Source organism: Xenopus tropicalis, chromosome 3 (genome assembly GCF_000004195.4).
Source record: "Xenopus tropicalis strain Nigerian chromosome 3, UCB_Xtro_10.0, whole genome shotgun sequence".
NCBI lineage: Eukaryota > Metazoa > Chordata > Amphibia > Anura > Pipidae > Xenopus > Xenopus tropicalis.
Window position 1 is genome coordinate 109296468 of NC_030679.2, and position 144179 is coordinate 109440646.

General features: G+C 38.6%; 1 long non-coding RNA gene across 2 annotated transcripts; it reads left to right on the plus strand.

Moving 5' to 3' along the window:
• The first annotated feature begins 811 nt into the window (after positions 1–811).
• Positions 812–60929, plus strand: LOC116409778. 2 transcript variants are annotated; one of them, XR_004222055.1, is made up of 4 exons: positions 812–1193; positions 50780–50860; positions 55805–55884; positions 58123–60929. It is a non-coding gene; the product is annotated as an uncharacterized LOC116409778 (long non-coding RNA). The 2 variants fall into 2 exon arrangements; XR_004222054.1 differs by having other exon boundaries at positions 813–1193; positions 55805–60929.
• The last annotated feature ends 83250 nt before the right edge of the window (positions 60930–144179 follow it).

Genomic DNA, 144179 nt, shown 5'->3' on the forward strand with positions numbered 1-144179 from the left:
CCTTTGCAGAAAACGAGCCCGCCTGTGTTGGGAAATAGCTGAATTGAAATGTTTCAGGATTAGCCAATATTTTCCTCCCTTTGGGGGAAGAGGTTGGGTTGTAACAATCAAGGGCCGTTCTGTGGTTGCAAACTAAAGTTTTTAGTCTGTTGAAAAAGGAATAATGGCCTTGGGAAAACACAAGACAGTCCATACAGTGGAAACACAAAGGGCGTTTTATTCAAATTTGTTTTGAGTTTAGCAGATTTGCATGAAAAATGTGTGAGAAAGGCTGTCTCGGGTGACCTCATCCCCAGCTGCCATTAGCGTTTAATTAAGTGCTGAATAGCAGCAGCATTTGCTGAGCAGACTGGGGGACGTGAAGAGAATCCTGTCTGGCCTCCAGACTGTGGGAAATCTCAGCAGCCTGCCACTGAACTACAGAAGGGGAACCCCTAAACCCAGACAGCCCCTGCCTTCCAAACCAAAACATTAGTCATGACAACAGCCCCCAGGAGACTGACCTTCTGCAAGTCCCAGGATTTGCAGGGGCCATCAAAGTGTTAACACTGTCCTACCGTGAACTGCATGAAAGCAACTCCTATAAACGCTCCTTTGTCACATTAGTACGTATAATGGTTATTTTTTTTCTGTTTGACTCTTTGTCTGTTTGATGCTGCAGTTACAATGTTTACTAGCATAATGAGCTGTCTCCGAGTTTCTATGCCCATTTATAATTCCTTGCCAGTCCCTTCCTCTCTATAGCAACCCTGACCGTGATCTGACATGATTTAATGGGCAGACGTCTATTCTGCAGTGTCACAGGCACACAACTCAAGTTCAAGTCCAAGTTTGGAGTCTTTGCCCAGGAATCCTTTGCAGCCATCCCTTTTGTTTGCCTTTAACAATTGTTTTTTATTCTTCCTTCTGTACATGGTACTGTCTAGCTGTCTGGACACAAACCTAACAACCTACTTGCTTAGCATACCCACTCCAGCCACCCAAGCCTACATACATAATCACTGTAGTAAACGTAGTAAACCTGTAGCCAAATTCGGTGGTGTCAGGATGGCATCTCATCATTAGTTGCTTCTTTTTGCCTCCATTTATACATTACCAAGTTAGCCATAATCCTTAGCAACGGGTCTGGCACCTGTGACTACTCTGCTTGGGTCCCCTGCTGAATTGCTGATGGGCTATGGAACTGATCTCAGGTAAGAAAATAAATATACTGCATTATTCATATTATCATGGTGTGTTAGAGCACAAATAACTGGCTTTCGATGGTTGCTTTTCTCTGATGACCCCTGGTTGTGAGATGGGACCAAACTTTATTTGTTATGTTTTATTATATAAAAGTCATTTAGGAACACTAAGCAAGGTTGCACTACTGCAGTAAACCATAGCAGCCACTCGGACATATGCTTCTCATTTTTTTAATTTGCAGTAGATTGTTCAAAGCTATTTGTCTCTTGGCTTCAGGCGGGAGTGTAGAGGGCCCAGATGTGCCATAATTAATTAGCAATTTTAATATATTTGGTGGAATAGTTTGAGGTCAACTAACTGACATTTGGAGGGGGGGGCTAAAATTGGGCCCAGTAGCATCTACTTAGCTTGGCTTGAATGGCAAAACTAAGGGCAGGCTGAGAGTTCATGTGCATTCCATAGAATTTCACATGCCCATAATCTTGTGTTTGCCTTTATCAAGCACTCTCTGGGATCACATGACAATAAGGAGAGCCACACAATTCATATTCAAACAGCTGTCCCAGAGCACTGGTATACGGAAAACTTTCAACCAAAATGAATTGGTTAATGGGAAAGCATTTACTTAGGTGCAGATTTCTAGCAGTGTTGATTGCTTAAAATGGGTAACAGCATTGGAGCTAAACCCAGCCCCAGAGTGGAAGGGGTGCCTGATACATATAAAATAAAATTTGTAATGATGTTATATAGTTCTTCTGTAGTGAACCCTGCATGACACTGAACCACATATATGTTGAATTACCAAAATGATTGTTTTATACACAGTTTATCATTTATTTGTAATGAACTTGTTTCACTTTGAAATGCATAAAAAGGCACTTGTTTATTGGTGCTACTTTTTAAATGGCAAAATTAAAGTAGTGTATGCCTCCATTAAATTGAATTGACTTTAGCAATAATATGATTGTATCTAGAGGATTCCAGCATAGAGCTAGAGTATATAGGGTCCCCTTAACCCTTTTAGTGTGATGAGGTGTGACAACATTCCCTATGGCACTGACTAGGTCTCATAGATTAAGGTGTGCTTTGCCTTTGATCAGTATGAGATCAGGGGTGCAGCATACACACCCAGTCCTATTTAAATACACTTTTGCCAAGAGTGAGTAAAGTGCTGTTATTGTCATATATTGCCTAGTGTGCATGGAACTGGAGTATTAACTTTCTCTAACAGGAGGCAGCAAGTGCCCTGGCGCTGAGGAGCAGTTTGTGCATATGAATATGCAGATTATTGCCTGGTGATGCCGGCTCAGAAAGTGCAGCCCCCCTCACTCTAGTTTTGCATAGCGTGTTGCCTAGCAACGTCTCACATTCCTCATGGTCCTGCTACAAAAGCAGTTTGCCATGTTGTGCAATGACAGAAACACTTTGTGGCAATATGACTGCGTATTTGTGGGCAGGAAGTCTTAGCTAAATGAGGGAGCCCCCCCCTCCATCAGATGAATTTAGCAAGCCCTGCTCCCTAGTATATACTAGTATTCAGTTGCCCTTACTTATTTGGTCTATAGGATGGTAATTGGTGCTGTGCAATTAAGGCCACTGCTGAATAGCAGATGGTCAATGTCACAGGATCATTCATGGGGCACACCAATTCATAGAGCACCTCTGGTTACCCAGTAACAAGGTGTGGGTACCACCTACTTGCTCATTTTAACAGAAATCTACTCACTAATGGGATGGGGGGTTGCCAACTGCATCACAATAATTATACCCTTCAACTCTCCCACTTGGTGTGGATGCCAGCTGCACCCCAATGTGCCCTTTGCTCTGCATACTAAGCAAGAATTTCTTACATGGATAATCCTCCATAGGTAAAACTTATTGCATGGGGCACCCAATTTCTACTGTGAGAATTAGGTAATTGGAGTAAAAATAAAAGCCCAATTTGTGATGGACTAAGGTGAACCTGACAAGTTCAGAAAACTGCAATGTTCTCTGTACTGGTGATGCAGCCCCCCTCCAATTATATCAAGTTAATTGCGGAGAGATTAGTTGGGGTGGCATTGCTGCAGATTTCTCAACAGGGCACCCTTAAAATCATTGTGCATTGTTGACTGGAATCCACCTGTGAGCAAGCAAACAGAGTGGATCTTGGCCAGGAATGCATATTTTGGATGAAATTTGCTCTGGGTGTTAGGGCCGGAACTAGGGGTAGGCAGAAGAGGCATGTGCCTAGGGTGCAACGGTGAGGGGGCACATATCTCTGCTTTCAACTTCTTTTTTTGGGTGGCTCGGCCCGGCACTGCCAGAGGTGCACTGACTGCCTGATTCCAATCAGATACAAAGCGAATTGGGCCTCAAAGTGAAATGAAAGATATGAGGTTACACGTCTGCTGCATATTGGTGCCTCCATGACACCAGGAGGTAGGGCTCTAGGGCCTGGCAGGCTATAGGAGCCAGAGCCGACATATGCAAACAACTTTAAAACCATTTAAATGTTGTAACTACGGTATAACATAACGTGCTTGGAATTATATTCTCTCTGTACCCTGCTCTGTCAAATACCTTAAAACTATGCCTTTAATACCTAAGGCTCGTCTAGCCCTCATTTTCTCTCTCTCTCTGGCAACAAACTATGCTACTAAAGTGTAATACCCTGTACAGTGCCAAAATATTGTAGCGTTAGAAAAAGAAGTCACAGTATTAAGGAACATTTTGTTATTTATTACTGGTTTCATGAAACTGCAGATTAATTAACACATTATCGACCATAGATATTTATTGCAATCTTTCTATTGCGCAAACGGAAGGAACCACAAGCCTCTGAGAAGGTATCGCCCTTTTCTGCTCCCCCCACCCCTCGGAGCTCTTTGCTGTCACCACTGGGCCGACAGGTGAACTGCACCTATCCCTGTCTTTGCCAAACAGCAATTAATTAAGTGTAAGTCGCAGTCGCTTAGTGAGGCGGGAGAGATGTTACGAGTCGGTAGTTGGGTTCCGTGTGCCGGGGGAAGGTCCCCAGTTCTCCTGCGCCTCATAACGGTCACGTGTCACGTAATAATAGGAAAAAAGGCCAATTAGCGTGTATTATTGGTTTTCAATCAGACAGAGCAAGGTATCGATCTATCCAGCCATGAAATGTATCAGAGAGAGCGAAGGGTCTGGGTTCTCTCACACATGGATATTCACTCGCTCCTTTACCATTTTGCAGACAGCAGCCATTTTGTAGCAGCTGATGGGTACTGTCGCACAGGCATGATGTGCAAGCTCAAAGACAGGCAGAAGCACCGCAGTGACCTAGGATTACTCAGTGCCAGGTGTTATATGGCAGCGGGCACTCACCGAGGGAGGAGCTGCTATTATACAGCATTTGGTTGGAGACGCAGAACAACACAGGCACATGTAACTGTATATATGTAGGTATTTCTGTACAGATAGGAGCCTGCCGTGCCCCAGTGTGCCCGCTGATGACATGGTTAGAATAGGAGGCAATGGGACATGTGAATGTCAATATTACTTTACCAGACCTGATGCACAGCTGTAATGCCAAGCCCACAGTAAGGTGTGTTTGCTCGGTGCTGCTTGCTGCCAGTCACTGGCACAGCTGGCATTTAGGTATAGAATGGCGTTAAACTGCTTGGGGAAGGCACAATGCATGGCTGCTACTACATGCAGGGGAGGGGTGCATGGAAGCCTTCTAGCGCTGGCAGTGAGGTGGCATTATTGTTCCTCTGTAGGCATGGGTGCCTCGGACTAGCACCCACATAATGCACACAGCTCCTTCATGGCTCAGAGCCTGATACTGATTTTATACCCTCCGCCTCCCCCCCCCCTCCCACACACACACTCACTCTCATACATACATGCACATACTCACACACACACTCACTGTCATACATACACACTCACTCTCATACATACATACACATACTCACACACACACTCACTGTCATACATACACACTCTCATACATACATAAATACATACACATACTCACACACACACTCACTGACATACATACACACTCACTCTCATACATACATACACATACTCACACACACACTCACTGTCATACATACACACTCACTCTCATACATACATACACATACTCACACACACACTCACTGCCATACATACATACACATACTCACACACACACACTGCCATACATACACACACTCACTCTCATACATACATACATACACATACTCACACACACACACTGTCGTACATACACACACACACACACACTCACTCTCATACATACATACACATACTCACACACACACACTCACTGTCATACTTACACACACACACTCACTGCCATACATACACACTCATACACACGCACACACTCACTCTCATACATACATACATACACACTCACATACATACATACACACACACACACACTCTCATATATACATACATACACACTCACATACATACACACACACTCTCATACATACATACATACACACTCACTCACATACATACACACTCACTCTCATACATACACACACACACTCACTCACATACATACACACTCACTCACATACATACACACACACTCTCATACATACATACATACACACTCACATACATACACACACACACACACACTCTCATACATACATACATACACACTCACATACATACACACTCACTCTCATACATACACACACACTCACTCTCATACACACACACTCACTCTCGTACGTACACACACACTCACTCATACTTACACACACACATACAGAAACAAATACAAACAAACACACACACTACATGGCAGCTCCTACACTACATTCGGGCTACTCTTCCCAATGTGAATGTAGATAATGTAAATAAACCGTACGCCGTGCATTCCCCAGTAGTTAAATAGCTAAATAAAGCTAATGTAACTAGAGAACTGAACGTTAGTTAGAGAACTTAACTCTGTGCGAGGGTACTTTGAGACATACCTTACTTATCGGAAATATATATATATATTTGTTACAAAATATGAAACTTCCCGAACCCACACACCTCTACTTTTTGCAATGGACAATTCCCCCTGCCCCATCCCCACACACATTTAGCAAAGGCTCCAAGGACCCTTTCCCATGTGGCATTAAAGGAGAATGCAAGTCAAAATGTAAAAAGCATACTGCCCAATAGTCCTCCTATTGTTTAGTAAAAACGCCACACTTTTGGCTCACCTAATCAAATATTTACTCAGTCACACTTACTTCACATTTTCTAGAACAGGCAGCCATCTCTAAAAAGGTATTCTCCCTTCCTTTCCCTCTTTGCTTCATACTGCACATGTGTTTCATTCCCTCCCCCCCTCCCCTCTGCCAGATCCGCTTCTGATTGGCTGGTGGGCATGTGTAGCTCAGAACAGCAGACAGGATCAAGTTACACATATGCTCAGAGAATAGGAAGGCTGCCGCTGGCACCTTCTGGAAGGGGAGAGAGATTTCAGTGATGTCACTGTAGGCTTCACACTGCTGTAGGCTGCCAGCACCATATCTCAGAGAAGCAAGCAGGGATCTGGGAATTTAGATATGCAGTAAGTACTTAAAAAGAATGCCTTTAGACTTACTTTTAATTTATATTAACCTTTCATTGTCCTTTAAAAGACAGTTTTGCTTTTATAGGATCACTGGTTACACTCAGTTTAAGGGATTTAGTTTACCGTTGTTTCTTATGGACTGCCAAGAGTTGTAGTTAACCAACAACCATGTAAATGGGGTGAAGTAATGTACAGAACGCATGACCTTGAAGATGTTCTGACTAAAGGATTCCATAATTGTCACCAAGATGCAGCATCACCCATGAAAATTCATTGCTACTTATTTGAAAACAAGGTATTTTGGTTATGGAAATAAAGATGGTGATTTACATTTTTTTTGCAAGATCGAGATCAAGACTTAAATACCATAGTTTATATCCCAAATCTCTCGTTTTATATTTTTAACAAATGTCAATAATAACAGCAATAATAATTATAATAATATCCATAATAATAATAATAACGACTTATTATATTAAATTCCACACAAATTTTCTTTGAGGTTGTTTCTTTTGCCTTCCATTTACTAATGGATCAAACTAATTATGAGCTCGGAATCCTGCAGACTGTTGTTATGTGGACGCTCCGTTTCGGAGATAGGTATAATCCTAGCTATAAAGCATGGCAGAAATACTGATTAGGGAGAGAAAGGTGACATTAACCATTTAATTGCACTTCCCCATGCAAAAAAATGTTTCCCAAACTACATTTTACCAAACGATATACATTATTTTCATACACAAATACAAGCTTAGATATATTAATCCTAGTGTGTCGCTTACATAACAGCTTCCTTCAGGAGATTTGAAATCTCTTTATAAAACATATGTCCTTTTAAAGAGGTTATGCCACAAAGTTTTATTTCACAGCATTTCATTAGATATGCCAGGACAGAATGCATGGGATGTTGCACCCATATTTGTCCTATATGCCCAGGATTAGTGCACCCCATACAAACTATGCAGCCATCACGACCTGACAAATAGGAAAGAGGCACAATCCTTGTGGGACGCATATTCTTTGAATATCCCAGTGAATGGGAGAAGAAGGGGTTTGTGTAAATTCCTTCGCAATTAACAAGAATTCTTTAAAGCTAGAAGACCCTTGGCTGAGTGAGTGGGTCTGGCCTGTAAGAAGGAACAAAGAGATGTGAGTCCCTCGGCCGAGCCTCCCATTAACACATTGTTTTTGCCCAGCGCACCTGCCGGCTGGTTCCTCTCTGCTTGGAGTACACTGCCCTTCCCAGCAGCTCAAGGTGAATAAACACTCCATGCATTTATATAAAGTACTTGGCACTTATTATGTGAGCAGAATGCCCTGTCCCTTAACATTCTCTGCCAGCCAAATGTAAAATACCATTTTAATCGATTGTTAAACAAACCGGCTTTTAAATACAAGAGGGTTATTTAGCGGTGCAATCAATGCCCTATTCTAGAGCAAAAACAACACATTTATGCTGCAGTCGCAGTCAACAAGGATTGTTGCCTTGGAATTGTCGCCTTGCCTTTTATATTTCTTGTCGCCCACAGTCTGTCGCACTTGTAGTTTTTTAATTAAAATCTATTCGTTCATTTCCGTATAGCCCACAACAAATTCACCCCAGTGGCAAAAGTTCGTAGTTTTTGTTCGAACATCGGCTCTGGGAAGATGCAGTAAAAGTGCCCGGTACCTCTCACATATCTATCTGGCACTTTGGTGACTTCCCTATTACCATGACTTCACACACTATTATTCTGTGTACTCTGTACTGGTCTTACACATGTCAGTCGATTATTTACTGCATTGTTTCTAATAAATGATCACACAACAGTATTTATTGGTGTGTTCTTATACAGAAATGCGTACCGCACAACAAGTACAAGTACCGCACAAACAACTTATTCCAAGTGTACCAATTCCTGCGGGAAATTATTTTCATACATGTCTGTTTCCTGTGTTATGTCTTGCTAAATTGACTGGAAGACTCTTAGAATGTTTGCATTGGGTCCCTCACACTCACTCGCTCCTCTTACTAATCCACAGGCAATAGAAATCCTGGGAACAGTTAAAAGTTGTTCACTAGAATAAGAGAGGTGTTTGCAGGACACTGTGAAGGCGAAACCCTTACTGTGGCACTAATCCCAGCCTGAGACATGTTGCTACACTCCCCAGTGGGTGGATTCATTGGGTATAAGGGTGCTTTCAGGGGGTCAGGAGAACAAAAACAGGGAGTCTGCTTTGTACACTGAATGCTGTAGTAAGCCCTTGGTACTGGCAGTTCTGCTGGGTTGGGCGGAAATCTTACTGCACTTGGGCTGGCAGCTTGTTCATCGTACATAATGGTATATTTTGCTTAGAGGTAGAAGAGACAATTTTGGCCAGAAGTCTCCACATATTGACAAACGGATACAAAAGAATTGCGTTTTTTAAATCGTGGCTCATAAGATATTTCATTTAAATATTTTCATTTCAATGCCAATATCGCTATTAATAAAACAGAGGAACAGAATGCATGGGGGGAGGGACATCCTTGTATTGCTAGTTTGTATCACAAGCAGAGTAAATGCCCTGTCCCAGGTACTTAAATGAATCACTTTGCAACCTCAAAGCCAATGGGTGTATAAAATCGCACTGCCTAGGTGCATCACCAGAGTGCAGATACTCAAATAGGGATTAACTCAGCAATATCCGAAGGGTCAGTTGTACCACCTGGATCGCCGATACCTGTGCACAGTACCTTGGGGCAGGGAAACGTAGTGTTAAAATAGTACAAGGGGAGCTGGAATGCAAAAAATGAACAAAAAACAAAATAATATAAACACGTTTATTTAACGGGAACAAAGCAAATTAATAAGCGGCATATGTTATATATATCTCTGTTTATAAAGTACCAAGTGCGTTGTATATTAGGGGGTATGAAAATAATAGTTATATCAATGAACTAGAGGACTCTGGTTCTGTGATATATCAATGAAGCTTGCAGCCCAGACAATATCTTACTCACTAATTTATACTCAATTTATATTATATATCGTATAACTATGGGACACCCAAGTAATGTCACGTTTTTCGGCCCTGGCACAAATGGCACAAGTCTTTCAAAAACCTGTACTGGTTATTAATGTACCTGCCCTTTTTAGTGCCCCCACTAATACAAATCCGTTAAAAGGGAGTAATGCTGGAAGTCATTTTCTTTTTAGTGCAAGACCAGCTCTGTTTGACCTGCTAACCCCTAAGCTATATTTAAATATTGCTGTATTACATGATACAACCTGCCCTTTCCCTATTGGAGGCGAATGTTCCAGTGCAACTCATTGTTCTTTCAAATGTATGTTTGAACTGATGAAAAGCGTCTTCCTCATGCTTTATTTTTCTTACACACGATGTCTTTTGCTATTGTCCAGAATAGTTCACTGTGCCATTATTTTATTTAAATATTACTATGCTTTTAAGCTTTAACCTTTTGCTCTCAAGATATTATAATTGTGCATAATTAGCCCATAATGTACAACTGTGATCGCAGATCAATGACTATACTGACACTGTAACTGTGCTGTAATACAGAGAATCATGCAGGGTATGGACTGCAACATGGCAAGACCTGGCTTAAATATGGGTAGAAGGTTCTAATCATGAGCTGCCCTGTTGTAGCCATACAGACATTGGAATCCTTGGAACCAGGAGCTAATCACATGGTTGTAGCATACTATTAATTATATGTACAAAGATAAATGGTATGATGAACATATGCTGCTTTTTAACCAGTGCACTTCCCCATTGGCATTTTTGGTATACTCCCACTGAAAAGTGGCCAAATGTAGAGACCCTGAAATGGTACTGTCAGTGTAATCAGACATAGACAAGTAGCCAATGCAGCATATGAACAAGATTATATATTAAACAATCATAACCCCGGACTATTTTGTTTTAAAACCATCCAACAAGGGGCACTAGGACTGATATACTAACACTGGTGGTAAGTGGCACCATTGCCACTCCCCATAACAACCAAATTGATTCTTTGCTAATGGAAGACTGATCAAAATTAATCAACTGGTATGACTGATATGGGAAACTGCACTGTTACTGCTCAGCCCCTATGGTATGAGCCCTAGTGTTATTTTTTTCTAAGGCATCATGCTCACTAGAGGCACTTTTACATTGGTCACTTTAATTATTTGGATTACATTTTCACTTCTACATGTAGTGTATCTACAAAGGCTGCAAGAGTTGCAATTGCCACCAGGCCCTGGCTCTTAATAGAGGTAGCTTTGCCACCCTTGGTAAGCTGCCACACACTGCCACTTGACTCCTTCCTTGCCTTTTAGCAGGAACAGCATTGCCATTAGTCCTTTTTTATTTCCATCATAAGTCCATATGACACCTATTATATTTAGCACTGTCTACATTTAATTGTTATAAGAGTGGGCACTTGATGTTATTTTCCTTGGCAGGCATTAGGAGACACAGTCCAGCATTCTTCATGATGCAGGCTTCTATAAGATTACAGGTGTTCTAATTGGGTACATTCTGTTGTTGGATCCTGCTAGTTTCCATTATCCAGGAACCCCTTATCCAGAACGTCCTGAATTACAGAAAAACCATCTCCCATAGACTCCATATAAATCAAATAATTTCCCTTTTCTCTGTAATATAAAAATAAAACTGTACCACTAAGATATAATTAATCTTTATCGAAGGCAAAACAATTCTATTGGGTTTATTTTAATTTGTACTTAAAGGAGTGGTTCACCTTTAATTTAACTCTTGGCATGTTATAGAAAGTAATATACAATTGGTCTTCATTTTTTATTTATTTGTACTTTTTTAATTATTTCAATAATTGTTAAGCAACTATCCAGTTTGGAGTTCTATCTGGTTTCTGGGGTCCAAATTACCTTAGCAACTAGGGAGTGGCTTGAACGAGAGACTGATTTATAAATAGGAGAGGGACTGAATAAAAAAAAAGTTATAAAAAGTAACAATAACAATACAATTGTAGCCACACTGAGCAATCGTTTTTGGCTGTCAGGGTCAGTGTCTATATTTAAAAACTGGAAATAGTTTGAAGAAGAAGGCAAAGATCATACTAAATGTTAACTCAAAGGTGAACATCCCCTTTAAGGCATGGAGATCCAAAGTACAGAAAGATAGATAAGTACAGAATTCTGGATAATAGGTTCTACACCTGTATCATATTCTCACAAAGTACAATTAATAAAAAAAAAAACCTTTTTCTACTCAGGTATATAACAGAAAAATAGTTGCATAAATAGGATACTTCAGGGTCGGACTGGGGGGTAAAGGGCCCCCCCAGGGGCCCTGCAGGTGCCCCCACTGGCCACGTCCCCTAAGTCCCTCCCCCCCACAGGGGCCCCTCTAACCCCCCTCGCAGCGCTCCCCACCCAACGTCCTCCCCTGAGTGCGCTTAATTTAATGCATCAGGAGGAGTGGTCGGGCAGAGGGAGGGCAGCAAGGGTCGGGTCTGGCGGCCCAGTCCGACCCTGGGATACTTTAAATGGCTCACAATATAGAAATATTAGATAGCAAATTTTCTGGACTCTATGGTCCCTTCTTCAGGCTACCATTTCACTCCCAAAAAAATCCTTGCTTTGGAACACAGGAACCAATTAATCCTTTTCCTTATCACGGAGAATGTTAAGCTGGTGATATACATATAGATGTTGTTAGATATTAATTTTTTTAGACAAGTGTTGATCACAGCAGACAAACTTGTACCACAGATATCGGTATTTCATTTCAGGCAGACAATATGGGACAGTAATATCTGTTCATGTATAAGGCAGCCTGACAGCAATGAGAAATAATAGTGGCAATAGATAATGTTCTGTACTGGCATGTTTAATGTGGGTGGGCCATCTGCCGATCACTTTTTCCAGGATTTTGCATATTTAATTAATCATTTAAGATACTGGATAAGTAGTCTTAATACTGTTTGTTGGTTATAAAATATTTCTATGTGTATTCCATAGGTTACTTTTTGGAGATGTTGTTGATCTGCTGCTCCTAGAAAAGATATATGCTGGGAACTGGAAGCCAGAGAAACTGACTGGTTATTACATCTTATATATGACATTTCATATATATATATTTTCATTTATCCAGTGTTGGACTGACCCACCAGGAACACTCCTAGTGGGCCCTCATGCTCTCCCAATCATTTGCCTATACCATGGCCATTCCCCATTTCTATATGATAACAAAGATAAGAAATGGAGGAAAGAATAGATGACAGTAGAAGTCATTGAAAGGAAAAAGTGAATAGAGGAGAAAGTAGTTTGGAGAGTAGGCCTCTGATCCAAGGATTTCTGGTGGGCCACTGGAATCCTAGTCCAACACTCTTTTTATCTAATTTTTGTATTTATATCATATGTAATTCCATTAAAGTGTTGTAAACCTAAACTTGACCCTAACCCGACTTAAGTCTGGCCTGACCTGACTGATTTATACCAACCTGCAACCTTCCCATCTCTGACATCAGAAAATAAAAAATGTGAATTAAAATAGAATTTTTGGAAATGAGACACTTTTGTTGAAATTGTAATTAGTAAAAGATGAAAAATGATGATGAACATTTTTCCATTTTACTGTGAATCTTCCCTTTAAAGGAAGATAACGGAAGGAAGATGAATTTTATAAGAATAGACATGTAGTGACATGCCCAGACACTGTATAATCCAGAAACAAATAGAAAAAAAACTATACACCATACTGTCTGGATTATTTTTTAGATGGTAACACGAAAAGGAAAAATTGTATCTCCAAATGCCATGTCAGAACTCACTGGAATTTCCCTTTTCCCAGGGTCAGACTGAGCTGGCTTGCTCAGGGGGAGGGGTGGTTTGGCAACCTTAGTCCTGTGGCGTGGTCAGGGCCAGGTGAGAAGGGACTGATCACACCGGGCCTTCTCAAAAGATTTTTCTGTAGGGGGCCCCGGCGTGACCAAGTTACGCCGCTTGGTATGGGGGCTGTGGTGGGGGGCACTGGGACAGCAGCCCTGGTGGGTCTTGCACACCCCATTGTGACCTTGCCCCTTCCCTATGGTTGCATAAGGAGGATGTGCTTCAAAACTTTACAAAGCTGCACCACACCCTTTCCAGCATCTTGGTGAAAAGCTTTTAGAAAAATATTGGAGAAGAGATGGAAAGAAAACTCATAAAGGTACAATTTTCCCTTTTGCTTAGACAGCTACATAGGGCTCATTTTTAGAAACTGGGGATGATGTAACATTTGCCCAATGCAATTTGTGTATTGCACCCTCTTTTGGCCCCCAGAATAGAGCAAAAAGTTTTGCACTCACTCTGTATGCAGTACCGCATGTTTGCATACAGGAGGGATGGAGGTGGAAAGCACAAGAGTATCTCCGTGAACAGTCCTTAGCTTGCAGGCCATGCAGAACACACAAGTTAGGAAGTATCAGGGGACAGAGACACAATATACAAGAAAAGAAAACTATACCTTCAGAATGAATATCTAACCAACAGATAGATTATATCATATTACATGGCCTATTAAAAATGCAGCCCCCCTCAGCCCTACTGGGGGGGGTAGCACTAGGTGCTGGAATGCCTCTGGTCTGCAGTGCACCATTTGCATCTTCTACATTTGCAAGTGTGTGCTGCCCTTCTGCCATTTGTAAATGTGACCACATGTTTGCACTTACTTAGACAGAGAATTGGGAGGATAAAAAGGATATAAAAAGGATACAATAATGTTGCATAAAACCCAACAAAAACAACATCTCTGCAGGTTAATTCAACAAATAATCCTAGTAAAAAATAGCAAATTTACAGACAAGCAAGATCTAAAACAAGAGAAGAACAGAAGGATTTGAACAGAGTGACACACACAAAATTTCCCACACTGAGTGTGTACCAGCCTAACACTGTTGGCCAATTCTGAGGAAAAATCTGTATTTGTATAGGTTATAAATACTCTGTTTTGGGGGAATGGGAAGCTAAAGATTTGTAGGCAGAAAGAAATCTGGGATACCTGCGAGTGACAAGTCTCTGGAAATTACCAGGTGTCCTGGACACTTGTTGCATGTTGGTAGTGTACATTTCTCCTGGGTTACAAAACTACCATTCTGCCATTAACCTTATGCTTTCCCTTGCTTCTAGAAAGAGGATTACCCCATAATGCAGGGATTATTGTTTGTTTATCTCAAGGACAATTTGACCTTTCTAAATGCATTTTCCATTTAATGGAAATCTCACATGGTATAGATTTGTACACCTGTTCCTCTCATACAAACGGTGAAACAGGGCCAAGACAAAGTTATTGTGATTACTCCAAGTTGCCCATTATTTCCACAACTGGAAACAGCTTATTTATTCTTATAATACAGACGTGATCACTTAGGGAAAGATATTTTTCAGACCAAGCCAGGCTAAACCTGACAGCTTTAAATGCTCTTTTTCTGCCGTTATATGTTGACTGCTGTTTACTAGGACAGTGTTGGTAGATACAAAATATATTTTACATGTTGTGTTGATAGAACCTATTTCCTCAAATGTGTAAACTACAGCACATTCTTGGTGCTGTTTTGATGAAGGACATGGCTGTATTTAAGTACTTAGCACCCTCCGCCTGCGCTCACCCTCTGCAGCCTCACCCCTCAGCTCTGCATTTCCCTGGCATTTCAAGTACACAGAGGTCCAAAGCCCCCCATCAGCTCAATATGTCTATGGCATCTTACAGCAGCCCATCTGACATTTGCCAGAATCCACAGATTGCCAGTCTGGGCTCCACTCCTTTTGAACATGTATCCAAAATTATTCAAGGAAGGGGGGTCCAATATGGGGAATTTTCTCCTTTTCTATGTGTATGTGGCGCTGCTACAGAAAGTTCCTTGGGACAGTGAATTTTTCTCTGAAAAAGTAGCACCTGCCTGGGGAAGACATTTAACAATGGTATGTTGCCTAACATATTATGGCAAGCTCTTAGTGTTTGTTAAAGTCAATTTCACTAAAGGAGTGGTGACTAATATGAGGCAGAAGAGCTATCTTCAGAATTGCCATAGGCAGATTTTCAATAAGGCTAGGGGAGGCTAAGCCCCCAAACCTGCCTGGCACCTTAAAAAAACACAAATAAAAAAAAAACCTCACTCCCTTTCTGCACTGTCCTGGAAATCTTCTCCTGTTCCTGCAAGCTCTGGTTCTTCCAGACTACCAAAAGGCGGAACCAGAGAGGTTAGGGTGTGGTATGCTAAAGTAGAAGAAAGAGCCCTAAAGTGTATGTCTTAACGCCTTCTAAAAACAGTGTTCTACGTGCTTTCAAAAATTTTTTTTTTAACAATTGAATGGAACTGCCCTATTAAGGGAATGGAACTGGTATGGGTAAAAAGAAGAGAGGCAAGTTTACTTTTACTCGAATTTAAAAAAGAGCTGATTTATTGCCGTTGCCAGTATCTTTTAATGGATCAGCAAAGGGACTCTCCAAAGATGTCCTTATAATTGAGCATTTGAGGGCTCATGGATTTTATCAGATTTCTAAGCCCAAAATCTCCAGTATAATAAGATATATGAGCTGGTCTAATCATTAAACAGCATCGGAGTCTGTGAGAAAGAAATAGATACTGCATATTGTTGTCATAATCAAGTCTCACTCATTACGTATTCATATTGAGGCCTCAGACACTCTATATAATCAGACAGTGAACACTTTGATTACTAGTGTGAGCCGTTAACCCAAGATGTAGCAGAGCTTTTGGTGGAATGTTTATAAGAAACTAATGCTGGCCATTTGCAAAGGCTGCTAATATTTACAATAGAAGCTCTATTTAATATTGATATAGGCCAGGGGTGTGTTAATGTTAAAAAATTAGAGCTGTAGGTATAGCTTGTTGCCATGTAAAAAAATTTGATCCGTTAGATCTCTCTATTCCAGTCCTACCCTGAATTATGTAAGAAATAAATGAACATAAAAAAGCTCTTTAGGTGCTTTTGTGCTAGGCCTCAGACTCTTATAAATATTCTATTCATATAGTTAAATGTGTATTTAACATTTCTTCACTTTTATAACTATTTTCCTGTTCCATTCTGACAATAATTAGCACTTTGTTACTGTGTATATAATGAAGTGGGATGATCAGACCAGAAGCCAATAATACATGTCGCACGCCGTGTGGTCAGTCAAGTCAAAACACATCAATAGCCGTTCCTGTAGAAATAAGAGGTTATCACTTTCTTTTATATTCCTCATTGAAAAACCAAGAGGTTAGGGAGGCTATAGAACAGGGATCCCCAACCTTTTTTACCCGTGAGCCACATTCTAATGTAAAATTAGTTGGGGAGCAACACAAGCGTGAAAAATGTTCATGAGGGTGCCAAATAAGGGCTGTGATTGGCTATTTGGTAGCTCCTATGTAGACTGGCAGCCTACATGAGGCTCTGTTTGGCAGTACAACTGGTTTTTATACAACAAAAACTTGCCTCCAAGCCAGGAATTCAAAAATAATCACCTGCTCTGAGGCCTCTGGAAGGAACATCCAAGGGGCTGGAGAGCAACATGTTTCTGAAGAACCACTGGTTGGGGATCACTGCTATAGAAACTCAACAATTTTAGGTACAATAGATGCAATTAAAGGCTTCTTAAAATAAAAAACATGCACATGCCTCATGTTATAACATAGCATTATTTTAAAGAGACAGTATACACCTATTTTCAACATGAGCTGCATGAACAGGGCTTGTGCTGAGCATACTGTTTGCCTATTGTTTTAATTAAGAAATATTCATGGTTTCTGTTATTTCTGACACCAAACAAGAATAAGAACCACTTAAGTACTTTGTACTTCCTGCCCCACAGAACCTCCAAGGAGCCAATAAAACCAGCCCCACAAGAAATCCCTGATTATGAGCTGCTCAAAGGCTGCTGCTTCTAGAAAGTAGGTGTTTGTTTAAATATAGTTAGGAAGATCTGAACAAACTGCCCTACTTATAAAGGAAGGGGTGGGTAAAATGGGTGAAAATAGCCCAGCTTTCAAATTAGTACTTTATAATGGCTAAAAATAGCAATATTAAAACTACAGGCAGAGTGTCATTTCAACATAAGTCCCATTTATAGTGTTTAATTTTAGCAAAGGTGTACACTGGCCCTTTAAAACCCAAAATAAAAAGTTTAAAGAATCATGGGTAGAGACACATACATTCATTTCCTGAAAGATCAATGCAAAATGCTTTGAACAGCTTTCCCCCTAGCCCTGTCTGATCTCTTTTGTAGCTCTGTATAAAAGATACAGGGGGCTTACAGCAGGGGTTTGTATATACCCCTTTGTTATGCCACCATCTACAATATTTATATGGGAAATGAACAAAATGTGTATGTCAGTGTAAATATCATCAATGCTTTTCATTCTAAGTCTCATGTTTTTAAAACTATATCCATCTATTATTGTTACATCTCATTATGTAGGCTATAATCAATGTACGCAGATACCATCAAAACCTTCAAAGGACGGTAACAAAATTCAGTCTGAAATATAGTAAGGGGCCATTATAACTTGATCTTTAATGTTCCCTTTATATTTGTCTAATGGAATAATTCTGTTAATATTTAACTAGGTTTTTGGTTATTTGTTTTCCCTAGATTCTATGCAGTTACTATCTCAGCTTCTAGTTTTATATTTGCTTAAATTCTCATTGTCCCAGGTTGACTATCTTGTTAAATCACATTGGGCCCCTGTTGTGTGTGCGATTTGTAGGGTTTTAAGCATAGTTTAGGTGTCTCTAAAGCAGCCTTGGCAGTATGCATTTAGAATGTAGAAATGAGGATATCAAGTTCAGTGGACATACATCTGAATCGAAGGGAATAAATTAGGAGAAGGCACTTTTTATTTAAGAAATTAAAATGAACATACTGGACCAAAGAGAAAAAGGAGAAATCCTAAACAGGTCCAATCCACTTAAAAGCTGCAGTGATTAAGGGATTACTGCATTTCCTCCTACCCCTTCTAGCGACACAGTCCTGCTGGTCTGTCCGCTGCTTTATGATTGTGGGTGTAAGGCCACGTGATCCTTGTTGATGACTCCTTTTAATTCATATATTCTTGGCTGATTTTCTGCTTGTCAGTGAGATGAATAGGTCCCATTACACACAGCACCAGACAGAATCTCCTTGGTCCATGCAAGCATCTAGAAATTACTGTGTATATGCAAGTATGCATAATAAACTCCTTTCTGTGAAAAAGGTGTAAGTTAATTTGTAAGAGTGAATGCCGCAGACAAAAAAGCTGGTGACTGTTTTGTACAGTGATGAGTGGAAGGGCTTAGTATTCCCAGAATAGAATCTATTATTGCATATGTTCTGTGATGGAGCTCTGTAAAGAGAGCAGATTTTCATATAAAATATTTTCTGCCACTTGTGTGTATTTTTAAACAATATTGAATTCATGCAGTGTAGTGCGCTGGAAGAGTGTGTAAGTGTGCTTATCTATAGCTGTGTGCTTGTGAACACTATTCCCACGTGTATGTATGTCACATATGCATATTAAGAATCCCAATCCCACTCTTATTACCAGAAAACACACAGAAAATAAAAATATAACAGCATAGAACAGCCATCTATACATTTTATGATTACTACAAAGTGAATTATTCTAAGAAGATACAAAGGAATGAATTTGGGTACAAAATAAGTTCATTGATGTTGGCTTTGATTCCTGGGATTACTTCCTATATGCTTAAAGGAATATATACCCAAATGATAGGTATGTATTTTCTACATTTACAATTTAACATTAACACACAGCAGCACCCTCTCAGTGTTCGCTTAATAAGCATTTGCCCTGGTAATGTTGCCCTATGAACCAATCAAAAACCGGGTGCTCATAGCTGTATCAGGGTCATAGCAGGCCAGCCCTGTCCTTTCCATGTGCCCTCTGCCACTCCTTAACTTGGTTTTCTGAATGATGCCTACTTCCCTCCCTCCTGCCCTTCACCTTTAAAGTTTCTCTATAAAACATTCTCTGTAACAATAACAGTACATTTATGACCACTAGGTATTTTGTCCCAAACATAACAAGCTGGGTTTACACAGGTTGTACAATGTGGTCCATTTTAATCAAAATGGCCAACATCATAGGGCTCATGTACAATGCCCCACACAGTGGGCAAAGTGCAAAAAATGCTTGCAAGTGACCATTTTTTTTTAGCAGTTTGCCAACTACACAGGGCTTTGTGCAAATAGCCTCTGCGTTCCATTTCAGAACACAAAATCCTACAGACTGAGATGTGAATGGAACGCTGCCTGCATTAGGCAGTGCTTCATTCAAGAGGAGTGAGCAGGAGAAGGCACGTATGCATCCACCCCTCCCACTGCCTACCTGCCCCTATCTTGAACGTCACCCTGACAATTTGTTCTTCACTGATTTTTCAAAGCACAGCATTATGACCCATGTTGTGTTTTGGCCCAAACAACCCTGATTCTGAATTTCTTTAAAATTGATATCCTGCTGATAAATGTACATACTTTTTAATACAATCAGCGGCTGCATGGATTTACCAAAATATTTAAATATGAGAATCTGTGTCAGAATTCAACTGGATTGGATTAATACATCTTTATATTAATGGGCCAATTACCTAATAATGATCAGTTGGGTGAGTGCTTTAAAATCAGATCAGTGTCTGCAATAGCCAATGTGGTATACGTGGCCAGTATGTGTAGCCTAACTGGCCAAGAACCAGTTTAGGGCTTAGTATTGTAGGTATGTCAGTGGCAGGTCTATACCTTTACTAAAAAGTTGTCTGGGTGTTCTAGGGCACAAAAAGCACAATGATTAAGGTTTGGTAGTTATTTATACATTTGCCTGTTGTTGCTAACATTTTTTTCACAGAATATATTGTTATATAAATATGGGCACAACTACTAGGCACATATATACAAAGTAGTACGTTTCCATGGGCGTACCTGATATGTGGAACATGAGCTGCACTTGAGGTTCTCATATTCTTGTCATTATTGCTGCAAAACTATGGCACTGGCAATGCTTTTTTCTTACCTAAAAATCCCTCTTCTCCCATAAAGGACAGTAGCTAAAGGGTCACAGATTTTCACTCCTTAAGAAAGAAAGGAGAAAGGGCATCTGCCAAATGCTGTGGCACAAGATGGGCAAACTGCTCTGGCCTCCACTAACGTCTCTCTTCACTGATGGACAGCAGTCAGTGCGCCATACAAATATTTGAGTGTATGATATTTAATAATCAGAGCTAGACAAATAACTTGAGTGCAGACAATAACATTCTTAGCTAATTTAGTAGGTGATCAAGGCTTCAGTAATAATTTAGAAGTCATTGGACCTAGTTTTCCATTTTACAAACATTCCCACACCCAAACACCACAACCTGACTCGCATAATTTTATCCAAAGCTAAAATACATAGTCAGTCCAGGACCATAATGGCTGTAGTTGTAATATAGGCAGGCAGTGCTGCAATTAGCTACCGAGCGGCTCTCTTGCCAACAAGGGAGTAGGATTATTGCAAAATCATTTATATCTTCCAGGCCAGTAAGCCTCAGTGTCTGCTTTATGTGTTAGCATAAGAAAGGGAGTAGGTCCTGTGAACCTCTATGACCTTCCGACCTTCTCCCCAGAAATGAATAGCAGCACTTCCCCAGCTCCCCAGCCTCTCCAACAGGCTTGGGCTTTGCCTAAATTCCTAATCATGGTAATTTAATATATCTTAAGCCCCTGGCTGCTTTATTTTAGCTGTTCTATAGTTTGTTTTAGGCATTCACTGGCTCTCACCCCATCATTAGGACTCCTTATTTGATGAATGTAAGGGTTTGCTATGAGACTACAAGCCTCTTTTCATCTTTTAAGTAAGCTGTGCTTCCATGTAATTAGAATGGTATTCTCAGCTACTGAGTCTTTTCATAGGAGCTTAACAAAAACTTGCAGGAGTTGAATATTCCCAAACTATGAACCTAGTGTCTTAAGCAAATATGTTCAGTACAAAAAGCCTTTGCAAGTTTTTCCTTTCTGTTTTTTTTTCAGCAGAGGTAAGCGACAGAAAGAGAAATAGTTATAACGATACACCTACATTACCTACAACTTGCTCCGTTTAGATGGGTCAGTCTTTCCTTATACCTTAATTTCAAGTAACAGATATAATTGTTTGGATTCTCTTTCAAATACAAAAATGTTTTTCTGTGGTGGGTGAGACAATGTAATGAATGTATTAAAAAATTTAGATACGGTCATACAAAAAAGATGTTTGACTGGCAGCATGTAGGAGTAAGTCAAGCTAAGCATCTGTTGTCTTCTAATTTTTTAATTGTGTCGTTATAGTGACAAAGGGGGTGGACTGTATCTGTGCAGCTTGACAAAGAGGCATAACTCACTCTCAGATTCTGTCCTCCATTTTTAACAGCACGCAAGCTCTGTGGGATTCTCACGTCTAATTAATGTTAACCTGGCCCATACGACAATTATTTGCATCTTTATGACAAAAGAACAAAAAAAATAAAACAGAAAATCTGACCTGATAAAAGCTCAGCTTGCATAGCTGACAGGAAAGAGTCCTGTATTAGAACGAATGTATTATATATATATATATATATATATATATATATATATATATATATATATATATATACCTGACTGGGATGCAGGATGTATCAGTACAATAAACCAAAGCAACCAATTAGCAGTCATCTTGGATACATTAAGGTGTCCTTAGAATAATGTCTGCAGTTCTGCAGTTGTGGAAAAAGTTTACATGGTAATGTTTAATTTTGCTTGTATTTAAATAAGGCAAGTAGCAGTGATAGAGTTACAGAACTGATTATCGGGATTTAACAATTTTTCAATTTTTTTTTTACATCAGACCTGAGGAAAAAGCAAATGCCAGAAACAGATACATAGCACACATTTATATTTTATTTAAATGTTGTAACTGACATACAGTTTATAGCTGCAATGATTTGATTGATTTTATTTCTCATACAGGTAAGGGATCTGGAAACCCATTATCCAGAATGATCTGAATTACAGAAAGGCTATCTCCCATAGACTCCATTATAAAAATGATTTCCTTTTTCCTCTGTAATAATAAAACAGTACCTTGTACTTGATCCCAACTAAGATATAATAAATCCTTATTGGAGGCTAAATTATCCTATTGGGTTTAAATGATGTTTAAATGATTTTTTAGTAGACTTAAGGTATGGAGATCCAAATTACCAAAAGATCCCTTATCCGGAAAGCCCTGGGTCCCGAGCATTTTGGATAACAGGTCTGATACCTGTATTTTCTTTTGTAACTTATCAATTTTTTTTAAAATTGTTTTTACATCGCAATTGTTACATTGTACTTTTCTTTTTAAATATCACGTTATCAAAAGGATTCAACAGTACAAAATGTAAATATGTAGACATTAAGTGTCCATTCAGTGTTAAAGAAAGAAACAACAATATAAAAAAGAACCATATAAACCTGAGGATAATCAAATGGATGTGAAATAAGAGTGGGAAGTAGGATGGAGGAATGCGGGGTCAGCTCAGTAGGAAAGTTTTCAGAGCGTTTCAAAAGATCATGATGGTCTGGGTGTAGAAAATATTGGTATGATCAAGAGGCCAGGTCTTGTAGCTCCATTATTTCACATATTTTTTCAAGAAACAGTAGGCTGTAAAACATTAAACTGAAAAACCAGAGGGAAACCACTGAAAAATAAAAACTTTTTAGAATAGATTAAAAATTGATAAGCGGAAACTTTTGGTCAGCTTTTAAGAAGTCTACCCAGTTGTAATGTTGTTAAAGAAAAACTATACCCCCAAACAATGTAGGTCTCTACAAAGATGTATCACATGAAACAGTCCATATGTAAAGCCCTGCTTCATCTAAATAAAACAACTTCATAAAAATATACTTTTTTAGTAGTATGTGAAATTGGGTAATCCTTAATAGAAAATTGCCATTTTAAGTCCCAAGGGCCACCCCCTGGGATCACACGGCTCACAGTACACACAAACAAGCAAAAGTCACACATACATTAAGTCACATCAGCCAATTAAAGGACAAAATTCTTTCTTTTACTTAAAATAAAGAAAATAATGGTGACTATATCTATCTATCTCTGATCCTTCATTCGGGCTAACACCCTAAAGATATGAGGGGAAGTGAGGAGAAGCTGTTGCATATGCCAGTGTCCTATCTATCCACCAAGAAAAGACTTTGGCAAATTAAATGTTATTAAAGATTAATTCACTAGGACTGCAGGATTATTTCATCATAAACCTCCCTTCCTATAGGTTGCCATACATGCTTAAGATGTCCAGGCAGTGTGGATGAAATAGGCCATGTAGGTGCCATAGATGCTAAATATGAAATTGTCCACCTTAAATTTGAAAGTGAAGGAAGAGGCAGATGCTACAGTGAAATAGAAATTAGAATCCTTGCCTTATGAGAAGAGCTCTTTCATCAACAGGATGTTACACCAAACACATGTTTGGTGGCCCTGATGGCAAAAGAAAGAAGAAATGAAGGAGGAATTGTAAAAATTCACAACTAGGAAACAATATAATAATTTGTAAAAGAAGCTTGGGGATGGCAAATATAGATAAAAAGATAAAGAAAAAATGAAGGACAAAGTCACTCACAGAGGTAAGACAAGTGGATTAATTGCTTGGGGTCTTTGACAAGGTCTATGCACCTAAGACACCAATTAGACAGTAAAGTTCCAGGAAAAGGGATTTGCATCAGCTAGGCACAGTACAAATATTTAACAGTAACATTTGATTTATAATAATATGACAGCATCAAAAATATGCAGGCAAAAAATAAACAGAATTAATTAATTATAAATAATAAACCTTAGCAGCAGATAGGTGATTGCAAACCTTTGAGCAGTGATTTTATTCATAGTAGACAGTGCCACATGTAGTACAGCAGAACGCAGGTTTAAACCTTATATGTATATTAACTTTATCCAGGATTAGATTTAAGGCAAAAATGAATAAAATGGAGGACTTGTAAGGCTTTGCTTAGTAGTGTTGGCTGTGTATCTTGGGGCATGTTCTCCTGCTCAGTCATTCAGAAGGACTGCCAACAATATGCATGCTTTCATTGGCTTGATTGAATGGACTTCATTAAAACTGTGGGCCTCAACTTTTTCTTTCAAATAATCAAAAGGACCTTTATAAGACGGAAAATGCTGAGGATAAATACAGAAATAAGATCCTGAAAAGGCGGCGAGAGAGTGCAAACAACAGGCAGGCAGAGCAGCAATTTAGTCATGAGAACTCAAGGTTCATTTCAATGGCTGCCTCATTCTGTTGGGTGAGGACTGTTTCAAACATTGTACGCTTCATAAAAAACATTGCTTAGCTAAACAAATATATGTTTTGAAATTTACGCTTCAACAATTATTCTTTTAAATGTTAATCCTCTAAGAGAATTGTTTACAAAGATTCATTTATGGAGGGCGCTCAGTTCGATAGGGAGATGAAGGATGCCTGGAGAATGCATGTATTGTTGGTTTTGTTACTTCTTGCAAAACTATCTTTGCTTAAAGAATTTATTGTTGGGATTGTAGACAGTTAAGAAACAGTCCTTTTGAAGTACAGCTTGAATCAGTTTCTTAACTGTTACAATTTCCCTATTCACAAGCTTTTAGAAACCTGCCGGATTAAAGCATTGCTAATTTACTTAGTCCCATGTTCCATGCCAAGGAGACAAAAATCCTATTACACAAATTGAGCTGAACTTTGCAACAGTTTTTGAAATATATTAAAAAGAGGAAAGAATAAACGAGCTGTAACTAAAGAATCAGAATCAGTGTGTTGCACGTTGACTGTTTATTAGAAAAAATCATTATTTCTGATTATACAAAAAGAAAAAAGACAGAGAATTGAAAATTCTTATTGCATGTTTGAGATGTGATTAAGGACTCTTGAGCAGATTATCCATGTGAAAAGACAGGACAAAGGGCAATGTAGATTATACTGGTCAGGTGAGAACCTCTAGCCTTCTCATGCAGAGAGAGGGGATCTATTTATCTTGGGATCTCAGAGTGCCAGAGAAATATGCATGCGAAAGGGTTAACCACTCCCAAATGAAGCATTTTAAACAGGCTAATTGTGCATCAAACGGAAATTGTCGTGAAAGTGGTGTGATTCTAGACCAAGACCTTCACCATTCATTCCCAATTAAAAAAAAACATCCTTAGAATAATCGTTTAACATGAGGTTTTGTCACTTATTGTGGTAACTTGCAATTCCATATACAGGTATAGGACCCATTATCCAGAATGCTCGGGACCAAGGGTATTGATAAGGGGTCTTTCCGTAATTTGGATCTCAATACCTTAAGTCTACTAAAATATCAATAAAACATTAATTAAACCCAATAGGATTGTTTTGCATCCAATAAGGATTAATTATATCTTAGTCGGAATCAATTACAAGGTTCTGTTTTATTTCTACATAGAAAAAGGAAATCAGTTTTAAAATTCTGAATTTTTTAATTAAAATGGAGTCTATGGGAGAAAGGCATTCTGTAATTCGGAGCTTTCTGGATAACGGGTTTCCGGATAAGGGGTTCGATACCTGTACTGCAAAATCTAGTGTACTTTAGTCAACTGAAGGCTATGTGATTAAATGCAAGAAAAGTTGGTCTTTCTAAGGGTTATTATCATCATGATTAGTGATCTACATTATTAAAACTAGGCATACCATTTCAAATACCTATGTCTTATCTGCAAAAAAAAAAACCTTATAATAAACTAGTAGTACGCTAATACACATCTATCCAGAGGTCAATGTTTCAGAACAACTTGTGGTTAGAGGTGGCTTATACAGATGCAACTTTGCAAACCAATGTCATACTGACACTGGTGGGGCAGAGGGGGAATTTTCCTACTTACCCTAATCCTTATGCAAAAGCCATAATTGTTCAGAAATTTGCTTATAGTATAGCCAAGAAGCATAACATTTACCCCTTGGATTCCCTAACATTTCTTGGAGCATTTGTTGGTATCCACCCGTCACAATATATATGACTAGGGATGTAGCTAACCTCAAAAAAAAAGTTCACGAACGCGTTCGCGAACTTACGCCAAAAAGCGCAAATATTCGCGAACTTTGCGAACCCCATAGACTTCAATGGGAAGGCGAACGTTAAAACCTAGAAAAGCCATTTCTGGCCAGAAAACTGATTTTAAAGTTGTTTAAAGGGTACCACGACCTGGACAGTAGCATGCAGGAGGGGGATCAAGGGCAAAAATTTATCTGAAAAATACTTTGTTGACACAGCGTTGCGTAAAACCGCAAAGGCAGCTGGCAGACCTAGCGGAAATACGCAGCGTTTTTTGCTATTTCGCACTATTAGCACCATGGAAACGGGATTTGCTTACACCAGTACTAGGCTGAAAAACACCATGTGTGGCTTGTGCGGCGTTTTTAGGCCGAGAAAAAACGCAGAGAAAAAACGCAGCGGAAAAAAACGCAGCGGAAAAAAACGCGGCGAACCCAAATTGCGAACATACGCGGAAAGTTTGCGAACACCCGATGTTCGCGCGAATTAGTTCACCGGCGAACAGTTCGCTACATCTCTATATATGACAACATAATAACTAGCTGATTATTTCTTTTATAGAGTCTCTATTTAACCTCATATAAATACTCCTTTATAGGATATGGCTTTTTATTACTATATAAAATGGTAGGAAACAGGCACTCACATATAAAGCAGAAAAAGTTATGCCTGGGTGCAGTATTAAGGCATGGTACACTGTAGAAAGAAAGGTACCACACTCACAGGACTTAGTACAAAAAAATAAAAATGTATTTTAATGTGCAACTAACATTTTCAAAGTAAAAATGAAACCCACAAACCCACAGATAAACCCAAACTGAAAACCCCCAAAAAACTTAATGATGTCACAGTGAGTGTGGCCAGTTACAAACGTGTTAGTATTTACAAATTTGAAGGTGGTAATTGCCCACACTCACTGTGACGTCATCAAGTTTTTTTGGGGTTTTCAGTTTGGGTTTATCAGTGGGTTTGTGTGTTTCATTGTCACTTTGAAAAAGGCTGTGGAGACAGCCAAAACGTTAGTTGTACATTAAAATACATTTTTATTTGTTTTCAAGTGTGGTACCTTTCTTTCTACAGTATATATATATATATTTAAGTAGAATGTATGAAGCCGGCACTCACGTATACAGTAGTCACTGGATGCCTGGGTGCAGTGTTGAAAAACTGAAAATTTACAGCAACATAAATACCGCACTCACAGGACTTATGGTGAAGAAAAAAGTTCATTTATTGTTCAAACATCAAACTGACGTTTCGGCTGTGTCCACAGCCTTTTTCAAAGTGTGTATGCAGTCAAACCCACCCTACATTTTAACCTCAATCTGGCGCCAAACAGAACTGATGACGTCATGCATTCCAAGGATGATGCTCCCCCCACTCGTGTACCCTATCAAAACTAAACATAAGAAAACCAAAAAGCAAAAAACAAAAATGAAAAGTGCAAGAAATAAGTGAACCAACACTTATGTAGTAATAAAAGCAGATAACATAGGTAAGAGTAGGTACTGTCCAGGTCGTGGTACCCTTTAAAAAAGGTTTCCTTTCATTTTTTTCTACCTCTTACTTATGTTATCTGCTTTTATGTTGTTATCTTTCTTTTTCTCCATACTTTTAAGTCCTGTAAGTGCCCTGCTTTAGACATTTTCTCTAATAATAATAATATAATAATAATATTATAAATATAACAATATAATAATAATTCAGCAACTGGGTAGGTAATAAACTACTTGCTTTTTATAATATACTGGGGGAATAATCAAGGGTCTTGCATTAACTATGTTGCATCCTATAGCATGGATTTAGGTCCATAACCCACTGATCCATTGCACCCCCCTCCCCACCAAAGACCCAACTGAGATTCAAAATAGTCCCTGTACACAAAGGCCTAAACAGCCCTCACCAGCCCAATAGTCACTGTCTGTGGCATCTTATAGCAGCCCCTCTGGTATTTGCCAGTCCAAAGATGCTAGTCCAGGCCTGTCCTTCCATCCACACAATATCGCTGTGTGCTGTTTATTTATCCTAGCTGAATAAAGCAGAAAGTTCACCAAGAATCACCGGCAAGGTGCAGGTAACTTTTAAACAGATTGATTTCCATCCTTAGCTTTCTACAGTACCCCTCCAGACTCCACACATCCCTTCCTGTCAGAGTTACCTCTCTCCTATGGCTGTACCTCCCATTACACAGGTGTGTACCTACTAACCCCAGCCCTATAGTGCAACATCCTTGGCACCGCCCTCTGCCCTCACACTGTAGTCAGTACGACGCGTTTGACAGGAAGGCGGGGCATACACTCTGAGTGATAGGAGAACAATCCAGCCCAGTGTGATGTCGCCTTCTCGTCTGCACAGTAAGGAAAGTAAAAGCTCTCTAGAATTCCCCACAATCTCTTATCTCCCATGGGATAATGGACTGCCACATATTTGGAAAGCTACTCTAGTTAACTAGAAAATGCATTTTCCATTTATCGGGATACCCAGGTGTAAAAAGATCAAACATGGAAAAGCACATAGGAGGAATCACCTGCACATGCCAACATGTATCTTACGCTGCTGTTGTTTTCACCTCACTCCCCACACTGGGAGCACACCCAACACCCAGGGAACAGTGCCCATTATCCAGCTACCAGACTGTGTTACCTAGTGATATTATAGCTGCCAGGGAACAAGAGTGTCACTGAAATGTCATTAAGGACTGTGCCTCACTAGGTTCCCTGAGTATGAGATTAAAAGGACTAGGCAACTGAAGCTCACCTTACACAGGGTCTCTTTAATGGTGAGGGTCCTAAAGAACATAACCAAGTCTAAACTGGTGCTCAAAAATCTGAAGCCCATTTTTTAATTTCTGCCTTGGAGGCAATTTTTGGAAGCACAGAGACACAATTCTACTCCAAGCAGAGCCTCCTGCAGGCTAGCAGTCCACATGGAGCCACCAAATTGCCGATCACAATCCTTATTTGGCATCTCCAAAAAACTATTTTTATGCTTGTGTGGCTCTCCAACACTAGTTATGTCTGAGTGTGGCTCATCAGTGAAAAAGGTTGGGGATCCCTGTTCTAAGAAGTCCAAACACAAAAGGAAGCATAAAGATAACCCAAAGTATCTTCTGCCATTAAAATGTCATGACAGCCTGGCTAGGCCTTTAATTCTTTCACAAGTCTCATGCTGCCAAGTCCCACCCTAAAAGGGTTATCCTGGCATTCTGCCTTGAACTGACCTACCTGCATTTTAACACTGTGGACACAACATACATTTATATATAGAATTTTCATGACTTAGGTTTCATGACGTAGGTTTTACTATTCTAAGTACAGTACATTTGTAAAAGGCAAAATCTCACGGGACAATATAGCAGAAAAGATTTGGGCATTTTGGTCCCACTGCATGTACAGTGCCAGGGCCCCCAGATCTACTTATGTAATATGATTTTCATTACCATTTTACATTTTGAGTGGCTGCACATATAATGACCCATTCCTTACATGAATCAATACAGGCTCATTCTTATTTCATTGTGGTTTTATCATAAGGAGGTACCTTAGTACTATTGTTAAAAATCAGGCAAGAAGACTTTTATAGACTTATATTGACTTTCCAATCTTATAGGCCTTCAACTGCTGTTGGTCATAATTGGCCATACTGACTGAAAATGTTGCTGTAACCATATCACCTGTTAAATACATCACAGCCAAGTAGTGGTGAGGTCAGAAATCGTTCAACCTGAACTGCACCTGACACAACTCCCTTCTAATCACTTATTATATGGGTGGGATCAGCCACCATAGGTTAGGGGGGGCCGTATTACATAACCAATAGTTTTACCCACCACCTGCCTGAACCCACAGCTGGAGCTCACCTTGTTGGCCCAAACCATCCCAACTCACAAGTTAACCTGCAGTCCTATACGTTTTGGGTTGGGTAAACCTGCTCATCACTGCATTCCAGAGCTTTGTCTTTCTCATTCTACATTCTCATGCTTTGTCTTTAGTCCACAGGTAAATGTGGCTATTGGGGTACTCCTGTGGGTGAAGATTCACAGAGCTACTTAGTAGCAGCTACTTGTCACGGCTACCAAACGCCAAAAAATACCCTGCCATAGACAATACTGAGAATTGCCTATGGTAAAACCCCCCTAGAGACAGAATTAAGTAAATGATCAGTAAATGATCAGCTACTAGTAGCTCCGTGTGTCTTCACCATAAAACTGCAACATGGCTACTGCATTCAGGATTGGGCCTGTGCAGCTATGAAACATCATGTATGTTTCATATATGTTTGTCAGACTTATTATGTATTATTCTCATCAAGCTCAAATACAGAAATGTTATTCTTACTGATGCACAATTAATGCTGATATTGAAAGGCTGCATTGTACACAAATAACCTGTACTTATCAGTTGTGGGACACACAGAAGGCTCCTTCATCCCATTACATATCTGCTGCCTCTAGTGCAAAGCTGCACGTCCCTCAGTCAACACTCCCTCCCCTCACACAGTAGCAGGTACAAGGTATTTGACAGGAAGGTGGAGCCTGTGCTCTGAGTGACAGGAAAACATTACTGCCAACAAACAAGTGATGTCACCTTCCCAACTGCACAGTAAGGAAAGTGAAAGCTCTCTAGAATTCCCCACCTCCCCCGGGATAACAGACTGCCACATGTTTGAAAGCTACTTCAGGTAACTGGAAAATGCACTTTCCGTTCAGCTGGAGACCCAGGTATAAGAGATCAAACATGGAGAAGCACATAGGAGGAATCACCTGCACATGCCAACATGTATCTTACTGCTGCTGTGGTTTTCACCTTACTCCCCACACTGGGAGGACACCCAACACACAGAGAACGGTGCCCACTATCTGGCTACGAGACTGTGTTACCTAGTGATATTATAGCTGCCAAGGAACTGCAGAACCAGACCAGAATGTCACTGAAATGCCATCAAGGACTGCGCCTGACCAGTTCCCCTGAGTGTGACATTAAAGGGAATGGGCGACTGATGCTTACATTGCACAGGATCTCCTTAACGGTGAGGGTCCTGAAGAACATGACCAAGTCTAAGCTGGTGCTCCGAAATCTGGAGCTGTTCGGTGCTCTCCAGGAGACCCTGCTCTGCAACACATCTCATTCTTATAAAGTGCCAAACCACCCGGTGCTGGAGTCCTGTGCTGGCCTCCTGGCCACCTATACTAAAGAGACCCCTGCAGAATGCATTGAGCAGGATGTCTTGTTGAGCCTTGTGTGGCTATTGATTGAGGACGTGAGATTCCTGTTTGATGGAGACCAAATTGAGAGAGGAAGTAAGAAAAAAGATGCTCCTCAGCTTCTCCCTACTGTTTCTTCTTCTAAAAAGTCCAAACAGAGACGGAAGCATAAAGGCAAGAACAGAAAATCCAAGAACTTCTAATGTCCTGTCCAAAGGGATGAAGCGCCTGACTCCCCTGTCTATATCGGAGTGAAATATGTGATTTTGCCTGGCCACAGAGCCCTGAAAAATATTTCACAATGCTGAACTGCTAATTCCTAAGCAATTCTTAGTGGCCACATGATCAGGTGCAGATGCTTATGAAAATAAGTTATTTATTGTAATTAAATTATGGATTCTTGATAAAAGATGCAACTTAGAACAATATTTTATTTATAATTTATATATGTGTAGGTGACTGGTACATTTTTCCCCTTTCTCACTGGCAGTCCCCTAGTTATTAGACGCTTAGGGGCTGATTTACTAACCCACGAATCCGACCCGAATTGGAAAAGTTCCGACTTGAAAACGAACATTTTGCGACTTTTTCGTATGTTTTGCGATTTTTTCGGCGTCTTTACGAATTTTTCGTTACCAATACGATTTTTGCGTAAAAACGCGAGTTTTTCGTAGTCATTACGAAAGTTGCGTAAAATCTTGCGATTTTTCTGTAGCGTTAAAACTTGCGCAAAACTTCGCACCTTTTAAGTTTTAACGCTACGAAAAAGGCGCAACTTTTCACGTAAGTTTTAACGCTACGAAAAATCGCAAGATTTTACGCAACTTTCGTAATGACTACGAAAAACTCGCGTTTTTACGCAAAAATCGTATTGGTAACGAAAAATTCGTAAAGACGCCGAAAAAATCGCAAAAAATACGAAAAAATCGCAAAATACCGATCTTTACGAAAAAAACGCAATCGGACTCATTTCGACCCGTTCGTGGGTTAGTAAATCAGCCCCTTAGAGTGGGTCCTTAATATATGTGAGAAGTTCCTTTTTTCTGGGCCATGACCCTTGCATTTCTACAGTTTGGCTGCAAGGTGGCAGTGTGTCAAAATTTCAAAGGCTTAGCAGCATGTTAAGGGTTCATTCTCTTAGATCTCCACCTGGTGCAGGAGGTGGATAGAAGTGAAACCTGGGTTTAGGTCAAGTCACAAAAAGGTCAGGTATAGTCAGGCCCTAATTTGTGGCAAGGCTACAAAAGCCCCGGCCTAGGGCGGCACAAATTTGAGGTTAGTGTGCCGCCCAGCCGCACCTAAACTTTGCTCACATACGGAACACTTGGGTCTAGGCAGGCTGGAGATTTCTTCACATCCGTGTGCGAGATAAAGAGATGCGTTTGCACACAATCCAGGGGAGGGGGTGGCCTCTGGGGATCCAGTGTACAAATCCAGTGCTGGGTATAGTTCTGTTATAGGTCACACTAGGTGTGACAGATAGTTAGAGGGATTGTTATCCCTGGTGTATGGTGCCCAGAAGTAGGGTCCCATTGTACAGACTCAGGGCTAGATTGAAAATTGCCTAGGAGAGAATTGCCCAGGAGAGAGAGAACACAAAAACTGGTAGTAACCCATTGTTGGTCTGTGGGGATAGAGTCAATGTGACCAAGTACTGTGAGTATATACTGTGATATGCAAGAAACCTGCATTGTTGTCTGTAAATGCTCCTATGTGGATCAGTTCAATAAATATGTTTCTGTTTAAATTCAAGAGCCACTGGCACCCATCATTACAGTTGCACAACACCTTGGACTCCGAAACACGCGAGGGCTCATGCTTGAAAGAAATCTCATACTATATGTTATCGCATATCTTATTGCATATCTTATAGTCTGCAATAGTGATGTGCGGGCCATCACTCGCGGTAGCCGTGGGTTAACCTGTGCGTCGGGCAGTTTTGTGCCAACTGGCACATAAGTTCCTCAGGTCAGGGGCAAGTTTGGCCCGAGCTTTTCTTGTCGCCCTTCCCACCCGCAACCTAACTGCGCCCCACTTCTTCCTACAGCAGTGACTATTTATATACGCATGTCTGCATTGCCCCGTCCCCTCTGTGATGTTAGAGATGGGCGTGTCAGGTGCAGGTATATAAATAGCCACAGTGGGCACGGGTTGGAAGAGGGCGGTGTTGGGTGTGGGTCAAATTTTTGTCGATTCACACATTACTAGTTTGCAAGTACCTAATTTACCATAAGCTTATGTATGCATTTTCTATATTCAATTATATTTATATATCAAACAATAATGTATTTGAAAAATCAGTTTGTTCCTAGAGGGGGAGATGAAAGACTGGGGAAAGTACCAGTGATGCCCAGGACATTCAGACAGTCTGGCTCATTTGGTTAGTAAACTACCTAAACAATATGAACTAATAAGAAGCTGGCCATGTGCAGCTAAATTTCATCTCTTGGTCAGTTAGGTTTTTGGTTCTGACAGTTAATCAGCTGCTACATTGTTTCAGAAGCTACAACTAGCCCTGGAGAGAATAGTAAGAGCTCTTACTCGCAAGTGTTTCAATATGCATTTAGAAACATAAGGGTTAATTCACTAAAGTGCAATAAAACGAGCGCTATTTATAGCATGCGTTAAATTTTTTATCGCGCCTTAACGCACGATTCACTAAAAGGATATTTGCGTTAATTTAGATGCAATGCTGTTTGCGTTATTTAAGTCGCGAAGACTATTTTCGAGCGGTATTTGACGCAACGCACGCTAATTAACGCAGCGCGCTACTTGTCGCGCGCTAATTAACGCACGTGCGCTACTTATCGCGCGCACGCCATATTAGCCATAAACACCATTACATTCGTACAACTTCTTTTTTTGAAAATTATCATTTCCCTGCAAACTGGAGGCTGCATCACTCTAGGGCCAACACAGACTTGAATAAATCACACTGCAAAGTCCATATTGTGTTGCCAAAAGCTCATGAACTGTACTTTTCTATAATTACCGCCTGCCCCAAGTAGGTGTTAATTTTCGCATAGACTAATGGGATATTTAGCGCGTCTAAGTATTTGTGAATCATGCGTTAGTATTATTTCTGCGTGAGAATTTACGCAACGCGGTAAAATTAACGCATACGGTTGCGCGCTATTTATGCATGCAATACGCGACTTAACGCATGTGATAATACTTTAGTGAATCGCGCGTTTTTTCCGCGTCAATTTTAACACAAAAAAGCATGCGATAAGCGTTATCGCACCTTAGTGAATCAACCCTATAGTCTCAGCACATAAAAAGTCATATATTGCATTTACATACGTTTTTTTAAAATGCAGTTTTGTCAGTTACAAAAGCAACCCTCAATTCTATTTTATTCTGTAAGGGTGTCAAACGCAGGAAAATGCAGCATGTGGCATAAAAAACAAGCGATATAACCTGAATGCTATAAATTGCAATTCTGAATGCTCCCTAGTACAACCAGGCAGAATATAATTGAATTAATTAACTGATGCATGTAGGTGTGTTCAAACCTCAAATGCAAGACCCCTGGGCAGGAATGGTGAGAATGAAGGCCAGATTCAATTGAAATTATGATAGTAAATGAGTCCTTGGCACCAAATTGCTTACTAGTCTTTAGCAGGAAATGGCTTTTGTTCAAAATGTCTGTAAAAACATGGGAGAAACTTTCTTTTATTCAGAAGGAAAGGACACAGAATATACAGTACTTATCCATAATTGGTTGGGTTAATGACCCTTTTAATGTACTGTACCTAGAAGGCACCTTTTATTTTACTACATACTATTATTGGCTGCCAGGTGTCATATTGCAAAGCAGTCACCTATTCTACTGCAAGCTTTTCATTAATGTTGGAACAAAATGCATGCAACTTTCAATAAAGTTGGAAAGTGTTTAAGGCCATTCATCTTTTCTTTTCCAAGATGACAATAAACAATATGATCTGTACACGCATATTTTAGAAATATGCGTGTCTATGTTATTATGACTTACTTGCTATCTGTTATATAAGAGGCATCTGTATAAAGGGCCATACAAATGTTTTGTTGTTAATTCTTATTTGAATCAGGATCACATTTTCTAAAGCTCCAGTAGGACTACAGGTTGGTATTGTTATATCAACATTCTAGTATTCTAATCGGCAATAGGCTGTTTATAACCCTGCCCACTTTAAAGCTGAACATCGAGATGCCAGAGCTAAAACAGTAAAACATTAAAGGGGATGTAAATGCAAAAAATAAAACCCCTTTTCTGGTTCTCTACTTATAAAGAAAGTTATTTTTAATATGCTTCCATTAAAAAATCTGTACTATTATTATAAAAAACCTGAATGTATGCAGTTCATAAAATATTCAACCCACACCCAACCCTTGCCCACTCTCTGGCTACTTGTACCTGACTTGGCCCGCTGAGTTGCGTCCATTTATATACCCATGCCTGCCCCTCCCTGCCTCTAACGTCGCATAGGGGCAGGTGCATGTCTATAAATAGATGTTGCTGGAGGTGGAAGCCCGCACGGTAAGGTTGCGGGTGAGGAGGGCAGCAGGAAGAGCTCAGTCCCCACGCGCCCACGACCCCATATTTGTTGTTTCAGGCTGGCCCACACATCACTACTCTAGACGCTACTGGCTGCTCTGCAGGGAAACAATCAGCAAAGCATACTGCAGGGTTGTTTTATGTTTTATTTGTCTCAAATGGCTAATCTTTGCTAACCTCAGTGCAAACAACCCCCGCACTCTCCTTCCCAGCCGTACAAATCTTTTTTTTAAATTAAAACCTGTACAGATTTTTTTAATGGAAGTATACTAGAGACAGGTTTCTTTATAAATAGGGAACCAGAAAAAGACATTTTATTTTTTGCCTTTATATCCCCTTTAAAGCTGAGGGCATACAGAGCATTGGCTTTGCTGATCTCAGCTTGCCTTTTTATTTTCAGGCTTAGAGAAACAGATCCGCTCCCATCGCCAGTTTAGTTGATCTGCACTTAAAGTACAGGTTCCACTTGCATGTAGGCACACACAGCAGAGGTTGTCCTGAAAACGTGAAAGCAGGCATTTTTGGGCCAAACTATGCTCCACTGCATGTGCCCTCACGCAAGCAACTCTGTACTTTTAGGTTGAGTTCCCACTGAGAGATTTAGTCGTCTGTAATAGATCTCTGCTGCCGTGGGTGACTATTCTCTCCAGAATGCCTTTCCCCACTGGCAACAATACGAATTGCTGGTGGAAAAGCCTACAAATCGCTTCAGTTTTTTTCAAAATCATGCGAAGTTGCCCGCAGGAAAACCGAAGTGATGCGCAAGCCGAAGTGATGCTGCCTGTAACAGTATGGGTTGTGCTGAGGCCCAGCCTGCATATGCTGCTTAAGTACTCCATTTATATTAGTACTGCTCATTAGGTCAGTGGTAGTGATGAGCGAATCTGTTCCGTTTCGCTTTGCCGAAAAATTCGCGAATCTTTAAAAAGATCCGCGAAACGGCGAAAATGTTGTGCGACAAAAAAAAATTGTCTATTATTTTGTCGCACGGCTATTGTTTCGTCTCCCGCAGCTATTATTTTGTTGCGCGGCTATTGTTTCGTCGCCAGTGGCTATTATTTTGTCGCGTGGCTATTGTTTCGTCGCCCGCGGCTATTATTTTGTCGCGCGGCTATTGTTTCGTCGCACGCGGCTATTATTTAGTCGCACGGCTATTGTTTCGTCGCCCGCGGCTATTATTTTGACGCGCGGCTATTGTTTCGTCGCCCGCGGCTATTATTTCGTCGCACGGCTATTGTTTCGTTGCACGCAGCTATTATTTCGTCGCCCGCGGCTATTATTTTTTCGCGCGGCTATTCTTTTGACGCCCGCGACAATTCTTTTTTGCCGCCGGCGACAATTTTTGGACGTGCGGCAAATTTTTCCGCAGCGAATTTTTTCATCCGTTTTGCGAAACAATCCGCCAATGGCGAAATGTGGAAATTCGCCGCGAATCCATGCCTGCCAAAACATTTCGCCCATCACTAGTCAGTGGCACATAGGGCATTTTGTTTGGCTTCTCAGGTAAACGCGAGACAGTCAAGATGTCCTTCCACACCAGCAGTGGCTTCATATTCAGTAGAATTTGAAATGCTCTTCTTATAACACCTCATTGATCCACTAAAAAGAGCAGCGGAAGAGAAATCCCAATGCTGCTGGTGGTGGCACTATTGATGACAGGCTTGACAGCAGCATTTAGAATGCCCCACATGGGACTGCCAAAGGGACAAGGAGTAGCTGCTAATTTTGGAGAAGCTTTTGATAAAACTCCACTTCTTGGTATTACAGAATGTAGGGAGTTGTACTTCATAAACAGCTGCAGAGCCACAGGTTGGACATCTGTACAAAGAAAGCCTATGGCAAATGAAAGAAACACTAAGGATGATCAAGCTCTATGAAAAAGGTACTATTAAATAAATTCATACAAAATGTCCATTCTGCTCAGTACTGGGTGTGCAATTAGCCATATTGTGAAAATAAATACACATGTCGCTATGGCTCTCAGACATTCAGTATGGCCGCAAACGCTGATGTATTTCCTGCCCTGCGGTGCACAGGCAATAAGTACGGTAACGCGCATTGTGTATATTCAGTGGCACAAAGGGAACACGGCTCCTGGCTTTCCCCCTCCCTACACAATTAACTCTCAATCAACTTCAGCGCTCCATAATAACTCAAATATGCAGCCAAGGAAAGCAGGGGCGGGCAGCAGAGGTGTCTGAGGGCTGGAGACTCACACACACTGAGGAAACAGATTGGTTTGTGGCAGCTCGGGCGGATCCACATTCCGGGAGAGGGGGGTTTAGCAATTGTGTGCAGACTTTCTGTACTGACTGCAGGCAGCACCCACATGTAACGTCTGTAAATATTAATCTCTTTGCCCATAAACAGCCTCCCTGCCTGGACTGCTGCTGGTGAATGGCTGAATAGAAGCTAAAGCAGGAGAGGTTAGCTTCTTCTCTAATACAATGAGGGAAAGGCACAGCGAGTGAGGCCAACGGGACGTGTGACGTATCCACTGTGGCAGAATAGACAAGCAGCGTGTCACTGCGAAATGATGGCAGCCTCTTATTCCCTTGCAAATACGTCTCTGGGGCTCCCCCTAGAGGGCAATACTACTAGAATATACCCAAACCCGCGGCAGGTGTATTGGTGCTTATAACATATTTACAAGCCACCTCGTTTGCGTGAACTATATAGATATATTTATATCTCTCTCTCTCTCTCTCTATATATATATTTGTATATCTGCAGATATAAATGAGGCACTGGCCTGTTAGGTTTTTTTTTTATATATAAATTGTAACATCTATGACTCTTAACTTGATGTAGCATTAGGGCCATTGGTCACATGATTTACATTTGCATTCGTGTGTCTAAAGTTTAATTGATACTTTACTGTTACATTGGATACGATTATGTAGCCCAGTTGAGAAAGCAAAGATACACTGAGAAAGGTTTGCTGAGAACTGAAAGGGGCAGACAATCTAGCGCAGGGGTGGGCAAAATTGACTTACAATGTTGGCCACGTTGACTTACAGATGGGCTGGGCCAGCATTACGCTGTCCCCAGACGCCAAGTCTCACGTGATGAGACTAGCGGAGTCAGCGGGACGGATTAAAAAGACCAAGGGGCCAGACGTGGCCCACGGGCCGTAGTTTGCCCACCCCTAATCTAGTGGCTTTAGTATTATTAGGCATTCTCTTGCCAGAGATCTTGTCTTAAATGCAGACAGGATTAATAAACCAAAATGTCTGGGGCAGAAAGGTTGGCAGTTGGCACAAACTGTACCTGTAGTTTATCTGAATACCTAGAAGATGTGGAAACACCCAGCATTTTTTGATCTGTACATTTAAAGCTGTAACATATACATTTTACGTTTATTATTGTATATTTGATTCAAGCAAAAATTGAGTGAACCATTATTTTAATGGGCTGTTTATATCAGCTGAAGTAGATTGTTGTGCTGGGCCTACAGGGAAGCCTTAGATTTCAGTGCAGTAGGTTGTAGGCAAAATTTGTGTGTTCACATATAGTGTAAAGTTTCTATTTATCCGGTAGATAAATTTGACAAATATCTCTACCAGCGCATCTATAAGGAGATTATTTAAGAAATCTGGTGCAATCACGCTACACACTAATGTTCCCTGATAATTTCCTGCTGACGACTGAAGAAGATGATCTGAATTTACATGGTCCTGTAACCAAAATCAGCATCAATCTGCAACCCGGATTCTTGTTCTTCCCACTAAAAGTTGTGACTAGTAGAAGAATGTTACATTTGGTTCCAGGACAAAGAGATTCACCACTGTGCAGAGACTATTTTTCTTTTCTGACTTATCTGTGTTAGTTTCTTCCTCACTTATCTGCCATTTATCTGTTGTAGCTATTTGTCTGCTAATCACTCTGCCATCTCTATACCCACAGTCTTTATCTATCTATCTATCTATCTATCTATCTATCTATCTATCTATCTATCTATCATCTATCTATCTATCATCTATCTATCTATCTATCTATCTATCTATCTATCTATCTATCATCTATCTATCTATCTATCTATCTATCATCTATCTATCTATCTATCTATCTATCTATCATCTATCTATCTATCTATCGATCTATCTATCTATCATCTATCTATCTATCGATCTATCTATCTATCATCTATCTATCTATCTATCTATCTATCTATCTATCATCTATCTATCTATCTATCTATCTATCATCTATCTATCTATCTATCTATCTATCTATCTATCTATCTATCATCTACCTATCATCTATCTATCTATCTATCTATCTATCTATCTATCTATCTATCTATCTATCTATCTATCTATCTATCGTGTCTCAGTAAGTACATACCATGACCTATTAACTGCATAATATTATTGTACACACATAAAAGCAGGCAGTCAATTTATGCTTGTTATGGTGTTACAGATAAAGGATGATTAATTCTATTGTCCCTTTGGTCACATGATAAAAATAAATATGCATGTTAGATGTCACCAGGTATATACTCGCATACTGTTTTTCTAGGTGGCAGGGAGGGTTGATTTAATCTTTGTCTCACCTCTTTAAGAGCAAGAGCACATGACATTACATAATTGAGAATACTATTGCTTGGTACATGGAAGCAAGCATTCTACCATTTTATTATAATTTGACTGTTGCAAGGCCATAAGTCCAAGTCTAAGGGGCACATTTACTAATGCACGAACTGGCCGAATGCGTCCGAATGCGTTTTTTTCGTAATGATCGGTATTTTGCGATTTTTCGGAAAATTGTCGCGACTTTTTTCGTAGCCGTTATGACTGTTTCGCAAAATGTCGTGACTTTTTTGGAGCGTTACGACTTGCGTGAAAAGTCGCGACTTTTTCGCAGCTTTCGCGCCGAGTATGAAAGATTCTGATTCATTCAAGCTTCAGTATGGTGACTTTTCTTGGGCCAGGTTGGAGCTGCAGAGTGCCATTGAGTCCTATGGGAGGTTTCCAAAATCATGCTAAGTCTGAAAGTTTTGCCCGCAGTTTACGAGCGCTCAATACGAAAAAGTTGCGACAAGATACGAGCATATCGTAACGGCTACGAAAAAGTTGCGACTTTTCGTGCAAGTCGTAATGGTTACGAAAAAGTCGCGACAATTTACGAAAAGTCGTAATGGCGACGAAAAAAATCGCAAAAAATATGAAAAAGTCGCAAAATGTTCGTTTTCCAATTGGAATTTTTCCAATTCGGATTCGAATTCGTGTCTTAGTAAATCAGCCCCTAAGTATAACGTTTTAATTTCCAGTAGTATATATGTACAGGTCTCAGAGCAGTAATAAGTGGCAATGTAATTTACCAAGCATGTACAGAAAAATAAACTCAGAATCAAAACAGCAAAGGACCCTGTTTCTTTTAAACCCCAAATCAGGTGGCAAAATACCCATTTCTACGCACTGAAACTCAAGTGTTTTGCTTGATCTCTTTCAGTATGCAGGAACATGCTGGTTACTAAACCCCTAGTGCAGCCATGTCAAGCTCAAATGTCATGTAGGGCAGAACAGAGCGGTCTTAATGTGTGAGGACCACAGCTATGCAGTGGGGGGTCGCATACACAACGATTTTGAAATATGTTGGTATTGGATGTAAGAAAACCCTTTCTTTTACTAAATATATATAGGTATCATTTAATATCTTGCTTCATATTTTAGGTTTCTTTGTTTTGTAATTATTTGTATAGAACCTCCCAAATACATTGGCAGAACTAATAACAATTGCTATAACAAATAAGAAATCAGGTGATGCAAAACAGTGCTTGACTGAAAGTATGACAAATGTTTGGGGGAAAATGTCAAAGCAAGAGTATGAGGGTGCCCCCCCAAAACACCAGACTGACATGCTGGCTCTAGTGAAGGCTGTATGAGAATTTAAACATGGCATACCTCACCAACAGAAATGTATACATGTATGAGAATTACATGTAACACCAACAAGTAAAATACAAGAGCTAATTGGTCTGCATATATTGAAATTGCATTTATATGATGAACAGTATATAACAGGCTTTAACTAAAGGTTTTACTGCATAAAATAAATGATTTAAAATTCAATTTTTCATTGGTATGATAGCATTGCAAAGCAATATACTTATAGGATAATAAATCGTGCCACTTGCAAGGTTCCCTTTTATTCCCTTACATTGTGCGTCCTTGTGTTTGATAGATGAAGACTGATCGTCTCAGATTGTACATTGCAAAATGAAGGAAAAAGTGGTCTATGTATATATATAGGTATAATTGGGCCCAGCATCTGCCTCTTATCAGGAGGAGGTGTGATATCAGCTCCTGTTACTTCCAGTGCAGGACACGATGCTGAACACATGTACTGCAGCCCCTGCTCACCAACTGCTCCCATTCCTCTCACTGGCTCTGCTGGGCTTGTTTTGTTTAATTAAACTCAATGTCACATCTCATTTTCTGCATGAATGGGTTTCCCTTTCTTTATCTGAATTAACAATTTATGTAAGCTTTTTTACTCGGTATCATAAGTAATAGAGGTAAGCACTCACTAGATGGATAGATATACTATATAACAAAGAAATGACTTAGCTAAATAAGGTGTGGAATATTACTGGCTTCTCAATGCTTTAGTAGATTCCTACAATACACTTAATAGCTTAAAAGCTCTGACAGAACATTAAGGGGAGACTATGGAATATCACAGAGGTAGCAGTGATTCCAACATGGAATTGCACAGGAAAGGGAGAGACTCTTACTTAGAATTACCCAGGCATAGGAGAGTGCCCAGGCATAGGAGAGGTTGAATGGTGTGATTTGAGAAAGACTTCAACATGAAACTGCACTGGAGAGAAAGAGAAACCTACAAAAGGACAGGGAGAGACTCCTACATGGAACTCAATTGTGATGGAGGGTGGTGAGACTCCAGCTTGAAAAAGGAGAGTAGTTTTAACATGGAACTTTATGAGAGGGTCCTAGTGAGTGTCATATAAAATTTAAAAGATACTTTATTAGTGGACTGGATAAGGTAGAACAAGGGAACCTAACCCATTGATTGTTGTCTACCAACATACAATCTGTGCCTATTATTCAAATTTAATATGATACTTGTCTCTTTCTTAGAAAATAAAGAGCCACATTGTCATTGGATATATATATACTGTATATATATATATATTTTTTTTTTTTTTATATTAGTAGACTTCAGGTATGGAGATCCATTACAGAAAGACCTCTTATCTGGAAAAACCCAGGTCCTGAGTATTTATTTTGGATAACAGTTCCCATACCTCTATATATTTAGAGATTTTTTTCCATTTAAAATAGTTTTGAACATGTATGGGTGACTACAATAAAAACATTGCTAGAAAAATAAGGTAATGCGAACATATTTTGTTAACCCATAAAAGTACTTAGACACTTATCTGCCAGCGCAAAACAAAATAGCACGTTTTATAGTTTGTGCCAGTGTGCAATGTATGTAGTAAACCTTCTTAATGAGAAAGATTTTATTTGGCATAATAAAATACACCACCTTAAAGCAGGACTCAAAAATGTGCTATGCCGCTTAGATGTCATATTTTAATACATGTCCAATCCATATTACATTGTGAAATGCAAATTTTTGTTCTTAAATGTATATTCCGGTTATGACTTTTATTGCTTTCCCCCATTAGTAAGTGGGCTCAAAATTCTTGCTACAACCTCCCTTATTTTAAGGGTGTTAGAATGTAGTTGGTGTTGGGCTTTATTCTGGTAGCATATAAAATTTGCGAAAGTCATTACTTGTTTTTTTAGGATGGTAAAACACAAGAGTGGACTTCAGCAGTTAGGGGGAAGAAGGAAATTATTTTATAGAACAGATATTAAAATCCACAACAGAATAAAAGAGAAATATTTTGATTGAACCATAAAGGAGCTGTGTATGGCACACCAAAATAAACCTTATAAGTGAGACACTTCTGTAAAGAATCATACAAAGAACCATATAGAAGAAGATCTCTTGATAAAAATCCTATGAAATTATAATACAACAAATACACACATGAAAGAACTGTATATTATAGAAATAAGAGAAATGCCAAGACAAAACTAGAGGAAATGGCATAATGCAAAGAGTAGTGGAAAATAACCTTGATTACACTATTTCAAGTTAGAACTTCTAAAATGGTCCTCATAGAGAAAAGACACCTGGATACAGTCATACAGGGTACGGACTTTTAGAATGCACTATATAAGGAGAGACTTCATAAATAAGTCATGCAGGGTCTTTTAGAAAGAACAAGGTATCTAAGGCTTTTAGAAATAACTGTATAAATGTGAAACTTCTGTAAAAGACCATATGGGTTTGGGTTGAAATCAAAAACTATAAATCACTGTATCATATAGTAAGATCAATATAATAACATGTTTAGAATGGACAATACAGATGTAGAAAAGATGAAATGGAGAAACACAGTAGTAGTATCAGAATAATCCGTACAAAATACCAGTTTACATAAATAATCGAATATAATACTTTTGGAAACTCCCCTAAGGGGAGTGATTTTCACAGTACTGTACATATGGGTGCAAGAAACAAACTGATACATTAGGTAATAAGGGACTTACAATCTATAGGGGTGGGGATAGTTGATACACATGCTATAAAATGATGTGGTTGTGGGGGAAGTATATGTTAGCAAAATACTGACAGTGTTATGACAGTGTTTGTGAAGAGACAATGAGTCAACAGAATGTTATGTGCAGACATTGATGTGCCATGGGATATATTAGTAGGTTAGTGTGTATGCTTCATGGAAGAGGGGTTTTAAGTGAATATTTAAAACTCTCAGGGTATGGGAGTGTTTGATTCTGTTTGTATGATTTCCACATCTAGGGAGCTGCACTGGTAAAGTCCTGGAGTAAAGTAAACTGGTTGAGGGCCGATTGTACCCTGATCCTACAAGTCTAATTCTGGAATTGATAGCTTCCATAAATTTGGTCACTTATTTTTGTAGATTGTTATCCAACAGCATCATCTCAACTTGGTATACATACAAAAATATCTTTCAAATGTTTTGAAATGGCTGCTCCTGGAAGAGATTATAATATAAAAAAAAGAGAAGAAGGTGTCTCTGTGCTTCATGGCCCCATAGCTCAATTCTTCTAACATTTTTAGCCATTGGGTGCTTTATCAAAGAGGTGTGGCACACTAATGGGACATCCTGGATAAGACAACCCAATGTTTTAGGGGGAGATTTACTAATCCACGAAAATCGGATTGGTTTTTCCGCAGTTTACTATCGATCAATACGAAAAAATCGTGACGGCGACGAAATAGTTGCGTAAAATACGATAAAGTCGTGACAGCAACGAAAAAGTTGCAAAATTTTCGTTTCCAATACGATTTTTTCCCTTTCGGGATTCAGATTCGTGGATTAGTAAATCTGCCCCTTAATGTTGTTTGCTGGCAAATTGGCATACTCTGTTTCCCAAAATACCATTGGTGTGAGTTACCCTACAGTGGCAGATGGGGTGACAAAATAATGTTCTAGTTTACAGAAGTGTAAAGTAGCTAATCAAGTTGTAGATGTGGTGGCTAGGACATTTGATCCATGCTTTTGCTATGCAAGTGTGTATTTAATTTTCTTCACTGAACCCATTATTCTGGTCTGAACGACAATGTTGGGGTTGGTAGATCCTGGTTGGAAATATTAGGACCAGCAAGAATACTTTTAAACTAATTCTGGATTTACAGTAGTAAGAGGTACGGATACTGTTTCAATAGTATTTACTAACAGAATAACAGTAGAGAAAGGATAAGATAAATAATACTCCTTTTGCAGAATACCTATGCCAGTATGTTTTACTGAATGTAGAGACTAGTTATACCCTGGTTATATTTCCCCTCTCTCCTGGGTACAGTAAATTAGTGTGCGTTTCGCCATTTGCTTGACTCTTTTGATTTTATAAAAGTGCACATATTTTTCAACCATAAAAGTCACTGACTCATTCCATAAAACAAAGTCACATACAATAATAGTCTTCTATTACTGTTCTGCCTCCATGTATATTTAATAAGTGTTTGGGATCAAAGGCTGGTAAGGTCTTTGCTCTTTATGCAAATATATATTATTTATGCGCTTTGAGAACAAGTGACACTGGGCAATTTACAATGTTGCTAGATCCTCTGGAACAGGTTTTTAACTTGTATTCTAAAAGACAGAGAAATAAAGGAGGTTATGTAATAAATTGAAACTTTTGCCCAGGAGCAGTAACCCATAGCTGCCAATCAGTAGGTAGAATTTACTGGTCAACTGTATAAAAGCAAATATTTTGTTGGTTGCTATGGGTTACTGCTACTGTGCAAACTCAGTGCCTTTTATTACATATGGGTGAAAGAGATACTCACCTATCACATTATATACATTGCAGGTAGTAGGGACACAAGGCCCAAATAAATGTAGCAGTTTACAGTAATTATGCCTTTAAGACTTTGCTGAAAAACTTTTATCCTCCTGTTTCATCCAAGTGTCCAACATCATCACCGCCCCCAGCCAGCAGGAACATTTCAAGCTCTTTGGCACACAAGAAACTGGAAAGGATGATCATCATGAGTTTATATTATTGTTATTTGTGTGTCATGCCTTCTCAGCGATTACTGTTGTTCATTTAATTGCAGCTTCTATCCATGATATATTAGGCAGGAGTACAGAATTTATTTTTAGATTATATTATTATGAAAGTTAAAATCTATTCCTGCATTTCATTAAGCCAAGCAGAGGGTTTCACATTCGGGCTTTAAATGTCAGGTAAACTAGAAGCAGATGTATTTTTGAAAATTAATTCAACAAAAATGTACGTGTCTATGTAATTTCCCTAAAAAAAAAAATGAAACCCACTTAGATCTTGTTCTGCGAGACAATATTAGTTATCCTAAAGGGATGATCATTGGACAATTCAAAATTAGTCGTATGCCAACACAAATTTCACAGGAAATTGCAGGAATCTTAAGAGATACTTCTCTAATTTCTTAAGGGAGTCATAGTCAAAATCTAAAAGGGGTTTAGCATTTACAATTAGCATTTTTATAATAAGACAGTGAACCATATACCCACTGGGAATTGGCTATTAAACATGAGCCATTCTCCCTGTGCATTTCCAGTGTGCATTTCTGTATTCGTTTGTACATGAAAAAGCATGAAATTTTGATTCATCACAAAAATTAACAGCATTGCCCATCAGTAGGAAACCGTGTCTCCAAATAAACTGTCTTTGGAATTTCTTTGTTGTTAGTCTGACTCCAAGGAGGCCTAGAGAAACAAAGATAATTAGGGGAATATGCAGGTATGTCCATTAAGGAAAAGTAATAGTATACTTATATCAGTTAAATCTGTGGTATATTACAATGTAACCCTGTACTTTCTGTTGGTGCCATGCCATGCTGTGTACGTAAATCACGACCAATACAATAAAAAAATGCCTGCTTTTGTTGTGTAGTGAGTGCTGGTATATCCAGGTAAAAAGAGATGGTCATGTTAGCTTCCATATCATATACACACTAATACATACAGGGTACAGTCTGATATGATGAAAATATGCAACATCCAGCATGCAAAGAGGGTAGAAGGAGCTTATAATCTCATATAATTATGAACATGGCTAAGATATTTTACAATTATCTGTTGCCTTTACAGACTGAAACACTGGCCTTCCATTTGCCTGTAATTCAAATCAAGGATTTGGGCATGCTGAAGATATTTTTGCATTGTGTTACCTTGTTAATGTGTTTTTGGTGTATTTGTGTTTTATACATGACATCAGGTCTGAACTGGGAATCAAAATAGGCATTCTAACTACAAACAGCCCAAACAGCCCCCCACAGGCCCAATAAAAAAATGACTGTCTATGACATCTTACAGCAGCCCTTCTGGCATTTGCCAGAATACACAGATTGCCAGTCCAGGCCTGGATGAAGTCTTTTTTTCTGCATTTTTCACATTGTGTTCTATACACTGGTCTGCATTCAGCCAAAACCCCTCATTAGTGGAAGCATGTGGAACTTGAACAGCTGTGCAAAAATTGCCTATAGTGTATTATCATATGCTACAGTAGGAAATGGTTTTGCTCCTTAATAGCAGTAATGGGAATATATATACAGTATATACATGTATAGCTATACACATTAAACTAATCAAGAGTAATTTATGAAATATTTTAATAATCATTATTTTATCGCTGAATTACTATGATAGAAGCTAAATCGCACCAGTGGAGTTGCCCATGTTTTGATCAGTGTACTACAGTTTTCCAAATGTTAGTATACTGATCAAAACTAATTTCTGATTGATTGCTATAGGCAACTGCAGGGTCGGACTGGGCCGCCGGGACACCGGGAAAAATCCTGGTGGGCCCCAGCCCTAGTGGGTCCCGGCGGCCCAGTCCGACCTTTGCCGGGGCTCCTCCTACTGACTGTTCCTCCCCTGATGCGTTCAATTTATACACGCTCGGGGAGGACGTTGGGTGGGGGCCCTGCGGGGGAGGTTAGGGGAGCCCCTGGGGGGGTAGGGGACATGGCTGGCTGGGGGACCTGCAGGGCCCCTGGGGCGGGCCCTGCAGCTGTTTCTGTCTGCTTATCCTCTCCAGAGACATATGAACAGACAGGGTGACGTGCAGATAAGGAGGAAGGCAGGGTCATCATGGTTATCATGATCTGGTGAAGACCCCACAAATTTTTGGGGAAAAAGGGCATCTTTGTGACCTTAAACCACTGACTTGTGCAATATACCACCTATGTTTGTAAATGAGCCCTTTTGCATACCGAATGTTGACAAGGCCCAATATGGGCGAAATATGTGTCAGGCGCTAGCGCTAAAAAAGAAATTGATTTGGAGATAGGTGGACAAGCGAAGCTTTGGGATTGAATGAGCAGGTGGTGTGGGCAGTGTGGGAGAGACGCCGGTAGACAGGGAGAACTTGGAACGAATTACATAAATCACCCACTATCCACGCCAATGTAATTATCATACCAGCATTAGCCCACTTATATGCAATAACATCATAGGGCAATGTCGTAGAGCTGTTGATCTTAATGGTGAAAAGGTGGGAATGTGATATCCCCAGTACTGCATACACTCCATACAGCGGTGTTTTAACTACTTTTAATTATCAATGGAAGTCATTTTCTTTTAGTGATTTATACTAATAAAAGTTACATTTTAATACAACTTCCCAGCCAGTCACTTAACATAATCCGACATAAAGGATATATCCCCACAACTATATTGCCATAGTAACCACAAATGAGCATATCCCTTCACTCTATATGCACCCATTTAAGGTAATTAGTTTTTACTAGACATTTACTTTGGGCTACATTCATCAAATCACGAGTTCGAATCCCGAAATGGGATTCGGAGTGGATACGATAATTTCTGATGATCGCAAATATCACGAAAATGCTTATGAAAAAATCGGAATAGTCATGATAATATCATATTGACGCTCCGAAAGTCACAAAATTTTCATACCAAGTGATTGTAAACAGCGGGAAAACCTTTCCGACTTTGATCTTTCTGTGCATGATTTTGGAAGCCTCCCATAGGACTCAATGGCACTCTGCAGCTCCAACCCGGCCCAAGGAAAGCCTCCCATAGGGCTCAATGGCACTCTGCAGCTCCAACCTGGCCCAAGGAAAGTCTCCCATAGGGCTCAATGGCACTCTGCAGTTCCAACCTGGCCCAAGGAAAGTCTCCCATAGGGCTCAATGGCACTCTGCAGCTCCAACCTGGCCCAAGGAAAGTCACGATAACGAAGCTTGAATGAATCCGAAACTTTCGTACTCGGGGCGACAATACGTTTTTGTTGCACAAATTTTGTTGCAAGGTACCAAATTGTCGCAGAAAATACGCTCAGAGCGTCGTACATTAATAAATGTCCCCCTTTGGTTGGGTCTGCACACTACGTGGTTTTCTTGGGGGACTTTGGAATGATTATATGTGAGGTGAGAAGTGCAGGGTATACTCTCTTTTTTCTATTTAGTACTGAATGATGAGAAGATATTAGTGCTGCAACAAGCCGTCTTTCTGCAAACATGTAAATTGCTGTGGAGCCTCAGGAAAACCTAAAACGTAAATAAGCTATAGACTAAATGTATGTGAATTACAGGATAAAGCACCTAGTTTCAGCCAAATATCTCCATACAGTGCATAGGAGGATTTGCATTAAAAATGTGTTGCTTGCATTCTGGTACCTAATTATGGCCAGTTTAGGTATTAGCATAAAAATCTACATTTTTACAGGAACATGATATGGAGGCTCGAGAGCTTACGGAATCTTCAAAAGACCCCAGAGGATTAGACCAGGGAACAATCACCAGCTTGGTAAGAGGCCTACATGATTACTGGTCATTAATGGAAATATACAACATATAATAACTTTATAGCATGGTATTTGTATGAGTTCCAACACCATAGAGCTTATAATCTACAGTTTGGCAGGGCATGAGATCACATAAAGATTGGGCCCAGTCAGAGCCAAACAGCTCTTGCATGGGAATTACTTGCTCCTTTGGAACTGGCGTTATATGTCTCCACATACAAAATCCTGTGGTTTCTTACAAAAATGGCAATTTTCCTTTCAGGATTATTTAAAAACTCATGGTGTAAAGGATTTTCCTGACTTCTAAAGGAAAGAGGAGGCATTACTCATGCTGACAAGGGAAGTAAATTCATGGCTCCTAAATGGAATTGAAAAAAGTATCAGATATTAAGTAGATCACCTGCAGACAAAAATGCAGCATTTAGTATATCAGTGAATACAACATATTAAATGTACCCCTTTTTAAAAATATATTTTACATATCATTAGGAGTTTGGGGCAAATGGCAAAAACTGTCCCTAATATTTACAAAAGGTATATCGTTTTCAAAGTGCTACATGGTGATCAAATAACTCAATGTAACACCACTACTGTATACAACATAGATCAGCAACTCATCAACTCATCTTCATTATAACATTGTGTCATCCTATTCACCACATGGCTAATGTACCTAAGAGGCTCATCATGGGTAATGTGGATGTTTAAATACCAAAGGCTTTTAAAGAACAAACAGCACTGAGTTTCAATTACTTATATTGTTCATTATTTGCAACTGATTTCTGGGTAAGAATAATCATATCATTTAGAAATTCAATGAAACTTTCCTGTGTATCAAATAGTAATAGCAAGAGCATATTGTCTATTTTACAGGAATGGGTCTATATTTAAAGGTAGAATGGTGGAGTTGGCTTACATCTGTGACAGTCTTTGTAGCCACCTTCTAATAGTGAGCTTTTATCAGAGGTGACAAGTGCTAATTAAGAGTCACAGTAATATGGAGGGGGAAGGAGGGAGGTGTTGTGAAGATTCGGGGGGGGGGGGGGTGAGTTAAAGAAAGATGTACATAAATACAAAGAAAAGACCGAACAATATCACACTGAGAGAGAAATAACAGACAAAGCAAGCCTCCACTCCCCCAAAAAACAACAACTGAGTTCAGTATTAAAAGGACTAGTTTACTCTTTGGGAGAAAAACACACTCAATAGAAGGCAATTCCTGCTCAAGACCATATCAAATTTTGGAAACACCATGGGAATTATGTGCATTAAAATAGCACAAAGATGTATTAGAAATATATATTAGCATGCAAATCTTACTAAATGACTGGTGCCCTTGTCATTCCGACTGGGATCAAAGCATTGTTTAGCGAATGGAATTGTGGATAATACAAACTCAGCCAGGGATTCATTTATTTAATATTTTATTCGACGCATTTTATTCTTTTCTCATAATTGCTGGCTTACCAGATAGTGAATATTTTTAACCAGTTGCCTGGAAGATACAGTATTAAATTACTTTTAGTTAATGGTAGTTGGACTAATCCTTAATTTACTTTAAATATAATAAGATACGTTCTCCTGCACTATTTTAAGGTGTTACAGCTGTGAGGCTGTTCATCTCCTTATGAACCTGTGAAAAATGGCACACATACACATATCACAGGACATACAAATGTGTTATATATAGGTATACAGGTTATATATTAGGTTTTAATACAGGAAAATATAATGCAAAAATAATAGCAGTGTGTGTCCCAGATTACTGGCAGTTTATTATAAAGTGGTACAAATCTTTCATCTTAGAAGTTGTGAACATATATATATATATATATATATATATATAATATGATAAAATAAGTTTCATTTTATAAAGATATATGAGAAAATTAAAAGTAATGTAAAAGGCTTATTAAACTGTTAAAAATTGTGTAAAGTTATTGTCTGGGTACTGATTTTTGTTGTGTTATGGGTTAATTTTTAAACATTAATATGTGACTCATTAAATTCAGTATGTTGGTTTAATGTGTAGCCCTACCTAAAATAACTGACCGTGGCAACATGACAAAATCTATTGCACGGGAATGGACTCTAGCTGCTGTCCAACTGTTGGTGCTGAAACTGTGTCTGCCTGCCCTTACCTTTTATTCTTTATAATCCTATCCTTGTAGTCTGTATTTATACAGGTTATGTAATAGAAAAACAGACATGCATTCATAGTACAGATGCTATTAATTATGTTACAGTGTATCAAAGCAAGAGGCAACCATGATTCTGTAACTGGGTGCAAAAAGCAAAGGGGCAGATTAAATTTTGAATATGCCATATAAATTCTGTTTGAAAATCAAGGATTGAGTGTAAAATAATAGTATAAATATATATGAATATATATAATAATTCTTCAAAATAACAAAATAAACTCTGCTACTTAATAACATATCTATAGTTTTACTGCTTACATAATAATTAATAATATACATTGTTCAATTTTGGCTGCTCTGTATTTCTAAAATGGGTTCTAATTCTATGAGTTTCAAAAGTACATTATCTATACTGGCTGTCTGTAGAACTTGCTAAACCATTAAGGTGTAAATCTAACGTTAATAAGCACAGCTAGATTTGGGATTTTTGACCTTGTTTATATATTTTATTAATGGACTCAGGCCCCACATTACTTCTCATTATAAAACTAAAACCAGGGAGCCGATTTATCAAATATCAAACTGGGGAGTCCTGCAGGATTCCCATCAGTTCAATATTCTCACCATTGATCAACACTTTCCTGACTGTCAGAAACATTTTTTCTTAAAGTCAGAAAAGGTTTTAATGAATAATCACATTTATCAAATGGGACAGGCAGCAGATATATAGTTCTAGTGTTTCCGCATTAACCAGCTATAATGCTAAAATGTGTTCAGGTATGGGACCTGTTATCCAGACTGCTCGGGACCTGGGGTTTTCTGAATAAGGGGTCTTTCTGTAATTTTGGATCTCCATAACATAAATCTGCTAAAATCATTTAACTATTGAATAAACCCAATAGAATTGTTTTACCTCCAATAAGGATTAATTATACCTTAGCTGGGATCAAGTACAAGTTATTGTTTTATTATTACAGAGAAAAAGGAAATCATTTTAAAAAATTAGCCTTCCGTAATTCAGAACTTCCTGGATAATGGGTTTCCGGATAACAGATCCCATACATGTACAAATACCTTGAGGTACGAATACTTTGAATTTGTATTATTCTCATCATTTTTAATGTGTCCACAAGCTCAAAAAAAATCACTCCCATTTACTTAAGGTTTTAGATGACAAAGTTTTACATTCAAGTTCTTGGTGGTTTTTTTTCACATAATAAATCGAAAACAATTATTTAAATTCATGATTTTTTTTAAAAAAATGTGAAATGTGGAAAAAAATATGAACGTTCATAAATAACCCCCATAGTGTTGTGGAAAATGTTGTTAGACTCTAAGATCGCAGCATGCAATTTGCAGTGAAGACTAAGGGGCTGATTTACTAAGACACGATTTCGAATCCGAATTGGAAAAATTCCGATTGGAAACGAACATTTTGCGACTTTTTCGTATTTTTTGAGATTTTTTCGGCGTCTTTACGATTTTTGCGTAAAAACGCGAGTTTTTCGTAGCCATTACGAAAGTTGCGCAAAGTCGCGATTTTTTCGTAGTGTTAACACTTGCGCGCAAAGTCGCGCCTTTTTCGTAGCGTTAAAACTTAGAAGGCGCGACGTTTCGCAAGTTTTAACGCTACGAAAAAATCGCGACTTTGCGCAACTTTCGTAATGGCTACGAAAAACTCGCGTTTTTACGCAAAAATCATAAAGACGCCGAAAAAATCGCAAAAAATACGAAAAAATCGCAAAATTACCGAAAAAACCGCATTCGGCCCGTTCGTGGGTTAGTAAATGTGCCCCTTACAGTTCGAAAGAGTTGAGTGCAGTTAATATTTATTTCCCCATAAAAGAAGAAGCAGAATGCTTGATGCACAAAGCAGGTAAACACATTCTCAGGAAGTGACCCTGCATTGATATTTTAATTCATTGTCAGGAAAGTGTAGATAAATTGAGAAACTGGTGGGAATGCTGATAAATCTGCCCTGCATGTGTCAAATTATCAGAATCTGCTGCTTTGAGTAACAAAACACTTTTCTTCTGTATGGGGTGTTAGAGCTCAGACACAGGACTCTAACATTGAATTTTTAATCCTTGTTGCAAATGGCAAGCGGGGATTAAGAATTCTAATAATTTTTTCTAGAATTAATCATTTTAATGCAGAAAGAAAATTGTTAACTTTAAAATGCCATTATTTTTAACCAAGCTGTGACAACGGGGAATAATAAATCTGCCCCCAGGTATTTCTGTATACATTATAGCTAAGCAGAAATGAGTAAAAATACAAATACCCATCCTATAAAGTGTAACTTCAATGTAAGCTTTTATATACCCAGAAACACATGAATAAATGCAGGCCCTATGTGGAAATGCAATAGTGCAGTTTGGTACATCAGCCAATCTTATGCTGGGCCATACTTATACCAAAGCTCATTCTATAAGCCAGAAACCAGACAATCTGCCAGACCATTTTGCATGTATGATCATTTTTAGGGCTCATTTAATTTTCTTTATTGTTCTTTTAAGAACTACTTGTCTTTAAGGGTAATACTTTCATTATTTTATACAATGCTGCCAAATTTGAGATCTGCAGGTAGAAATATTATGATTTCTCTTCTCCCAAATCTTCATTTTTCTCTGCTGTCCTGTATGCAACTGTAAGGTACCTTAACCTCCTCTTATCTTGGTATGTGCTTTAAAACAGCTCAGTCCTTGATGGAAAAGTATTTGTCTCTAAATAATGACAATTGCATAGATAATGTACAATAACTCCGAACAAAATAACACCGAACAAATTTGCACTGTTTTATAGATTCTGTCCTTTCCTGTGGCAAATCGGCACGGAACATGCACTTCTTACAACCATTCTTTTCTTACCCCATTCTAATTCAAGTGAGTATAAAACATTTACAGTGCTGGATGCATCAAGAGGTGATGGAGGAGCATTTTTCTGACATCAGCATACAAGAATAGTTCAAAGAAAATGATAAAAGAGAAAGTATGTTATGTAGTAAAGCACAGACAATGAAACTTTAGGGGAGTGTAAAGAGAACTCTTTTGAATAAACCCCACACTGAAGCTATGTGACCCCCAAAATACATGTTTACTACCAAGCCCAAAACTTTTAATTTGTTATAAATTCTTCTAGGTTTCCAATCAGCCTTTGGTGCCCTTGCTGCCCTTGCTTATTCTTTGCTATTTTACATTTTCTATCCATTCTCTTGCCATCTAAGGCAATGTCCTCTCCTGATTTTGTTTTCACCTGACTTCAGAGGAGCAGATTTGTTCTTGACTATTGTTAATAACTATGATGAAACTCAACTGCTGGGTAAACTTCAGAACTAAAGGCCTGGAACTAATGGTAGGGAGAAGAGACATGGTCTTTGGTAATAAATGAGGGAGAGCAAAATAGAAGGAATAGTGATCAAAGGGTGAGGAAGAGACTGGAGAGTTGCAGGGGGGAGCCAGCTGACTGGTGGGGTGATGGTAAGGTGCAGACCAAGAACTCAGTTGGACCAAGTGGAGAGGAGCATGGTGTAAGCAAGTAGCAGGACTGACGTGAAGATCGAGGGGGAAGGTGAGCTAGCACTAAGCCATGTTTATTGCCTTGGGTGCCAATACTACTAGGCCTTGTTCTGCAGGACTCCATAGTTTGAATTTTAGTAAATTTGCCATCTAGTATTTATTATAATGGGGCAACTTTATCTTGCTACTTACTCAAGTGAAAGCATAAAGTGTCCATTAAATAATTGCTTTTAGGAGTTTTCAAGCAAATTAAATCAAGTCACTCAACCCTCTTAAGGGCTTTTAGAGACAATTCAAAGGATCAGTTGCCTTTTAAATCTCTATATATAGTTATATACTGTATATACAATTGCATATTAATTTTAATGGATACTTTTTACAGAAGTTGCACCAGTGACATGTTTTTATTTCTATGAGCTGCTTCATTTCTCTGTCAGATTATTTTCTGTTTGCCAGATATTCCGCTCCAGCAGCTGAGTCCTTTTGTTGTCTATATAATCAGAATTAACTGAAAAGGTTTGTTTGTCCATGAACTCAAGATGGTTCCTCTCATTTGTTCATTGCACACTTACATTTTCAAATACTCTAAATGTGGCATAATCAGCTGCCTATTTGCTTTTGTTTCAGGTTGGATAGGCAGAGAGATAGCAGGTTGTAAGTTGTTTTGCATTGTACTTTATATCACATCATTGAATAGACTTCATAAACAAAGCCTACACAAAGGGTTTTAGAAATGTGCTGAGATAAACTGCAACATGTTATAATGCTCTTTCTGGGACTATATGAAATATATGGATTGCATTGTGTTTTATGATAGGATACAGCACATGTGTAACCTATGGGACCTGTAATATACCCCTGCCTCCTGAATTGCATGTCTGCATTATACAGCCCCAGAATATTCTACAAGCAGCTCACTATTAGCAAAATATGTCAGAGATGCCAGTCTGTTTTCTTTCACAATAAAGTTTGCTGGGACCAGTTTTAAAGGGGGGCAGACAGGGATTTTGCCCTCATCCACCTGCACCAGGGAATCTTCTCCTATGAAGAAAAGTTATGAAAAGTTCAAACAAACCTACAGTGTATTGTACATCAAAATGTTTTCATGAATCGGGAATGTCCAACTCCGGCCATACAGCACACAAATAACTGCATATTGAACACACTTGAAATACAATCTTTACCACTGAAATTGCACACTGTGGAGTTACTTATTGTCCTACCCCTGACTTACCGGTTGATATCTTAGAGAAGAAATTGAGTTTGTCTGGCTGCAGTAATACTGCCTGTGTAATCCAATCCTACCATGCCAGGTGTGTATCTCATGGAACCAGTGAGGATCGCTGAACATAAGTGAGAAAATAGGGGCCTTTGTAATCTGAACTGGGTTTCACTTCTGGGCATGTAGATATGAAAGTAACAATGGGTTGAAAGGGTTACAGATGGAGCATTCTGCATGGGGAATGTGTCTGCTCAGCATTCTATTTGTCCCTCTCCCTTAGTAAACCTATCTCCATCTTTTCTTCTTTCTCCTCCTCCATGTTATCACTTCATATTACATTGTTTCTGCTGGCCTTGTTTTATTTTTACTATTTCTTTTTACAGTTTATACAGCTTCAGCATTTTAAAGTGTGCTCTGCTACCATCACCCACAATTATACTTGGAACAGCAAGCAAAGAAAATCTAAGACTGAATGGAACAGCAGTGTCAATCATTCTTTTATATTTTTATCCAGTGGAATTATTAATGCGCCTTTCCGACAGCACCAGTTGTGACGATACAGATTCTGGCCATATAAATCAGATGCCCTTTTCAAGAAATATGTCATTGAATTAAAGCCATTTCAATGCTCCAACCATTTTCAGCCCAATGTAATGTTAACAATACCTGCTGAGATACATTACACATCACTGACATAAAAACATGGTTTGGCTATGCATTTTAGCTTCAGTGATTCTGCAGGAAGACTTATTTTCTGCTGGGTTTCATCCCTAGGTGATGGCTTGGCAACCACCCTACAAAATCAGGTCAATTGGATTTAATGTTTCATATTCATGAGCAATGGAGCAACAAAACAAATGAAAATGGGGCAAAAGGAAAAGCAGTGCTAAATCCTACAATATACTTCACTTGTAAAGGTGCTGGTCATTACCCCCTGGCTATCCAGCTTCAATTCAGAGTGCTCAGTCTTGAGCACTACTTCCAAAGGCAAAGGTTAGTTCTCACTGAAATAAGGGTGCCATAGGTCAGTAGATTGGCTTTGAATTCTATATTTATAAAATGTGGCTCAATCCCTACTATTTATAATGTATACAAGTGCCATTAACAAATATGCCTTTAAGTTAAATGGCCTTTAAAAGGTTATGTAAGAAATAGCACTGGGTATCATAGTTGCCAGCTGTTGGCCTTGAGTTAAGATCTGTCAAGGTCAACAAGGACACTGGTACTTTGAAACAAAATATTGAAAATAAAAAGCTTGTACATCTTTAGAGGACGGCAATCCATCACAAAAGTAGCCAGAGGCTAATATTCTTGGAATGCATGCAGATATTTTATTGTTAGATGTTTGCTGCTCTGTGCAATTATTATGGGAATATGTGCTGATACATTGCCTTTCTTATACATGCAACTGGACTAAAGCCTCTACTTCACTGTTCCCTGTGGCCATCAGGGCTGTGTCTTGAATTTACTACATTATAATCAAGATATGCTAATTCAAAGGTTTCATACGTTCATACGTTGCCCCAGAGCATGTTTGTTAAATCCCCTCTTGTCGTGCTGGTCTGACGCCAATGAATGAGAATTAAACAGAGATGCGCCATGCATGGTTTGCTGTCAGTATTGCAGTCAGTAGACGGAAAGAAAAATGAGCACTATTGAAACGGAATGCATGTATGAACCACCCAATTTACTGTTGAACAGAGAGCTCCAGTATGGTAATCATGGCAAGAGAATCGTGACTGATGTGCTTGCTCTACAATTTTCCCCCAGAACCATTTTTCAGGGCACTGTCTGAGGGTTATTTAAACATGGCTTTTCTGCTGAGGTCATTGCCTTGACAACAATTAAGCAGGGAGAGGAAAAACTTCCTGGACACATGAAGAGATGAATCTGTTTTTCTCTTCCTAATAAATGGTACAGACCTTCTGAGAAACAATATGCAAATCTGTGGAAATGCTCTGTGAATAGTGAAGAGTTACATTCTAGAAAACGCCACCAGATCACTAATTATAATTTTAGTGGAGGCTGCTTCTTTTGCATATCTTCCATTGTAACAAGCAGATACGTTGGGCAGGTGTGGTCTCCCACATAATAACGTCTCTCTCTACAGCAAATTTGTTTCACATACTGCTTATTTTAAAAGGGTTTTGGTTTTAGTAAGAAATAATATATCTGGGAACAGTTCTTCATATAAACTGCAGTATCACACCAGCATATAACAGTATAAAACAGACTGGTTTACAGTTGTAATGGTTGGGCTTGTGCTGTGTCCTTACTAACTGTTGTCCCAGATGTATTCCTTAGTGGCAGTGTGGACAGGTTTATGCTATTAGTTTTCTTTTCCAAATACTTATGCTTAAAATAACTTCCTACAGCTTTCATGAATTAAAATTAATCTATCACACAGGAACTGGGTTTGAATGTTGTTTGATACCTTTCGAAAAAGTGCAGCACTCCCCTGAGGACAGATAGGCAGGAATCTCACTTTCCCTTTGTGACACCCTGTAGTGGGCTGGATCTCCTCAGGAAATTCCTTTATCCTGGTTTCCTATCAAATGGGAACCCTACACTACAGGCAATATGGCATGGAGCTCAGAACTGCTCTTTCTAGCTCAACTATAACTGCCTTACACTCCTAAATGTACTGATATGGAAACTACACCTGGCCCATGCCCAGGCTCACAACAACATCCACCCTGTTCCTCAGGTGGGAACCAAAGGGAAAGTGCCAATTCTTTCCCAGCATTATATCAATGTGATGCAGGAATGGTCACCCTACCTGCTAGCCAGTAGCATCTAAATGTAAATTAACTTACTTAGATAAATTCCCTTGCTCGCAGAAACTAAGGGACATGATCCTGTAGGGGCTTAAAGCCATAGGGGCCATTTAACCATATAGGTCCCTACAATTCTCTTTTTATTGGAACATAACTATTTTGTTTTTAATTTCTGTCTCTATGTGCAGAGATGGGGGATGGAAATTTAAGGGAAGAATTTGAGCATTTTGCAACACAATGAATTGTAACAAGTTAAATCTTAAGTTTACTAGTCAGTTCTGTATAGAAAACATTTAATAAATATGCCCCTTTATGTACATGTGACACTTTTAGCCAATAGAATTAAATACTAAATACACAGAAAGAGGTTGTGGGAGCACTCCAAGGCTAAATAAAGTATACAAATACAATGGAAGTGCGACTGATCTGGCCAAATTAACTACAAACATACAAAAAGAAAAAGGGATTGATCAATGCACATTGCCTGGTCCCCTGTTTCATAAGTAAATTGTCTGTTAGTTTTATGCTAGTGCGTATATTGACAAAAAACAGGGGTTTTTAGTTACAAAATTATGATCATAAGATTGATAAGTCACCATACCACGTCAAGGTAAACCCCGTATGGTGGTCCTAATTAAATACTATCCTTTGGTAAATTATATATATAATAAATATATATTAAGTTGTGCATTTATACTTTCAGCCCCATGAAATGTATTTTCCATATATTATGTTTTTTTCTGATTAGTTATATTTTGATTAGTTTTAATTAATTGAATGGAGGGGTTTATAGCATTTTTAACCACTGGAATCAGTGGGGTCTCTTACTGCTTGTGAATAACTACTGTGAGGGTCTGTATGTATTTTTAATACTATGGTATAAATAAATCCAGTACTATTACAGTATTATTTATTTTTATTTTTGCAAGTGCCTACACTTATCCTACACTTATAGTATTTTTACGAGACAATGATTATTCCCTTTTTAGAGACTTTAATTATATGACTGCATATCTGCCATCATTCAGAACTGTGGTCACTAGGGATGAGTGAAATTTTTACATAATATGGATTTGTGGCAAAATTCCTCTCTCAAATCAGCAGTAGATTTTTACCATGAGTTTTGATTTGCTGTGAATAAAATCCCAGCAATTATTTAAAAAAAGGTTTGATAAAAAAGGCCCACTTAGGAAGGGAAGAAAATGCAGTTTTGCTCATCACTTTTGTTCACTTCTTTCCACACGCTGATTTCTTATCTCCAATTTACCAACATTAATAACTGTGGTCACTTCCCTAAACATTGTAAGCAGGTAATACTGGACCACCTCCAAATATGGCATACCTGCAAAAAAATAGAACTGCAGTCACTATCCTGATCCTTGTCCACCACAATTGGTAGCAGGGCTGTTTTAATAAATGGGCTAAAGGGTCATTAGCCCAGGGCCCACCAGGATGGTGTCCCACTAGCACACCTTTCATATGGAATAACTTTTGGCAGAAGCATGCTGCAGAGATGGCAGACCTCTTTGTTATCATCTAGAAGAGAGTATTTTTATTTATTTGCCTTTTTTGTTTGTGGCATCACCATTTGGTAATTTTTCTGTTCCCATGACTGTTGGTCTAGGGTGGCACATCTGGGGATCATTTACTACTTTACCAAGCACAATTTATTTCTTCACTGCCTGCCTTACTATATTGAACTTCATGGGCTTGAGGTTTATTCTATCACCAATGAACTTTTGCCCATGGCCCACTGGTACACTGAAGCGGCCTTGATTGGTAAGCTATAAATCAGGCTTCTGCTCTAATTGTTGTACCAGATGTATTCCCTAGTGGCAGTATGGACTCATTTATGCTTATGATTTTACTATTCCAATTATTTATGTAAAAAATAACTTACAAAAGTTTCCATGATGCATCACTGCATACCTTTTATCATTCAGAACTTCATTAATCCTTACAGGCAACACTGGAAAACATGAATCCTATGGCATGCCTTCTAACAATCAGAACTTTGGTCACTTCCCACAGACAGTGGGCGGCATGCCGCTCCCAGATCTTTGCTGCCCTAGGCCTGGGCCTTTGTGGCCTGCCTGCACATCCAGGCCTGCGAGTAGGGATAAATTGTTCCCTGTCTTTCCCCAGTAGATGATACATGGAACAATGATGAGGTGTAAGTGCAGTTCTATAGCTTACTTATATATATTAAACATATTTTCTCATTTATATTATAGACTGGTAATAGCTTACTGCTGATTAGTTGCTATGGGTTACTAGATTGGAGGAAACCTTGATTCTGTAACAGTAACATCTCTTATTCCTGCCTCTGCACTGAATAAAAAACATTTCTGTTCACTTTTTTCACATTCACATTTTTGTAAACACTGTTTTCTGTTGTTTTATTATTGTTACCTGATCATTGACAAAATAATGCAGGAAATAGGATGTGCATTTGCTATAGGTTTAGAAGTAACCTTATAGTCTGAGATTTTACATACATTGCAGCCTTTCATTTCCTCTACACAGACTTGAAATTGCACCAGCCTGCCTTTAGACACTCCTGTGACTGTCTGACCTACTTATATTGGCTGATTATAAATTAGGACTTTATTTTTTTTTTTAAACATAAAATGCGCAAATTTGAAATTCAAATGCAAGTTAAATTCCCCTGAATTCTGAGTGAATTGAACATTTTGACAGCTGATAGGAATGGCAGGCTCAGTGTATCTCTGACAGCTGTCTGAATGCCTCTTGTATGAAAAATGTGCATCAAGCTCTGGTGAAAGCTAAGTGGGTACAAGCACGGCAGATTGGAACATGATCTACTGATACACCAAGCTGTATAGCGCATCTCTCCTAATCACATCACAGATGGTTTCTAATGCTTAACAATGTCTTCAAGTATAAATAATTTCCAACTTTGCTGCATCCAACTAATAGGGTCATTTGACAACAGGATGCAGCCCTTTTCCTTGATGCCAAAGAGAGTGGAAAAAGCCTGCAAGAGAAGACAAGGACGGCTGAGGACATTCTTTGGGTGAAGGTTGATTGATAACAAAAGAATCAAGAAAAGATTCATTTGGTTTGGCTCCTGTGGCTCAATGCCATCTCAAGGCCTTGTTACAAATGTGCTGCCAGCAGTTATGAAAATGCTTGATTAGTAAAGAGCTGCATGCATGTTGAAAGAGATCAGAGTAGTCCCTAAATCCTTACTGCTTGCCTGCAATGTGGCAAAGAAGACTCATTTACTTGGGTTAATCTGTAGCAGCGACTTGTAAGCAGTGCGCATCAGCAAGATTTGTACATCATTATTTCCTGTGAAATTGCTTGTCATTAGCCATCTGTAACTTTGTGTTCAGGGCCAGCACACGTAGAGAATATGTACGATGGAACAAAGAGATTATTCTGTGAGTGCATGAAGCATTAAAGTCACTTTTGGAAAAAAAGAAGCCACAAATTAGTGTGACTTCTGTGAGATGCTTATAAATGGCTCCTAATAAGAAACATAAAAATGTATTTCCCACTTCCCAGTAGCATTTTTATGTTTAGGCCTTCAACATCAAAAGGTCTGACATCAAAAGGTCTGATTGGGGGAAATCCCAGTGGGTGACTGCTACATGGGGCCTTGGATACACCCATGTGATCTGATCATTGGCCACACAAACAAGGACCATAACAGATATAGGGAGCTCCAATAAAGGGGTAATTTTTACAGATAGTTTTGATTTTTAGCACAGAGTTAAACCATCACCGTATTACTCACAATTGCCTAAAATTTCATTTATCCTATATGTCTCCTTCAAATGAAAAACATTTACCTGGAATGGTGATTTAATCCAACTCCTTTTTGGCAATGTTTTGCTGCTACAATCTGGTCACTATCTTGACATTTTGCTCGCAGATCAGAACTACGTTTGGGACAAGAAGAACATATTTAGCATTATAGCCAGAATGACAGGGAGAAGAACAATTTCAGTTGAATGAGCAGAGTAGAGGTAACAGTCTAATCTGAGGACTGTGAGTGAGGTGAAAATGGTGAATCTTATATAGCCTTTAGCATTATACAAGGGATGAAACACAATGGGATCATCTGGTTGGAAATGCAGAATCTCAGCAGTATGATTAGTGGCAAAGAATAGCACCAATAGACAAATCTTAGCCACTGGAACATCTACAGTCACGTAGTTATTTGCATATTACAGAGATTGCAAAATCTTATTGGCAGAAACATTGCTGAGAATGGATATCTAATTCCTCCAGTATTTTCCTTCAAAATATATATGTGACATTAGGAGGTTAGTTATTGTAGTTCATGATTGTGGTAGTATGTAGTGTCTTGTAAAACATAGAATTAGCGTGTAAATTGAGTGTTTTATATTTTACTTTAGGTATTCTATTAATGAACTTATTGATTTTCTGCTTCATAAATCTATGTGTATCCAGTTACAGTCAAACACCGGTATTGTTAGGCCTCCTTACTAGAAAGATGAATAAAGAGAAAGACAAACATTTATGAATGTAGTATGTACCTTAATAAAAAAAAGCCCTTCTCGCTCAGCACAGACTATTTTGTGTATTTATATTGAACACAACTAATAAACAGACTAAGGTAACAACAGATCTCTGTTAAAGTGCTAGTGAATGTAAGTACCTCCTCTTGCAGAAAGAAATAGCTCCCCCTAAAACAAACTTTATCAATTACACAAAATAATTTAAAAGCACATAAAATGCAGTGCCTAAATGCCACAAATTGCACACTTGCAGCTTTCATTGTGTTCAGTGGGAATCACCTGAAAATACCTGCACCGGCCCAGGTCTGGACTGGCATTCAAAATAGGCCCTGGCATTTCAAGTACACAGAGGCTCAAACAGCCCCCCTGCCAGCCCTCTAAATATTGACTGTCTGTGGTTTCTTACAACAGCCCTTTGGCATTTGCCAGAATCCACAGATTGCCAGTCCAGGCCTGCACCAGCCCTTGTCAGGCAATTGAAGAGCATCAGGGCTGGGCCTGGGAAATACACATTGAATACAGGATTTTTCACTATTGACACTGCATTTTTATGCAATATTTATTGGTTTATCTGTAATGACAGGTAAAACACCCCATGTGCCATAGGCCTAATGCAATGTTCTTCCCTCTGGAGCCAGTTTGGATCTAGAACAGGAAGAGAGCATTTTCTATGAGACTAATAGAACCTAGTTGGAAGTTGTAGCCACTGGCACACTGCATCTGAGATTCATCTTATTCCTGCTAAGAATATATGTAGCCAGCAGCTAAAGCACTGACAGCTGGGAGGAGACCAGTACAACACCAGATATTTCTGTGGCCCAGCTTTATTTAAATCAAAAAGGCACCAATGTAATATTTATAATGAGGAGAGAAAGTACTGAGCGTGTAATATAAGATCCGTTCTTCTAGTACAGTGAATAGGAATCTGGAGTTGAGGGCAAATCACCTGCATGTGCTGATAATGACTTCTGAATTCTAAACAGCCCCCCTTTGCTATGAAATGAGCTAGAGGTGAGACGCACATCCACACTCAGGAAAAACCTTGTAGCGGTAAAAGCTTTAAGACTTAAATAAGATGTACAGCTCTGCAGTATGAGGCCTTACTTTGATCTCCGTCATTAGGCAGGGAGTTTTGTCCTTGATTTCCATGTTAAGGATGCATATGATTGCCCGGCATACTTAATATGAAAATCAAGGATAGGCTTGGTGGCACTGTATGCTTAAGCAGTAGCCATTCATCTGTTTCAGCTGCATGAATGTAGGCACAATCTACAAGTAAAATGAGTTTAGTGGTCTCTGCTCTTTAATAAGCAGTGAGATGAGAGCTGCTCTGTGCTAGTTTGGTCCTTACAAAAATGAAAGTTTGTAATAAAAATATTGCTTCTCTAGGGGATGAATTTCCCTTCTTTCAGATGCCTCCTCCCTTCCTCTCGGCGGTGGTATGGCTTACAGATTATCATCTGCACAGCAAATAACTGAATGTAAAATATGGCACAAGCAATAGTGCTATAAGGAACAAATACATAACCATTCTGAAATACAGAATCTGAAATACTATTTCCCACTTGACTTCTGCACGTGTTTCAGATACAGTTAATAATATTTGACCTTCTGGTTTTAAAAGCTCAATACATTATAATCAGGCCCTTACTTTAATAGATATGAATTTTGCCTTCTATAAGGCAAATTGGAGGTCTCCATGGTTTGGGAAGTGTTGAGACTTTCAATACAATTCTGACACAAAAAACTACTCTTTAAAATATGAATTTACATAAAAAGTTCCCTATAGGTCATGTTGAGCTTTTTTGCTGATATGTCTGCTTTTGTAAGTAATTGTTATGTGACGTTCCTGAATTTGCCAACCTGACTGTCCCTTCTCAGCCAGTCAGTTATAGCTTCTAATGCTAACGGACTCCTGCTGCACAAATATGGCAGCCCCCTCATAGAGGGACATGGGGGATCATATAGGTAATTTAGAAGCAAATATTTTTAAGGCAAAATGATAAAAACCATGTGAGGCAATGTTATGATAGATGTAAAAAAGGTTTAAATCCTGGTATCAGTATCTCTTTAAGTATCACAATTGTGTTAATTCTGCTACCATGTTTTCCACACTCAGCCCAAGGGATTACATATACCCCAGGATAATTCATGTACCTATGAATATGGTTTTAAAAAATGCAAAATATTGAAAAGAGATATACAGTATGCTGGGCAATTATCACAATGTATAACTATAAAAGGAAACCTTACAATAAATTTGCTGGTGCCAGATTCACCAATACATCACTTGGACATCCCTTGAGATAGGGAGATCAAAGGAAAGGAGGGATCATCTAAAGAACTAACAAGGGTTTTTCTTTAGAGTGAAAACAGTGTGAAATAATCTCTATGCGTACCTTTACTACAAGGAACAGAAATACATAGTTGCTGGTACAAATATATACACTGTAGAGACCAGGGGCATTTCTGGGCCCCAGGCTGCCCTAAAGACAGCCTTCGGGGTGCTGCACTGTCTGCACTAGAAAAGGCAAAATTTAATGTTACTAGGAGCAGCTTTTTGCCACCCCTGGCAACTTGCATGGTGCTGCTGCCTGAGGCAAGGTTCCTGAGAGCAGTGCTCCTGATAGACACTATGTTCACCAATGGGATACACTAAGGGGGCCATTTACTAACAGTCAGATTGTTTTTTTCAATACAGAATTTCGAGCGCTAAAAGTTGTAGACAAAACATTGCAACTTCTCTGAGATTTACTATGCTGTGACTATTCTGAATCTGAAAATACTCCAGCTAAAACTTGTCGAGATCATGTAGACGTCAATGTCAGATGTCCCCCCTTCCCTTACAATTTGAAGATCTTTCCTTGCTTTGAATCTTTAGATTTTTGATGCTGGCTTTTGTACCACAATACAAAAAAGTTGCAGCTTTTGTGACTTTTCCGCAACTTTTTCCCACGCATGCTTTTTCAGTTAAGATTTTTGATAAATGGCAGAAATTAGTTTATTCGAACTTAAAAAAATTTGAAAAATTAGTTTTAATAAATCTGCCCCCAAATCATAGTTTTGAACCAAAGAGAAAAAATTCCCTTTTCCAGGGAAAATAAACAAAGGCTGCTTTAGATTCCCAGTTAATTAGTTAGTTAGTTAGTTACAAATTATTCGAGTAAATGGTTAAACTTGATGGATGTGTACATTTTTTTAAAATCCATCTACTATGTTATGAATTTATAAAATAAAAATACTCTTTCTCATTGAGTGAATCAAAGGTGTTCTAGTGCTTGAAATATGGTTATTGCTTTGTAAGCCAAGCATTCATTTCCCAATTGTTATAATAATTTGGCCACTAGAAATGTTCTCTCTAGAGCAATCATGGCCGCTTCCCAGTCGAGTAAACACAAATATGCAGATACATTAGTTTTCCTTGGCAGAATCACCTAAGCCAGTATGATTTACTAAACCTTTGGAGAAAAATGAAAATGAATATGTTTATATAAACTGGATATCATTTTCCTATAATGTGCATGCTCGTTTCAGTGGGAGTCAGGCGACGTCCAACCTTTGTGGAAACGTCGACCAGCTAAAGACCGTTAGAATAATATAAAAACCCCAAGTGCTATACATACTATAGACATACAAAAATATATATACAGGTATGGGATCCCTTATCCGGAAACCCGTTATCCAGAAAGCTCCGAATTACGGAAAGCCCGTCTCCCATAGACTCCATTTTAATCAAATAATTCAGAATTTTAAAACTGACTTCCTTTTTCTCTGTAATAATAAAACAGTACCTTGTAATTGATCCAAACTAAGATATAAATAATCCTTATTGGATGCCAAACAATCCTGTTGGGTTTAATTAATGTTTTAGTGATTTTTTAGTAGACTTAAGTATGGAGCTCCAAATTACGGAAAGACCCCTTATCCGGAATACCCTTGGTCCCGGGCATTCTGGATAATGGGTCCTATACCTGTATTATGAGCTTAAAAAGTTATATAGTGTGTCTTATTTCTTGCATTGGATACATTACAGTGAAATTGTCCTGTGTACATATATGACATACAAGGAGATATTTAAAAATTAATACACATTGGACAATGTTGATATTGGGTGCCTCTATATAATATGTATAATCCACAATCCACCATACAGAACAGTATAATTACCCAGAAATCATTTATTGTTCACATATACCATGTCCCTGTGCACAACATATAAACATAGGCCAATATCTGGCAGCGAAGACATAGAGCCCCTTCATAATGGGTTTGAAACCTGACCCAGAAAACTCACAGTTGAAAGGGAAACATCTCAACAGCACACTTTATTTTCTAAAAATAAAATGTAGCCTTGCTTTTCATTTCTCACAACACCCAATTAAAGTTTCAGTATCCCCATGTGCCACTGAAGTGCACCAAACAGTAAATGGGACTGATTAACATATGCTAATTCATAGATTTGCATAGCCCCAGCCAGTTGTCACTTAGCACAGGTGGGGAAACAAGTAGAACCTGGAGGCACATAGAAGGAGTAATAGGGAATTAAACAGTATGTGAAGGGTACAACAAAAATAGCACAAGGGGCAGAAAGAGGATACACAAGTGTTGTGTAATACATAGGAGACAGTAGCAGAATGGGGCTAAGCAGAACGTATGTATATTGCAAAAAAACGCCCAGGCACTGATCACAGAGAGAAAGCCGAGACCTAGTGAATGGGACAGTCATTTGGAGGTTTGAAAAAAGCTGCATGCAGTATACAGTATTTTACATTACATTTCACTACAGAAATTCTTTGCTGTCTAAATTTATCCTGTTGCCTTCAATGTAGAGTGTAAAAGAAGAGGGTCAATTTTAATGGGGTCAATTTTGGTATTAGACTGCCTAAACATGGAGGTTCCTCTTTGAGATCTCTGCTCTATTACTACCTGCAGTGGAGACACTTTTCTCAATACAATTACTAAGCAGGGAGGTGCCAGCATACAAAAATCTGACAAGAGATGAAAAGGACCTGCATATGGAGTTTACCTAATTATAGTATGGCGACTTAATAACTTTATGATCACAAACTTGTAACTAAATACCCTTGTTTTCCAGTTGAGGGCCAGGGAACATATACTGATACTCTTCTTGAAGCAATATTGGTCAGATTGTTTACACTTACATTATAGTTTACTAAGTGCTCCCCCAAGCCCTGTGGAATTCACACGTAAGTACATTATGTTATACCCCAACATATTACACCAGCTCTGAAAATATTAAAGAGTATATAAGCACTGCTAGGAATACATAATCAAATGTTAACGGCAAGATTGAAAAACGTCAACCTTCACTCTTAGGGGCAGATTTATTAACATTCTGATAAAATAAATAAATTAATTTCCACAAAAATCAAGAATATCTAGTCATTTATTAAAAGATCTGAATTGAAAAAGTACGAATGATTAAAAATGGAGAGCGAAAAGAACATGAAAAACCACAAACTTTTTGTAGTTTTTACATATATTCTCAATGCTGAAAACCGTGATTTGTGTAACTTGAAAAATGACAGATCTTGATGTCCAGTATTTATATGTGGTACCTAAATTGGCATGGCTTGTCCCTAAACAATATATATATATATTTTTTTTTAAAGAGTGCAAAGCTTAAATGGCCTCTTGGAATAAGTGACAATAGAAAAGGTCTTTGTACTTAGTCATACTTTTATGTATGCTTGCTTAAAACAAGGCAAATGTAGGGAAGTTCACTCCATTTAACTCATTCAGCAGTGGTTTTCCTACCCTAATCTCTCCTACACACCGATAATTGTGTAAGACCTAGAGTAACAGCAAGATCCATAGGGATTCAAGAAAAGGTCACTAAAAAGCTACAAGGAGCCAGGCTATTGGCCAAGTTGGAGGACCATCATAAAAAAGACTTGGGCCCAGCATGTAAAATGATTAAATGGGATCTAAACCCTGAATTGGTCTAAACGTATTCTGAGTGATTCTGTGAGCACTTTTGCACTTTATATTTGTTTTCTGTTTTAAGAAATTTCTGGGAAATTAGCCCAGTTTTATACTTTTAGATAGGCTTCGGCTCAACAGCTTTTTAAAGGCCAAGAGTGTCAGCAACCCTAATTGTCTATGCAATGTCTATGTACTCTCTATGCATTTCCTGGATTGAGTTAACCCCTGAGTTGCTGGATGTAAAGCTACTTACCTTCCCGGCCGGACCAGATCCTCCTTCCGACTGCTCCTTCCATTTGAGGTGTGGCTGCACGCTTGCATCTGCGTCCACTCACCTTGTGGCACGTTTGTCGCAGTTTCGTCAATCTTGCCGCAGGCGTGTGCCAATTTCTGGTCATGCTCTTTCCTCCTAAGGCCTATAAAAGGATGCTAGAAGCTATCCTCCTTGCTTGATTATCAAGTTCTCCTTGATCTCCTGGCATTATATCCTGTGAATTTGACCTCTGATCTTGACTTTTGTCTGAACACTGACCTTGAACCTCTGCTGCCTGCCCTGATCTGGACCTGTTGACCTCGCTTTCGTCTCATCCCCTGGTTCTTCGCTATTGGGTTCCCAGCTACTTTCCACTGCTTTGCTTCCTGTACCCATTCCCAGGTAAGCCTCCAGCTAGTGCGAGGCGCTTGTGGGCCTGAATTCTTAAACTTCTGTTCTGGCTTGACACTGGATTTAAATTGAGCAAAAAGTCAGCTAAAAATGCAAAAATCTCATAAACCACTAAAAACAGAAGATACATGTAAATATGAAAAGCACCCCAAGTTAGTCTGAATCTATTCATTTTTAGAGTCAAGAGCCATTTTAAGGAGCAAGGTAGATCCTTCCTCGCCCAGAAAGCATTGCCAATGATTCCAGAGTATCATGTGAAAGGAATGTCTACAGATTTAGCAGCAATTAGTTAAGAGAGTTGGAGTGACAGTAACTGTTAAGTAAGTCCCCAGTAAGGTGTGCTGCATGTACAGACATGTTAAACCCATAAAGTGCTAGGTTATTATAAAGCTCCAGTGCTGCCTCTAAACTACCATAGCACCAGTACCTTACATTCTACATTTCAGTCCTTCCTGTGTTTCTATGGGCACCTGTTTTGCCCAGTAACACATGATCCTGCTTCTGAACAATACCATAGCACTGAAAGGGTTAAGGCTTACTTTTTTTCTTTACCGTTTCTGGAGCACATGAGTATAACTTTCTTCTAGTGATGCACCAGTTGCCCTGTTACTTCTCTGGGACAGAATATGCTCCCTGGTCTTGTGTGAGTTTCCTCCCACAGCCCAAAAACACGCAGGGAGGTTAACTGATTGCAGATGAAATGTATGATACAGTGTTGTGTGAATTTGATAGGGACCTTGGCATGTAAGTTTTACTGGGCAGGGACTGATGTGAATGATAAATCTGTATAAGCTGCTACGGAATATGTATGTGCTATATAAATTAACTAAAGAGGGATTGAATCATACTAACAGGTAAGTGCCACAGAATGTTAGGCAGTGCAGTCCATACGGTAGAGACTGTAACCAACAGTCACAGCTTAAAGCAGATATTCTGCCTCATATATCCAGACGTGTTCAAATGTATGGTTTTAAAATAAAGATCTGTTTAGTATTCCTGTGTTTTTCATTTTTTTAAAAAACTTCCGTCTGGAATATAAAATGTACCAACTTTACCATATGAGAGGATGTGATTCATCTACATATTTATATATTATTTATCAAGACAAAAGAATTCCCTGCCAACCTGCATTCCTTCACTTGCAACAAAGAGTGACTTTGCAAATAGATAGATGTTGGACTAGAGCAAAGCATTATGGATTTCCAATTTTTTGGGGCAGTCTGATTCGCTCTACCACTTGCCTATGCTTGCAAAGCTGACCTTAATTTTCTCTCAGTTCTGCTATTTCCCACACTGTAATGATTCTACTTACACTGAAAATGTATTGTGAGGTCAGACCCCATCCACAGCCAGAACAAGTGACCACTTAGCCTTAACATGACAAAGCTAAAGGGGGGTCTAATTGATCAACTGACCGTCTGTTCAGATAGGAAGAACAATAAGGGGCGGGGGAGACAACGGGTACTATTTACAATGAAACAAATTGACCAGCTAAAATGCAGCCATGTTATGACCTCTTAATTAATTTTTATGGATGTAAGTAGAGTGGGGTCATTCTATTGTGACCACTCCATAAAAAAATGTTACCAGCAATTAAAAACCAGTTAGGAAGCTATAAACTCCACCGATGCTCACACTTCATTAGGCAGTCACAAAGAAACTTTATTCAGAGGCCTGCGTGCTATAAGTGGAGACATTTTAAAAATATATAATTGGCCCTGGGAAAACATCTCTGAGAAAGGAACTGAAGATCAGTAAACAAAACACATTTTGCTAATGAATAAGATGGGCTGTGTAACGCACACAGAAGACATTCTCTTTTTGTTCAATTACACAAGAAATATCTCTAAATGTTTCCATTTTACATGTTTCTACCAAGAATTTCACTTCAAGTATCAGAAGGAAACTGGATTAAACACTAACGGTATACGCTGGATGGTTAGCCGAGGCTCTAGAGATAAAAGAAATAGCTTGAATATAAAAATGTATACATTATGAAGTGTCATTCTATGTACTGCAAATTACAGCGCTGAGGACATATACCAGATATTTGCAGGCACAGAGAAAATAATTGAATTTTTACTATGCTAATTTTTTATTTTATAGCAGCACTTGAAATAATATTTAGTCATAAATCGGGCTGTGCCATTATCATAATGAACAGGGCCAAGTTCAGCCAATCAAATTTAAGGGTTGCTTTACTGAATGGCATTTTGACTGCTGCAATTCTTCACCCATTATTGTACCTAGTGCTGCACCTTGCTGTTATAAATGGGCCTTAAGACTTTTAAAAGGTCTTTAAACTTTCCATGTATTCATGGAACTGCATAAAACAAAGTTTTTCAATGTTGTGTTTTCTTCCATTTTCATCTTAAAAAATGCCTGTATTTACTGTTCCATTAATTTCATTATCTGTGATATGAAAGGTTCTGTGCTGAAATGTCATAGACTGTTGTCACTTGCACCAGGTACATGTAACTGTACTTTTGCTAGCATTTCTCAATCCTAAGGAGCAACACTGTACTCAAATTGTAAGGCTGGTCATTCCTAAACATACCCCATGAGGGCATTGTGCTGTATTGTAGTGAGTGAGTGGGATTACCTTTATGAGTGGGATTATATGCGTGACGGGGTGTGCAAATGAGTTGGATTACCTGTATGAGTGGGATTATATGCGTGACTGGGTGTGTATGTGAGTGGGATTACATGTTTTTAGTGGGATTATATGCGTGACGGGGTGTGCAAGTGAGTGGGATTACCTGTATTGTAGTGAGTGAGTGGGATTACCTTTATGAGTGGGATTATATGCGTGACGGGGTGTGCAAATGAGTGGGATTACCTGTATGAGTGGGATTATATGCGTGACTGGGTGTGTATGTGAGTGGGATTACATGTTTTTAGTGGGATTATATGCGTGACGGGGTGTGCAAGTGAGTGGGATTACCTGTATGAGTGGGATTATATGCATGACGGGGTGTGCAAGTGAGTGGGATTACCTGTATGAGTGGGATTATATGCGTGACTGGGTGTGCATGTGAGTGGGATTACCTGTATGAGTGGGATTATATGCGTGACGGGGTGTGCAAGTGAGTGGGATTACCTTTATGAGTGGGATTATATGCGTGATGGGGTGTGCAAATGAGTGGGATTACCTGTATGAGTGGGATTATATGCGTGACTGGGTGTGTATGTGAGTGGGATTACATGTTTTTAGTGGGATTATATGCGTGACGGGGTGTGCAAGTGAGTGGGATTACCTGTATGAGTGGGATTATATGCGTGACGGGGTGTGCAAGTGAGTGGGATTACCTGTATGAGTGGGATTATATGCGTGACGGGGTGTGCAAGTGAGTGGGATTACCTGTATGAGTGGGATTATATGCGTGACGGGGTGTGCAAGTGAGTGGGATTACCTGTATGAGTGGGATTATATGCGTGACGGGGTGTGCAAGTGAGTGGGATTACCTGTATGAGTGGGATTATATGCGTGACGGGGTGTGCAAGTGAGTGGGATTACCTGTATGAGTGGGATTATATGCGTGACGGGGTGTGCAAGTGAGTGGGATTACCTGTATGAGTGGGATTATATGCGTGACGGGGTGTGCAAGTGAGTGGGATTACCTGTATGAGTGGGATTATATGAGTGACTGGGTGTGCATGTGAGTGGGATTACATGTATGAGAGTAAAATAGTATATATAGTAATAGTATAATAAAATAGATTACAAACAGAGGTAAGATTTAATGCAGTTTACAAGGTAAGAGAATGTACGTCAATAATAATGAGGTTTGCTAATAAAGTTACACTAGAAAAAAACTTCTGAGAAAGGTCATCAGGTCTGGATATGCAAATGTCAGTGATGATGTAGCAGATAGAAAATGGCCACCTGGTTAAAGCAGATCTTTGAATCTGGAAAATGGGACAGGTTCAGGCTAACGGAGGGAGATCAGACAGAGAAACTGATGCAGTTTGAAAGGGGAATATGTGCCCAACCCAAGACATGTTAAAGATTTATAGGGTTTACATGTCCTTTAAGCTGTATGTAAACTCAAGTAATATATGGCAACAAACTTCCTAAATCTTCAGAAATATTAAAATATATATAGATGCAGCAGTGTCAATAGCTATGGGCATACTGGGCATATACCATGGATACTAACAGAACAGCAGCTTCATGTTCAGTCGTTTAAAAATCCTGCTTAAATCATATGTATAGCTCAACCTCTGAAAATTGCACTCATTTATTTCTTTATACCAGTAGTTTCCTTACTTTTTCAGTTCAAGTCCCCATTAAAGGTCCAACTTTGGATCAGAGTTACCCTTAGCTCACAAGATTATAGATAATGGCAAACATTAGTATATCCATCTGCCTGTGTACCTGCTGGGAAAAGTTCCCCAAACCACCTTAGGCTCATAGTGTAAATGCAACCTCTCCCTAACCTTGTCCCACTGTGAAGGAATCTAAGTCCCTCTGCTTTCCATAGTGGGTGGAGCACAGACTCTCTGGAAAGCAGAGAATAAATCTCAGAATCTATCACTTCACACTAGAATAAAGGAGGTGAGGGAGGGGTTGGATAACCCTGTGAGCCTAAGGGAGTGGGAGCTGGTCCCAGTAGCAAAGACTGACCACAATTGTTTCCTTTGCTGTAAAAAGACTGTGTAAAAACATTTATATTTATTTCAGGAAGTCTAACTAGTGTTCATGCACAACTGAATGAACTCATGTAAAAAAGGTTGGTATTTTTCCCCTTTAATTGAAAGCCCACTGTGGTAGAGACCTAAGAGGCCTCTGATGAATTTCAAATGAACCTGAATCACATTGTACAAGTCAGTGGATCTCCAGGAGTCCTACCATAACTACTGCAAATAAGAAACTATTCTATGCATCTTTTTAGTTGGTCTGAAAATCAGTGTTTAAATTTCCACCTTGCAACTGAAAATTCTGGTTGTTAGACTTTCCCAGAACTATAAATGCATCAGTGCTGTATTAACAAAGGATAATAATATTAATCTTTTCTGCATATGAGAGTTTCTCCTACAACTGAGCATGCTTAATTATTTTAGTCTATGCCTTTGATTGTAGTCTATGCCTATGCCTAGGGGCACATTTACAAAGGCACGAACGCTTGAGCGTTCATTCGAACGCTCCGAGCGTATTTTTGCCGATTTTTTCGGGCGTCCGCACGACTTTTTCGTACGGCGCACGACTTTTTCCGACGTTTGCACGAAAAAATCGGAAAGGTTTTACCACTGTTTACAATTGTTCGGTACGAAAATTTTGTGACTTTCAGATCGCCAATACGATATTATCGCGACTAATACGATTTTTTCGTAAGCATTTTCGTGATATTTGCGATCTTCCGAAATTTTCGTTTCCAATGCAATTTTTTCCCATTCGGATTCGTGGAGTAGTAAATGTGCCCCCTAGTCTATGATTTTAGTCTATGGGGCTGATTTACTAATCCACGAATCCGAAATCGGATTGGAAACGAACATTTTGTGATTTTTTCGTATTTTTTGCGATTTTTTCGTCGCCGTCACGACTTTTTCGTGAATTGTCGTGACTTTTTCGTAGCCGTTACAACTTGCGCGAATTGTTGCGACTTTTTCGTAGCCGTTACGACTTACGCGAATTGTCGCGACTTTTCCGTATTGAGTGCTAGTAAACGGCGGGCAAACCTTTCCGATTTTTTCGCGTCGGCTACGAAAAAGTCGCGACAATTCGCGCAAGTCGTAACGGCTACGAAAAAGTCGCAACAATTTACGAAAAAGTTGCGACTCTGACAAAAAAAATCACAAAATACCGATCATTACGAAAAAAACGCATTCGGATGCTTTTGATCCGTTCATGGATTAGTAAATCGGCCCCTATGTGTTGACAGCCATTCTTACTATCCTGTTGGGGAACTGAAACACAGGAGGAAGACTGACCAGCATGACAGAAATGAAAGTCAAAAGTACAAGAGAGCCTAGTAAAACTTTCATAGGACATGAGAAAAAGCAGAAGATAATCTTTATAAATTGCCCTCTAATGATACATACATTATTTTATATTTGTATTTATCTATAATTGTAGTAACCCCCTGTTTGTTGTTTTAATTCATTGTTCTACTTTACACTGCTGCGTACATAAGTAGGGCTTTATATATAAAGATATACATACATACACAAATACATACAAAGGAAAAATAATAAATGGTGGCTAAGAGATCTTACGTCACATTTATGCTGCTGCACAAATGACTGCACCAGCATCTCCCAACATATAAACCTTCTGCATGCAAATGCTAATAGCGCATTGGAAAATATTAAATGATGTACATTGGCCTTAGTAAATACGCCCCTGATCTGATCTAAAACAACATAGAAGGTAAAACACTTGCCTGTTAGAGATGACTGTAATGGAAATACATTGATATAGCTGTAAATGTGTGTATGGTCTGTTAGTGTGATACGTTCGCTTTTAAGCATGAGCTATTTGTGTATTTGGCCTGATGTTATTTGTCTGGGAAATGTAAAACACCGGAAAAAACCCAAGATTAGTTTAATTCACTATATAATAAAAAGTATTTTAACAACTTAAGTGCTGAACTTTCTAGACTGCATTAGAAGCAATTTGCATGTCATTCAAGCAGCAAAGAGGATAAGGGACTTTAAATTAGTCAAGTTCTACCTCTCTTGATGCCTGCCATTAGCTCAGCGGTCTGTCTTAGCAAGGTGTTCTGAAGCTGAAATAAGGCAAAGCACTTGCTAACTTTAAATATTTTAAAACATGGGTTTCATATTGAATTCTTATTTCCTTACAAATCAGAATAACAAAAATGCACAATGTTTAGCTGAAAAGCAAACAATATAAAATATTCTTTATAATATATATATATAAGCACACATTCTCCAACACAGACTCACACAGAGATACGTACAATAACAACCACAGAGCAATCCTCACAGTTGCGCATGGGGAGGTTTAGTATTTCCCTGTCCAGCCTCTCCTACCCCTAAAGGAGAACTAAACCTCAACAAAGAAGTGGAGTACCGCAGGGGTCAGTCCTTGGTCCTTTGCTTTTTAACTTGTTTATTAATGACCTGGAGGTGGGCATAGACAGTACTGTTTCTATTTTTGCTGATGACACTAAATTGTGCAAAACTATAAGTTCCATGCAGGATGCTGCCGCTTTGCAGAGCGATTTGACAAAATTGGAAAACTGGGCAGCAAAATGGAAAATGAGGTTCAATGTTGATAAGTGCAAAGTTATGCACTTTGGTAGAAATAATATAAACGCTAACTATCTACTGAATGGTAGTGTGTTGGGGGTTTCCTTAATGGAGAAGGATCTAGGGGTTTTTGTAGATCACAAGTTGTCTAATTCCAGGCAGTGTCATTCTGTGGCTACTAAAGCAAATAAAGTGCTGTCTTGTATAAAAAAGGGCATTGACTCAAGGGATGAAAACATATTTTTGCCTTATTATAGGTCCCTGGTAAGGCCTCACCTTGAGTATGCGGTGCAGTTTTGGGCTCCAGTCCTTAAGAAGGATATTAATGAGCTGGAGAGAGTGCAGCGACTGCAACTAAACTGGTAAAGGGGATGGAAGATTTAAGCTATGAGGTGAGACTGTCGAGGTTGGGGTTGTTTTCTCTGGAAAAGAGGCGCTTGCGAGGGGACATGATTACTCTGTACAAGTACATTAGAGGGGATTATAGGCAGTTGGGGGATGTTCTTTTTTCCCATAAAAACAATCAACGCACCAGAGGTCACCCCTATAGATTAGAGGAACGGAGCTTCCATTTGAAGCAGCGTAGGGGGTTCCTCACGGTGAGGGCAGTGAGGTTGGGGAATGTCCTTCCTAGTGATGTGGTAATGGCAGATTCTGTTAATGCCTTTAAGAGGGGCCTGGATGAGTTTTTGAACAAGCAGAATATCCAAGGCTATTGTGATACTAATATCTACAGTTAGTATTACTGGTTGTATATATAGTTTATGTATGTGAGTGTATAGATTGGTAAGTATAGGTTGTGTGCTGGGTTTACTTGGATGGGTTGAACTTGATGGACTCTGGTCTTTTTTCAACCCTATGTAACTATGTAACTATGTAAAGAAGTAGTGTACAAATGCTATTGCTTGTGTTTTGGGCTTCTGTACCAGCCCAAGGCAACCACAGCCCTTTAGCAGGAAAGATCTGTGCCTCCAAAGATGCCTCCAGTAGCTCCTCATCTTCTTTTGCTCTGTGCTGCTTTCTGGAACTGAGCTTAGGGACTGACTCACAATATACTGCATATATTGAGTATAAATGTTACAGTTTAAAACTAATTAGTAATTGATTCTGATTTTAATTAAATAGCAGCTCAAAAGCCAGCACAATCAACTTGTATGACAGGCAAACCAAATTTTCTGCTTGATGATTTGCTATGACCTCTGTTAGTTTCTCAACAGCTGCCCAAAGCACACTGAGCATGTGCAATGTCAATTGCACTAAATCCAAGATGGTGACCCCCTGTGAATTAATTTAAAGGAGAAGGAAAGTCATTTTGGCATTTTACAGCCAATAAATTTGTCACATTTGTGCCACCTAGAACGTTTTATTTATTCAGCAGAAATAACCTGCGTAAAAAGCCCTAGAAGCTCCCTCCATTTGTTTAAGATAGCAGCTTCTACTTTAGCATGGTCTTCCTAGCTTCCTGCTGCAGTTCTAGCTGTTGGTAGTTGAGATCACACATTCCTATGGTAGTGGGGAGTGAGTTCTTATGCATTCTTATGGGAGGGGGAGCAGGAGAAGGGAGAGAGGAGAAAACTGAGCAGACTTGTGCCCCAAACCTGAAGGAGCCCTAAAGGAGACAAAGTAAAATATCAAAGTACATGTACAAAAAACAAGAAATCCTGTGTTTCTTTTGATAGAGGACTCAGTGCAGCATTACTGTAAGTGCTTATGGCTGTATTTACATAGACCTTTCTGATAAAGCTTACTTAGTTTTTACCTTTCCTTCTCCTTTAAAGGCCTATATCTTTACTTTGATAGAGGTTGTAAAATTTTAGGCTAGTGCAGTGAGTTCAGTATATAGAATATGTAATTTATAGCCATATATGTTTAGGGTTTATCTCTCCTAAACAAGCAAGCAGTGACAGGCAGGCAGGGGCTGAGGGGTGCTGTGAATAGGGACTCTGTTCATCACTATTCCCCCCCCCCCAAAGTTTTTTATGTAGGGAGGCCTGATGCTTTCAAGTTACACCTCTATTCATATGCACACTTTCTCTGTCACAAACTCACTTATTCATTCTCACTGACACACCAGAAAAGTTCAAATACAAAGTAAATATGCTTCTATGTGCATTTTCTGCATTCGATTTCTACAGTCAGCTGAACCATCAGGGAAAAAAAGCCTCCTTTGTCACAGTGTCCATGGGAGTGGAAAATGTATAATGTCTTCAAAGTGGTATTTATACCAAGTATAAAATAAAAATGTTGTCACAGAAGATAAATAAAGGAGCAGAGTGAACACAGAATCAATAATAATAGACAATAACCAGTGCCTCGATGATATCCTAAGTGCACTATATAATTTATTTCATACACATAAACATCACCTGTCTGCCGGCAAATAAATAAATAAAGCCAGGTTTTTGTTCGAAATGCACAGTGTTCGTGATTATTTGTGTGTGGAATGTTAGGAATTATACTGAAATGTATGAGAGAGACTTGTTTTTGTGTGCTGATATTAGATGTGTTGATATAACCTTACGTATTAAACCGGTATTACTATCATATGCACAAACAAGTCTAAAACCCAGTTGTTCCTTATTTCTGTATTTGTACAATTGCAGCTGCTTCAGAAAAACTCATAGCACTGCCTGACTCACACTAATTCTCTTTATTATTAGTAGATATCCAACTCGCACATAGATGTGTCCGTCATACATATTTCTCAACAAGCCATTATGTATTTGACTTTCTCCTTTATTGCAGGTAAAAAGATACAGTGTTCTATACTTATAAATATAACCAGGAAGAATCAGCAAATGTGGGTCTTCCTTTTCCCATCCACAAAATATTTCACTAAGTGGTCAACACTTTGTGCCCATTAGAGAACCCCAAGTGAACAAACTAATCCTAAATGCACAATGAAATGTCACCAGCATTACATCTAGGAATAAGAAGAAGAAAATTATGTTAAAATATACAGCAATTGATATTTTATGTAGATGTAAATAGTTGTTAGTTTATAGTGACAAGCAACATTTTTCAGCAGACATGGATTTGCAGCAAAATTCTGCATTTATTTTGCCATTGTCAGACTTTGAGAGTGAAGAAAAAGTGTTAGTCGCATCAAAAAAGTTGCGGTTGTGCCAAATACCATGCAGTTGCATCAAAAAAGTTGCATCTGCAGTTAGCTTCCCGGAGAAGCTAAACGGGATAGATTCGCTCATCACTGTTAGTTGGTGTTGGGATGAATAATGGGCAAATGACTACCAAGAATGACTGTATTCTCTGCATAACTGTGAAGATTGATTTAGTGGATTGCTGAAAAATGGAAACAATATATGATGTAAAGATGATATTTTTAACAAGATAAATGAAGGCAAACAGCAGATTTGGCACAAGGTACATGCAGATGGGAAAACTTGTATAATTGGTCAGTGGATTGAGGGAGGTAGGAAGCAGCATCAAGTTTGCAAAGCAAGCAAAAGGTAAGGATCGGAGACAGACAATGACAGGTCTGTAGGCAGGCGAGAGGGCAGGGCAGGCAGCAGGCAAAAGCAAGTCCTTATAACAGAAGAGGGGTCAATATCAGGAATGAGAAGGAAGAAGATAAATGCAATGTAGGGACACACTCACAGCAGCTCAGGACTCAGAACTCAGAAGCTGACCACAAAAAAAGCTCATCAATTCAGCAATGGGGAGGAGAAAAAGGTAGGCTTCAATAGCCCCTTAACTGGAAAATTGTTTGCAGATGGACCCAGTCAGCAAGGAACAGTCAGAAGTACAGACAAACGTCATAAACACTCATTGCAAGCCCAAACATACACAACCACCAGTAGCTCAACCCGGAAATATAAGGTAAAAAAACAAATACACGAGTGCACATGTATATCAGTGAGTGCAGTGAGAAAAGGGCAATTTTGAGCTCAATCTCTGTTTTTTCCCATAATGCAGTGTTTTTTTCCGGGAATTCCTGCATCATTGCCCTCGCAAAGGGTCAGTGCTATTAACACAGTTGTAATGCACCTACCACTACTGCATCTGATTCTGCAAAATTACCACTACCAACTGTGCATTTCATCACAAATTGGATACAATTGCATGGAAGTCTTGATATGCAATTGTGTTTCGCCTATTGTTGCTGGGCAGGAAGTTTGAATCTAGCATGGGCACTACTAGGATTTTATAATATTTTGCTTTAAACCATGACCAATTGTTTATAGTTTTTTTAAAGGATAGGTTCACCTTTAAGTTAACTTTTAGAATGTTATAATCAATTGGTCTTCATTATTTTTTTTTTTTTATATAGTTTTTGTTTTTCTAACTCTTTGCAGCTTTCAAATGGGGTTCACTTACCCCAGTAGCCAAAAAACGATTGCTCTGTCAGGCTACAGTTCAGTTTTATTGTTATTGTTACATTTAATAGCTTATTTTTCTATTCAACGCCTCCCCTATTCATATACTAGTGTCTCATTCTAACCACTCCATGGTTGCTAAGGTAATTTGGACCCTAGCAACTAGATAACTGCTAAAACTATAAACTAGAGAGCTGTTGAACAGAAAGTTAAACACCTAACAAAATACAACGAATAAAAAATGAAGATCAATTGCAAATTGTCTTAGAATATTACTCTCTACATCTTACTAAAAGTTAACTGAAAGGTGAACAACCCCTTTAATTACTATGAGATGAGGGTTGGGGGTATATAGATTGATTAGAAGCATTTACAACTGATTTGGCCCCTTTGAGAACTTCAGTTTCTAATGCTCCTAGTTGCACGCAGTGGAACTGTTTCTGCCCAGATGTGGAATGACAAGAAGCACTGCTGTTCTACAGGCCTCGTCACTGTGCTTGTTGAAAAACTCTCACTGCTGCATTCACATTCAGCTCACATGGTCCATCGAACAAGAGACCTTTTACTTAATTAGACAGTAAAAATATGTTAAAGGGCAAATTTTATATAAAATTAAGCTTGCCCCTATAAAATCAAGCTTAGCAATTAGCCAGGACGTTATTTTGTACCTAGAGTCCCTCCTAAAAGCCACTGCTGGGTGTTAAATCTATGACCCTTCTCATATCAGCATAATCTTCTGCCTTACTTGAACTGTGGCTGCCACATGCCATTGATTCAATCAGTAGGAACCAAGTATGGATGTGCAGCCAGAGGTTCATCTCTGATGCCTTGGCTTCCACTGAGCACTTTGGTGTACATAACAATATATTCTGTATATTTTTGGTTTCCTCTTTGTAGATAATTGATCAGGTCCAGACTGGGATTCAAAATAGTCCCTGGCATTTCAAGGTCCAAACAGCCCCCCACTTCCATAAATTATTTTTATAAACTGGAGAGGGGGGGGAAGGTGGGCACAAAAAGGGGTGGACAGTGACATAAAGGGGGTAGGGCAGTAACATCAAAGGGCTATGACACATGGTTGAACAAAGGTAAAGTTATGGAGACAATCGGAGAAGGAAAAAAAAATTGGGGCAGATTGGTGTGGATAGGGGGTGCCTAGGGTAATTTGTAATAACCCCCCTGACCTTGGCAGGTGTTTTACCAGGTAGGCTAAACATTACAGCTAGACTAAATAGTCACTGTCTAACACATCTTACAGCAATCCACAGATTGCCGGTCCGGGCATGGTTCACCCCAGTTGCCTTAAACATTTGCAAAAAAGCTTAAATTTTAAATATTGTCTTATTCTGGTGAAGTGGGAAAACACTATTTGCAATGAGACACTGAAAATACTTGGCTATAGACAAACAACACAACAGAAGCGGCCATCACCATAGGAGTCTATGTAGTCTATTTGCAGCCATTTGTTGATTTCAGCAGGTCAGTGTTATCGGAAGCAAGTGTATTACAGCCTATTACTGTGCACTGTGCCTGAGCAAGGCCTTGGTGTGGCCAAGACACACAGTGTTCGGCAATTACCTTTCAGTGTATCCACGGATGCTACAAGCAGCGTATTTATCTTCAGCTAAATTAAAAACTGTGTTTTGCTATCTGTTAACCACATGCTTTAAATGCACATATATCCCAAAGACTGGATTTATTTAAACTCCTGCATGAAGGATGATTAATATGAACAGAACTGTAGCCTACTGGTAGCATGGAAATAAATAAACGTATATATAATAATACACATTGGTAAGCGCATAGAAAGCTTCCAATAGCTTAGTGCTTTGCTAGAGCATTCCCTAGTGGTAGCAACAAGGAATGCAAAATACAAAAATTCTTAATTCCTATTGAGAGGCAGATATATTTATAAATAGAAACTGTATTGGAGATCTCTGTATTGGTTATCAGACTTACTATACATGGAAAAGTATGGTGTTTCGGAAGATTAACAATAGCCTCTCATAACCACTTGAGATCTTATTTACAAATAATCCATACAATGATTTCTGTTTTCTTAAAAAGCATATGCTTAATGTTTGACACAAAGAGCAATCAGAGGAGTTTTACTGCCCAGTATCAAGCATTAGATTCTCTTTATAGAAAGGGAGGGTTGGAAGTCTGGAACAACGAAGGAGTTCATGGAGCTTGATATAAAATGGCAACTAACAGCATTATGAGCAAAGTTACCAGTCAGCTGGGCATATGATATGTACAAAGCCTGATACAGTAGAAAATCTGCCATATATCAATTTCATAAATTGTTTTTATTTCTGTCTTATTATTTGTAAATATTTACTGGTTTGTTATTGGGTCACTCAAGCAAACTAAACATTCAAGTGACTGCATTAAAACAATTTTGGGGATACATAGTCCACACCAGACCAGTAAAACTAACTGATGGTTGCTAAAGGTTACTGAGCTTGGGCAACATATTTTTTTTTCATATAAGTCTCTGTTATAGTAACCAATCAGATATTTTTTACAGTTTTCTGGGCTGGGAAAGTTTGCCTATATTTCCATAATATTCCCCTTTATAAGGTGGCTAGTTGGAGCGTGGTGGTCATATTTGAGCAAGTGTATATAATAATAGAACTGAATATTAAACTAACCTATTGAACTTTGCAAATAGAGAAGCATAAGATCAATTTAAATGTGGGAAGAAGAAACCAACCTTGTGGATATCCAGCTAAAGGGAAATATTTTTATAAAACCATTATAAACTCTTTTTCAACCCACATAAACAGGACAGCAGGTACAGGACACCTTGAAACCTTTTGTATTGAAGGTTGATCTCAGAATCATTTTTGAAGGACTCCCCATACCTGTATGTAACAAAGTTTGCCCAGTTGCAGTAGCCTGGAGCAACCAATTAGATGTTTGCTTTTAAACAGGTGACCAGTAAATGCTACCTGCTGATTGGTAGCTATAAATGATATAAACTAGATCTGTAGCAAACTTCTGCACCTTTAATTACATAAACATTTGCCTGACTTAGTATTTAAGATAAATGAATACTTTTCTTTTTTATATATATTTACTTAGACATCCATTTAAATTTGTTTTATACATATAGGGGCCTATATATTATGTTAGATAAAACAAGACTCACCGAAAAAAACTATGTAAAAAGCTGTGTAAAATAAATGGTGAATTTAACCATTTAAACAACGATTATATGCCATTGTTTTATGCAAATTCTGGTGGAAGGAAAAAAGATGTGGTGTGTTTTGATTTTTTTTATTTTGCCAAATTTTTTACGCAGCAAAATAAATAGGCCCATACTGTATTCCCTGCCTACATTTGTATCTGCTCTTTATACATAGGAATGTGGAAGAAAAATGATTCCTCTAGTGGTTCTTGAAATGGCTGCCTACAATCACCGGACAGTCCATTGTAGCCTGGTGGCAAACATATCACTCCCTCAGTTTCCCAGAGTTCCATTTCCACTAATGAGGATGCTCTTTTGTTTCCTCTGATGAGGGAATTATGCCCTGATGATGATGATCACTGTGCACCCAATATGTCAGGTGGGCTAAGCATTCACTTACAAATCCTAATTTACATTTTTACTGCTCCTCTTGTCTTGACAGGAACGTGAATTATGGGAAATACAGAGCAGTATGCCAGTATGTTGAAAAATTCAGTTTTTAAAAAAAATGAAGCCAGAATTGTCCTTCTCCTTAGCACAAACACACGACGCATGTAAATTCTGCATATGTGCAGTATAAATGGTCCACCCATTTGAAATGTACACAAATGCATTACCAAGTATGGCAGGGAGAATATGCAATCATATCAACACAGCCCCTTGAGCAGCTCTCCCTTTCCCCCTGCTTTGTTAAACAATTACACCATGGTAAAAAAAAAATCACCCCTGGCAGATAGAGTCTGATTTACAGGAGCTGTACAAATCCCTAACGATATAAAATCCATTGACACCGCAGATTGGATGCTGCTTGCTTTCTAGACAAAAGGGAGTGCGTATGCATGTGAGCGCAGTTCCTGGCTTTTCTTCTCAGCGTCTCCTGTTAGCAGGAGGGTGTGTGTGTTTGTGTAGTGCTCCATTTCTCTTCTGCTGTTGTGTTTTTGGTGTTTGGTTCCTTTCTCTGTTATCCCATTCTTAAGGCAAAGCTTTGTCTTTTTTTTTTTTTTTTTGCAATGTTATTTTTGTGCGTGTGTGAGTCTCATGGTGTTTGGCTGTATGGCTGTGCATGTTTTTTTTTTTTTTAATACTGATGAAAACTCCATTCAGAAAGGCTCAGACAGAGGCCCTTTGTCCGTTTGTCTTTTAAGGCTCCCCAGTGTACTAATTTGCCATTCACAAGCCCCTATCTAAAGGTTGCACAGAAATTTCAATATACTTCTTTTCAGCCGCAAGCAGTCCTACAATATCACAATATCCTAGTGTTTTGTCCTCTTGTTAGAGAAGAAAATGGAGTTGGAAAATCATTATAGATTCCCAGGTAGCCCTAAATAAATGATTCTGGCGAGGCATCAGTTAAAAGAGAAAAAGGAGAAAGAAAGAAAACCACCATGACGTATGCCATGCGAATATAAACCATTGGCATTTGTTGTTTGTGAGTTTAGCGATAGGCTGAGTTCACGGTGTCTCTTCAATTAACTGCAGTGTCACGTGCACTCTGAGGAGAAACACAAGCAAGGCTCCTTCATGAGGTGAAGAGAGCAGTAGATAGGGTGAAGCTTTTGCTTAGTTACAATTTTACTGTCAGTCGGTAAAAAATGTCATCTCAAGTCCCAACATAATAAACAATAAATGCGGCAGAGTTGCCGCTTAGTGGTGATACAAGGCATCTGCATACTAAATAAATGCTTAAAGGAGCCAGTTACTCATAGCTGACAATTCCACTGTTAGCAAGGTTTACTAAGCAATGCGTTTTGAACACACGACAAATCAACACTATAAAAAACTTGGAGGCACCACAACATAGGTATAACTGACTAAGTCAGACTGAGTCTTTAGGTGTTTCTAATTGATACCATCCATGATTTACAAAATATTGCTTCTTGTCCTAGTCCCTCAAAAGATGTGGATAGCCATATGTTTTTAACCTCCTATGAAAGGTAACACTGAAATTGTTGCTTATATAAGAAAACCACTGTGAAATGAACATTTATATGGTGTACATATCTGTTACATTAAACAGCTACTACCTAGATTTCATAATGACATTAAACAGTTCCAGGAAGATCAAATCCTTGGCTGGTTCTATGGAACATCATACTGCAGAGATATTTTATGGCTTTACAAATCCTGGACCTGGAACATGAATGAATGCAGCATAGTTTGCAGGAACCTCAGGGCTGCAAACCTTGTTTGTTCTTGGGATCGTTTGCCACCTAGCAACAACTGGTGGAAAGGCAGGCCTCCCGAGCAGTTTCCTCTTTAGCATTATAGAAAAATAATTTTGTTACACGTGGGAAATAGGAGAATGAATGCACTAAGCAATGATTTGATGTCTTTAAAATGTTTCCAATTCACATACACAAAGGTTTCTAAAACCTCCCAAGTACGTCAAAGATGCAAAAATGACACATAGGTAACAGGGGCAAAATGTGCATAACATTCAGCATTTACAAGGAGAAATTAGATTAATTAAACCAAGGCAACCAAGTTGGACTTTTTGTAATAAAAAGTGCACAACATTAAAAATTGAGACCATGTGTGACTTCCTTCCAGAGGGCACCAGGTGGATCAACTTTTACAAGAGGCAATGAGTGCAGGGAACTGAAAAAGAAGTGTGTAAGAAGAAAATGAACTATGGTCTTTTATAGATTTCTTTAAGGCAAGACATATTAGGAATGTGCATGAAAACCCCTAGAGCAGTGATCCCCAACCAGTGGCTCGTGGGCAATGTGTTGCTCACCAACCCCTTGGATGTTGCTTCGAGTGGCCTCAAAGCAGGTGCTTATTTTTTGAATTCCTGACATGAAAGCAAGTTTTAGTTGCATAAAAAAAGTGTACTGAAAAACAGAGCCTCCTATAGGCTGCCAGTCTACATATGTTGGCAATTATTGGCAACCCCAGGAACTTTTTTTCATGCTTGTGTTATTCTCCATTCTTTTTTTACATTTGAATTTGGCTCATGAGTAAAAAAGTTTGGGGACCCCCACCCTAGAGATTGAAAAATCAGAAAAAAGGGTATTCTGGGGCTTGATGTGACAAATAAAGCTTACCTTTACATTTAATCTGCTTTTGGTGTGTTCCTCTCTACTAGTATATATACATATGTACATTAACTTTCAATGTGATAGATGTTATATCTGAACAAAAACACCTGGATATGTGCAGCACCTCATACATACTACTTGTTTCACCCACTTTCTCCTATGCCATGCCTCAGACTATAGCAATTTCTATTGGAAGAGACAGCTTCACAAGGATCCAAGCCTTTGCTATGACAACAAAGAAATGAACAATACACATTTTTTTAGGTAAAGTGCTAAAATATTGCAGTTCTGGTCTTGATTATTTATTCTGTATGATTCTGCCTGTTTTCAGCCTGCTATTGAAAACGTTATGTGATTGTCAAGGGTCACTGACCTTGGCAACCAAAAACACAGATTGCAAAGCTTCAGTTTTGTTGTTTTTGCATATTTTATTGATAATGTTTTTCAGGTCCTCCCTACTAATCTTTCATTGTTACAAACTACCTTGGAATTTCAACTACTGGTAGCAGTTGAAATTCCAAGGCAGAAATATGCAAAAGAAATTGTAAATATTTGAATAACTTGAGTAACTGAATATTTGCTTAGAATTACTGATGCCCACATCATACTAAAAAAAAGCAAACATCAATAACATGGATTACTAAGACCCCAGGCAGAAGTGCAGGATCACTAAAGGGTGCAGGAGCGTATTCCCTTAGTGCACATTCAGAGAGCACTTCTCCCAAGGTTTTGTCTCTGCACCTCATGCTGGATAAAGGGCAGTAAAACAGTGTCCCGCTGCAGTCTGCATCCACTGTGGCTCACCATCCCACGTGCTTGAATGTGCATACTAACTGCTGTGCATGAGTCCTTCAGAGTTCTGCTAATATCATGTGCCAAAGTATTTTTACTATTTTTTTTTACCAAACTCTGTAATACTTATACACAGTGGGACTGACAGGAGGCAACAACCCTGATGTTTAAAAACAGCCCTAAAAATAAGTAATATGGTAAAAAACGTTTTCATACAGTTGTGGATGTTCCCTATCTACAAAGAATTAGAGGTATATGTTTTAAAGCTGTTTTATAGCTAGAAAGCATAGCACATACGATGTTTGTGACTGGGACAAAACTAGATCAAACCTATCTAAGCAAATATCTGATAATTTTTACATAATAAGCATTAGAGTTAATGTGCCTGTTACAGAATGAACTTCTCACATAAAGCACAAAAATTAGTGTTGCAAGCAGTTTTATTCTGCTTCTAACGATCATTTGGATATTGATCGTACGTTTAAATGGAACAATCTAAAACCAACATTCAGACTAAAATTGTAGGATAAAGCCCTAAAAATAACAAATCGGAGGTTGTTCTGAACATGAAATAGTTGTCAAACACCAATCGTACGAAAGTGACTTCCTGGAAATGCATTGTAGGTCCCCCATGGATATACACAATACATGCACAGATTTTATCCTTAACCGAGTGAAATTTTTTAACCTGTCTGAGTGACTAAACAACCGACCTCCATGCCATGAAAATTATTGGAACGATAATTTGGAGCCCACACACTGTCCGAAAATTGTACGAAACTATGTTTTGTACGATTATATTAGTGCGTGTATGGGCAGCTTAAAACCTATTGAGCCCATTTCTGCAAATGATAAAATCCTTATTCTCCAGCCCTTTGCACTGCAGCTTTGGGCACCAGAAGGACCGATGGGATATTTTTAAAACTGACTTTGCAGAGACAAGCAATGGAATTAATGCAGGGAACAAAGCATTTTACATATATCTCACACATACAGAAAGGTTTTCAGTTGTAGCAAATAGTTTCATTCTGCATCAGATAACTCTAGATTCGGCGCAATCCTCAGGACTTCTGACAGTGCAAGTTTAGAGTACAGAAAGTATCAATATTAAACATAAATTCATCTGATTACTTCATGCATGATCAGATTGGGAATTTAGCAGATGCTGGGCACCCCTGCTATATATGAACCTTAGAGCACTGTCATTCTCTCTCTCTTCTCATATTATTAATAATAATAATAATAATAATAATAGTAATAATAATAATACATTTGTATATACAGGTATGGGATCCATTATCCATACACTGCGTTGCGTATGTACACGACGTAAGTCTGGGCACCCCTGCTTCAGGTTGTGGGTGCAGTGGCAACCCCTGTATACCCTGTGCCTACCTCCTGCTTTTGCCAGTTATTTCATTTGATATGTCATGTTGCTTATAAAGATCTCTCTAGTAGGCAGTGCATCACTCTGCTGGGTGGTTCAGCCCCATATAAGCACCATGTCTGCGGGTTTCGCTAACATGACACAACTTTTCTGCAATGCCTAGAGCCCACACATATTGCATAAAAAACAAAGATTTAAATCACATACACTATACATGTGAAGTTGCACTACTGTTGGGCTATAATATATATTGTTATAATGATCATTTTTCCTGATTTACAGAAAAAAAGACAAATCATCCCGAACTTATCATAGCATATTACACCATAACACTATTGCTAGGTATTGATTCCAAGCACCCACTACCCTTTTGGTAAATTTTCTTCTATATCCTTTAATCTTCAAAGCTATTGTCTGTATATCGATGCACAAAGGCCACCACATCTGTGCAAAGCAGAACCATTACCTTGTAAAGCCTTTTCTGCTTGGATGTCTCTATTCGGATTTTTTTTTTTACTGCTCTCTTGAAAACAAATGGGAGAGGCTCTTAATTAGCAGAGGAAATTGCAGCCAAATTGTGCTTTTCATGTAGTGCAAACACTAATATGATGCTACTAGAAGTCCTTGGATCTGACTTCAGTCATGCCTTAATTCCAATTTCAAAAAGAGCCAACTATGGCAATTTAGAATAGAAGGTGGTAAAACCTTTTATCCAGAGGAAGGCAGCGAAGAACCTTATTTTGCACCTGGGTATCAGCTTTCTGCATAGAATCGGTTGCACGTAGGCTATCTCTCCTGCCCCTGACTGTGCTCTTCCACTAACGAAGGTTATCCTAGGGAGCAGTGTTGCAGGAAACCAAGAGAAGAACATTAATAATGTCTGTAGGAAGAATTCTGAGAAGGGAATTCAGTGTTGGGACAACAAAACAGCATTTCATGCTTTTATTATACAGAGAAAAACAAGCCGTACAGATTTTCTACTTCTAAACACAATAGAAAAGAAAGGGAAAGCTGATTAAACAACATGACAACAATGACAAGGAATTGCAATGAGCTAAATGAATAAATTGCTTGCTTTGATTTCTTGTTACACTGAAATGTTAGTATGGCGCGAAGAGGTTTCATCTGGCCAACTTCCAGTTCTTTTATAGTCAAAATAAAGAAAATAAGCTAGGGACACTGGCAGTTTTAGTTAAATAACAGTTGTAGGGTCCCAGGTTAGACAGCACTGATGCATATACTTTATTTGCCATCAACATGCTTACCTCTGAAGAGACCCCTCTAGTGATGGGGTCCCAGGGCAAATGTCCTCTCTGCTCAGTTCAAAAAATTTCCTTGTGTATAACCTTAAGTTCCCATGGACCCAAACAACATAAACTATGGATACACCCACGGTGGGCAATATTGTTCAATTGTTTGTCCCTGGGGCCAAATGATCAAATTAAAACAGTGGGTATATGGGCTGTCGAAATGAGGGCCGCATCAACAAGCCAATGCAGTCCCTGATCAAACCTGCCTGATCGAGATCTGGCCAATTTTAGGCCAGATGGGTAGGCCCATGGGGGGTGCCCATACAGCTGAAATCTGCCCCTGTATGGCCATCTTAGGACTGGCTGGTTAACCAGCTAGGGAACTGGATAATTTAACTGGTTGGCTACACTGAACTGCTTCAGATAATCAACTGTATAGATAAGCATCACTGTATCTCCCTCTAAATAACAGCATAAAATGTAAATCCACTTTACATCTGTAATAATTGCTCTTTATTAAATACATGACTGATGAGAAGGCATAGAAAATGATTTCCTGTGGTTAATGCCTGAATAATACTCACAGCAGCAGCAGGACAAATAGGTAAAACAAGGATAAGAGAGCTTTTGCCAGGGAAAGAGAAGAAAAAGAAACTTGTTTTCATTTTTATCTGGTACCATTTGTTGGGGCCAACAAACATACTGGAGGTATCCTGTGCCCACTCTTCATCAGTAAGGCAGCCTTGGCACTCGCAGTTGCAGGAGACAGAAAAGAAAAGCTGAATAGCTCCCCCAGAAATGTTCTGTTCTGAAACCTTCAGGACCTTCAAGTTATTTAGTTGTTGCCAAAAATGTGCTTTGTATTTAGAGTTTCTGCAAGCAACACCCGCTTATTTGTGGTACGGAGAACGTGCTTGCTGGCACATCCTGCGCATCACTAAATGTGACACGGGCCCAATAACATACAGGTAAAAGAGATGAAAGGAAATCATCATATACTTTTTAAACATGAGCAAAACTTTAACACCAAAGAATTAGAAAGATAAGTTACTGCAGACACCATAAGGCTTTGGAAATCACAATCTATAAGAAATGTTTGCCTGCTGGCAAATTATAGTACTGCAAGAGACTAAAGCACCGAAGCTATTAAAACTAGTGATGAGCACATTTTTTTACCAGGCATGAATCCCCTGCGAAATTCTGCATTTCCCCATTGGCAAATTTTTTCACGAAACTGCAACAAAAATTTGCAGAGTGAGGAAAAAATCTTGGTTGCGCCAAAAACAGTTGTGTGTGTGTCAAAGAAGTTGTGCGCTAGCCGCATTTTGCACCTGCTTCAGAAATCTTGTACCTAAATACGAAAAGAGTGATGCTTCATACCGTGATGGGCACTCTGTTCTACCAAACATAAGATAACACATTTGGCTGACATGACTAACCCAATCGCAGAGAGATCTACTCAATGCCCCATTACCACTTTCTCCCCTACTTTTTAATTTGGCAATGGCCCCTTCTTAAAGGGGAACTCTGGCTTCAAAACCAACATTTTTTAAGGAGCTCCACACAATACAGAAACCCCTAATATACCTGTTGCTGTAATCTGTTCCTTCAAAAAGTATGAATAAATACCACTTTTATATGGTGAAATCTAGCTGCAAAACAATTCTTCTGTATCATTTGAAATTCTGGCAGGGGAGAAGGGACTAAAACATTGATGTTACAAATTGTAACAACTTCTCCAAAGTTTACAGACAGCATGTAGGATCTACATAACCCACAATGCATTGCACTCTGATGATACTTTCCTTATTGACATCCCATGTGCAGGGAATTGTGGGATCTGGAGGATGAAGGTAGGCTGAGAACAGTCTACTACTGTTGCTTTTTTTTGAGTCTCAAAGTATTCAGCCAGATCAGCAGGAGAACAGGGGGCCAGCCTTAGAGAACTGTTACAAACCATATTCTTCCATTAAAAATCATGAAAAGGCTGCATGTTTTTTGATTGATGTATATTGCCAAGTTGCTTTAAATTATGTTGACTTTTCAAAGAGCTCAAGTTGTGTTTGGGTGGAGTTCCCCTTGAAGATGTATACGATCTTCCAGTCAACTTAAAGGAGTGTTACACGGCACATAGCACCTTAATTTTACAGGCCACGCTAATGATATTCTTTTAGTTATTAGCAATCTCCAACAAGTCATTACACCTTTTCTGCGACATATCGAATCATTGGGGAAGATAGCCTTACATAGACACATTAAGGACACATAGATGGGCACTTTTCCATATTAATGGGTCACCAACACACCAAAATAAAATTCTTGGGAATTCATATACCAACCAAAATCGGCAATCTCTGTATGTCCGACATTACTACGTTACTCCATTACTAAACAAGCTCTTGCACAAACTCAAGGCCTGGTCTAAATTACGGCTAAATTATCTGGGAAAATGCCGTCTAATAAAAATGGTCTGATTTCCATGCTTCTATATGTATTGCAGATGCTCCCAATATTTCTTATATGTAGAGATGTAGCGAACCTCACAAAAAAAGTTCGCGAACCCGTTTGCGAACTTCCGCCAAAAAGTGCGAACTTTTGCGAACTTTGTGAACCCCATAGACTTCAATGGGAAGGCGAACTTTAAAACCTAGAAAAGCCATTTCTGGCCAGAAACCTGATTTTAAAGTTGTTTAAAGGGTGCCACGACCTGGACAGTGGCATGCAGGAGGGGGATCAAGGGCAAAAATTTATCTGAAAAATACGTTGTTGACACAGCGTTGCGTTTTGTGCTGTAAAGGGCAGAAATCACACTACATTTCTAAACTTGTGTAATAAACTGCTTTAAAACGTCCGGCGTCTACATGCCAATCAAGTCGTGTAAAGGTTACAGCCGGTTCAATGTGTGGTTGGTGCTTAGTGCACTACTATGTGCAGCACACCTGTCTCCAACACACACAGACGGAGCTGCAGTACACAATGAAAAGAAGACTAGAGTAACAGTAATCAGAAAATAAAAGCAGTCCTTACAAGGACTATTGGGTTACAGCAGATGAGATCAGCAGGACAGCTGTCCCCAGCAGCTACATACAGAGCAGTAGAAAGTAGATTACTAGTCAGCAAAGCTACCTAAACTGTCCCTCAAACCCCTGCACAGCTCTCTCCCTATGCTAACTCATCAAGCACACACAGGCAGAATGTAAAATGGCTGCTGGGCTTCGGTTTATATATGGATGGGAGTGGTCTGGGGGTGGTCCAGGAGGGAGAGCTGCCTGATTGGCTGCCATGTATCTGCTGGCTCTGGGGTGAGAGGTCAGAATTTGGCTCCAGCTAAGGCGAACCCAAAATTGCGAACTTCGCTAAAAGTTCGCGAACTTGCGAACTTGCGAACACCCGATTTTCGCGCGAATTAGTTCTACGGCGAACAGTTCGCTACATCGCTACTTATATGTACAGACTTAGCAAATATTAATAAAGCTCTTAGCAATTCATATGGCAGGGCAAACTTCCCTGTATTAGCATGAGAAAACTTCAGCAACCAAATATTCAAATTTACAGCCTGGCATGTAATGTATGATACATAGCAGACTGGATTAGCTCCAGAGAGCATTACACAGTACCAGAACTAGAACAATCCCTCTTGCCCACATACTCCTTAGCTTACCTGCTACACCTTACAAACAAACAGTTACCCTCAGATGTAAACATTTTAGTGAACTAAATGTGTCTTCCCCTTATCTTACATTTTGTATGGATTTCAGTATGGAAAAGGTCAAAAGGATCAAATAAAAATTGTAGTAATATTCTGCCTCCACACATTTTAAGGAGGTGGATGCCAACTCCTACATTAATTCTGGGAGTTGCCATCACTGTCCTTTGGCTGGAAAGCATGCCCCATGGGCAGTACCCGAGAATTAGAAGAAACTGCTCAAGGGACAGTGTAAATCGCTTTATGTAGTGTATGCGCTATGTTGTACATGTAACCTTTACTATATTGGAAAAAAACAGCTAGACCCTTTACAGATAAGGCAGATGAGTATAGCGGGGCTATTAAAAGCTCGATCTCTATGGTACAAATTATAATCCAATTCCATTTATATATAAACATTTTGCAGAAATACATGGGGGAAGTTTTGAGGGTACTAAAATAACTGTAACGAAGGGAGTGTTGGACGATAGTAAAAATAGGGGGGGTGATATTGATAAAATGCTGCTTAGTTTGAAACAAAGATTCATATTTAAGTGGCAAATAAGTTACCCATATGGGTTAAAGGATGTGTTGGAACAACCTCCCTGTATGAATGGACCAGTGGCAGGAGGACAGATATATAAGGGTTTCAGTGGTTTTTTTTGTGTTTTAAAGGACATGTAAAGCCTACATTTGCCTACAATGTATATCAGTTGGGCACGTCTCCCCCACCCAAATGGCATCATTTGTACTGCATATATCCCCTCTGTTTTCTAGCACCATCACATTTTCCAGATCAGATACATTTAAATCTGCAAGCAGCATACACACACACACAGAGACCCTTATTCAGCATACATTTCATCAGCAATACAGGCTCACACAGGCACAACTGTCTCTGATAAAAGTTCTGCTTTGTTTGAGCTGAGCTCAGGAGAAAAAAATTGAAGCAGACAGTTTCTATGGGAACCAGCAATGCCATCTTTTTACTGGCTGCCAGACTGGGGGCGTGTTTAGTAATCTGAGTATAGAACAACTGAGCATGCCCACAAGCCAAAGCAAATTCCTGAGGGAGGGGGCCGAGTGGGTTACAGGAGGAGAAGGAAATCTAAGTGATTAAGGGGACACTGCAGCCTTACTATTAACCTCTGGACAACCAGAGAGGCAGGTATTGAAAGATTTCAAAGAGGCTGTTCACTGATTACATTTCTGTGTGGGGTTTACATGTCCTTTAAGTATTAAGTAAATAAATACCAGAGGAAACAAAATATATAGCGAAATGCGTAGCAGATAGTTAGTAATGTTGTTAAACTTGTACAGTAAATAGGTGCTTTATGACAGGGGAAGGCGAATAGATGAAATTTGCGCTTAACATTAGTGTGGAATTGACTGTGGAAAGTGGTCAATGGTGATTGAGACGGCAACTTATTGGAGCCCTGTGCTGAGAAAGTTTCAATAGGATTATTCAGAGAAAAAGGCTGGTGTGGATTTAAGCAGAGATAAAGCAGCGGTTTTTCAAATAATGATTTATTGAACAAACAAATATAAATAAGCAATTGGGCTGCAAACTCCCCATTTTTAGTGCAAGTAATGATGAGGAACAGAAAGGCACCTTGACATTTGAAAGGCAGTGAAGGGTTGTCCTGAGAGTATTAGGGACTACAGGTGCCGTATACAATCGCCGTTAAATAGGTACTTTTGTTAAGGTGCCTTCTATTTCACACTTTATATAAGTTATACCACGCTTTGTGATATTAATAATTTATACAAATATCTAATCTTTTTGTTCCTTCCTCTGGGTTTGAATCTGTATGAACTGTCCCAATCAGCTGTGTGAATTTTAATTGAGATTAAATTTAATAATTGTGTCCTTTATAGTGACGTGAACTGTATCTAAGTGTAGAAATATTTATTCTGATTTTAGATATTGTAAGTAGTTGACTGGGCAGCAGTCAACTACTTGACTGCTGGGTAAATATCAATTTATGAAATTATGAAAAAAACGCATTCGGACACTTTTCGGATGTTCGTGGATTAGTAGATGTGCCCCTTAAAGTCAACTTAAAGGTGAACTACCCCTTTAAGATTTAAAATGGGCTGGTTAAATACCAAGGTTGATAGCTAGGTTGATACCTTCTATGTAAGATTTAGTTTGAGTGACTATTACTGTCAGAAACATTTGGTCCTACGGTAAATGGGGAAGTATTGTATATCCTATGTATTAAAGTATATACTGCATAGACTGTTTACGAAATGCATCCTGTCAATAATTAATTCTTATATCCTTACTTTTTTTCTCCTTCCACTTATCCCTTACCTTGTATCTCAGGGACCAATTGTATTTCATCTTTATTGATGCCAATAATAAAACATCTTTAAAAAAATAAAGTAACATACACTTGTATCTTACTCTCATATTGTTTAGCAAGTTATTTATTAACAAATTTGACCTTTAACCCATAGCACCCTCTAACTTATATCAGCAATTAGCATTCGATCATTTGGATAGAATTATGAAAGGAAGCATACAATTGAGGTCAGAATGGGTTAGTGGATAAGGTACCATTACTCATGTTACTATATATAATATATACAGTATAATATGCTGTACTACCTATGTACTGTTCTCAGCTGTGCATCTCTGCAGAATTAGCTATTTCAATACATTTATAAATGCTGAATGGCAGTAAATCATTGGCGTATGCAGGATGGAATGGAACCAGTAGCTTTCACTTTCTCTGATAAGGAGCAGGCTATAGCTATTTCTAGAGCCCCTCTGAGATGGGACATATCTTCAGGATTCCAAGCTGCAGGCAGCATCAAAAGAGAGCATCTCATCTGACAGAAGTACAAGAGAAATCTAGTGACTGGAATCCCCATGGAAACATTGCCAATGTGACGCAAGCTTTAACAAGAAAATGATGGGGCTAAAGAACTAATAAAGGGCAACTTTGTAGTAGTGCAGCAACCCATGGCAAAAAAAGATAAATTTAAAAGACAAATATAAATTGGTCTGGACAGTTATACCAGAGGTACTTCAAAAATGCAGCCCCACATCCTATCTTTTGGAGCACTAGAATGATATCCAGTCCAGTTTTGGCACTCAAGGGCAAATTTGTGCATGTTTACCCTCTGAGTTATATTTAAGCCAGTGATGCCCAACCAGTGGCTCGTCAACAACATGTTGCCCACCTCCCCCTTTGGTGTTGCTCCCAGTCGCCTCAAAGTAGGTGCCCTTTGGAAGCACAGAGACACAGTTTTACTCCAAGCAAAGCCTCCTTTGGGCTAGCAGTTCACATGCGGCTATCAAATAGCCAATTACAGTCCTTATTTGACATCACCAAAAAACTTTTTTTCATGCTTGTGGGGCTCGCCAACACTTTGTACATCTGAATGTGGTTCACAACAAAATTGGATTGGGTATCCTTGTATTAAGCAGTAAAATGCAGGTATCCCTTTCCTTCTATGCATCATACAAAATGGCTAACATTTACTAAAAGCAGAGACACAATGGGGCAGATTTACTAATCCACGAACGGACCGAAAGCGTCCGAATGTGTTTTTTTCGTAATGATCAGTATTTTGTGATTTTTTCGTCACCGTCGAGACTTTTTCACGAATTGTCGCAACTTTTTAGGCGCCGTCATGACTTTATCACGAATTGTCGTGAATTTTTCGTCACCTTCGCGAAAAAAATCGTACTGACGCGCCGAGTATGAAAGCGCTCAATACGAAAAAGTCGCGACAATTCGCGAAAGTCGTCCAATTTTTTCCCATTTTTGATTCGTGGATTAGTAAATCTGCCCCAATGTGTCCTATGATGTTCCATCACTTCTCACTTGGATACCTACTACAAAAGAAATGAAGGCAGTGAGAAAACAGCTAAAAAATAACACCCTTGGCACAAAAAAAAAACTGATCCAAGCTTCTGTTAGACCTATGACTAAACTTAAAGCATAAGAACATCTTTTATAGGCAGAACCTAGTTGTGTTATTGTGGAGACCCATTACATAGAGGAATTGGAAAGGAAAACCTTGAACACATTCAAGGGAACAGCACAAAGTGGATGGACAAAGTGTCTGGAGCTGAATCATTTCCCATTGCATTCCTGTGTGGTTCTTGGTAAGATTCAGTAAACAAATACATACATTATTTTAACCCTCAAAAAATCATGAGTTATTGAAAATGAATCCTCTGTGTTGTAGAGAGACATCTCTATCTAAAATATAACTCTCTTGTTATATACTCCGCATCACCAACATAATGGTGTTTAACAATTATTTCAACAAATGCAAAAAGTTAATTTCAGTAAATATTACTAGATAAGGTGCAGGGGTTTCAGTATCAGATTTGGCTGGGCACTTAGTACATATCTATATCCGAGGGATATTGCTCAATAAAGAGAAGATATTCACTGAAGCATAAAATAAGCGGTCAGTCATTTTGCACCTAATTTTCCTGTATATAGGATGTGTGGGTTAAGGTGGATGATTAGAGGGCTTGGTATTCCATATAAATTGAATTCAATTCAGAAATGGTTTCTTGAACTGTTTTTAATCCTTTTATTTTAAATTGTTCAAAGCATAATTTCACTGAGCTAAACATATCTACATAGGAGCATTAAGGTCTTTCATAAGAAAAGCTCTCCAAACTCTATCATTTTCTGGTTAAGGTGATACCACCTGAGCCCTGCAGCCTATATGACCGGGTTGCTGATTGTGGAGTTTTTTCTCTGTACTTGATTACCCATGGCTGAGCTCAACCTTGGTAAATAAAAGAACAATTTACTTGCTCGTATTTGAAACGGACGGAAAAGTTTCTAATCACTGAGTAGCCCAAAAGCTTAAGCAGTGTGGCCACTTGTAGTGCAGAACCTCCTGGATAAATGTGGTCATGGCCTCAGTTTATAGGGCTTGTTTTATTCTGATAAAGTGACCATTTCCAGCAGGGCTGTGGATTGTTTATCCTGCTCATAAATGGTGCATCCCGATTTCTGAACAGTTTAACTATTATCTGCTAGGCAAATGTGTTACATGGCAGCCCTATGGCTATTAAACCTAATATTTTGAAAGCTCTGAATTACTGGAAGGCCATTCTCCCATAGAGCCCATCTTAAGGAAAAAGTTCAAATATTTTCTTAATGATTCCCTTTTCTCTGTAATAAGACAGGGACTTGTACTTGACTGTTACATTCAACGTTTAAATGTTTTTAGTAGATAAATTATGGTGATCCAAATTACAGAAAAACCTTTTATCCTGAAAACTTTATGTCCCAAGCATTCCAGTGGATGGCTAGTCGATCCCACACCTCTATATACATACAAAAATCTCTGACATTTCTTGACATTTCTGAACAATTTAAATGAAAGTGTACATTTTTACAGTTGCCTTCTATGCATTTATCCTTAGCAAGCAAACATTCCCTAAACATTTAGTACATAATTGAAGAGCTGCCATAGTATATATGGCACAATTTTTTGGTCTCAACCAGTGTCCATTTACTAATGCCAATACTGGGCAGATCTTTGAACATTTTTACAATACCCCAGCAGCTTATCGCTCCCAGAATTGCACCATGGAGCCTACAAACATTAAACTACTCCAAAAGATTTGGGCAAAGATCCCACAAAAAGGAGGAGCACCCCTTAAAGTGCAATGATCAACAACAACCTCCTAAAAGTTTGTCTCTCACACTTTAAAGGATCAGTAACACCAAAAAATGAAAGGGTTTTCAAATAATTGAAATTTAATGTACTGCTGCCCTGCACTGGTAAAGTTGTGTGTTTGCTTCAGAAACCCTTCTATAGTTTATATAAATAAGCTGGTGTGTAGCTACAGGGGCAGCCATTCAAGCTGAAAAAAAACATAAAAAGGCACAGGTTACATAGTAAATAACAAATAGGCTCTGTAGAATACAATGTTGTTTTACAGAGCTCATCTTTTTCCAGCTTGAATAGCTGCCCCCATTGCTACACAGCAGCTTATTTATATAAATTATAGTAGTTGTTCTGAAGCAAACACACAACTTTCACCAGTGCAGGACTAGAATAAAATAATATTTGAATTACTTTAATACACTTTTGTTTTTTGGTGTTACTGCTCCTTTAACTAAGTGAGAATAAATGTAATGTTAACCTGGCTGACGAAAAGAGTATACATTCCCATCAAGGCTGCAAAAGCCTAAGTTTTAATGCAAATAAAAGATTTAGAAAGAGAAGAAATGAAGCAAACAGCAGCAACATATTTCTGAGAATGTATTAGGCTTGGATTTTCAACCCCTATAATTTTGTAGCATCTGAATGTGTACATTAAGTGCTGACAGACTTTACAAGAATATGTCATCAGGCTGTCTCCTACTGAATAAAATGATAGAGCTTAATCCACATGGAGCCCACTCACCTTCTAACATTAAGGGCTTGCAGTGCTCTTTCAAACAGCAGAACCAAGTGAAAAATGCAAATAAAACATATTTCTACTTAGCGTACTTCCATTCCATGCCATTGCTGACTTCAAACGATCAGAAGCAAGGGACTAATAAACAATTCAGAGAATTCTAAGAAAGATGGACATTTCTGGAAATATTCATTTTAAGACAGCCATAATAGGAATGTGGTAGTCAGGGTTTCTAGGGCAATTTTAATATAACTATACAGACCTCTTTATACAAATGCATTTCATCTAAGTGGATGGTCTGCTTGTCAGAGACAACTGCTCCTCTCCTTGATTTTAGTTTGTATATTTTTAAATGTAAGGAGCCAAGTTAGCAATGGTCATGATGAAAAATGTAGTTTGAGTTAAGGTGGCCATTCACTGAAGGATCTGCTTATATGGCAAGTGGATCTCGACAGTGCAGCGTCAATTACGCAGGCTTCCTTACCTTAAATCCTTCCCCCACCCACGTACCTCAGAGACAATAATGACATCCAGGATAGGTTATAACAGGCCACAGCTTAATTAAAAAGAAAATATGTAAATAGATGAATACAAAAATAATTTATAAAATGATCAACATTTTACCAATAACAATAACCATCCATGTTATGCCCATAGGAATGCTTGCCCACTCCAAACCACCAACCATGCCAGCCACCTTCCACAGCAGCTTCAGGTGGGCAAGTGAGAGCAGGCAACCAGAATCCACTACTCTCCTGGGTATCCACCTTTTGACACCCATGTGCCAAAACTGGGGCTTAGCCCCCACCTTCCGGCAAGCATTCCTACCACAATCTGTGACAGCATAAACAAACCCCTCCCCAGCCCGATCCACCACTGCTTGTACTCAAGGGCGGGCGGGACAATGCTGTTTGACTTCCACAAGGTAATTGGTACTGCCTCTTCCTCTGCTGTTACTCTCAATATCCTGGTCCCTCCTCCTACTTTACAAACCCTCCTTTCCCCAGTCCTAGCCTGTAATAATTAACCCCTTCCACTCCCCCTACTCTTCCAAGCACCGTCATGGATCCTGCTACCTTACAGGTATGGAGCCCCCTTCCCTGATATGCTCACCTTGGGGTGGGTAGTATTGGGCTGATCCGATCTTTTGGCTCTTGATCAAAACAATTAGATCATAATTGCTGCTACTCTGTTGGAGGCTTTTATCAGTTCATGTATGGCCACCATAAGTCAAAAATCCTGTTTGTCCAACAGATTGATATTTGACAGATTATATTTTTCAATCTTTCATTTGTATTTACACTGACAATTTGCAATGAAAAAATTCATGGGTTCAAAGGTGACGAAACACCTACATAAAAAAACAAACAAAAAAAGCTGTCCTTTTCACTCTACTGAGTATGCATCGGCCCAGGGGTATTACAGAAAAAGGAAGACAAGGAAGAAAAGCACTGAAAAGTGTTAGCAGGAACACCAGCCTAGGGTATCAGCCTATACAACATTACCGGTGGGATGGCATCGCTTCGGTTTTCAAAATCGCCCAAAGTTTCCTTGCAAGGCAACTAAGGGTGACTGAAGCGATGTGTATGCCATCCCACTGGCGATTTACATTCTTGGCAGTGGGATGTCGGGAAGATTAGTCGCCCGCAATAGTGAAGATTTATCGTGGGCAACTAATCTCCCCCTGTGCCACTGCCCTGAAGCTATGGGTCATCTTATTAAAAACTAAAGGGATGCTATCACCAAAGATGAATTTTTTGTGCCTGAAAACAATGGCGAGATTAATTGTAGATCAAACTGCGGTATCTGGAAGGATTCCCGGCATTTCAACCTATTGTATGATTTATCAACATTTTCCTAACTGTCAGGAATGTATCAAAGATGATACCTGTGTCAGTTCTTTGAGAAGTGGAACACCATCCTGCACTCAGAAAATTTTTCCAAGCAGTAACAATATTATAGTAAAAGTAAGGACAGTTTAGGAATTCATCATTAATGTTACAGCGTGGAATATAACTGTCCAATTCTCATAAACTGTTATGTCGGCAATGTTACCGTGTTATCGTCTCCATTCATTAAAATTTTCCGACAGATAATAAATCAATCAATGTGTCATGCTGAATACAGTGGGATAGTTTTGAGGAAACGCTTGATTTATGCAGAGTCATGTTACTTTCTCTGGCAGCAGGAGTTGGTGCTGTGTTATGGTTGATATTGTAGGTATCTTTAATGGAGATTGTTCAGGCCACAGTGCTCAAAGATCGAAGTTTCCATCACTGCAGAGCCGGGGTATTCACATGTCTCATTCTCAACTGTGATAAATTAAGGAGCGTGAGTGTTCAACGTTGGAGGATATCTCTTTAGGCACCAACATTTTGTTGTAGGTGTTCCCTTAATCCTAAAGGAAACAAAATACTTTTGAATACGCTAAGTGGTAGGTTTTATTTTTCTAGTGGGCTCCAACAATCTTGGTCTTCCCCCCAACCCCAAAGAGGGCACACTTGCCCGTTGGCTCAGTTTTTCCCTTCTCTACTGCAGACATTCTTAGTTTGGCCTTGTTGTTGGCCTAATGTAAAAGAATGGATGCCAAGGTGGGTCACTAAGAGATTACAGGATGCTATATCTATCATATATGATTCTGCACCTCATGCTGCATTAAACATCCAGCTCAAGGTGCAGAATGCCCCCCCCCCTCCAAGGCCTTATTTGTCTGCCTATTACAGGATTATAAATAATTCCTCTTGCAATGTTTTTTTAATTATAATGACTTTTTGCCCTTAGGGCACTGGCACACGGGGAGATTAGTCGCCCGCGACAAAACTCCCTGTTCGCGGGCGACTAATCTCCTCGAGTTGCCTTCACCTGCCATCCCACCGGCGAAAATGTAAGTCGCCGGTGGGATGGCACACGCGGCAGCGCGAATTCGCGCAAATCGGCGAAGTTGCCTCGCGAGGCTTTTTTGTCGATTTGCGCGAAATCGTGCCGTCACGTATGCCATCCCACCGGCGACTTACATTTTCGCCGGTGGGATGGCAGGTGAAGGCAACTCGGGGAGATTTCGGGGAGATTCAGGGAGTTTTGTCGCGGGCTACTAATCTCCCCGTGTGCCAGAGCCCTTAGGCATACAGTTTAAACATCTGTTTTATCTGGTTGCTAGGGCTTATTTATTCTAGCAATCAGAAGGTAGTGTGAAAGTCAGAATGGAAGATAAATAAGAGAAAGTCTGAGCAGATAGGCAAGTGATTTTTCAAAAAGAAAAACAAGGAAATTATTTTCTCGTCATCGATGACCCTCCAAACCAGCATTTTTAGTTGCAGGCTAAAAAAAGGCAGAATAGTAAGGCTAGTAAATACAAAAAACATAGTAAAATCAATTCCCTTTAACTTAAAGTTTGTAATGCAAGATTTTCCATCTGCGGATGAATTAAGCCACATGCCTTACTGAATTCTATCTATTCTTTCCACGGCCTCCCCAGCTTTTTTGCCAGATAAACGTTGAATTAACCAGACAACTCAAGCTTCCTCGGCCCCATGCACTTGTGTGTTTTTCAGCTTGCCTGCCCTCATTTGCAATGCTTGAGTGGGGATTTCTCTATTTGATAGCGGAACAATACATGTTCCCAGGGCAGCCTGATGATGACATCACTGTTACTTGGGAGGAAAAGAAAAGGAAGGGGGCTGGTAGGTGATGTTGGGGGTATTGCATAATGTCGTGGTGATCGTGGGAAATTGGACGCAGCTGTTGGGGAAAAAAAGTCTGTGCCAGCAGTTTGCAGATCTAATGGGAGGACAGAGGGGACTGTGTGTTAATAAACAGGACTGAGGCATGTGGCCTTCAATGGAACTAAACCAATAACTGTAATGGGAAAGGTTAGAGTAATTACTTAAATAGATATACATTTTAGTTGTTTTCTTGGCAAAGTTGTAGATTTGGTAGCAAAAGCATGCAAGGCTGACAGTTTGGCACAGATGGCCATGGTGACCATCACAATGACAGTTAAGATTCATTACAAAAGCAGTGCAGTGTGCAAAGTACAATTTAAATATGTTAATTACCAAGTCAATGGGCGGTTTTTCTTGGCAAATTTTTGACGCAGTTTCATGAAAAAATTTGCAGATAGGAAAAGTGGAATTTCGCCATGAAAGAAATTCACTCATCACTAGTTAAAATTAAAATGTGTCACTATAACTTTAATACTCAGTGCTCTATATTACAAAAATACCCCCTTTGCAGAAAAAAATACATTTTTGCTCAGTCTCAGTGTTAAAGTGGTCTGGGCGCTGTATTTCTTTATTAACTTAATGTAAACTGACTAAATTTTAAGTTAAAAAAACTTAAACCATGTTTTATTTTTTTTTCAAACCAAGTAGGTTTTGGGGATTTTTTTTTCTTTTGTTTCACAATCCGTTCTCTTCAGCAAACAACTCAATGCATTTCTACAGTAACACATGCATTAAATAAGAGCAAATGCAAATAGCAGGCCCATCTGTACTAATGCAGTGCGTCTTTTGCCAGCAGCGTGTATATTAAAGTAATAAAAGTCACACATTTGTAAGCACGTAAATTGTATACTATTAATTCTTGCCAGACAACTTTTCACCAAGCAAGCACTTTACCAGTGGAAAACTTTCAGTGCAAAATGTTTAAAAGGATTTCAAGCAGTGTTGGTGCTGATTTTATTTTCCGAGCAGCAAATGATTCCACGCTGTATTGCCTTTTAAAGTATCTAATTTAAACAACTGCAAGACCATAGTGGACTACCTGTTCCTCAGCTGTGAGCATCAATGGTCAGATGTCTTTACTTAACCTCACATCGGCCCAAGGACTTATTCTGCAGGGTTAGGGATTTAACAGCTGACAGGCGCACCGCGGCAACTGCAAAAGGGAAATTTAAAAGACTGTATTTCATTTTCTGTATCTTTGTGCATTGTCTTTTACCTACCTAACCAAAAAAAGTACCATATTAGTGTAGAAAGGTAAAGGATTTGCCACCAGCCACCAGACACCAGCCACCAGTTGATGCTGCATCGTTAGTGGGGGCTGCAAAAGCGTTCTCTGCACTAGTTACCAAAGTTACCATGGGTAGCTTTTTGCCACCCCTGGTAACTTGCCAGGCGCTGCTGTCTGAGTCGAGTTTCTCAACTCACCTTATGGCGGCAGCACCCCTGTTCCTTTGTTACAGCTGTGGGGGAGTAGGTCTCTTAGTAATGTAAGGTGTCAGGTTTTCCTTAGGTTATAAACAGGGAAGGTTCCTTGTGTTCATTTTTTTTGGTTCCCCACTTGCTAGAGGAGGTGAAGTGTGCTCCAGAGGGCCTGGGGAAGGTTGGCCCAATAAAGTGAAGTAAGTTCTAGGTTTGATTTGTAATAATTACTATAGGAGTGAAAGGCAGGATCAGGGTAGTTAGTAGAGCAGTTAGAGATCCAACGAGGAGGCTAATAAAGGTTAGAACCCTGCAGTGTCAATGTTGCCGGTATTGGGACTATAGATTCCTGGAGTAATACACCTCTGTGTGCTTCAAGTAGTGCTGAGGATTGTTCACTAAGGCAGTAAGTACTACCTCTGGGTGTTGTTACCGCTATAACTGAATGTGTTCCATCTTATTTGAGACTGAAGCATACACTGATAAAGATCTGTATCTTCAGAATTTGTAAGATATTCATTAATAAAATGTTTCATTTATTTTTAAAGAACCACTGGCACCCAAGTTATTTGTGAGATCAAGTTCTCTGTGTGGAATCAGTGTGGTTAACCCTTCCTCCAACAGTATAGAGAGGGCCCACCTGAGTCATATGTGCCTTACCTGGAGTGGCTGAAAGGTAACCCATACCCCATATACCCGCTACATTAGTGAAGAGCATTGAAAGAGCGTGTTGAAAAAAATATAACCAGCACCTGTCCATAACCCATTTTTTGCAACCTGCATTGTAATTAATGGCCAGGGACAATACAGTAAGCAGCTGTTGTGGGGCTCAGGATGTATAGGGGACCCAGGGGGGAAAAGTAATCCCCCTAAAGCAAATACAGATATGGGACCTTTTATCCAGAATGCTTGGGACCTGGGGTTTTATGGATAAGGGGTTGTTCTGTAATGTGGAACTTTATATTTTAAGTCTAGTAAAAAAAATCATTTAAACATTAAACAAACCCAATAGGTTTCAAGTACAAGGTACTGTTTTATTATTACAGAGAAAAAGGGACTCTTTTTTAAAAATGTAAATTATTTCATTATAATGGAGTCTATGGGAGATGGCCTTCCCGTAATTCGGAACTTTCTGGATAACAGGTTTCTGGATAATGGGTCCCATACCTGTATTGCTTTACATTTGTGTAGGTGGTTGTTTTTGGGGAAGAATAGAAAGCCTGTCCCTAATGGCAAAATAAAATACTTTATGTTTACATATATTTATGAAAAACCAAATCATGAGTTTTCAAGCTTTTTTCATCAAAAAAATGGAAAACTCAACAGACTAAAATGTGCTCTTATTTATTCAAAATCTCGAACCCAAAAACTTGATTATGTAAAAACATGAAAAAACAACTTGAACACAGCAAAATCACATTCACTCATCAGTTTAACAGTCTGACAATATCTATATTGGAGGCAAAAAAAACTATTGGGTTTATTTAATGTTTACATTTTATTTTAGTAGACTGAAGGAATGGTAATCCAAAAGACCCATTATCCAAAAAATCCCCAGGTCCCGGGCATTCTGGATAACAGGTCCCATACTTGTATCTTTATTGCATTCCTTCCAAATACACTATATACTTGACTATATGCTCCCCTTATAGTTGTTCTGATATATGTGGTACTAAATGCATAATTTTAAAAACGCTGTGTGAACGTGTGTGCAATGTAAGTAAATCGGAATGAAGTATTCAGATTATGGATAGAGTTCAAATCATCTGACCTGAACAGTCTTAAAAGGATTTATCCTTTTTCTTTCCATGCTTAGACCTACATCCAGCTCCTGTATCCTCTCACTTCTGTTGTCTGTAGATAACAGGATTTTGTTTGCCTTTTGTCATTTGGACTTTGATTCTGTGAACTATTTCTCTGCATTTATGTGTCTTTCATGTGAGTCTGCAGGTCTTCCATCGGCCCTTTGTAAATATATGTGTTCTATAAAGTGCTATGGTCTCTTTTGGTTCAAATAGCCCTACGAACCCTAAAGCATCGCCAACTACATTCAAAGAGAAATCTGATTACCACCTGAGTGATGAGCGGTCCTAGATTTATTTGAACTTACCAGTAAACTATTTCCTCTCAATAAACCATGGATATTGATTTTTCCTCCATAGTGTCATATACTTTCAATCTTCTAAGAAAAGAAACTGAATTTACTGGTTAGCAAAGGGGTAATAGAGAATATGGTTTCTATTATAGCCTTGTTATACTGGATACATTGTCCAATAGGCATTGCCACAGACTTTTTTTTTGCTATTATTGTTGTATCCATCAAAGCTTCCCTGTTTAACGATATAAATCCCATTTACATTTCTCCCATGGATCCACCTTTTCATGCAATAAACCCAAAAGTAAAAATACACCATTTAAAAGCTGTTATGGTTACGTAGAAGTCAATGGCAGGTGTCCTTTTTCAATTGGCTAATCTTTCTTTGCTTTGTGGTTTTAGATGCTTTCAGGTTTTTATGATGACAATATAAAAATGTGCATTTTTTGGTTTTCCACTTTTTTTTCCGTTCATGATTTTTTTAACAGGCTGTTTTAACAAATGACTTTGCATTCGTGATTTTAGTGAAAATGCGTTTTTTTCATGGTTTCAAAAACCTCTAAAACTACGAAAAAGAGAATGTTAATAATAACTGTGTTTTTTTAAGCTGTAATATTGGTGTGTAGGCAGCCATCTCAGTGATGTGTGCCTGATCCTGAAAGAGACAGCGCTACACAATGAAACTGCTTTCAGATAAGCTATTGGTTCTCCTACTCATTGTAACTAGAGGAGTCACGGCCAGACTTGGGTGTTTTACTATTCAGTGCTATTCTCATATCTACTACTAGGGGCATGGGAGCATTTTAAGCAATACAAGTGTAAGGGAGGTGTTACCTTGCTTCCTTCCCATTGGTCTGCTGATTGGCTGCTGGGGGGGAAAAGGGATGGGGGTGACATCACTTCAACTTGCAGCGCAGCAGTAAAGGGTGACTGAAGTTTATAATGCACTAGTTACATGGCTGAGGGCACCCTTTTAAACCCTACAATGTAACATTTTTTTTTTAATTTTTTTAACGCTAATATCACACCTTGCAGTTCCATCACCAGTGAATAAACGCCTGAAGACTTTTGATTTGTGCCTGTATCTAACTTTTCAGGTATCTTACAATACTCCTATGGTTTGTAAAAACTATTTCTACATCATAGGTGTAGGGAAAGTGTGTTATAGATCTTTGGTTACATTAACTAAACACAAATTGACACAAACTCTCAGAACATTACATAAAACATTTTTACCCTTTTTAAAATGGCAAATTTTTAATAGGTTATTTTGGATAAGCAGATTGGAGCAAACGTCTAATCTTTTATTACATTCCCCCCTCAGTGACGGTCAGCAAGTATTTATAAAAAAGCACAAAGGCTAATGGGATGGTAGCACACAATTTGGAAGAGCTTTTTATTTTGTACTGCAAAGTTTTTGCAGTCAGTTTACAAGGCTGTTATCAAATTGATTGAAATAAAGTGCAGAGAAAAACAGAAATAATTAAAGGGAAGGAAGGTTTAGTTTGAGAACAGGCTGTCAAAATGACAGTTGTTCTCTTTGGAGGCACATGCAAGTTGTTATGGTAATATTTTACAAAATATATTTCAGGTCAACAAAAACAAATCTCTGTGGATCTTGTTACTCACAGGACAGTACAAAGAGTGACACAAGAGACTATCCCTTTAGAATACAATAAAGGCATTTTTCATCTTCAGTCAAATAAAGGGTTCTTTAGTAAGGGCAGTAAAATGATTACATTCAGTGCTGGTGGAAGCTGTTTTTAGTAAATAAAACCCTTTTCTACGCTAACAACATTAATATTACTTCACAAAACTGAAATTAACAGTGAATAAGAGGAATACATTTCCATGGTCTTCATGTATTCTACTTCCTGAAAAGCCATTAAAGCATCTGAATGGTTTTTAACATACTCACATCTTACATGATACAGTTTGCCGTGCAGGACAGCTTGCTAACAGCAGAGCCAATGGCATAAATTAATTTTACTGGTCCATGCTGCCAGAAAAAATTTATGGTCTCCTCCGTGTTATTTTGCTGCAGACTCCATGCATCTCTGAGCACATCAGACAGGAGGGAGGGTCCCTATGGGGGGTGTGGGTCCTTAAAGGAGAAGGAAAAATCATTTTGGCATTTTACTGCCAATAGATTCGCCACATTAGTGCCACCTAGGACATTTTAGCTTGTTCTTCCTAGCTTTTTGCAGCAGCTCTAGCCTTTATAGCTCAGACCACACATTCCTAAGGGTGGGGGAGGAAGTATTTGGCATTCTTGTGGGAGGGGGAGCAGGAAAGGGGAGAGAGGAGAGAGTTGCACAGACTCTGGCCCGAGGAATGAAGGATTTTTCCAAGAGAGAAAGTCAGATACCAAGAACATGTTTACAAAAAAGGAGACAAGAAATCCTGTGTTTCTTTTGATAGAGGACTGTAGAGGACTGGCTGTATTTACATAGACCTTTCTGATAAAGCTTACTTAGTTTTTACCTTTCCTTCTTCTTTAATGACACCTCTAATCCTCTATGAGCCCTTGTAGTTGCAGGCTCTGTTGATAGGGAGTTATGCCAGTGAATAGAGTATGTGAACCTTCTTTTTTAGTGATTTAGTTAATAACTTGTAGGTATATATATACCTGAGGAAGGTCACAGTATGCCACTGAAATATTGGAACATACTTCTGAAATATACATTTTTATTCTCTTCACAGTTCTACTATAGTACTACTATAGCTTTTACACACACCTATAGTTGTAACTAGTCATATAAACATATATTGCATGTAACTTGCAAAAGGTACTGGATTCTAATTCTAATACTATTGTGCAGTTTCGAGAATGAACTACATATGGCAAAATTCATCTAATCCTTCAGCTGACAGATAGCGGGGAACGTTGGGCACATAGAAGAGAACAAAGGACAAGAGGCCTCCCCTTTACACTGAACAGAATGTTCACTTGAAACAACTCTAATGGTTTCTCACTTTGAGGCAAGAGAAGCTGTAAAGAAGATGTTGTTATGGCAGATATTCTTAACACTTGGAAGCAGTTTTTAATAATTTCCATGATGGTGCTTAAAAATGCATTTGTACAAAAAAATCAACCTTGATCAACTGTCTTTCTGCAATTGTACTTTTGCCCATGGTCGCTAGCACATTAAAGAAAAAACACAAATGGGTTAATCAAATTGTTATGGAAAAAAAGCCATTGGGGCAGCCATTAAAGCTGAAAAAAGATAAAAGGCTCAGGTTACATAGCAGATAACAGAAAAGACATGTAGAATCATTTTTTCCAGAGCTTTTCTATTATCTTTTGTATAACCTGTGCCTTTTCTTCTTCCAGTTTGAATGGCTGCCCCCAAGGCTACACAGCAGCTTATTTATATAAACTATAGTAGTCTTTCTGAAGCAAACACATAAATTTTACCAGAGCAGGGCAACAGTACATTATATTTTAATTACTTTAAAACATTTTATTTTTGGTTTTACTGTTTCTTTAATCTTAGCGCCCTGTCCTTTATAGTGACAAACATCAACTCACTTAAATAATTCATTAAAACATCATTTCCATTTACTCCTAAATAAACTTGCCAGTTAAAAGTTTTTCATTTGAACTTTTTTTGAATTTTTTCCATGGATTAAAAAATTCCAGTTTGAAAAACGGAAACTAGAGCATAGCTTTTTGGTGTGGTTTTCTACAGCAGTGGAAAGTGTGCAATATCTCATTTTACCACAAAGTTTATATATGTGTGTGTATGTTTGTCTGTGTCCATATACACACACACATATATATATACTAATTAGTATGTTTAATTATTTTATTTATATTATTAATTTAATTTATATTAATTAGTATGTTTGTGTGTATGCGTGTGTGTATGTGTGTGTATGTGTGTGTGTGTGTTTGTGTGTATATATATATATCCTGATGACGATCCTATTAGGATCGAAACGCGTTGATGCGATGAGCTAATAAACAAACAAACTTTTGTTTTACTTTTATATGCTGTGAGTGCTTTCTTCAATTCTATTATATATATATATATATATATATATATATATATATATATATTTCTGTAAGTAGTGACAGACAGAGGCAAAAGTAGGCAGGCTTTTCTTTCTTGCTCTTTTCTAGGCCAGTGATGCTGGATGATCACATTGAAGGATTGAACCTGATGGACTGTTTTTTCAACACAAATGTTGAAAAAAGGACAATGTTAGTCTATGTGGTGCTGTTTCTGTTCAAAAATGCAGCATTCAAAACATGTACCATTGCTCTGCGATGTGTTGCTCCACATTATGGAAGGAGCCTTTATCTAGTGGAGCAACAATAGGGGGCACATGCTCTGCTGCTCTGGGGGCCCAGGGTGAGAGGGGGCTCAGAGAGTACCTACAGCCCCTACCCAGCTACCAGATGCACACTCGTAAGGAAGGAGCTGTGGGATTGTTGATTTTGTTTTTGGAGGGGTCCCAGAAAGGTTATGCCTTTGACCTTATTCAGAAACCACCAGGTCCAAAGCATTTTGGATTATATAAATCCCTAGCATATACTGTATTATAATAATGTGTTTGTTATGTTTTAAAATACAGTGAAATACAGGTTCTTCTGTTACGGTATATATGTGCCTTTGAACAATCTAAACAACACCGCAGATACAAAACACTGAACAATCAGAAGTCGTTTACGATCAAGTCTTATCAATTAATGTGTATTTATTTACTTCACTTTTTTCTATATTTTCCTCGAACTTTGTAAACTACTTAACCCTGTCTGTCAAAAACTTCAAGCCACCATCTCTTCTGCTGCCCACCTTGATCCATCTCACATGCGCTTAATCCAAGCCATTTAGGTAATTAGGATCCTTTAGCAGGGTTGATACAAAGAGCTGTCCTTGAGCTCTTATTTCTTTCACATAGAAGATGGTACTTTTAAATGAACCGTATTGTGGTGCCTCAAGAAAAACAACTACAACATAAGTCTATGGCCTTGTTGATTATTGACTGTGGTGAAAGTTTGGAACAATAGGAGAGTGCTGACAGCACCATAAGACCTCTGCATCAGTTGGCCCACTTATGTTCTTTTTCCCAGGTGAGTGGGAAACTTTACTGGATTTATATAGCAATGAACAAAAGGTGTCCATCAAGTAGTTAGAATGGGCCATTAACAAAGGTAAGACAAAACTCAACACGATTCCATTAGACACTGCCATTGTGCACATAGTTCACTAAGTACTATGCTCTATCAGCACTGAAGATCTCTCCTAGTATTGGACACCTTAGCTCTGGTGGCTTTGCTGCCTCTTTTAAGCTTGCCTAAACTCAGTTCAACAACAAGGCCGCAATTTACATATTAATACCCAAATCAAACTATGCCCAGGTGCCATTAGGATTATACTTCCAGTTTACAGTTATACTATAACTAAGCACTATGACTAAGGTGGAACAAGAACTAAAATCCAGTCAACTAAATAAAACTAAATAGTCTTTCTATATGTCCTTTCTATATGTTCTTTCTATATGTCCAATATGCATGAATCTTGGTGTATGTGCCGTTCCTCGCTATTGTTGTGTTACTGGGGACAAATTCCAGTTATGAGGGAAGTGCAGTGAATTTCTACAACCGATTTGGAGTTTAAGAGCCTGTAGAAGGAAATTCTAGACAGCATGGGGAATTTTGGCTTTTCTGAACTATTTCAACTTAATTGCCTCTCTTAGGCCATGAACAGTTTGGGGAGAGGGATTGAATAGACAGGTTAGGCAGGGTCAGACTGGGTGGGTGGGAAACCAGGAAAAAAAAACAGTGGGCCCCAGCCCTAGTTGGCCCTACTGACCCAGACCTCTTCCCTGCTCCCAGTCAGGACTGAATAGACAGGGTAGGCAGGGTCAGACTGGGTGGGTGGGACACCAGGGAAAAAAAACAGTGGGCCCCAGCCCTAGTTGGCCCTACTGACCCAGACCTCTTCCCTGCTCCAAGTCAGAAACTGGGCGCTCCTACTCTACCTCTGATTGCAGCTGCTAGTAAGAAAAACTTGATGTGGCTCCTGTGGGAAGGAAGGGAGGTATAGGCTGGCAGCAAGTTTTGCAACTGGGGTGGGGGTCCCTGAGGTGAGAGCCTCAGGGGGCCCCAGACACCCCAGTCTGACACTGAGGTTAGGCTATCTTTTGAAGAAATGGAATTAGTGTGCCATGCAATTGAACTGTGTATAAAGGAAAGCTTTACAGTCTCTATAAAGTACATACTGTAGTTCCATATGTATAATTGCACACAATCTATGCATGGACACTTTGAATAGAAACACTCAGTGGGGTATTGACACCATTATAAATGATCTCATTTGTGTGTTTATAGCAAATATTTATTTAGGTTGCATACAAATATTTTCCTCTGCGTGAGGTTATTGTCTATGATGCATAAAATACATTTGTCCTATGGCAAAATTCCACAAGGTGTACCTTGCACGTTCTGCATCTGCCAGACAGAAATATTAATTAAACAATTAAATATGCCTTGCTACTGTTTTCCTCTGGATTCAGTTGTGAAGGAAATGATACCTAAGCGTATAACCTGCAGCCTTTGCAGACTACCCTTTTAGCAATGATTTTCAGGCCTCTAACTGCATAGTTCCCCTTGATTTCCTCTATACTCAATGAGCAGATGGGAGCGAGGAATGAAGGTGCTCTACTAAATGCAGCAGTATCTTTACTGTAGCAAAGTTGATGCACATAAACATAACATTTTATGCACCATGCTTTTATGTACGGAAAAATCATGATAATGAAACATCCTAGCCACCTATGCTCAGAAGATCTCATTCTCATAGCAGCATAAAGACCACCTTGTGCAGCCCTTCATTGTCAGACAACAGTAAATGCATTCAGCAGCTGGCAGGCGTCATCCCTTTGGTCAAAGCTCCACTCACATGTAGGGGTGGGTCAAAGCATCCGTCACTTTTTTGGTAGTGGTAAAGCTTTCACAGCAGGGAGCTATTTATAATGAACACAATGGAGATGATCAAACCCTCCCCTCCAATTTTCAGAGCCATTGACAAAGTAGATCTCACAGCAAGTTCCAAGCAGAATACCATACCCTATATAGGAAGAATGTAAGTGACTACAGTGCTTCAATAGCAGAAATACCCGACTAGTTGTCGATGAACTACAAGGACCAGCATTCCAAGTGTGCCAAAAGCGTTTTAGATCAATGAAACTGAAGGTCTGTCAGAAAACATTGATCTTAAATTTGAACTAAATTTAGTATACTACAGCAGCTATTAATAAATAATTAAATATTTTAAAATAAAAAACTAAAGAATAATAAAAGGTGCTATAAAAAGCAATAAAACAATAATAATAAATAAATGTTTGTAGCAATTAGTGAAAACGAAGGTCCACAAAAAAATGCACCCACTCTGAAATCTAAAATGCAATGCAGAATAACCATTTGATTTATTTATAATTGGGTTCAAATTCATAACTGCATATATATGAAAAAATTGCCTTTTTTAAAATTATACCATTTCAGTATACTACAGCTACCAATTAGACTTTCCATTTTAGTGTCTAATTAATACCAATTGCTTTGCTGTGAATCAAGCCCATTCATGTTTTACCCTGCAAATATAGGGGACAAGCACTTCTCCCATTACTAAAATATGTTAATATAATATAATGTTATTATTGTTTTTTATTACTTATTTTTGTATTTAGTACCTTTTATATTACTATATCAGTCTCTCATTCAAACCACTCCATGGTTGCTCAGGTATTTGGGACCCTAGCAACCAGATAGCTTCTAAAATTGCTAGAGAGCTGCTAAACAAAAAGTGAAATGATTAAAAACACCAGTAATAAAAAATGAAGACAAATTGCAAATTGTCTCAGAATAGCACTGTCTACATCATACATACATACATACAAACATGTCATACATAAGCAAACAACAATGCATGTTTATTGGTTTGGCAGCAGTACAAAACAAAAGGACATCTTTATTTCTCTTGATGATCCTCTCTGATACATGAATTTACAGACCTATAAAACAAGTGCATGGCACACTGGTTAAACAAAATTAAAGTAAAAAAATGAACCCTGCACATCCAATATTCCCTCCAAACTATGAACCTGTGTGTACACAAACCTCTAACTGTGGCGAGTAACTCACATAATTTAGTTCTTCCCCTGCTGTACTCATTTTTAAAAAATGCACACAAACAGATTTTTTCAAAAAAACCTTTGCTCTTAAGTTTGGAGTAGGCAGAATGCCATGAGGGAGATGTAACATGATTGCCTCTGGGGCCCCTGCTTAAATTCTGTAGGCTGGATACACATGAGGAATTTAAGCATGGGGACCCATAGACAATGATGTCTAACCTCCCCTCCCACTTATGTCTCGTCTTTTTCTCTTTTTTATTATTCCCTTTCTATTCAACTGCCATATCTTCCTTCCGGCCAGTGAATGACAGACATTTTAGTAAAGGATCTTGCACATATGGGAACTATTCCCATATTCTATATAAGCAAAAACAAAATGTGTTCCTCCAGAAAAAAAAACTAAATTGTGGACACCAAGCAACATTCCTCTATCTTGAATGTCAAACCAAATGACCAGTTAATAACAGAAGCTACAAATATAGTAGATAATGACTTCCTTTTCTCAATGTGCCCAAGACATGACCGAATTTTGGCAAACAGGGCCACATGTTCTATTTGTAAGCCAGTCATTTGATAACATATTAGTTTGCTTCCTGAGGGTCTGTCAGGAGACTGGAACATCTTTAGGCGTACAGAAAAAAGGAGCTAACAGATATTTTTAATCATATATGAAAAATGTATTTTTTATCAGTCTAACTCAAGGCTTAATGTACAAAGAAAAAAAAAAAGAAAAAGCGTTCTTTATTGTATGATATTTGTATGGAAAATATACAATGCAAAGCGCTTTGCTTCATTTCGAGATCAGTGTAATATATAATAGAATTGTAGACCGTGACTTGCTGTGGCATATGTAGCCCCACTATAGCATTAGTCAGCTCCAGAGAATTTACGGGCAGCAATGTTCCACTTGCATGGATTTTACTCCTCCTCCTTTCGTGGGTGATGTCCCATTCTGAGTGTTCATTTTCTTTCACAATGGCCGCATTGTAGAACATGAAATTATATACAATTTAGCACCTGGCCTCTTCAATCGTCAATAAAAAAAAAAAATGGAGATGAAAGTTGTGATATTCAAGGGAAGCCCTTAATCACAGCTTGAGCACATTGCTCCGGATCTCCTAAAGACTGTCGGCGAGCTCACTACTAGAAAGGGTTAATTTATGTTAAGTGTGTATTTTGTGCTATCCACTGTTCCCATCCCTAAATCTCTATAGATTAACGCACATGTGAACTTCAGAATGCTTCAATTACTCCAGGCTGAGGTCTTGGAAAATGTGTTTATGAGTGATTGCCTTGTTCATTAGCTGCTTCCTTGCAGCTGCCTAATTATGCCCACCATTTGGCACACCACCACGAATACCTCAAAACAATTAGGTCCTTCACTGCCCCTTGTTAAACCTTGTATTTTAGGTCTTTCATCCTTACCTGACTTGGAGACAAGCAACTGTGGTGAAATGAGGGAATATTCATTGTTTCAGGAAACCCCTGTGTTGTATTTTGAGACACCAAACCTCTAGTTCCTGAAGCAGGCGCCTTGGGATTACAATGGAGCTGGACGGAACACCAGATGTTTGTTGCTGAAAGACTGAATGAGCCCTATCATTGAGCTAAGAGCTGGCTATTAGATCACTGGAATAACACTGAAGAATGCAGTTAAATGATTTCCTACCTGAACTAATGATGGAACGTGTTGTTTCTAGCCCAGATGCACAACAATACCAAATGACTGCCTGTATCTTTTCCATGTTACAACCATGAAAAATCCTTTGACCAAATATACATTTTCAACTTCATATGGCTAACAATGTTGTGGCAAAATAATGCATTTCATAGGAAAAACCATGAAGAAAAGCATACAGATCACAAGACCTTGCATAAATAGGCTTAACAGTGAATTTGGGGAATGGCCTGTTTCCTAGCAACTGGCAGTAATGCTAATTGTCACAGGCTGTTTACATTAAGTGGGACAGAAACAATTTCACTCAGTGCTGAAAGAGGTAGGGAACAAGGGATCACCATATGCTGGCCGTTGAAAAGGCCACTATTATCAAATTGCCATTTCAAGTGTGGGCATTGTAGTATCAGTGCTTTTTTCTTTGCTTATTCTGGTGAAATAACAACTGGCCCAAGGCATATTTATCAGGTCTCAGACAATATTTTTTGCTTTGTGAGCTAGGTGTAATCCTATCTAGTTGCCAAATAAAACAAATGTGGTTTCTTACTCTGTTGAAATACAAAAAAAGAATATATGCAAATCAGTAGTAAAGTCAATTAGTTATATAATTTGGGTTTGAAACTATATGCATAAGGGCCCAATACAGTCCAACATTGTCCAAATGTAATTCCAGGGCTTTACCTACCCCCATTCCCACCTTCATTTTATATAACAAGAATTATCAATATAAAGACAATATAAAAATCCACAAAATGTAGAAAGATGGAGCAGATTCACTAATACTCTAACTTTTCCCATTTTTTGTTTTCAAAATTCAAATAAACTTATTTTCACAAATGTCTGACTTGTAGGAAAAAGTTGCGAACACTGCATTTTTTCCGAATTGTCGCACGATAACTTCTACTTTTTCAAATTGTCGCACAAAAAACATCGGCAAAATACAAAAAACCTCTAACAATTCTAAGCAAGGAAAGATCTTCCAGTAAAGGGAAGAGACATCTGCCATTGACTTTTTAGAATTGTTGCAGTTTTGTTGAGTAGTAAATCTCGAAAACTTTTAGCGCTAAAAAATCCAAATCTGAAAAAATATCTGACTGTTAAATGGTAAGTAAATGGCCTCCTTGAGCACTGTGAATCTGAGCAGCACAAAATGCCTTTATAAAGATGGGCTTGGGAGTTGCATCTTTGGTTTTGATCAAAACTACATTAGATTGCATGCAGCACTTTTTAGTTTAAAGGAAAAAAATTAGCGCTCTTTCTTCCTGAGATACAATCATTTTTAAAATCTTGTATTTAAAGAGGGGAATATGATCACTGTTTGAATTATAAGTATTTCTTCTGCTAATCACACAGGCTTCATCAATGAAACCTAAAAACAGCTAAAAAATATTTTATATATATATAATAATAATATAATATACTTATTGCATATTATTTCAATTATAATTTCCAAACCCAAGTCTTTGCACATATTGTAAGCATGGAGTGATGATATTCAGCTGGAAAACTTTCGTTTTTATTTATTTATTTACAGGGACTTTTAGGTTATTTGGCCATGAATATAACAAGGTGAAAAGCAGATGGTTTCAGGGGATTTACTGTCTAAAAAAAAAATAATGCACTGGCGAAACATAAATATTATCCTTTTGAAAATGAAACTCCCATTACAAAAGGTAGAATTGCCCCTGGTCTGTGTGCACAGAGAGACCATAGGAAAACAGGCAGGCTATCCTTCCAGCTCTTTTTCTTATTTTTATTTCCTTCCCATTTCATACATTTTGCACAGAATATATGAGCGTTTTGATTAATATTTTGTTATAGCACATTTTATACAACCAAATATTTTTTTTCTGAAAGTGAAAAGTAATATCAGTTTCCTCCCAATTAAAATAAATCAGCATTGTCTATGATGCCTACTGGGGGAATCCACAAAAATTAAATATTATTAATAGGACAGGGTTTTAGAGAAGGCATTTGTCCTTTGCCCCCCCAGCAACAGGCAGGACCATTGTTTCCCAGTTCCACAATATATGAATCAGGAATATCCATGCTACATCTCTCTACTGTTTTTAAAGTGCGACTCCCATTAGGACTCCAAAAGTTAAAGAAGGAGCTGGAATTAGTAGGTTAACTAGAACTACAGACAAATCAGATTTTTGTAATTCCCCACCCCCTTGTGGGATTCTTCTCTAGGTTCATCCTTGCTTTTTACTATTCATATCCAACCCTACTAATGATACAAAACTGTGTACACATAATGTTTAGGTGAACTGTAATTATTCAAAATAAAGATATTTTGTTTAAAGCATCTAAAATAAAAATTCACAGGTTTTTAAGGACAATATGACGTGTCAAGTCAAATGATTTTTGCAAAATGTTGATTAAAGTGGGCAAGGCAAGTTGCGAGTTTAATAGATACACATATATACTGTATTTTATTCATATATAAAATAGATATATTTTTACATTAATGTATTTTATTAATGGATTTATGTATTCATTAATATATATATATATATTTATGTGTGTGTATATATATATATATATATATATATACTACTGAATGTAGCCGAAAGTAAAGATCTCTTCTATTGCCCTGATTTAATGTTATACTTGTGTGAGATTACATATATTTTAATTAAATTATAAATAATTGAATTTGTTATTATTTCCAGAAATTTTGATTTTTAAACTACATTTTATCCATTCTTTCTTCAGCACATTAGCTAAGGGGTAGGTGTAATAGGCCACTTCCATGCCACCAACCAACCAGCATGGTGCATTTAGAAGCAACATGTAGAAAAGTACCTGTGGTAAAGCTGAAGGTTCTTATGCAGGATACTTACTACACCAGATTCTGTTCAAGTCACGACATTTGAATGGACCTCTCAGCCTCCCAGACATTTAAACATAATGAATTTATGCCACAGGGAAACCTTGTGGCATAAATTCAGCTTGTAGCTAGCAATTACTTACTATACAATACTAGATATTTTAAACCAAATGTTACTTTTTTGTGTATAAAATTATCTTTATAAATCTGTCCCTTTTTCTTTGGTAACAATTTTGAAATTACAAAACCACCATTTAAACAATACATTTTTGACCCTTCCCACAGTGAATGGTGAATGAAACCACTAATGTTAAAAACTTCCCCCCCTCCCACGCCGAACACTAGTGCATGGTTTCTCCTTATATCTTCTAACCATCCCATGTGGATCAGTAAGCATCACTCCATGCATGGGTTATTGTCGCTGCAGGGTTTCCCTGAGCATATGCTCTGTTTGTTTAACCCCTGGACTTAATATAAAAAGCATTAAAGCTAGGAGTAAATGCAGCATTAATGGTAAAATAGGGAAAATGAAGCTTTGTTGTATGTTTATTTTGTGCCTATTTTGTTTACCTCATATGGTCAAAATTTTTTAAATACAATAAATGGCAAGTATGGGCAAACCTTAACTGCATTTTTATTCTCATTACCAAGTTTTTGTGATTCATTACACTATTCCCTAAGAGTCTTAATAAGTGCCCTCTAATAATACATGTTAAATGTCTCAGCTAAAAAATACGCTATACATTTATAGTGAATTGTTCAAGCATAAGTTAAATAGAAAATGCCAGTGTCAAATAATGTCAGGGTAGGGTTAATATAAATTATTGCCAACCATACATGGTCAAATACTTTAATATTATATATAATCCTCCTCTGTCAGGCTGCTTATTGTACAGTCAATCCTCATCTCCCATACGGTACGTCACATCTTTTCTCCCGAATTTCATTAAACCCTATAATAATTATCATCATTAAAGCACTGCTTTATTTGACACTAAAGAAAGCTCAGTTCCTTACCCCACTGTTCTGATGATAACAAGGGCGCAGAGACTATATAAAATTACTCCTTTTTTTCTTCATTGAATTTTAATGACCACATGTGACACCTGTCCAGACGCACGAGAGAGGTTGACCCTTCTTATCTTATCCAGAAAATGCTTAGCATTTTGATGTCGCTTCCCACGGAACAAGACCTTGGAAACACCTGTTCTTGATTTTCTTAATGTATATTCATGAGCACAGTATGATATGTTGAATAGAAAACCTTGGGAACCCTTTCAAGCATCCATATGTATTCTGCAATTAAAAAAATGAATGGTTCGTTAAGAGCGTGTGAACCAGAGCTGAGGCTAAAAAAGTGTGCCTTCTGTATCTGTATGTATGGCATACACTCTGTGCATTTGTTAGACCAATATACATGATAGGCAATGCTAAATTACTGATGTTAGTGCCCTTTTAGTATTAGAACAAGGTTGTTATCCCCAGAAGGGCACATCTTCCACATCATAATTATCTTTAAAAAAATGTAGAAACCACACTCTGAACTTAAATTTGGATTTAAGCAAATATCCTAATTATGCTTTGGATCAGCATGATGTAATACATCTTCAGGCTCTTTGCAGTGTTTAAAATCTGTCCTAACCCACCATGAATTTACCACAGTAGATAACATTTACCCAAAAAGCTAGCATCTTAGCAAGGTGCAAATTTGCACCTTGCTGTAAATCATGCATACATTTTATGGGTGCAGATCGCTAACTTGGGTGCACATAAGCAAGTGTTCCCCTCGGCACCCAGCATATAGAATTACTTTTTGCAGCTCATTCCCAGGTTGTGATGTGATGGCTTAATCCTTCTGGGCACAACAATACTGATGCTAACCACTAACTAGCACAAAATAATTCAGAATGGCTTTTTCACAGACACAGGAGTAAGCCCATTTTTAAGCATTGCATTATAAATGAGGCCCGTGGGTTTTTGCAACAGAGGAGGCTTGCAAATTGTGGCCTGAGGGGCAAACAGACCCAAGGCCGTGCCATATAGGCACCTAAAGGTAGGTACCTAGGATGGCATCCTAAGGGGGGCAGTTTTCTGGTGTTTATATGGTAAATGGAAAATCAGGTGGGAAAAAAATTCCCCCCCCCAGTCTACCACTGGATACTTTAAGCTAAATTCGGTGGCACCTGGGTCCTCTGTGATTGGCGCATGTGCAATACAGCAGGACTGTGCCTAGGGCCTATATACAGCCCTGAAGAAATTAAAGTGGTTCTCAGGCAGTAGTGTTTAACTAGGTCCCACCCATTCAGAAAAAAAATGTTTTTAAACCCACACAGTATCATACTGGCTAATATGAATGTGCTCCTACATTATTTGTTTAATGGCTCATAATGGGGCAGCAGCCTAGCCGAACCCTAACTGAAACTGGACAGTGTGGTCCAGGAGGCAAATGTGGAGGGTGAATTTTTTTCTCTCCTCCCCAAAAATTTCTGTAATGCAGAGATGCATCCAAATGTCAGTGCTCTAATTTGTTGGAATGAAAATAAAAAAGAAAGACCCAAGTTCAGCTACAAAATGAAGAGAGTGCAGGGTTAAATAAATCTCTTATTTGAATAACTATTTGTCCAATTTGGAGACTTCATAACGGCACTATATTTATTTGCTTGTGTTATTCTTTTCTGTGTTAACAGAATGAAGAGAAGGAAGGCTTAATCTGAGGATTGGGACGCAGAATAAATCAACATGTTCTGTCTTACTGCTAAATAGAAAAGTCACTTGGGGGCTGGGCACTCGCTCTGTAATGTAAATAAGGATATACCATGGACATATGCATCATAGATGAAAGAAATTGTGGCCTGTGGAGAAAAGAGGGATTTTCTACATCATATATTCACTTTACAAATAACTTTAAATGCACCTGCATAAAGATGGAATTGGGTCCCTACAGTATTAAACTCAAAGGGAAAGGGCAGGCTACAGGATCCCTGAGAACCGCTCAAGCTTTCATTATGTAACCTCATATGTGTAATAGGGCTTGTTCTGACACTTTGAAGATGAAAAAATATCAAGACTGTGTAATAACCTAAACACAGAACTAGATTAATCCCAGCATTTAAGCATTTTATTCTTCTTGGTAACCGCCATATCTGTATTTACTTTTATAAAATGTAACATCTTGATGATTTTGTGTGAATATATATATATTGGTATTTGTTCAGTGCTACCATTTTTACAGACAAGGGAATAAGTGCTTTTAATAAATTAATTCTAAAAGCTTACATTCTAACCTAGTACTGGGTCTTGGTGACATGAACAGGAGAGTAGCAGTTCACAGCTTTTATAATGTTAATATTGGAAGCTTGGTGGCGAATCAACTACAGAATAACAATATACTGCATACTGACTGGACCTAAAAAGGGTTACGGTATATGTAGACTAGAGGTATAATTATCATGCTGTGTAAAAAATGGAGTAAAACATCACCGGTGATGTTGTTTATAGCAGCCAATCAGATGCTTTGATTTGACTTTCTAACTGTTGAAATCTAATCGCTGATTGGTTGCTCTGGGTAACATCACCAGTAATGCTTCACTCCACTTTTTACACAGTATGATAATCTGTTTAATTAAGAGAGTACAGAATTTCTATGTTTCATTGTATCTCTCACCTGAGAAGGACCATCTAGATGGTGCCCCCCTGACTAAATGCTGGTTGTCAAAGGAGAACCTGAATAAAAGAGGTCTGAAAATCAGCTGCTTTATGGTTACATAAACTTTACATTTACAGATGCTGTTGAGTTTTGCATCTCTTTGTTGTATTGAAATGTTTATAAATGTATGTTTATACTGCCGTTTGGTTAGGAAAGAAAAAACACCTTTTGTTGTAATAATTTTTGTACACACACACACACACACACACTCTCACACAGAAAGGAGCACACCCTTAACTAAAGCAACAGCCCTGAGTGCATATCAAAAATAAAAATGTAGAGAAAGAGAACTGCACAATCAGAGAATTTGTGGGATCTGTTATCTGGAAACCTGTTATCCAGAAAGCTCCAAATTAGGGGAAGGCTGTCTCCTATAGACTATATTATAAGCAAATAATTCTGAAAACCAGTGACCAATGTTCTGTTGAACTTTACTAAGGAAAAACTAAATAGTTATCCAAATGTCCCTGAATATAAATACCGCTCAAGATTCAAAGATGGATACAAATACATTTTCTAAAACATCCCTATTTTTCCTGTACCTTTTCCTCTGTGGAAATTGTACTGGTTGTGGATATTTTTACAAATGTATTTAATATATACTAAATTTACAGTGCAGGCTTGTGCAAGTGGCATACAGACTTTGGCCGAGTTGACAAATATAAAGATCCAATAGAGTTGGAACCAAGCCTAGAACTGTGGTAGATTTCTCATATAAATCAGTTCAAAGTGAATTGTGGCAACCAGAAAAACCTCTGTAACCTTACAGCTATGTCCTATTTGTGTGTTAGACAGCCTATGGTAGAAGATTTTACTAGTAAGTAGGGGTTGGTTTAAAATACATAAACCCCCTTTCCCAAATGGTTCCTATAAACAGGCAGCAGCATTTTCTATGAAAGCAAAGCAGCCATGAGGGGCAAGGGCATTTTGATAACCTTGGTTGGCTATCTGTTCTATGGACCTTAAGGGCAGGGATTCAGTCTTTTGGCAATCAACTAAATGTATGGAGGACTGAGGGATATCACACAGATTCCAACTGAAATATTAGTGATGAGCAAAATTTTTCACCAGATTTTGCTGGAAAAGGTAATCACGCGGTAGTCATAAAAAAAACACCCATTGACTTCAATGCATTTCGCAGATTGTTGGCCCTTTCACAAATTTTTGACCGTAGGGAACAGGACAGATTCCCTCATCACTAATTGTTATCTGTGATTATGCTCAAGGCTTCAGGGCTCATTTGTGTCTCAAGTGCTGTGAGCAAAGTGCAATATCCACCCCCTTGTGGATTTTTCCCCATAATGCAGCACTTTCCCAGAATTCCAGTGTCTTTGTGGACGCAAGATGGCTTTGTGCCTGACACAATTATGGCTGATGCACAATTGCAACCCCACTAAATCGCAAATTGGGCACAGTAGCACTGTAACTTTTCCAAGCCAGGTTGGCGTCATTACCAGTGTTCAGTGCAAGATGGATACATGCATTTTATTCTTTAGACGCAAGTGTACCGTGCCTAGCTACATAGGGTGCTAAAGGGAACCCTGGAGCTACCGCCTTGTCCTGAAGTGTGGTAGCTCAAGGGTTCCTCCACGCAGTAGAGGAGCAGAAGAGGCAGAAAGAACTAAAAATTGCTGATTGCAAGTACTGCGCTTACAGACATAAATGAGCCCTTTCATCTCCTGCTTTAGAATTTTAGGTCAGCATATGTGTAAATGGTATTACACCTAAAAATGACAAAGGTGCTTAATTTGGTATTGAAGACAAACCTGCAAATTTGTTCATTCACCTCTAGCTATGCCCCTGAGCAATACTGTAACTCCCAACATCTGCCTTTAGAGCTGGAGTTCAAGAACAATCAGAGGGCAGAATGCTGGAAAGCTCTGGTGCAGTCACTACAAGAGTGATAAATAAGATCAATATATGTAACTGCACCTGTCATGCATAAAAGCACCAAAGCTATAGCAAGCCAGGCTCTTATACCTTGATGTGCATTTCATCTATTTTTTATGTGCACCAGTCTCTTATTTCAAAAAGGGTCATAGGGGGAAAAAAGGTGAGTGTTTTAGCATGTTATCAATTTGTCTTTATTCTTGCCATCACATGTCAGAAAGCCGTGACAAGCCTGCCTTGACATTCCCCTGCTCTTTAACAACGTGCCTGATGCTAGACACTTGCCTGTGCAGACATTTGATTTAGGAGGAGCGGGTAAGTACATAAACCTGTTACTCTCTAAAGATTATGTTCTATACAGACTCTAATGCTCACAGCTAATCACAAAGGATTTTTAATCCCCAAGGTGCAATAGATCAGTTACCAATCTAGCAACCCATGAGCACTGTTGATCTGTTTAACCACACATGATTGTATTTGATGGCTAAATGGTCACATAAATGACCTCGGGGTCACATGGGATACATTCACCATTTAACCCCTGTGACCTTGCATCGATCTGAAGTCAAGTATCTCATGTACAGAATCCATCAGCTGCCCAGAGGGGTTGCCATACACGTGGTTAGGGGAGCTGTGCTCTCGGCAGCTCAAGGGTAGTTTCTCATTGTCAAGAGCTTAAGACATCTTCATCGTTAATGTTTTACACTGCAGAGCTTACTGAGAAAACAATTAAAGATTCCTTATTGGAACAAATATAAAAATAAAACCTTTCACGATACCATTTCACCTTTTTGTGCCCTTTTAACCTAATGCTGTGCAAAGGCTACAGCCTCTATGGGATTAATTTCTAAAACCTTCCTCTCATTCACACAACGAAATCCATTATGTATTTATGACTTATTCATTTTTCTTAACCCCTTACACTGCACTGTGTTGGTCCTATCGCCCAAGGGGTTGATGCATCATTCATTTTACAACCTTCAGTAGGTATCATTGGGAATTTTCCTACTATGGGCTATGCTAATGCAATTTTAACTTTGCTGCCATTGCTGCAGTCGCCTTTTCTTACTCAAGTCTCTGTGCGGAAAATGCGTGAAGCTGGCTTTGATCTATGAGGCTACGAGAAGCAAGATGACAGAGGGGGTTTATGTGCCTTCACATTGGATAACGTGACCCAAAAAGCAATAGATTCATTTTTTAAATATATATGCATATTCATATTTTCAGTATATACATCAGGAATGTCCAACCTGTGGCCCTTTCCATTGCCAAATGCACCAAGCCATCCCCTCCACACCCTGACCCTGTAAGTGCCTTTGCAAATCTGTGACCCACTAAAATATTGATGTTCAGAAATCAATTAGAAGCACCATAAGGGTATTCATAAAAAATCTGACCATCCATCTGTCTGTTTATCTTTACATCTGCTAGCTCTTCTTGAATTTGCTCAGGATTATGAATGGATAAATCCAGGTCCTTGCCGGTAAAAACATATAATTATTTAATAAGGCATCAGGGTAATTTGCATCTTGTCTGGGCTAAATTAGCTTTCCCATGGCCTTGCTTAACACATGCCAAGCACCGACATGTTAATGTGGCCCTCACCTTCCCGGCAGCCTGTCAGCATGAATTTCTAGGGCAAGTATGGAAACTGCATCATATTGGCTTATAAGGTTATGTTTAGGGGAATAGGAATATCCCTTTTCTTGCTGCTCCAAAGGAGAGTTGTTGGCATACAACATTTGCAACTGCCAGCTGATATAGAGTAAAACTGGCAGTAGCCTTAGACAGCAGGGAGCTGCAACTGCAGGACGTCTGTAAATCTGACTTGCTCTGGTCAATATGCAGCACTGCTCTGCTGGGAATGGCAGATGTAAGTGCACATAACCTTTGCAGTCTGCAGGACACCCATGAATACAGTATGTAGATTTTATAGGTTTTCAAGGCAATGGTGCATGGGGACTTTAAAAGGGCCCTCTACAGTGAAAATAATAACAGGAAACGTTTTATTATCCTAAAAGTAGAATTCTCGCTATACTCACAGCAATGCAAAACCACAAATAAGAGATATTTTTTCTATGTAATTGTGGAAGGATTCATACTGATTGCTATTTGTACTTTTCTTGGAAAGATTTTAACCAGAACTGCTGGTTTATCAGCACAGCCGCTGCCATATATTCACTGCCATATAACTTAACTCGCTGACAGATTGATATGACTGCAATCTGAGGTGTGGCGCTTTCAGAGGCAACCTGCAGGGTTATGGAAAGATGGGCTAAAATGTCCTCAATATTTCACATCATCTAGTGTATAATCTTGTATGTTAATTATATACTAATAACATCCAAGTGACAGCAGTGGATTGGATTTTGATGGTAGTAGCCCCTACGTTACAATGATGAAATGCATCACCGTCTTTAATTTTTAGTGCACCCTGTAATTAATAATATGGCACTGTGATTAACTGCACAATAATTAAAGAAATACCAAGATTATATTGCAAATAATATCTCTCTGATAAATATATAAACAACTCTGTAATCTGAATGTTCAGAGTATACACCCATTTATTGTACAGGGCTGCTGAATATGTTGGTGCTTTATTAATAGTTGGTAATTAGTAACAAGGAAATCTATCCCATTTCGCTTCGGCGAAAATTTGGTCAAACAGTGAAAATGTCCAGCGTCAAAAAAATTAACTAGCGTGGTCACATGACACATTTTTCGGCAGCAAATTCATTTTGCAAAAACATCCGCCAATGGCAAAACGCGGAAATCCGCCCCGAATCCATGCCTACCGAAAAATTTCGCCCATCACTATTGTTAATAGTAATAAATAGTTCTCTGTGTGTCTGCAAACTAAAAGGAAGGGGCAGCACCCAATACTGTCTGTAATAGATCATTTAGATCGGTTAAAACACTGTATATATGAGCAGCTGTAGGAGCTTACATGTAATGCTCAAGTAGTGCTACATAACAGGTGCTGTAGGATTAACTGAGCTGGGCTGGGCTTTTGGTTCTACTGTCAGCATTTTCTTCTCTGTGTGTCCCTGGATCCAGCACTCGGTTATTGTGTTAAACCTGAAATGTATTGTTTTCAGATTGATCTCTGTCAATTTGTTTTATTTATAAGGGCTCTGGCACACGGGGAGATTAGTCACCCGCGGCAAAACTCCCTGTTCGCGGGCGACTAATCTCCCAGAGTTGCCTACCCCTGCAACTCGGGGAGATTACGCGATTTCGCGCAAATCGCCGAAAAAGCCTCGCAAGTCTTTTTCGGCGGTTTCCTGAAATCGCCCCGCCGCGTCTGCCATCCCGCCGGCGACTTACATGTTCGCCGGTGGGATGGCAGGGGTAGGCAACTCGGGGAGATTAGTCGCCCGTGAACAGGGAGTTTTGCTGCGGGCGACTAATCTCCCCGTGTGCCAGAGCCCTAAAGGTATAATATTATACTCTCTTTCCCCTTTCTCTCTCTTTCCATACCCATAGTATATTATTTAAATTTTTGTTTTGTTCAATACCTGGGACTAGGGAAATATCAGCAGGGCAGTACTGGGCACTTGTTCTCTGGTACATCCATATTTATTGTCATTTTGGTAAAATGGCAGCCTGGAGGCGAGCCTACCTGCAGTGCACATCAAAAATATATATTTATCGGATGTTTTTCTTCAGACCTGCAGAGCGCAATGCTATTTTTTTACACCTATGTTTAGGTCAAGGTCAGTGGAAGTCCTAATGTATCAATGAGCTCTGAAAGCACCTAGTTAAAGGTGCATTTGGATTCGAAAGCCAAACGTGAGAGCCATTATAGTATAGAACTGGGGGCTGAAAATGATTCAGAAGGTTGTTAGCGCTCAGGGCTGCTGCTAAGCTCTGATATCCCACAGAACAGGATGGTGTTCGACATCTCTAACATCAGCCTTGAAAAATCTATTAGTTGGTTAATAAGTTCCTGACAGTTACCAAAAGGAAAGCATTTAGACCATGCTAGGCATATGTTTTACCTGAATTATGCAGGTGAAAATGAAGGAATAAAAAGGAGACGCAGATAGTTTCTGATGCAATTAAATATGCTTTTTTAAATAATATCACCACTTTGTGTTTTTCTCCTGTGGTATTGGAAGTCATTTAGTTAATTATTATATAATGATTTGTGGTGTTCTCTGTGGTATGTGTGCATATGGGACCAACTGTAAAATAAAGGCAATGCTTTAAAACAACAGCAAGAAAATATTTATATTCCACACTATGGAATTCTGCCACATGCAACTATTTATGGATTATGTACCTGCCATCACTATTGAGCCCCTTTTTACTTCTTGAATGCAGAGCTAACTGCAGTTTCCTATTTACCACCCCTTAGGAAGGTCTTGCCTGTAATGTATGTAACCACATTTTTATTTTCATTACTATGATACCATTTGACCAGCAAGAGCAATACCATGTGTCGGTTCTGTGTTCTTTATGAGTATTCTAGGTGGGTGCCGATCCCCCTCGGCACTGTGCACTGGAGTGTAACTATTAAGAGAAGCTGGGTGTGTCTGTGAGTTCTTTCATTATTTGACCAGTAAAAGCTAACTTGGGGTTGACTTTACATTGTTCCCTCTGACATTAGAGCTCCCATGTTACAGATCTAAAGGACTTTTTATTCCAGCAGATAAGATCTGCTCTGCATAAAACCCATCCACAAGGCAAAAAAGTACATTAATATTTTAAATGAGGAACTCAAGGCAATACAAAGGTAGTTTTAACATAATTGAAATAAAACCAACCCCTGGAGAGTTACAGTTATTAGTTACTATATACACATATTAATCTTTACAGATATATATACACATACAGTCTTGGAAGCGCTGTCTATTCTTTTGTTTCCTAAGAACCCAAAGGCTATTATCTATCTATCTATCTATCTATCTATCAATCATCTATCTATCATCTATCTATCTATCTATCTATCTATCTATCTATATTTGAACTCTGGTAAACGGCCAGCATCATGAATTAAATACAGTTAGTTGATTTATTTAGATCTTTATAGGTATGTGCATTAGAAAAGTATTGTCACATGTGTACATTTTTACTATTATCGAGCTGTAAAATATGCATGGTAATTATCGGAAAAGGTACTATCTGCTTTGTAAGAACTGCATGTTCCATTTTTGTGCATCTCATAGGAATATTACAATTAAAATATCTTGTTAACCTATTTCACATTAATAGAAAATGTCATTATAAAATGAATTCTTACCTTGTCAAATGAATTCTTACCTTGTTTTAGGCTGTAACGTTCTAACGGCAGTTGGTCTGTATTTTCAAAGGGAAATGTAGCTATTATAAAAAAAATCCCTCATATCTTCAATGTACATGGTTTATTAGTATGAATCCTCAGCCTAACATGTTTTTTTCCTATTGCAGAAAACTCAGTTGCTCAATTGGACTTAGATTGTCAGATGAGGAGAAATCCGTCAGTAAATCACAACATGACTGTGTTGGTTGCAGTCACAAAAAATAGCAACTCACCAATAAAAAATTAAACAACTGTAAGAAAACTAATATTCATGAATCATATTTATAACAATGGTCCCCCCTCTGCATTTGAAATGACTGAGCTATACAGGTATCGGACCCCTTGTCCGGAAACCCATTATCCAGAAAGTTCCGAATTACAGAAAGCCCATCTCCCATAGACTCAATTTTAATCAAACAATTCACATTTGTAAAAATGGTTTCCTTTTTCTCTGTAATAATAAAACTGTACCTTGTATTCCATCCCAAAGAAGATATAATTAATCATTATTAGAGCCAAAACCATCCTATTGGGTTTAATTACTATCTAAATATTTTTTTTAGTAGACTTAAGGTAGGGGATCCGAATTACAGAAAAACCCCTTATCCGGAAAACCCCAGGTCACGAGCATTCTGGTCCCATACCTGTTCTCTACTTTATTCAAACAATCAAATATTGCTTTAAGTGCTTTAACTAGGCAGACTAGGTATAAAGCAATATAAAGAAAATGGAACCTGTCAATAGCAACCACAGTTTAAAGTATACACCATAATACATAACAATGACACAAGACAAGCCTTCACATTCAGACAAGCACTGGCCTCGCGCATAAGGAGATCTGTCTGCCTGTGAAGAAGCATGAGAACCAGATAGATCTATGTGAGAATAAAAGTGAAATGGAATGCAAAAGTGTAATTGGGAACTTATGGTCATAATAAGAGGAAAAGGGACAAAAGCAACAGGAAATTAAAAAAGAAGAACAGAAAGTCAAAATCAAGAAAAAATGGAGAAGAGCAAAATTGAAGGAGAGGAAAAAGTAAAGACATGAGAAAATGCAAATATTCTTAGGAAAAGGCAGTAACTAAATGAGTGATGGAGTAGAACATTACAATGGGAGATTAGAACCTAGCTGAACAGAAAGAAGGTGAAGAAGCAGAAGAAGATATAAACAATCTGGAAATAATATAATAGTTGAGTGGTTATAATCAAAAGATGGAAGGGATATTGGATGTTAATGGGACAACTGAAAAATGGAGAGAGGAGAAAATAAAAAGGAAAAAGAAAGAGAGACAATGGGAATGTATGAAGTGAGGGGATGAGAAAATCATGAACATACGTGGAGTAAAATAAATAAAACATGAAAACACAGGTAATATTTTATTTTGCTGTTACTACTAAATTAGCCACATTTGCTAGACTAAAGAAGGGAACAAGAAATAAATAAAGGACAAGTTACACCATGATTTCAATTACTATTATCTCCAAAAATACTACAGATTAACTATAGATTATCTACAGATACTATAGATTAAGTTCCATTTTCATATTGTACAACAGATATAGTTTATAGTATTTTTAAGAAAAAATTTTTGTTTCAGTGTCATCGAAAGGCCTATAGATACATTCCCAATATAAATCAGAGAAGGTTTTGATGGTAGTGATCAATACATTGGCCACTTCCAATGCTGTAGAACTTTGACGAGAAGTAAGAAAGCAATGGACTGGAAGCAGGAGAAACCACTGCTGACAAGTACCATGATCTGCTATATTGTAAGGGATAATGTCATTGCAACATTTGCCTGATTATGGAAGTGCTCCCATTCTCTTGAGCAAAGAAGGGGTTAATAAGCCAGATACTAATCTTAAAGGCCCCACTCACTAGTAGATGAATATTAGACATATACAGCATTTAATATTGTTAGTCGAAAACATTATTGTTCATAAGATCAGTGAGTTTATTAGTGGCCATAAAGTAACCACGGGGTTAACCTGAAGGAATGTAATTTCCACTATTCACTGACAGCCATAAAATTCCAACTGAAAACTTGGCTGTTGCTTCCTGATATTAGGACTAATATAATGTGCGACTAATGTAGTTCTTCTATATTTCATGACTGAATGGCTCATAAATTTACAAGCACTGTATTGGGATTTCACTCAACTACTCAGTCTTACCTTTGAATGCCATGTTCATTGAAAGTAGCAAAGTAAGCATTAGGTAGATGTCTTTATTCAGTTTTAATTGACATTTAACAGATGATGTGTGTAACTTGGACCAAGAAAGGAACAGTTTTCCTCCTCCTTTGTGGTTTTTTCTCTCTTCTGCAGACAAATCTATATGAAGTCCACCAGACGCGAGAGAAGACGCGGCAATGGTCTGATATAATGAAAGGTGCCACCACATCATGGGCAGCATCTCCCTCTATGTAGATTTTGCCACCTACAGAGTTTTATGATAATTTGTTGGGAAGGGGCTTTACTTTGCATACAGATTAAAGGCCACTTCAGACAAAACTGAGGGCTGTTGTCTGGTTAGGAATAATGAAAAGCCCCTTCCCAAACTTTTTAAGAATGGGGCTATCGTTTTATTGTGTCTGAGTGACAAGCAGTGAATAGAAAGCGTCCAGCCCTGATAACATCAAGCGATTACTACATTATATATTCAGTTGACTTTAGTAAAATAAAGATGTGAAACAAGACATCAGGCATCTGAGATGGCTTGGCTGTTAAACAGAATTGTTGCCAATGCAACCCCTTGGAGAGAATATGAATGGAATATTTAGCAGTTATGTTATGTAAGTTTCCTAATTAGAAATTATTCTACAAAAAAAGACTTTTGCCTTTCTGGGATGTTTCTTAAACTCCACAGAATCAACCTGGATGTCAAAGATAAAACCATTTGTCATCATTTTATTAGAATATTGCCTACAGACTGTACAAAGCTCTGCTAATACACAAGCAATACACATTTGTTATGTTTTTCTTGTGTATTACCAGAGGTTTGTAACTGTCTGTAGGCAATATCTGTATCCATGAAGCTCATTGGCAGGCTGCGGAATGTAAACTCCACTGGGTGGCCATTTGCAACGTTCTGGTATGTATTGACCAAATCATTCCTCTTGAACAATGTTGATAACCAAGAGTAAGCATGAATAGGGATGGAATTAAATGGAAAGCAAGACTTGTGGATCAAGTTGTATAGAAATAAGATGGAGGAAATTTGAAGGAGTAGATTATAGTTCAGGATATAGTGCTGCAGAGGGATTCTGGAAGCAGTAGAGCTCAGGAGGTTGCTCTAAATCTGAGAACCTGGTTCACATCCTGTGACCTATTCAATTTGTCACTAACGTAAACCTAGTTGTAGTGACAACATCAGTCAAAACATCAGTCTTAACTATTAAAAAAAAAACTATTACTCTTTATTAAACTTGGTAACTATAGGATGGGATGAAGTAGTTGATGATAGTAACCAATTAAGGATCCCTAGTCCCAGAGTTAATCAGCTTTGGGCAGGTAAAACAGGGCTTATACTCTGTGAACATCTGAGTTTGTCCCATTTACATTTACTCGAAACATAAGTTCTGTTGGTTTTTTTTTACAACTACATAATGGGCCTGATTCACTAAAGGGCGATAAAACGTGCGCTATTCTTATTGTGCGCTAAAATTTTTACCGCCGCTTAATTTTGGCGATTTTTTGCACGATTCACTATAAGCATACTCGCGCTTTTTTACGCGCGATATTGCAAGCGTTATTTAACTCGCGAAAGACTATTTCAATGCGGTATTTGCCTGTACATGCGCTAAATTACGCGAATAATCGCCGAATATGAATGGTAGCATAGAAATAGTGTATAAAAATTGTCGAAGCATATAAATGGTGTATATTAATATTAGCCACATATAAATAGTAGATGCTTATAAATAGTAGCCGCTAGTGATGAGCAAATGTGTTCTGGTTTCTTTAGTGAAAAATTAGCAAATCTTTCGAAAGATCCCCGAAACGGCAAAAATGTTGTGCGGGCAAAAAAATTGTTGCTGTGACTATTATTTTTTGACACTTGTATCAATTTTTGGATGTGCGGTGAATTTTTGCGTGGCGAATTTTTTCATGCGTTTTGCCATTGGCGGATTGTTTTGCGAAACGCATGAAAAAATACACCGCGAAAAAATTCAACGCACGTCCAAAAATTCGCTGCAAATCCATGCCTGGCGAAACATTTCATCACTTGTAGCCAAATAGAAATAGTTGCGCAAATGAACGCACGCCATGTTAGCCATACACGCCAATACTTGCGGAAAATTACTGTATTAAAAATGAACATTTCGCTGCAAACTGGCGGCTGCGTCACTCTGGGGGAAACACAAACTTGAATAAATAACACTGTAAGTCCATATTTTATTGCAAAAAATCATTTACTGTACTTTTGTATAATTTTTCGCCTGCCTGTAGTAGGTGTTAATTTTCGTATACCCGAATGCGATATTTAGCGCGCAAAAGTTATAGTGAATCATGCGATCGTATTCTTTTCAGCGCGGAAATTAACGCAAAACGGTAAAACTAGTGCGAGAAATACCCCATGCGAAAATGGCGATTTTTCGCACGCGATAATACTATCATGAATCGCGCGCAAGTTATTTTGCGTTTTTTAACGCGAAAAAGCGTGCGATAATTTTTATCGCCCTTTAGTGAATCAGGCCCAATATGTTTATAGGAATAGAGTCAAGGGAAAACATGTTTTTTTCAAAACATATCAGTTAATAGAGCTCCTCTAGCAGAATCCTGCATTGAAATCTGGTTTTCAAAAGTACAAACAAATGTTTTTATATTTAATTTTAAAATTTCACATGGGGCTAGCCATATTCTTCATTTCCCAGGGTGCACTTCAGGCACAATTTACTGCTGTGTTGCAAGTTGGAGTCATATCACCCCCCCCCCCCCCCAGCAGCCAATCAGCAGAACAATAGGAAGGAAGCAAAATAGCAGCTCCCAGTAGATATCAGAATAGCACTCAATAGTAAGAAATCCAAGTCTGGCTTGGGACTCCTCCAGTTACATGGGAGTAGGAGAAACAATGGGTTCCCTGAAAGCAGTTCTAACATTTAGAGCTGACTCCTTTCTTGTTTTAAGAACAACATTTTAAATGGCAGAGTGAATTATTTTCTATGTAAACAGTGTAATTCAGAAATAAAAAGTACACCATAAAAATCATGACAAAGCAAAGTGATCAGATACACCTTTTAAGAAGAACATGCAATTAGTTTCTAATGGCCACAAAGGAATAAAACCTTTTCATATCTCAATGTCACTTCATTCAGATGAAAAGGGATGTGATTCCTAATGGTACTAGTCTGGGCAAAAAATGTGTATGTTGATGGCATATGTATTTTGACAGTATAGAATATATCACTGGTCAACTAAACCTTTATTTTTTAAGTTCTACTTGTATTTGTCTAGCTGAAATATTAAAAAATAAAATGTATAATTATATTTTTATCTACATTTTGTGGAAGATGTTGCTAGCTAAGCTTCCGTTGTATTCCAAGCTTGCATATCACCCCCCACAGATACCCTGCTGTGCTGCAATGCCTAAAGATGCCAAAAGGTCTCCACCTTTTGCCTAGTTAGAAAATGGATTTGGTCTGTGGACCACACTAATGAAATTCTCCATTCCAGGAGCATTTCTCTATTTGTTCTTATTTTTTATAGAAGTTATTTAGTTCCAGCGCATGTTTAGTAAAAACTATGAACATTTGACCATGGGTATTTTACTGAGCAGTAAAAGAAAAGTAATGTAAACCATAAACTATATATATATAGCATAGATTCTCTCAGGTCTAGCGTTAAGTAATACTTTGTGGCGTTAGAATGAGTTTACTGTTTACACATAGCTGTCTTTACAGAGTAAACTGAAGTGTTTCCATATAATTGTATCAGCCGAATGATTGATTGCTGTTGCTGTTGATTACTGGGCTAGAGAATGACTTGACATGTTAATAGTTAGACAGCATGCTATAATGTGGGAATCACTGTTTTTTCTGTGTCATTGCTACTATATGATCATTGTGAGACATGACTAACTGAATAGAACAAATGATGCTTCATGTAGTTTGAGAAAAGAAAGAAGAAGCTAAAGAGCTATATGAAAAATGGCTTTTCCAAGTGCTTATTTATATACAGGTATGGGATCCAGTATCCAGAAAGTTCCAAATTATGGGGAGGCCCATAATTCTAATGTTTATAAATGATTTACTTTTTCTCTGTAATAATAAAACAGAACCTTGTACTTGAACCAAGATATAATTAATCCTTACTTGAAGCAAAACAATCCTATTGAATTTAATTAATGTTTAAATATTTTTTTAGTAGACTTAAGGCATGGACATCCAAATTATGGAAAGATCCCTTATCTGGAAAACCTCAGGTCCTGAGCATTCTGGAGTTCTAGTTTAATCAATGGACTGAAAATAAATCTACTTATTAACAGGTATAGTCCCCTTTAACATTACCCTGAAAATCTGCTTTGCCTTTTTCATGTAGCCTATAAGATATAACAGTAACACATGTTCAGAAAATTAAACTTTCTCTGTGTTCATATTCACTTATAACTCACTTAGGGCTGTCAGTAAAGAGTTACATGGTTACAGGAAGGACCAGGCACCAATTCTTGGTGTTTACTGACATTGCAATATCAAGATCAGATTAGCATGCTCTGGCTATTTTTGAACAGGCAAAGTTAGCAGCAGATGCTACAAGACACCAGAACATTTTGGATGTGGTATGGCAATCTATTGGGCAATGTGCCCCACTTCAACACCATATCACAAGATTCATAAAATAGTTGCCGTGTCTTTCAGTGCATCTAGGATTTTTTCTCTCTCTACTCGTAAAGTAGCTATTATTTTGCTGACATGGAAACCCTTATTCAATGGCAATTACCTTCTCTGACTGGAATACATACTACTTCTCTTATAAAGAGAGCGGGGTGTACTTAAAATTACATCAACCCATAATCTGTGTATGAAAGAATCTCTGCCACTGTAAACTATGATAGATCAAGGGTATTGGGCACCAGCATTTGGGTGCAGTATTAGACATTTTTTGGTAGTAATTGGATATTGAGCAGTTTGACCCAGTGCGGATGGCAAACAAATCTAATTCATTGGTCTGTAAGCAACTGGATCACTTGGATCACTTGAGAAGTAAGATACTGTACTGTTACAGGATCACTGATGACCCCATACATGTGGAAGATACCCTGGAAATGAGAAAGATAACCTGGTTCTGTTCAGAACTGAAGACGCAAGAGAATGTTGGGGAAAGAAAACTGTGTCTCCATAGGCGGGAATAAAAAGTAAAAAATCCTGCAGCAGGAGTATCATTATAGATAACCATTTGTAATGGTCTGCACTCCCCAGCAGAGCTCGCGTGGCCCTGTGATGGTCTAAATGATAGCCCTAAGTAGGATCATGACAAATGAGTGATATATAGTGATGGCCTAAAAAAGCAAAACCTAAGATGTTGCATTCGTTAGCATATGAATAATCTATGTTTTTTAGGGATGTGTTTTTCAGAATACTGGTAGAAAAGAGGAGGGAAACACTCTCAAAACTGCGTAGCCAATTGAGTTACAATTAAATCACATTAATTACGACCTTATCCTGTCACCATATTCTGTTTTGTAGAAATATGTAGCAAAGGACCGTTTTGTTTCCCTATAAAAGTATTTGCCCTTGTTTTGTTTCCCTATTTCTGAAAGCACTAGGAATTGATGCTACTTCCCTTTTAAAGAATAATAACATCATATATATATATATGATGTTAGTATTTATTTATTTATTTTGCATTTCAGAAAACATGGAAAACAATGCTTTTGTTTAAAAAAAATATTTAATGCTTGGTAGACTATGTGAATTTGCAGTAAAAGCTGCGGCAAATTTACAATTCTATCCATCTTCAGTCTGTATCTTATTATGGAATTAGGCAGCTGCCAATATATTTGCATAATGTTAAAAAAAGAGAAATACAGACCTACGGCAATGCAATAAAACAAAGTCAGTATCCCCGGAAAGAGGTTAATAAATCAAGCTGAATAACTGAAAATCTATAGAGGAGAGAAACATTGTATTTGGGCCTTTGCTCTCATGGCGTGAGAATGCCTGATCTGTTCTTTCTTTTCAAAGAGACACTTGTGATTGCCTTGCTAGCATGCAGCTGATAGCCAACGGGATATATTATGCATGCTATACACCAAGTCACACTAGACAGGAGGAAGCTGGGAAATCCATGCTAAAAAATTAGGGTGACTGTTAAATGTCAGTCAGAAGTGGGAAAAAAACACCCAAGCAAAACAAGATGTCTGCTGCGCAGCTACAGATCTCTCTACAACATGGTACTTTGCCAAAATACAAACCTGCGGGAAAGCAAAAGTTTAACACCATGTTTGCCAACAGAGGGTTCTGAAGAGAGCACGGGAATATACCATGGCCCTCATTACTGCTTAAAGGGTTAATGTCTTGCCTAGCAACCTGGCAAGGCTCGGGACGACCATTAAAAAGAGGCTTTATACTGTCAGTCTGTGAAAGATTCATCGCTTGTGGCTGAAAATGGCCCCTTCTTTCTTTTAAATGCACATCAGAGTTAAGAATAGACAGATATTCCGCTGATAAAATCCTGCCTAATCTATTATTCTTGGGAACACTTTGTAACAACTTTACAAACTGGGAGTAAGGCTGGAAATGCTGGGGAGAAGCAGAGAAAATGGAGATGTCTTTTTTCTGTCTCTTCTGTAGTTTTTACTTTTTCACTTACAGTACTTTCCTATTCCTGATTCCAACAAACTTCAGTTTACCAGTAATAACGTATCTTTGCCTTGGCTAAAATGTTCATCCTCCACTTCCATTGGCATCTGATATAGATTTTTTTGACAGAGAGATCCAGATTAATCATTGCCTGAATAATTCAATATATTAGCAATTATTGGTACCCCTGTAAATACCTATGTTTGCAGCAAGAGATGCAGTGGAGCTTACATTCTATGGAGAAAAATAAAAGGTACCCTAATACATCCAAAAAAGGTACCAAAAGCATATTCACATGACTACTTTATCAACAAATTTAAGGGGTTAAGTGAAACAAGACAGTTGACCCATGACAGACCTTGGGGCTAATAAAAAGGACCTCAATCTATGCAGCCTAACCTATGTATAAGAGAAAGGTTTTAATTTGGACACTTATAACACATTCTTGACCTGTAGCAGACATACTTTCCTTCAGTCTTACAGTATTTAATCTACATTAGGCAGACAACAGGTCTGATGTGAGACACAACAAAACCGCTGAGAAACTTGCTTGTATGAGTGCCACAAGCTGTTTATTGCCACCATAATAACTAATCGGACTCATTTATGTCTGCAAGCGCAATTTCCCCTTAAAACCACCGTCAATAAAGGTACTTGGGTCAAAATATACTCCTTACACTTCCCTTTAGTTGATTTTGGTGCCACTCAGTCCTTCCTGCCCCCTTTCCAAATTGGCCATTGCTGCATCTATTGACTCAGCTGAACACTGGATCTACTGCCATCCAGGTTCCCTCAGTGCCATGCATCAATTGCCACAGTTAAATTGCACTGAACATCTTGCTTGCTGAACACTGGAAATTATGCCAGAGATAGTTTTTTAAAAAATATTCAGTGCAACTGCACAAGATTTGCGACAAAGGGCACTCGCAAATGCGTCTGTTTTGGCCAATTGGATACAATTGCGGTAGGTGCAATCACAGAAAGAGAATCGCATGTCCGCCACTACAATGATGCCAAAATTTTGGGAAAAGCGCATTGTGGAAAAAAACATAACGGCTGCGCTAGAAATTGCACTTTGCTCGCTGCACTTGTAAATATGCCCTATTGTCTTTATATTATGTGCCACATCAACTTTGTGGTCACACACAGCTTGAACCATTAACTGACCTAGGACACTGACCACATTTGCAGGGTTAAGATAATCATTAAAAAAAAAAACTCTTTGTGGTGGGGGAGAATCCGAACCTAAATAAGGCAGGGAGGCAATGCACAAAGGACACCCCCTTCAGTATGAATGTCTAGGATGAAACCACTTGGTCTTTAAGGGGAACCATCTGTAAAAAGCTCAGAAAAAGGATGACCAACAACATCAAAGCCTTTATCCCTGAATAGACTCTTTGTAGTTATATCCTATTCCAATACTAAAGATTTTCCCTGGAAGTTATATTAGATAAAAATCTATACAATACATTTTCTGCATATGCCATATGATGCAGTTCGATAAGGGTCAGATTGCTATTACCTCAACCACTGTAAATTGCAGTATTCATAATACTCCTTTTTGATATTTTATTGTGGTTATCCATATCTAATCTATTAATATATTGTTTAAATGTACAGGTATGGGATCCATTATCCAGAAACCTGTTATCCAGAAAGTTCCAAATTACGGGAAGGCCAT